At 35.6% G+C, this 136,942-nt stretch overlaps 2 protein-coding genes and 1 non-coding gene across 3 annotated transcripts in view; 1 reads left to right on the top strand and 2 right to left on the bottom strand.

The window, feature by feature from the left end:
* Positions 1 to 24,596: 24,596 nt before the first annotated feature.
* On the bottom strand, positions 24,597 to 112,209 carry LOC142337220 (adenosine deaminase domain-containing protein 1-like). Its single transcript, XM_075386357.1, has 11 exons — positions 112,093 to 112,209; positions 111,505 to 111,700; positions 104,106 to 104,285; positions 102,860 to 103,254; positions 102,256 to 102,446; positions 83,624 to 83,754; positions 57,852 to 58,066; positions 32,090 to 32,199; positions 31,532 to 31,637; positions 25,995 to 26,155; positions 24,597 to 25,420 (listed from the first exon to the last, which is right to left on the bottom strand). Exons 1-11 carry the CDS (start codon positions 112,097 to 112,099, stop codon positions 25,079 to 25,081), a joined length of 2,034 nt encoding a protein of 677 aa, XP_075242472.1. The 5' UTR covers positions 112,100 to 112,209; the 3' UTR covers positions 24,597 to 25,078.
* Trnad-guc (transfer RNA aspartic acid (anticodon GUC)) lies at positions 62,524 to 62,595 on the top strand. The gene has a single exon. It is a non-coding gene; the product is annotated as a tRNA-Asp (tRNA).
* Positions 112,210 to 129,921: 17,712 nt separating the features above from the next.
* Positions 129,922 to 136,942, bottom strand: part of LOC142337219 (uncharacterized) — a 16,370-nt gene continuing 9,349 nt past the window's right edge. The window contains exons 3-4 of the mRNA XM_075386356.1: positions 133,332 to 133,610; positions 129,922 to 130,922 (exon numbers count right to left, since the gene is read on the bottom strand). Coding sequence (XP_075242471.1) covers positions 130,021 to 130,922; positions 133,332 to 133,610 — 1,181 coding nt within the window. The 3' untranslated portion in view covers positions 129,922 to 130,020. The remainder of the gene's footprint in view (positions 130,923 to 133,331; positions 133,611 to 136,942) is intronic.

The raw sequence follows: 136,942 nt of genomic DNA, 5'->3' as shown, positions 1-136,942 counted from the left end.
CTTCTTTCAGTACCGCGTCTTTACTTGTTAGGGATGCTATTAAATTTTTGTTAAAAACATTCCCCACCTCTTTTTCAAATGGGAAAACCTGTTGAGTATCTCTTAGGCGAGTGCTTTGATTCAAAAAAGAAGGGGATCGGTGGGGCTTTTTTGGTGCCGTATCCGAAGTGATGAACAAAGATTCGACTGTTTTTGAGAGTTGAAAGCAAAAACCACTTTATTGTTTACCAATTTAGCACGTGAACTATAAAGGGTATTTGACTTATTAGTGTTAAATTGGAAACAAATGTGTGATCTGGATTTGAGAGACAGTTTTGCTTGATTTCCAACTTTCGAAATTGTAGTTGATTTTGTTAGTGAGAGACGCTTGTATATTGTTTTGCGACGTATTTCAGTAGTGAAAAACTATTCAGTTATACTATTTCGGTAGTGAAAAACTAATAGAACAAAGTTGTACTTGTATAATTAGCTGCCAGTGACGTGTAATTTGAGTGCAAGCGTAGCTTTAAATGAGTCTGCCATTTCTCCCATTTAAGAAGGTTCGAATTCGGCCTGCCCAGAAGAGTTCGACACCTAAAGACGTCCACTTGTGAGAAGTTTACAGCGCAATGTCACACACAGTCAGAATTGTGTATTTGATCTTGAGACTCGAGTTAGCTTTCACCTGCTTATATTGGGGTTTTGCTTGGCGCATTCGCTTTACAAAAATTAGTAACGCGATTCACTAGGTGAATCCTTGAACTAAATATTGTCTGCTAAACTGGAGGACGAAGAAGACTTCGAAAATTTTTCAATTTGCATGTGGCAACTCTACACGAGATGCTAACAGCAAGATAATGAATTTTAGAAGATACCAAAAATTATCAACAAATAAAGATTCCCAATGCAAAAATATGAACAGCAAACATAAAGGTGAACAAGGCCAGTTAACTTAGGCTGCAAAAGAACTAGACATGAATTTTTAATAACGAATTTCAAAAAAAAAGGGACATTGTATATGAATTTTGCTGCATTAGATAAAATAAGAACTATCATTTGCAAAATAAGAACTATCATATGAACAATATTTTGCCCCTTTTGACAAATTTGAAATTACACTACGGTAAAATTTAGTAAACGATACTGATAAAACACTAATAATCATTCACCAGTTATATTGCATCTAAAATATATGTACTTGTTATGGTGACTGGTGATAATTAGTAAAAATCAATGAAAATTTTGTCTAAGTACAACTTTAAGCAAGATTGGTGTTTTTCTCATCTAATTCCTAGTTGTTCTCACCGTTGTGGTCCTCAGGGCAACTTCATGGGTCTGTGGGATAGACAATTTTGATTACTGCCAAAGGATATGAAAAGGGGATCGGTTCTACTTGAGCCGCGTTATCTAAAATCACTTATCTGACAGATAATTAGAAGGACTCGATATCACCTGCTCGTCTTTCACGATTAGGGGTACTTAAACAGGAAGAGATAAATAAATGGAATCCCCGGACAACTCATCTTGATCGAATGCTTAATATTTGGTGCTCTTTCTTGATAGTTTACCAGATCTATGAGGGATTTGATGTAGAGCTTTCCGGGTTGTCGATGTAGGTAGGAAAATGAAGTTCTTATGAAGTTTTAATTGCTGGAGCTGTAATTACTGTGTGTTCGATTGAATAAGCCGGGATTTCAACAATACACCGTCCACGACGGTGTATCATTTGTCAATGATACACCGTCCACGTTGTCCAGATTTCTATGTTTTTTCTTGCGTTCCCTATTGTGGATTCTGGTGAACCCTTATGTGGCTGACTTTTTGGATTTAGTCGTCTTCTCTAGGAGTCTGGGGCCTCGTCTGTTGCTGTTATCTGGTAATTTTGTCTTTCTTTTGTCTCGCGTCCGAAAAGCTGCAATGTCGCTATTCCTAATCGTGTCATAAAATTTTCCCGGGTCGCGTTTGTCTGATGTTTTTTGGTCTACTTTTTGCATCACTGAACCTGGAACAAACACCTCGTGAAGAGCTTTCAAGTTTGTGTTGATACAAATTTTTGTGTGTTTTTTCTTGCCAGTGTGCTCTGTGTGGCAGACTCTTTAAAGGATTTTGCACGATTTATATTTGATGATCTGAGGAATCTTGATTCATCGTGCTCTGCTTTTCGTTCCCTTTTTTGAGCGTTTTGAGTGAACTTTTGAATGTTCCTTTCAAGTTCTTCGTTTCTTCTTTAGTGGTCTCAGTGTTCTTCATGCAGAAGTTCATTGGGAGTTACCGTTTCTCCATCTATCACGTATTTAATTTCTATAACTCTTTCAATATCTCAAACTCGAATACACAGGTCAAGTACTGATATTGCTAGTACTGATAAAACGGAGTGTTAGCACGACGACCAAACTGTGGTTTGATAGCCGAAATTTAGCACTTTTTTGTTTTCATATGCGGAGCTGGTAATTTATTAATTTCAGTGGTGCTTAATACTAAATGAATTAGTTTCCTTATTTGTTCATTTAATAGTTGCAAGACGTTGTTTTAATGTACTGATAAGTTGTTCTACTACGCCAATTGCCCATTTATTAATCACTGGGGCTAGAGTTAAAGTCTATATATTTTCAATAAGACACCGAGACTGTTATTACCAATAAGACATCCATTCTAAATGATCCTAATACTCCATGAATTTGTTTATACTTATCTGGAAACTTTAATAGATTTGAAGCATTTGCATTATCAACGGAAAAGGAGACTATGAACTGACATGGAGATCGCGGTTCAAATAGGGCCACCAGCAATGTTGTGCAATACAAACCATCAACCAGCTGCTCCGGTGACTTGCATACAAGTCTTCGATTAGTGCGTTCTTGAGTGCATGGTGAATTGCAATCTTCTCGTTCACGCAAACGCAACCACTACTGACATGAAAGTAACGCCAGTATAAATGGAAGTGGACCTCTCCCAGAAGAGTTCGACACATAAAGACGTCCACTTGTGAGAAGTTTACAGCGCAATGTCATACAAAATCACAATTGTGTATTTGATCATGAGACTCGAGTTAGCTTTCACCTACTTATATTGGGGTTTTGCTTGGCGCATTCGCTTTACAAAAATTAGTAACGCGATTCACTAGGGGAATCCTTGAACTAAATATTGTTTGCTAAAGTGGAGGACGAAGAAGACTTCCAATTTTTTGAATTCGAATGTGGCAACTCTACACGAGATGCTAACAGCAAGATAATGAATTTTAGAAGATACCAAAAGTTGTCAACAAATATAGATTCCCAATGCAAAAATATGAACAGCAGACATTAAGGTGAAAAAGGCCAGTTAACTTAGGCTGCAAAAGAACTAGACATGAATTCTTAATAACTTACTTTCAAAAAAATAGATACATTGTATATGAATTTTACTGCATTAGATAAAATAAGAACTATCATTTGCAAAATAAGAACTATATTATGAACAACACTTCGCCACTTTTGACAAATTTGAAATTACACTACGGTAAAATTTAGTAAACGATACTGATAAAACACTAATATTCATTCACCAGTTATATTGCATCTAAAATATATGTACTTGTTATGATGACTGGTGATAATTAGTAAAAATCAATGAAAATTTTGTCTAAGTACAACTTTAAGCAAGATTGGTGTTTTTCTCATTTAATTCAAAGTTGTCCTCACCGTTGTGGTCCTCAGGACAACTTCACGGGTCTGTGGAATAGACATTTTTGATGACAGGCAAAGGATATGAAAAGGGGATCGGTTCTACTTGAGCCGCGTTATCTAAAATCACTTATCTGACAGATAATTAGAAGGACTCGATATTAACTGCTCGTCTTTCACGATTAGGGGTACTTAAACAGCAAGACATAAATAAATGGAATCCCCGGACGACTCATCTTGATCGAACGCTTAATATTTGGTGCTCTTTCTTGATAGTTTATATGAGGAAGGAATATATTTGTGTTTGAGGTACAGTTTTGCTGGGCAAAAGTTAATTTATTTTGAGTCAAGCGTACTTGCGATGCGCAAATGGTATTTAAATTTGTGAGATAAAGGGCTGGCAATTTGGAAGTTGTATTTCACTCAGAGGGTTTCATCTCAATATGAGGCAAGTATACTTTCGGCGAATGCTCTATATCCGGATAAAAAGAATTTTTCTGGTGTTTTAGGAGCAATGATTTGCCCTACGATTGAAATCAAGTTTTTAGCTAACCACACTTGCGATGCGTGATCAATACTTTAACTATCATTTTTGTTTTTGAGTTATTTTACAGTAGTGATTTCCTCATCAGGTATGGTGTCTAAAAAGAATATTTATTATGAATAGCAGAAGTAGTTTTTTGTTTTGTAATATTTTTGCATTAGATTGAATCTTTGGTAGTGTAGCGGTTAAAAATTCTTCATCAAAGTTTGGTATACTTTTTGCTGGTTGGTATGGTTTGCGGGAGATATTGTCCACTAGACCCACTTTAAGCTTCGGGTAAATGCTCTAGTTTAAACTGGAATGATAGAAGGCGGTAAAGCCAGCGTGACAAACGGCTAATACAAAAAATTTTAAAACCAAGTTCTTCAAAAATAGAATAAAAAGCTCTCTGATCGTTTAAGACTAAATTTTTTGCCATATAGGTAATTTTGGCAGATAGGTAATTTTGCCATATAGGTAAAAATGCCAGATGTTTTTGATTCGACAGGGGCGATAACTAACTGAGTTATATTGCAACCTAACCATGCAATCGCTGGTTTACCGAAGTGGCACGCTGGTATATTCATACAAAGTTTATCTGCATCAAGTTTTTTAGGAGAGTCTGTAACTATTTCAAAATGATCCTCCTCGGAATCTTTGCTGACAATTAATATATCATCATGAAAGCAGAACGTGTTTTTGAGGCCTATAAGAGTATAATCCATGGCATTTTAGAACTCGGCAGGCATATCAGTGAATCCATAAAAGCCGGTTTTTTATCGCACGAGCCTGTCATATCACCACCTACAATACAAAAGTTACAGTGCTTTGCCATGTCAAGGTAGAGATTAAGTTTGCTATAGGCAAAATTGAGGTCTATGGTTGAAAAGAAATTTTTTTTGCGGCTCAGTTTTGTTGTTCGTAATTATTTGTGATATTGAATCAACTAATGTGTCAAAATTAGGCATCTGGTATTTATTTCTGAGGATGGATTTGTGGAGAACTTTTAAGTCCAGAGTTAATACTTAGCTTGGCATCTTTTAACTGCAGTAACAAGGATTGATATAAAATCTTGGTCCCAACAATTATTTAATTTTTCTATGTGTCCCTTGTTAAGTAGTTTTCTTAAATTTATTGTTGACTCTTTTGTATGAATTAATAGTTACCCGTCTCCCCTTCTGTTGTTTAGGTTGAAATTTTTTCAAAAAATTTGATTTGATAAAGTGTTCTTTAGAACGTCTAATTCATGAAACTTCTTTTGGAAATCGTTTTGCTTTTCTAAGTTTTAATGCACACTGTGTAGTGATATTGTTTATCAAATTATTTTCAATATAAAAATTAGAGTTTGAGTAACTGCCAAGAGCAAAAAACAAATCGCGGTCTCGGAGTGACTATAAGCAATTGCGAAGCAATACAAAATCAGCAACCCCAATATGCCAACCGTTACTTGCTACTGGAGTTTGCATCATACTAATTTCATTAGTTTGCTCATTCGCAAATGTTTTGAAGTCCTTAGCGGCTGCAGTTGTCAACCAACGTGCGAGAGATAAACAGTTGATGATTTCTATAGCTAGTGACTCGATCAAGATGCTACAGACAACTTGAAAATTGATTAGGAGACCAAAATTTGTGTTTCCATTTAGAAAAATTTTATATTTTTTGATCAATTTGAAGAGTGGTATTTTCAAGGCTGGCTACCATATTGTCATCTGAACTATCGTAAACAGATTTGCAATCCGGGTGTTAATTCATATTACAGATTGCGTTAACTGAATTTTCCGCTGCAGCTGAGTCAATTGAATTGACATGTGGGCAAAAAGTTTTCGGAGGTGTAGAATTTGCCTTACGGCACGCTCAAGCAAAATAGTTTTGTAAACCACAATGGTTACAGATCTTACTTTTCGCAATGCATTTGTTTTGTGATTTGGTGACCATGAGAGGCCGCAATTTCTGAAGAGTTGATTTGTGGGTCGAGTGTACGACTTGAACAATTATTCAATATTTTAAGTTGAATTCGGTGACGAAGATCCAAGTTGAGTGCCAACCATAGTGCCTGGCCACGATCAAATGTCTTTTTCATTTTTTTTCGTTGAATTTCAGAATCTTGCATATTAGCTATGAAAAGATCTTTGTATCAGATTATTTTCTTGGTTGCCCAATTCAAAATTTGCCGTAAATTCTGTCAATTTACTGGAGAAACGTTGAGAGATTCCCTCTTTGTCTGTTTTGTCGTGAGTAACATATATCGGTCAAATGTGATTTGTCCATTTTGAGAAGAGAGTCTCGAATAATAACAATTTCGGTTCCTATGCTAATGTATATTACTGAGAGCCTCTCGATCCCCTTGGTTTCAGAGCTTGTCGCCATACTCTATTCCTAGTTCAGATTGACTTGACAGGGGTTTTCCCAATTTATCGTTAGTTGCGGTTTTCGGGCTTGTCTCTCGTTATGATTGCGCCAATGAACCTTGAATGGTGTCGATGGATTTTTGAATTAAAACAAAATTAAAACATGGCAACTGTACACGAGATGCAACAGCAAAATAGTTTTCTACGATATTAAATGTTATGAACAAATAATGATTTCCAATGCGAAAATATGGACAGTAGACATAAGGGTGAAAGAAACAAATTAACTCAGGGCGCAAACAAATTAGACATGACTTTTTAAAAACTGACCCTCAAATAAAACAATTACGTCGTTTATGAATTTTACTGCACTAGATTAAATTAGAATTATCATGTACGATATGCACTATAAACTCTAAAAACTTTTCAAGCTTGAAAGAAAGAAAAATGTGACTACTCAACACTACTTTTAAAGAGACCTTGCAATAGTGTTAGCTAGTTATAATAAAGGTCTTATAATTGCATAAGTTCATATACAATATTCTATAAAAAACCGTTTAATTGATTTAGGCAGATCTTGTAACTGAATTGCAAGGTCAGCCAAAATTGTTTTCGGCAAACTTTTCGATACAGTTAGCTAGTCACAACGGCAAAAGAGGAAGAACTACTGAAATTCAAAATATAAACATAGCTGGTAGATTGTCAGAAAATAGCGGCAATAGCTTTGTAGATCTGCTGTATCAAAAAAACAGTGAAAAAGACAGACAAAACAGATAGTCTTTTCATTGAAGGCTCAGATGTTATATTACGATTAAAAATCTGTATTCGTTACTGTTGCCACTATTAGCTGCTCTCAAATAACCGTCATTTTAACGGACACACTTTCACTTGAGTAAATAAAAGTCAATTTCGAAAAGAGCAAGTGACTTTTGGGAGTGAGGTAAGTCACGTGTGACCAAAACTTTAATCACGCGAATGAACAAAAAAACTCGCTCCACTAAGAGCAAAAAATGACGTCATGCACGCAATTCAGTTAAAATTGCATAAACAAATGAACAAAAAGCAGATTTGAAGTGGTTCTGACGTCATATGGTCGTAATGAAAATCTTGACGACTAAATTAAAAAACACAGCAGGACAGGACCTGACAAACAATTCAAAAAATTTTCGTGGACTAAGCAAAAACTAGATCCAAAACGGACTATGAGTGAATTGGGAAACCCATTTCCAAAAAAAATCAATTAAAAATTTTTTTTAAAAAACTGAAAATCAATTTTCGTTTAAACGCCTTTTTCTCACTCTACTTTAAAATTATAGCTAAGAACTTTCACACTGCAAAACCACTCGCTTCCCGCTTCGTCGTGACCAAACTCACTACTCCAATTTGACTTAAAAAATGATGAAAATGTGGGAACAGATCTTAAAAAAAGACAGCCCCCAATACAGTTCAAAATCTTCGAATTGTAAAAAACCAGAAGAGAAGGCCAATACTAGCCCCAGCTATCGCTGTGCAGCTATTATTAAGATTTCCAAGTCCTAAAAATGTGTTTGACAGATCTCGTAAAACTATTTAATCAGTATTAAATAAATCTTGCGAAAAAATCTAAAAATCAATTGCAAAAATTAAGCCATTTAATTCAGCACGAACCGATGTATTCAATTTTCAAATGCCAGTTTTCTGTAACAATGCCCTCTGATATCTGATCAAACACTTCAACCAGAAAAAATATTCTGAAAGGCCAGAAGAAATAGGCACGAAACTTCAGATAACAAAAATAATTTAGTTTTGTCTCAAAACTCACCAGAAAAATTGTGAAACGAAGTTGTCACTAAATCACTGCCTAGAAAAAGCCACGGGTATTTAAAAATTTTTGCTCGTTTCGGGCGATTTATTTTACACTTTTTCCTGCTAATTTTTTGAAAACCGCTTGAACAATGAAAAAGTCGCAAGACCCTATAAATTGATCCATATGAAATCTTAAGCGTTCAAATAATTGCTCTAATGCCGTCTAAAACAACAAAATTACCGCCCGAAATTGCCTCTTTAGCTCAAATAGATTCCTTGAGAAAAATTTCCTTGGATTAGTGAGAAAAACCACAGGTCAAAAAGTCGAATTAAAAAACTTAGCAAGTGCTTTAAACGAGCCGCTCAAGATCAAAAAAAATTCCGTTGGAGGAATCTGCGGTCCAAATTAGTATAGCGAAAATACGTCAACCCAGCAAAAGATCTTAAAAAAAACTTAGATTGGTTATATGACGTATTGGCTCCAGGATCTGTAGTAGAGAAGACAGACCAATAAAATTCTGTGATTCGAGAACCCAGAAAGTTTGATGTAACGGTCTGCAACTGTGATATTGCTAAGCTACAGGACTACATCAACAGTCAAGGCACTCGTCTCCTCAATAAAATGACAGAAGCGAAAATCATGAGACATTCCAAAGAGTTCACACGCATTCATCAAGGAGACAGAAAGATGAAACGCCGCAAGCGAGATACTGCAAGCGGAGTATCATCAACGAAATCTAACATTGCTCGCGCTATGCCAGTTTGCATGCCAAAAACTCAGGCCTATTGCGCTCCGCAAATTATAGTCTTTTCTTCAAATAATTATCAACCGATTATCACAGCCCCAGAAACTAAAACTACTCATAAATTGCCGACAATTTTTCACGAATTACAAATTCCTTCGACATCAGCTCCCTCCTCGACAGGCTCTACATTGAGAATTAACAGAAATTGGTAAACGATCATGAAAGTGCCACAAATACTATGGATTCGAACAAGATGATTCGTCTGGTGAATCCACAAATTCGTGCATTCCAAATTGGCTACAAGCCAGACGAAAACGACGAGCAGGCAATATCGAATCAATTCAACCTTCAGTTGTGCGGTCAATCATCGACACCGCCGGGTAAGCTGAACCCATACCAAATCCTTATCATCTGCCAGTCATTGGTATGGTATCTCCCACAGACCCACGAATTCGACCAGCAGATCAAAGTCCCGATGACCAATTAGTTATCGATCAGAAAATTTTTGACATGGAATAAAATTTGAGAACTTAAATTTCATCGAATTTAGTAATTATCACTAGCAATCGCAACCAGCATAAATATATTGTTAATTGTTATAAAACTGGTGAATAAAGTTTAATATATTGTCAATATCGTTTTTTAAAACTTTTCAACAGTTCAATTTTAATTTTGTCAAAAAGGGAAATGTTGTACATAGTGAACTCATTTTAATTTAGTGCACTAAAAATCAGATTCGATGTACTTAATTTAGTGATTTACTTATTTTGAAGGGCAATTACCATGAGCCAAGTTCAGTTCATTTTGTTGCCCAAGTCATTTTAATTTTCACATGTTAATCTTATTCCCGCATCGTGAATATATTTGTTCACGTATCAAGTATCTCTTGTTCTTGGAGATTCATTCTCTTCGTTTTAGTTCTCGTGTTTAGTTACTACATTCAAGTGGTTAATCTACAATTGTTTTTAGAATCAAGTCTAGTAGACAAGCCAGGCGAATTCTATTGCAAATTTGGGTAAATTGTACGCGCTGAGCGTAACAACTAAACTGATACATGGGATGATTCGAATCTCAATTACAGTACACAATGTAAAAAATGTACGAAATAACGCAGTCAGCTGCTCAAATACGGACCCCTTTAGGAATTGAGCCATTTTTCGAGAAATCAAGCTCGGACCTCCCTTTCAAATAGGAAGAATGGCAGAAACAACTGAAGTTGGCCCTCCTAGCAAAAGAAAACATCACCTTAAGCATTCTACTTGGCCTTCAACCAGAACAAGTACACTTCCCACTCGAACCGATCTATGAAGACACCATTCAAGGATCAGCTGCTCAATCAGACCCCAAAAGACTAGCCAGGAGTGCGCGGTTCAAGATGAATCGGGAAAATCGCTGTCAACACCAATTAGAAATTGGGTTCATGTGTGGTGATAAGCCTTGGAAACAAGCAGATCAAAAAGCCGTAATTGATTTACCTTAGCCTAGGAACAGAAGGAAGGAGGATTATTTGTAGCCGCAACCCGCACCTCCAAATGGATACGTGAACTTGAATTGAACTTTGGCGTATCATGGAGGAGCATTCATTCGAGCAAGGAACATTACATTGATCGGTATATGCTTCTTACAACAAAACAAGTAAAAGGAGAAATCACTGGCCATTTTTATGGTAAACTGAATGAATTGTCAGAAAATTGTGAACTCAGAAAACAAAAACACCCTAAAAAAAGACAACTAACTGTCAATATGCAAGACTCTGAAATTCAGAAAAAGTTAGTGAAAGAAACAGTCGAACCAACTCAGGCATTTAGTTTGGCAATTAATATGAAACTTGGTCAGCAAAACCAAGTACAAATCTCTGACAGTCAATCTAGTCTACAAAAGGTTGCTGCAATACCACAAAGCTATTTTCGTAATTTGGATCACAGTCAAAATTTTAGAGTACAAACTCGACGGTCAAATCAAATGTGTCGAAAATGTGGCCTCACTTGGTCAGCCAATTATAAAGGCAAACGTATTGCAAAAAACAAAACCTGCAACAATTGTGACCTCCAAAATCACTTTGTTTGTGTGTGTCGTAATTCAAAATCCACTTCTATAAAACCTGCCTGTCCTAAAGTGAACTCAATTCATAATAATACAACCGACATTTCTGCTAATGTTGTTTCAACCAAGAATTATAATCCCGAAATCCAATCCGATTATGATAGCTCAGATCACAATATGGTGGCAAGTATTGCAAGCATTACTCTTAATTTTGAACCGAAAAACACAATTCTACAAATTGACTCTGGAAGTGTCTCTAGTATCCTAAACGAATCACTACTGATTTCTTGCACGATGGTTGACATCCGCACCCTCCCTCAAAAGATCTCAAAAGTTTTGCCAATGAGCCAATTCCTGCAATTGGCATGATGCAGACTGCAGTGCAAAGAAATGGTTGGCGAATTGAGGATTGAGGATCCAAAATTTTTTGTTTACTCAGAGACGGCCTAAACCCATTGATTGGCAGAAATTTGTTTGATGCGCTCGGCATATCAGTTACGCAAACTCAATTAAAGATAAAATGATTATGTATCAAAACTGGAATAAAAAATCAGTTTCCAAATCTTTTTTCACATATCACATATTGAACGATCAAAAGTACATAATATCAAATCAACATTTTTCAACCAAAACGTCACATATTTAGACGACTGTCTATAAATTTACAAGCCAGAGTCAACACTGAAATTAAAAAAATACTCAACGAAGAACAGATAGGAAAAATAATAACTGTTCAGATCAATATTTTATTTCACCTATTGCTATTATTATAGTCTGGTCAAAAGAAACCAAACTACAAAATTAGCTCTTGATTCAAAGATTCTCAAAAAATCTATCCACAAAAACCATATGAACAAAATTGAAACATTGATTGATTCTACATCACAAATAATGAGATACTACAAAACGCATCCACATGATAAAATTTTCTTTTCTACCATAGATCTCAAATATGCCTATATTCAGTTAAATCTTCATCCTGATAACGCAAATCACTGTGACTTTACTATTGTAAGTGGTGACATGACCGGCACGTTTTGATTCAAAACTGGTTTTTATGGGCTCATCGACATGCCTGCCGAGTTCCAAAAAACCATGGACTTTAGCCTCATAGGCCTCAAAAACAAGTTTTGTTTTCTTGGCGACATATAAATCGTAAGCAAAGGTTCCGAAGAAGATCATTTCAAAATAGTAAGCTGTCTAAAAACTAGATGCTGATAACCTTCCTAGATATCTACCAAAATGCCATTTCGCTAAACAAGAAATTTGGTGGTTAGGTTACAACATAACTCAATCAGGTATATCCCCTTTCGAATCTAAAACTTCCACAATCTTTGCACTCAATTAACCTAACACACTTAAAAAACTTTGTTCTTTCCTCGGCTCCGTACATTATATTAGTAAATTATTTCACAACTTAGCTCACCTTTGCCACCCTCTCAGACCAATGTCTCAAAAATTAACAATATATTCTTGGACCAAAGAAGATACTTTTCGCTTTTAATGCTATTAAAAATCGAATCGCAGATCATAGTGAAAACACTCACTACAACCCGCAACTCAGTGCTTGAACAACTGACAGTTGATGCCTGGAAACCCATATCATTTGGTTCCAGATTCTTAAATAGTAACAAAGAACGAAACAGTATTAATGAGTTGGAATTACTCGGAGTTAACTGGTCAATCAAATATTTTAAAAATTATCTTTATGGCAAAAATGTCCAGTTATAACCGACCATCGATCTCTGCTCTCAATTTTAAAAGAACATAACAAATGTTAGCAAACTTTAAACGTTCTGACAAGTCTTATAATAGTCGTGATGGGTAGATAGTCTCTTAACATTCCAATTTAAAATCGAAGATTTACCTGGAGTCAAAATGGGATTAGTAGATTATATCTCCCGCAAACCATATCAAACAGGAAAAAAGATCTCAAAATTTTATGCGCAAAATTTTGTCGCTACTTTATGAAACATACAATCAGATGCTAAATTACTACAAAAAGAAAAAACTATTTCCGCCATTTATCTCAATAAGTCCCATTTAGACATTTTATCTGTTGCGCAAATTCACATTACACAACAAACTAATCGCGATAAAATATCAAACATCAATCCTGCATTGCTCGTAAATTTAACTCAAAATTGGTATTTACCCGCAAAGTAACTCACCACTCTTAAAATGTCCATGACTCCTTCTCCTATTTCAAACGTTAATATTGCTCCGGAAGTATGCTTGTCCCAACAATTTTTGAAACCCGCGCAGAGGAAAACTACTTCCAAAATAACTACAAATAAACACTCTAATTTAATTACCAATTACGCATCTGGAGTACGACTAACTCAGAATAAATTAGCACTTGCCCAGCAAAAAACTAGTCAAAATAGGAAAGCACATAAAACTCAAACCACAAATACCACTTTTGCCTCTCAGTTATTTACAGTCAGATAACCCGTTACTCGCAGCGCATACTACAAATACTAATCTTTCTACACTATCAAATAGCCCTCAAATGGTCTTTCGCTTACCAAAACTCACCAAAATTTAAAGAATTAAACCACTCTAACATGTCAATCAAGTTCAAGTCACACATTGCTTCTTCAATTAACACTAAAAGTTTAAATTCGTTAAATACTTCACGTGCTCAATTGGTAAACGATAAAAAAATTGCTTTTTGCACATTTTCACTCTACAAATCAGTCAGACAACTGTTCAGTAAAATCCATTTCAAAAACCACAACAATAAGTCAAATCTCAGCAATGAAAAGCAAATCTGTGCCTCAAACCTCATCCCAAACTTCGCCTCGCGTATCCTTTTTAACGGACATCATACCCAATACGCCCCGCCAATCACCATCAAACTCAATTTAAGCACCCCTCTGACAGATAGCCTTCAAATTCTGTCCTTCAAAGTGCTCAAGGAAGTGAGAGATTGAATCATACGAGCAGACGAAGACACGTTAAAACAACTAAATCCCAATATTCATAGGAATTGGTGTAATCACCATAATAGTAGTAGTTGTGTGTGCATGGAAAAGAAGGTGGCCATGCCGGAAACATTCAAGGAAGCTCTCATCGAGGATTTACTTGCCAGTCACCAGGGCAGCTGGGGAATGGTTTGTATGGCCCAAAATTGCTGATGGCCATAAGTGAACCGCGATCTCCTTGTCCGTTCAACAGAGTGTAAATCCTGCACTGCGATTGGTAAAGACCTTAAATCAGTTATGACTGTTAAACAATATCCATCTCATAAACCACGTATAGTCCCTAATCAAGAAGTACAAATAGATTTCTCAGGTCCTATTAATAATGAAAAAAACATGACATTTATTTTTTAAAATGTATCAAAAGATTTTCCAATTACCCGTCCGCAGAAATTTTTGACAATGCAAACGATTCAAATTCAGTTGAGTTTTTAGAAAATTATAAACAATTACATGGAATATCTCGTTCTTTAACATTAGACCAAGCTCTTTGTCTTATAGGTAACCAAGTAAAAAACTTTGGTATAACAAATAAAACAAAGTTACTTCCAGCCCCAGCAAATGACCAATGGGCAATTGGTTTAGCAGAGACTTATTAGCACTATTAAACAACACTTTGCATGTATTAAATAAGCAAAAAACGAACACTTTCACCATTAAAGCAGCAATTAAAACAATACTCCACCAAGCAAATAAAAAACTACGGGGATTTCGCCTTCCGGATCCCACTCTGGTTGCCGTGCTAACTCTCCGCGTAGCAATATCAGCACCTAAACATTCTAATTTCAACTATGATAAAATCATAAATCACTATTTAGACGAGGAAACGGTAACCCCCAATGAACTCCTTCCTGAACACTGGGGAGCTTACCGCAGCGATGAGGAACTCGAGCGAAACATGTGTAAAACCACACCCAAGAAAACCACAAAAGACGCTCAACCGAGAGAAAGGAACGTTGCATACAATGAATCCCGTTTTCGCTCTTCCAAGATCCATCGTGCAAATCCGTTGGAGGAACCTGCGGTCCAAATTAATATAGCGAAAAAACGTCAACCCAACAAAAGATCTAAGAAAAACTTAGATTGGTTATATGACGTTTTAGCTCCTGGATCTGTAGTACAGAAGACAGACCAATAAAATTCTGTGATTCGAGAACCCGGAAAACTTGATGTAACGGTCTGCAACTGTGATATTGCTAAGTTTGGTGCTACAGGACTACCTCAACAGTCAAGGCCCTCGTCTCCTCGAGAAAATGACAGAAGCGAAAATCATGTCACATTCCAAAAAGTTCACGAGCATTCATCAAGGAGACAGAAAGACGAAAAACCGCAAGCGAGATACTGCAAGCGGGGTATCATCAACAAAATCTAACCTTGCTCGCGCTATGCCAGTTTGCATGCCAAAAACTCAGGCCTATCGCGCTCCGCAGATTATAGTCTCTTCTTCAAATGTTAATTAGCCGATTATCACAGCCCCAGAAACTAAAACTACTCATAAATTGCCGACTATTTTTCACGAATTACAAATTCCTTCGACATCAGCTCCCTCCTCGACAGGCTCTACATTGAGAATTAACAGAAATTGGTAAACGATCATGAAAGTGCCACAAATACTATGGATTCGAACAAGATGATTCGTCTGGTGAATCCACAAATTCGTGCATTCCAAATTGGCTACAAGCCAGACGAAAACAACGAGCAGGCAATATCGAATCAATTCAACCTTCAGTTATGCGGTCAATCATCGACACCGCCGGGTAAGCTGAACCCATACCAAATCCTTATCATCTGCCAGTCATTGGTATGGTATCCCCCACAGACCCACGAATTCGACCAGCAGATCAAAGTCCCGATGACAAATTAGTTATCGATCAGAAAATTTTTGACATGGAATAAAGTTTGAGAACTTAAATTTCGTCGAATTTAGTAATTATCACTAGCAATCGCAACCAGCATAAATATATTGTTAATTGTTATAAAACTGGTTAATAAATTTTCATATATTGTCAATATCGTTTTTTAAAACTTTTCAACAGTGCAATTTTAAATTTGTCAAAAAGGGAAATGTTGTACATAGTGAACTCATTTTAATTTAGTGCACTAAGATTCAGATTCGATGTACTTAATTTAGTGATGTACTTATTTTGAAGGGCAATTACCATGAGCCAAGTTCAGTTCATTTTGTTGCCCAAGTCATTGTAATTTTCACACGTTATTCTTATTCCCGCATCGTGAATATATTTGTTCACGTACCAAGTATCTCTTGTTCTTGGAGATTCTTTCTCTCTTTTTTGCTTCTCGTTTTTTGTTGCCAAATTCAAGTAATTAATCTAGATTTGTATTCATTATCAAGTTTAGTAGAAAAGTTTGAGAAAAGCCAGGCGAATCCTATTGCACTATTGCTTAAAGTGTACGCGCTGATCCTAACAACTAAACTGATAGACGGACGGTGATTCAAATCGCAATTACAGTACACAAAATACGAAACGTATGACATATGAAAAAAAATAGCTGGCAAATTGTCAGAAAACAGCCGCAATCGCTTCGAAGATCTGCAGTCTCAAAAAGATAGCATCATTAACAAACCAAAGAAATTTCTTTTTTGTAAATTCTAAAACGTTATAGTGTTGACAACAAATCCGATTAGTATATCGCTGCTTCTAATAACTGCTCTCCAATAACCTTCATTAGAGCGACACGCACTCAATTGACCTTATCTCTTTGAATTACAGTAAAGAAAAGTCAGTTTCTGAGTCAGGAACTCATTTTTGAGAGCGAGGCAAGTCACGCGTGACCAAGAAGTTAATCACGCAAATGAGCAACAACTCGCTCCAATGAAAGTGAAAAAAGACTTCACGCACGCAATTCAGTTGAAATTGAATGAGCAATTGATCAAAAAGCAGATTTGAAGTGATTATGAGGACATATGGTCGTAACAAAATCTTGACGAAATAAAAAAAAACAAGAGAAGGCCAATAATAGCCCTGACTATTGCTGTGCGGCTATTAATAGAAAAATCAAAACACCAACCGAAATTGCAAATAATTAAAGAGAGATGTGATAAGAACCACTTCACCCAACAACTTAAAGAATCAGCTCGGAGGAAGATCCCCAGTCGACTAAAAACCTGGTATGCAGTCAGTAACATTCAACTGCAGACTTGCCAAAATTAACCATTAGCCAACTCTGAAAACATATTCTTTTCTGCTAAAAAAAATGTATGCACTACATGGAATCAATTAAAAGAGAAATTACAGGTTTCTTGAAAGAACACAAAAACCTTACTCAATTTTATACAACTATACAACCACGTTATTCTACGCTAAATTGAAACAATCATCAACAAAACAATCTCTTAAGAATTGATAAAAATTCCAACAAGTTCTTACTATTCCAATAAACCAGGAAAAGCTTAATGAAATTCTTCAAATCTTTTTTCGAGGGATGTAACTTTATTTTTTAAAGATATTGTATTTCCGACATAGCCGCCGCTGCCGTCGCAGCTCCATATTGAACATAGCCGCCGCTGCCGTCGCGATTGCAACAAAAAAAGAGATAGAAATTGATCAAAGTCTCAAATTTGGTATGCATTTTCAGTTTGATTTTAAGCCTGCACTTAACTCAGCTTCTAAACTGCGTAAAAGAATTTAAAATCAATTCTGTTGAAACAGTGAATAAGATAAATCAGAAGTCAAATGTGAAAAACGTGATCAAATGGTGAAGCGATTTAAAAAAAAACATAGCAGGAAAAGTCCTGAAATACAATCCAAGTAATTGAAGGAAAGACAGACCTAATGAACCTGACCAGCAGATCAATTGAACAATCCCAGTCAACAAGACAAAATCTCAAAAGTTGAGAAACTAAACGGATCAAACAAACTAACCAAAAAAACGATCAATGCTAAAACCCTTGAAGCTTTTGACTTGAAGGCCATATATGACTCATTTCAAAATACTCATTAACTCATGCAAAAACCTTGAAAGAGATGAATTTGCCACTAAAAGTAGATAAACTGGACAAATATGACAAATGCATCAAGAAACTGAGAAAAGAAAATTTAGAGAAAATTTCAAAAAATAGGGCTGTAAAAAAGTCAAAACATTTTTTTGTCTCTGGAGTTCTATCTTGTAAACCGTCTACAACATGGCCAGTAAACATAGTTAAACTCAGAGAATGACAAAAAAATCGAAAAATTTGAAAACAATCGAAAATTTTAAATTGCAAGCTTTATTTAAAAAATTCCCTACAATTGCAAAATTAAAAAATTGGAAACTATTTTATTGCCCCTAGAAACTATGTAGTAACATACTATCAAATCCTATAGGAGGTTCACTGTCCACTGAATAAAAATTTCAAAATTTAAAAAAAAACTGCAACTTTATCAAAAAATTGGTAAAAGATATTAAAATGTTGAATACCATTCCATGGCCAACAAATTATTTCAGTAAACTGTTAGCAAACCCTAGATGAGGCTTCTTGACCCCTTGGGCTAGAAAATTTGTATAATGACAATAATTGTCAGAAAATTTGAAAAACCAAGTTTGAATAAAAAATTTATCAAGTTAAAATGTTTAAAACCACTTCATTACCGCTAGAAACTACGCAATAACCTATTATTAAACTCCAGAGGAGTTTTTTTGACATTTAAGTCAAACAACTAAAAAAATTACAAAAATTTTCAAACAATTTGAAAAAATTAGTATAAATTACCGTGATTATGTTTGGAGTACCAAAAAGATATAGCGCTTAAAGTGGCCGTAAAAAGCAATTACGTCTCGCAAAGGACCTTTATCAACTTTAATAAACCTCAGTTTCAGACTGCTCTAACAAAAAATCCAAAAAATGACGAAAAAGTGCGAAAAATTTCATTACTTTAGGCTCAAAAACTCCCAAAAATGACCTTTTAACCTTGAATTACGGCCTTCCCAGTAGCTTCACCACTCTGAGTACTTGAGGGACTACTAAACGCGGGCCTCTAATGAAACTTGATGCCCGCTCAGCTTTACCTGTTTATCCCGTTTTGAAAGCTCAAAGTCATGAAAACAGGTGTGAAAACATCTTACAAAATAATAAAAAAGACAGAGCACCAATACAATCCAATTCTTGGATTGTAAAAAACATAGCAGGACAAGTCCTGAGGTACAATTCAAAAAAATTCCATTGACTATACGACAAACTAGACCTAAAACGGACTTAGATTAAATTGGGAAAACCATTTCTGAAAAAATCCGATCAAAAAACTTAAAAAAAAAAACAAAACACAATGTCAAAATGGGGTATTTGAACTAAAAACCACGAGCGAGAAAATAAAAATTGTTTCAACCAAAAACTAGGCCTAGAATGAACTACGAATAGATTGGGACAGCATTTCGAAAAAATCCTATCCAGCAAATCGAAGAGACAGTGAAAATCAAAGTGAAATTCCCGCTTGTGAACAAAAAAACCACTAGCGAGAAAGCAAATTTTTGTTCAAACACCGTTTTCTCACGAGACTTTCAAATTCGAGCGAAAAAATTTCACGCTGCAAGACCACTCGATTTTTCGCCCCACTTCCTGTTTCGGCGTGACCAAAATCACTAATGCAATTTGAATTCAAAAATCATGAAAATGTGTGAACAGATCTTAAAAAAAACGACAGCACCCCAATACAATTCAAATCCTTTGAATTAAAAAAAAAACAGAACAAGCTCTGAAATACAATCCAAAGAGTTGACTAAACCTTATAACTACTGTACCTGACCAGCAGTACCGGCCAAAAAACTTCAAAAATTGCAAAACTAAAACAATCAAACAAACTAGACAAAAAAGTAATCATTGCGAAGACTGTAGGAAGTTTTAAACTGAGAACAAATTTTATACGCTTTAATGTACCCTTTAGCCCACCCACAAGCCATGGTAAAGTTTTATTAAAGTTTTATTAAAACTTATTATTTAAGTTTAAAACCATGCAGTTGCCCCTAGCAGCTATGCAGAGACATACTATCAAACCCTGAGTTCGCCTGGTCGCTGAGACAAGAGAAATTGAACACTTTTAGAAAAGAAACAAATTGCAAATTTCAATTTAAGAAATACTAAAATTCAAAATGTCAAAAAGTTTAAACTAATACCAACTTATTATCAAACGGCAGATGAAGTTTTCTGGCCTCTGAGACTGTAAAAACTGAAAAAGTGAAAAAACTTTTCAAACGTGGAAAAATTTCAAAAATTAGTATTTTTTGCGGGTTTAATTTTTCAGTACGAAAAAATCAGCTTACAGAATTATTATAAGAAGTAATTATGTCATGCGCAAGACCTCATTGAACTTTGGCAAACGTCTTATTGAGACCGGTCAATAAAAAAACTTACAAAATGATGGGAAAACGCGAAAAAATTGCACAATTTTGGGCTCAAAACTACTAAAAGTGACCTTTAAAAATAGAATTAGGGCCTTCCCAGCAGCTGCAACACTTTAAGAACTTGCAAGAATATTAAAGCCAGCTTTGGGCTTCTACTGCAACCTAATGCCCACTGGGCCGTACGTAGCTGTTTATCCCGTTTTGAAAGATCAAAGTCATTGAAAAAACTGAAATACCTTACAAAAAACCAAAAGACAGAGCCCCAAAACAATTCAATTCTTGAATTGTAAAAAAAGGAGAGCTCCTAAACAAAAACCGTTAAGAGGCTGATGGCTGGTATTAATCAGCCCTAACAATAAACTAATTTTCATCATTTTGATCGAATGAGTGGATTTTGAGTTAATTGTAAGCAAGGAAACTGGCACAATCCACAAGGCAATCCCCCCCCCATTTTAACTTTGACCGTGCAACCTTTCAAGAACAGCAAATTTCGCACGCAAGAAAATCCAAACCAACAAAATGGCATAAAGCAGCTGTTAGCTGAACCTAAAGGTCTGATATTTTATCTAAAGGACTGGTTCAAATTTATCAAATTTTGCAAAAGACACCATTGAGTATGGACAAACATCAAAAAATCAAACTGGTGGAAAACCTAGTTGGAAATTTTACAAGTTTGGAAAAGACTCAGGTGAAAATAATCTTCTTTCGCTTACCGAACAATATTTTGCATCATAATTTCTTACTTAGCCTCCGAGAGCAGTAGTATGAACAAAATCACCCCTTCTTAGCAAGTATTTCAGTTTTTATACGCGAAGTTTGCTTCATTTTGCTTGAATAAATGCCCAACTTCATTTACCAAAAAATTACTACAACGAGAAGAACTGGGAATCTACTGAAAAATAGAACACATCAAACTACTCAATAAAATAAGAGAGCAGTTTCGTCATTATGCTTTTCAATATGAAAAACCATAAATTCATTCAAAGCCAATATTTTTTTCATAACAATGGATTTTTTTCAAGCTTGAAAGAAAGAAAAATGTGACTACTCAACACTACTTTTAAAGAGACCTTGCAATAGTGTTAGCTAGTTATAACAAAGTTCTTATAGTTGTATAAGTTCATATACAATATTCTATAGAAAGCCCTAAAATAGATTTCGGCACATCTCGTAATTGAATCGCAAGGTCTGCCAAAATTGTTTTCGGCAAACCTTTCGATACAGTTAGCTAGTCACAACGGCAAAAGAGGAAGAATTACTGAAATTCAAAATATAAACATAGCTGGTAGATTGTCAGAAAATAGCGGCAATAGCTTTGTAGATCTGCTGTATCAAAAAAACAGTGAAAAAGACAGACAAAACAGATAGTCTTTTCATTGAAGGCTCAGATGTTATATTACGATTAAAAATCTGTATTCGTTATTGTTGCCACTATTAGCTGCTCTCAAATAACCGTCATTTAAATTGACACACTTTCACTTGAGTAAATAAAAGTCAATTTCGAAAAGAGCAAGTGACTTTTGAGTGTGAGGTAAGTCACGTGTGACCAAAAATTTAATCACGCGAGTGAACAAAAAACTCGCTCCACTAAGAGCGAAAAATGACGTCATACACGCAATTCAGTTGAAATTGCATGAACGAATGAACAAAAAGCAGATTTGACGTCATATGGTCGTAACAGAAATCTTGATGACGAAATTAAAAAACATAACAGGACAAGACCTGACAAACAATTCGAAAAATTGTCGTTGACTAAGCAAAAACTAGACCCAAAACGGACTATGAGTGAATTGGGAAAACCATTTCCAAAAAAAATCAATTAAAAAAAATTTTAAAAAACTGAAAATCAATGTCAAAATGCCGCATGAAAACAAACAACTACAAGCGAGAAAGCGAATTTTCTTTTAAACGCCGTTTTCTCACTCTACTTTAAATTTATAGCGAACAACTTTCACACTGCAAAACCACTCGCTTCCTGTTTCGTCGTGACCAAAATCACTACTCCAATTTGACTTAAAAAAATGATGAAAATGTGGGAACAGATCTTAAAAAAAGACAGCACCCCAATACAGTTCAAAATCTTCGAATTGTAAAAAACCAGAAGATAAGGCCAATACTAGCCCCAGCTATCGCTGTGCAGCTATTATTAAGATTTCCAAGTCCTAAAAATGTGTTTGACAGATCTCGTGAAACTATTTATTCAGTAATAAATAAATATTGCGAAAAAATCTAAAAATCAAATGCAAAAATTAAGCCATTTACTTAACCAAAAACCGATGTATTCAAATTTCAAATGCCAGTTTTCTGTAACAATGCCCTCAGATATCTGATCAAACACTTCAACCAGAAAAAATATTCTGAAAGGCCAGAAGAAATAGGCACGAAACTTCAGATAACAAAAATAATTTAGTTTTGTCTCAAAACTCACCAGAAAAAATTGTGAAACGAAGTTGTCACTAAATCACTGCCTAGAAAAAGCCACGGGTATTTAAAAATTTTTGCTCGTTTCGGGCGATTTATTTTACACTTTTTCCTGCTAATTTTTTGAAAACCGCTTGAACAATGAAAAAGTCGCAAGACCCTATAAATTGATCCATATGAAATCTTAAGCGTTCAAATAATTGCTCTAATGCCGTCTAAAACAACAAAATTACCGCCCGAAATTGCCTCTTTAACTCAAATAGATTCCTTGAGAAAAATTTCCTTGGATTAGTGAGAAAAACCACAGGTCAAAAAGTCGAATTAAAAAACTTAGCAAGTGCTTTAAACGAGCCGCTCGAGATCAAAAAAAATTCCTTGCTGAGCAAGATCGTTTTACACCTGCTTTTTCCTATCAATTTTAAAATGCTTAATGAACGATAAACACTTTATTTTTTTCGTCTTTTGTTTGTTATATTCACCTAAATATTTGTTTCAGGTGCGGCATTTTCTTTTTCAAACACACTCCAATAGTACTCCTCTTCGCGTCGTAACAAGAATAGATAACGATAGCTCCTTTTCGAGTCGTAAAAACAAAATAAACAGACTTCAGTCCTAAAAAAAGATAGACATTACTACCTTCATTTTGCAACCTCACCTCAATTCTCAATAAAGGAGGGCACCTAAATATTAGCCGTTTGAATAACTGACGTCTGCTATTAATTAGATTTTGTGAGATCAGAATATTTCGAAAGTTTCATTTTGTAGTGCTACGCATTTTCAGTATCCAGATCATGATTAAAACATAACCGTCTAAACGGCGGAAGAATCGTTCTCGAACGACTATTGGGAGCTCTAATCAATTGCAGCTTGCTTCAAACGGAGGGGGGAGCCTAAATGGAACAAACAAGTTCAACAGTGGGCTTCAAATAACCACATTAGAGGTTAACATACCACTATTAAGATTTTAAGAGAAAAATGCCACCAGTTTTGACGCATTTTTCATTTAACTTTGAGTATTAAATTGCCACCAATTGAGTTAAGCTGCTTGAAATTGTGATTGAGAGAGAAGTTTAGATCATGCCAAACGCAAAAAGTCAAGGGCGTAAAAGTCACTCGAAAAGTCAAAACCGTCAAGCGAAAATTTTGCATAAAAAAGACACACACGTATACAATAATTGCTTCTCTACGAGAGCAATTAAACAACAGCAGCAGAAGTGAAATAAATTATCAAGCAATGGCTTCATCAAATAATTGAGCTAAGTCAACTATAACAATAAATTAAGCACAGAAAACACAAAATTGTCTTTCAGTATGATCATTAAATTGCTTTAACTTTCATGTGATAGTCGAACAACGAGAATTTTAAAACTATCTTGAAGCAGAAGAGAATCCCATATACACCACTATGTTTGTTTCCCAAAAAATGGTTTATTCTACCCCGATAGAAAAACAATTCATTCGACACTGAAATGCTATTTTTATTCCAGTTATCGGCAAGTCTTTAGTACTTTTGATATCACTCTATGTCTTCATTACTTTCGGTATCACTCTGACGCATTTTTCATTTAACTTTGAGTATTAAATTGCCGCCAATTGAGTTAAGCTGCTTGAAATTGTGATTGAGAGAGAAGTTTAGATCATGCCAAACGCAAAAAGTCAAGGGCGTAAAAGTCACTCGAAAAGTCAAAACCGTCAAGCGAAAATTTTGCATAAAAAAGACACACACGTATACAATAATTGCTTCTCTACGAGAGCAATTAAACAACAGCAGCAGAAGTGAAATAAATTATCAAGCAATGGCTTCATCAAATAATTGAGCTAAGTCAACTATAACAATAAATTAAGCACAGAAAACACAAAATTGTCTTTCAGTATGATCATTAAATTGCTTTAACTTTCATGTGATAGTCGAACAACGAGAATTTTAAAACTATCTTGAAGCAGAAGAGAATCCCATATACACCACTATGTTTGTTTCCCAAAAAATGGTTTATTCTACCCCGATAGAAAAACAATTCATTCGACACTGAAATGCTATTTTTATTCCAGTTATCGGCAAGTCTTTAGTACTTTTGATATCACTCTATGTCTTCATTACTTTCGGTATCACTCTATCATGTAGGCCGGTTTCATTGCAGTAGATCTCAAATATTGAAGTAGCTTGGTTGCCATCACAGTTGCTTTTTGGAATAAGATACTGTTGAAATTGTTGTCCATTCTCCGCGCTTGCTCTTTGTGACCCACACTTTGGTCAGACACTTTTGAACAAATACAGACTTTGTTTGAAGTCCGAATCTACCCAGCGACCTTTGTCAGCAGTTTCGATTGCCTTTTTGAAGACTTTTTTAGCTTGGAACATCTCCTCAGTGCCCAATTTCGCGTCCTGGTAGGTTGCGAATTTCTTCTCAGGACGGTTGAGTTCCTTCGCCATTTTGCGGTATCGGAAGAAAAACATACTCTTACAAACTCTAGACACCTCCGGCTTGGCCTTGTTTTTGGAGGGCGAATTGGGTGATACCTGTCCGGTTGCTGGGTTGATTATCTCGACCACATTATCCTGATGTGCCCAATTCAGCGCCAGCAATGGAGACTGCACAACAGACGTCACACAGTTGTCTCACAATTAGATGCCTTCTTGTTATCTTTGTTTAAAAAATTCAATTCTCAGAAGCCATTCATAGCAGCATAATGCAACTACGTGTTCTGACGTTTCTTGCTCTATAAAAAATTTTAACTAGCCCAACATGCTACCACCTACAACGTTAAATGTCTAATGCTAATTTACACCAGTAATAAGGAAAAGAACCTCAGACCTTATGAGGTTCTCAAATGTCAGCATTTTTGCAACATGATAGTCTCCCCTACTAGAAATTCTGAAATTCCGCAGTTTTAATTTTCTCATCTCCTAAGCAAATATCTTAATAACTCACCGCCACTAGCCTTGCCGTTGACAACCTAACAAATTTGCACAAAGCTGTTAGAGTATTGCCGCAATAACTAAAGTCGAAAAATCGCGACAAAAAAGATTGAAAAGTTTTTAAAAGACAATTTTTATCATTGCATGAAAATTGTTCACTGAAAGTCACTAGTTTGGCAAGCTTCATCGTCAGCAAGTACTCGCTACTAACTGAACAAAGAAACTTTTGCAAAAAATCAAGACAACCCTGTTCTCTGGCCAAATCAATGCTCTTTATCTGACTGTGGGTCGTTCTTCCCACTGGAGGGTGGACGAGTAAATAAGGGTGGGCCAGCTGACTGTTAAGGGCAACTGAGTCTTGCCCACGACAACAGATGGCACGTACCAGTGCACTGTGGTTGTACTTGGCACCTAAAAACCACGCAATACTTTGCTAAAACTGCTTATCAGGGTGAATATGGACGAAACAACCGATCTCAATACATTTGGGACTGTGAACCTTCAAGACTTTCAAGCGACAACTCAAAGAGTTCACTTTCTTCATATCTTTTTGAGTCAACGCCCGCTTCTGAGAGGAAAAAAATGAAACATAACCGAAAAACGTCGGGCGAATTGCTCTCAAAGGACTGGCGAGCACGCTGGGTTACCGGTCCAACGATGAGCAGGGAGGGGGATTGGAGGGTTGAAGTGGAGGGGGCGTTGGGGTTGATGTGGGGGGGGGGGGGGGAGATTAAGTGGGAGGAGGGAGGTCAAACTCATCTCTAGAACCGCCCTTCACACAATAAATTTATGTCTCCAAAGAGTTTCTTTGAATCGCATACTTTGAGTCTAGTATCCAATAAGCTTTAAGAGAACTTAATGCCCTCTGGGCGCTAACTGTTTATCCAGTTTATGACGAAAACTCAAAAGGGTCCAATATAATTGCTTCAAACTTTGTTCGAGAGCAACTAATACAATCTATTCATCATCATCATCATTATCATCATGATAATGATCATACTGACAGCTTTTAAAGCTCTTCTCGTCCTCCTCAAGAAAATCTCAATTCACGGCTTGTAATTCCTAATTAATCCCTTGATTTCTTATCTTAAGTGACAATTTTTCTCGTGATTTTTCTCGTAAAACGAAGGCTTGCTTGTGCTGTGCAAGACACAGAATGTTCCCATATTCTCCTTAGAAAGCATATGCTGTATCATATCACCATATCTGAAATCATACTGCAGAAATGTTTGTCCTAAGTTACCTTCAGTTACCCTTAACTTATTGATAAATATTATCAAAAGGGTGTGTTATTAGTACACCAACATCAAGCCTTTCTTTTTCAATTTTCTCGTGTAAATGCATGTTTTGATTTTGCTTCGTCAGTTCCTCCTGTTTTTGTCTTAAACTTCTTTAGGATTTCATAATTTTTAATAATTCAACGATCCATTTGATGGCTTTCAATTCAAATTGAACTGTTTTTGATACTGATTGTTGTTCAATGGAAGTACATTAAAGTAAAAAAACAACAAATATCCGGGTTGAAAAATCAAGAATTCAAATATAAATTATAATGTTAATGTTCTATCTTGATAATCGCAAATAAACCCAAGAATCATGAAAAAGAAACATTGAATACAAATTTATCACCTGGCACTATTCAGTGAAACTCCCAGAACAGACAAATCATAGCCATGTGAACTGGATTTACAAAAAAAACATTACTGTACACTGAAGAAATTGCTTTCGTACTAATTGTCTCAACCATTTATTTTACTTGGCTAGAAACACCAGCCAGAAAAACTTGTCTCACTTTTTTCAGAACAGCATCTCTTTATATACGTGTTAGCTAAAACGATGACCAATATTGCCCTATCGAAGTCAAAATTATTTCACGCAAAATTGTAAAAGCAGCAAAAGAAGATCACACGAAGCAATGATCTGCTTGACGAATCAAAAAACATAGCAGAACAAACCTGAATCACAAATAAGAAAAAGAAAGCAAGAAAAAATTATATCGCAAACTACCAGGGAAACTTGATTACAACTAATCTTTTTTGCTATCAATAAAGCAAAGGAGCCTGTACAATGTAGAAAACTAAATGTAAACATAGCCGGTAAATTGCCGGCAAATAGCCACCGTTGACCCGCTTGACGCACATTGGGATTGAAACAGAAAAGCAAAAAAATAAGAGATAGAAATTCACAGAACTTTTCTAAGTGTCATTTTATTTGGTGTGCAAATTCTGCATAATTGGTTAGATTTTAAAATTTCACTTAATTAAGCTTAACACTAATGTCAGCTAGCAATCGCTTTAATGAACCTCGATAACCTAATGCACTATAACTTAATGACGGGGCTCAATATGCCTATCCTATTTCTTTTGATCTTTTGATTTTACTCTTTGACTCTTTTGACTTTGACTTTATTCACTACATTGCGTAATTCAATATTAGGAAGAATTTAAGATACATTCAGCATAAACAGTAAGTGAAGTAAGACAGAAGTCAAGCGTGAAAATCGTGACTTATGTAAAACAAAAAACGTGATCAAAAGGTTCAGCGAATTAAAAAACGAGAGCGCTTAAATAATAGCCACTGAGAGGCTGACGGCGGCTATTAGAAACAAAAATTTATAACTTCGAAAAAATATTTTTCAATTGAAATTGTCTCCTCCGATGAATCACAAACTTAGACTAGCAAGGCTTAAGGCCTCAAGAGAGCTGCGAAGCCACTTATTGCCCTCCGGGCTTTATCTGTGTATCCCGTTTGTGAGGACGAAAAGTTAAAAGGGCCAGACAAAAATTGGTCAAGCAAAAAATCACATGAAATAGAAAGACCACAGGACTAATATAATTGCTACAAACAATAGCAAATAAGCAGAGAGACTCTTCAGTCCTAAAAACAGATAGCTATCACTAGACTTCAGTTTGCAACCTCACCTTAGTTCTGAAAAAAGGAGGGCACCTAAATAATTTCCGTTTGGGTAGCTGGCGGCAGCTATTAGTTATATTTTGTGCAATCAGAGTATTTCCAAACATCATTTTGTAACAATCATTTTTAACTATCGAGCTAGAGATTAAAAACAGTAGCAGAGGTGAAATAAATTACAAGTAAGGACATCATCAAATAATTGACTTCAAAAATCATGAAAATGTGTGAACAGATCTTCAAAAAAAGATAGCGCCCCAATACCATTCAATTGAATTGAATTGTAAAAATAAGGAGACCGCCTAAATACTAGCCCTTGAGAGGCTGACGCCGGCTATTAAAAAGTCGAACAAAACAATCCTATGTTTGAGCTCTTGTGGTATCAAAGCAGTTAGTAGATGAAGATAAAAACAAACAAAAAATATTAGAAAAATTAAAGAAATGCAGATAAAAAATTATATAAATTGTTAGAACAGTTAACTACAAGATGAAAATTCAAACAAAGAAGATTAACAAACCAAACTGAGACCTGCCAATTAATTGTGTTTTGGACAGACTGACAAAAATTCCATCAGCCGGAAAACCAAAAGATTGCCGTTCTTTTTAATTAAATTTAATAAATTCTTTCTGAATAGGCTAAAAAATTAAAAAGAACTGCAAAGAACTGGAGCACAAGACCTATTGTTTATATCAAACTGTTTTCGTTAAAACTTTAGAGGAGTTACCAACAATGCGACGAAGAACGGTGAAATGGAGAAGAACAGGTCCGGACTTCAGAGGAGTTACCAACAATGCGACGAAGATCAGCAGCTCCGGACAGACAAAAGAGAGAACAACAGGTCAGGACAAAAAGCAAATAGTCTGATTTGAAAAACAAATTACCTGGATCAATGCTTTGACTGTGGATCAATGCTTTGACTACAAATGAAAACACCAAAGACTGCCTTACAATGACATACAAGTCTGCCTTACAATGAAAATGAGGATAGCTATCAATGATAACTAAAAATTGTCAAATATTTCTTCAGTGCAAATGTTTTTGAAGACAAAAATAGTGTATCTCACGAAACGATTCACGCAATTGCAACAAACAAGTTTTTAATAGCAGTTGTAAAAATCATATAGCGGAGAGACAAAACATTAACATAACCGACTAACATCGGATGAATTGCTCGCAAACAACCTGCGAGCGGTTGGCTTCGTCAGTAGCTAGCTAAAAATTAAGGAGGCTAGCTTTAACTTAATTGATGGGACGTGAGGTGAGCGCAGAGGTGGGGGTTGCACTGGGTGTTGATGGGGGCAACGGTGGGGGGGGGGGGGGTTTGGCTGAACTGGGCCATGATTTGTGATGAACTGGACAACAGGGGGTGGTGATTGGGAGGGGGGTGAAGTGAGGTGGCGGAGCTGAGTGGCGTGGGAGAGGGGTGAAGATGGGGGGGGTTGTAAGGGGCCAAACTCTCAAACTCTCGGTACCTCCTTTCATACCATTAGTATAGGTCTCCAAAACAGTTTCTGTGAGTCGCATACTTGGAGACCAGTGAGCTGAAAAGCTCTCTGGGCGCAACCTGTCTATCCCGTTTGTTTTTGAGGACGAGAAGTTAAATGGATCAGAAGAAAATATGGCCAAGCAAAAAATCGCATTCAAAAAGACTACAGGACAATATATAATTGCTTGAAAATTCATTTGAGAGCTATTAAAAAGCAGCAGACAACACAGCCCACATGACTGAAAACTCAGTTACCTTTCCAACGTTCAGATTAGCTGGTCGAGCACTTACGCAACTCGTTGTCCATTACCTCTTCAGCTTCGGTAAGACTTAATGTAAGCCCCAAATTAGACTACAAATCCTTTTTGGCTAGACGCCTTTCAATTGACATAATCGCAATTTATTGAAAGATCTATTAAAAAAGAATGCGCCCAAATAAAACCAAATTATATGGATTACAAAAAGTAGGACCAACAAAAATGACAGCTGAGGATTTGAATCTGTCCTTGTCAGCCATTTATATTATTTGTTTCATTCGCATTTTGAATAAATTTCTACAAAAACAAATTTAACAATTGCACAAAATGTGATCAATGTTTCAAAACTTAGGGTTGCAAAAAGAAGTATGCTATGCACAGTCAGCACTTCTTGACTGTTGCTGAGTTAATTTCGCATGCAGACAAGCTATCTCTAGAACACAGAACTTCTCTCAATTTTATCTTCATAACTTTCGGAATCTTCTAAATTTCATGAGCAATTAAACATTATAGACATATTTTCTCCTATATACATTCAACAATTAGTAAAACGAACCGAACAAGGGTAAGAAAAACGAGTGAAAACGTCTGAAAACAGGATTGAAACTCTTGCATTGATACAAATGACTGAAAATTTACCAAAAACTTGTCTCAAAATTTTTTTCATCAAAACGCAACTTTTAATGAATTCAATTCTAGACTGAGATAGTGTTAACAAAAAACAATAATTATTGGTCCGAGTTGCCCTCTAAAAAATGCAAGCATGAAATAACTGAAAAAAAACTAATTTTAGAAAATTTTGATCCAAGTTTAGGCTAAATTGTGGCCAAAAATGGTGGCAAAACTTTTCTAGGAAAACAATATTCTTGAAATCTAATTTTGAAGTGAAACCGTAGACACAAAGTTTAATGTTGATACCACACACGCTAGTATGGGATGTCCTCAAAAACTCTCTGAACAAAAAAGGGGGTAGCATAATGTTTTCCCACTTTTTAAATCAAATATATGAGAACAAAATAAGAGGTGGAACTCCCTATTAAAATTTACATATCGTTATGAAAGCGGAGAACAAATACCAGCTATATAGCAGCATATTCTACGGAGAGTGGGCATGTTAGTAAGTTCTATCTAACCAATATTAACAGATGTGAGGTACACTGGGTCCATGAAAGAAGAGAGGAGGGTGCCCTGCAGACCCAACACATTCCACTTGAACAACTTGTCACTCGATGAGGCCACCTAGAGACAACCGAGACATAACAATAGAACGTTTGCGTTGAGACTTTTAATGCGGTGTATCACGATTGGCCAAATCAGATGGTAAAAAATTATTTAGCAATGGATATATGTTGCAAATACAATTACTCACAAAAATGACTTAAAATGCAATTAAAAACTTTGACTTCTTCTTCATCAAGTATCTTGTCTGTTATAGATATTGATTGCAACTTTGGAGAGTTCTTTCCACGTTTTCCGATTTCTCCTAATCGTAGGATATCGATGGGTGAGGCAAGAACTCGCTGCATGTACGAGCACAATTCATGTTCGTGAAAAATTCCGGGCAAAAGAATAAAAAGATTCGACTTTGGCTGACAGCGAAATAGTGAACCATAGTTTCTAGAATTCTAGTCAAATTCGGAGTGGAAAATAATGTAATTTGGTCACTTCGGATCTGAAGTGGCTGGACTGACCTGAAACCCGCATCCGGCTTTGTAGACATCCCCAGATACTTTAGACCTGAGTCCTTTGTCCTTCACAAACACTCGACCACTCTTCTGCATAGTTCCAGGGTAGTGCTCTCCTAAAACAGACAGAACCTCAAACTCCGGGCGCCACACATCTAACAGTGAACTATTTTGCCAAGCCTGTCAAACAATTTTTGGATAATTTGTATCTAAAACACTCCTCAAAAAATCAAAACATTCACTAAACCAAGACCCAGGCCTCCAAATTAACTAATAAAAACTGAATCATATAGACGATTTACTTTAATTCCATCAAATTTCGGTAGAGACTAAATCGACTAACCGGAATCAAAGATGGTTAATTGTAGCTGATAGAATCACTAAGCTGCCTAATAGTCAGTTAACTCCTGGCGAATTAAAAAAAAACTGAGTGACTTAAACAAAGAACTAAGGGTCTTAAAATCTTGAACAAAATCCCAAGGCTTAGCGTCTTTTTGGGTCGGTGACTGGGCTATTCTGGTAAATAAAACTCAATTTCGCTCCGCGAAATAAAGTAGCAAACAGTCTAAACGAGTGAACATAAATCGCTCCGCGAAATTATAAACTTTAGGTTATAAGTAATTTCTAGTGCATTTTAAAACTCCTTTTCGCGGAGCAAGCACATTGCATAGAAAACCATTTAGACGAGCTGACAATCGTGGAGTAGATAAACAATGTAGAAATTATGGACACAATTGGTCAGCCAAACTCAAACAAAGTTATGCAGTAACCGGTAAAAATGCAGCCACAGCAGTCTAAACCACTTCGCGAAGATATCTCGAAAAACGTTATTTCAACTCATTACAAGTACACAAACAAGGCGTGAAAATAACATCAATTAGAGGCCGACACTAGAAGACTCTAACGAGAAAAACAAATAATTGCGTCCAACAGTACGATTTGAACTATAGTTCATAGGAAGAAAATTATATTGCACAGATTTCGAATCAGGCAGATACAGAAATTTCACGGCAAAATAAGTCAATAGTTAGACAAACCAATTGATAATTGCTGTAGGATTTTGGAAACGCTTGCTCTATCGTAAAAAAGTCCCTAGATAAAAACAATCCGAAGCGAAATATTCTGAAAGAAAAATTTCCAACCAAAAAGATAAACACTTGGAACTCTCAAAACACCTTTAAAAACAATGTTGGCAAAACGTACAAAATCCGTAGTAGTAGCCGATGAACTACTACGGTCAGAATTGTGGTCAGAAATTTATTCGATAACGTCGGCATTCGCATTACCCAACAACCACTTCCGACGACTAAAACCAACTGCGTTGCAAGCCAAAGCCCAGTCAAAGTCGAAATAGCAAATTAAATTGACAATCACTTATTAGCATTGGAAAATCCATAAATGAGACTCTGAATTCAAAGTTTTACAAAATCGACAGAGCATATTACCCAAAAAGTTCCCATTCACCTTCAACCAGAAGTCAAATTCAAACTGGAAAAAAATTACTGAACAAGTGCCATAAAGAAGGGGCCAGACTCTCAACGTGCTCTGATCCAAATTTCGTCTAGCCAATCGAATCGTAATCACAGTCCAAGAAGATGAGTCAGTCAATTTAGCAAAAGTCAAAGATTCTCAAAACATCTTTCCAAAAAATTATTATCAAATGTGAACTATCGATTCTCTTATCTAAACAATAGCACAAAATCTAAGCAAACGCACCGCCAGAGACCGAACAATTTGCGTCATTCAATTTGGAATGCGCCTACAGCCAACATAAATGCAACCTGATAATTCGCCATAGTCCTGTCAATATTGTAAGCGGCGATATTACAGGCACATTTACGAATAATTGTTTGAAAAAGTTGAGCCAGCTAACTGCAAAAGAATGCAGCGAACATTTCTACGTACAACGGAAACTGACTTTTTAAACTAATAGACTCTACTGAACAGTGCGCGACACGCTTTTTGTTATAGGCAAATAATTGACGTGAATTTGTGCTGCGAAATAACTCTTTAAATATCCAGAAACTCAAATTAGAAATAGTTCCGATTTAAATTTGCCTATCACAGAGCGAATTGCGGACGCACTTATCAATGTAAATGATTCAAATAGCCATGAAATCAATACCAGTCATTCCAACAAAAAATGGCCTCAAAACAGCACAAACTGAAAAATGCTTTCTGCCGAAATGAAGAATAGTGTTATATATTTGCTTTGTGTGGCTTTAAATAACCAAGGTTAATTCTTCTTGTCAGAATGTTTTACTTGTGCTGTTTTTGACTGTAGTAATAATGCTTTAAATGAGTGAAATAAATCTCCAGCCAAACTGTTTTCCTGTTTTTCTATATTATCATAGTCATAGAATGCGGAGTGGTCTGGCTACTAAAATTCTAACCTTAGCAATCAACGGGGGTTCGCTGCCTAACTTGTCAGATATTTAAGCAAGGTTTCAAAACTGGTTTTTTGGAGATAGTGTGAATTTGAATTAACAATATTAAACCAACTGTTTTCCAATGGATTCGATTTTTGTGTCCCTTTTCCTCTTTCAATTCACCTTTATTTTCTTGTTGTTCCTTTTTTATCCCCTTTCTTTCCGTGCTGTTCTCTCTTCTCCGTTTTTATCTGCACTGCTTTCCTTTCCTTTTTAGTCCAATCGTTTTGCTCAGTGGAAATCCATTACACTGGCCAACTGGTTGAAACTGCCACGTCCTTCTTGTAAGCAAGTGCAGTTTCTTTTATTATAAAATTTACAATATTGCTGCTTCATATCAAATTACTGCAATAATCATGCCTTGAAGAGAATCATGCAATGAAAGAGAGAGAAAGAATAATATGAACCGTTCTATGATGAACGTTTTTCTCTTTTAAAAACCACGGAACTTTTTCTTGTCTTGCTGCAATGCCAACCACAACTTTACAGCTTGACTTTTTTATTAAAACAATATTTGAAGAACATGCAAAAGATAAATGAGATTATCTATGAAATTTATATATATATATATATATATATATATATATATATATATATATTATATAAAACTGAATCAGAAATTTAAGCCATTCCAATACGTGAGTATACGTTTGGAACCTCTGGATAGAGTTCGTTATGACGAGTTTGTAGAATTCTTGACTCTGCTTCTGGAGCTGGTAGCTGAAATTGTCGCTCGGGTATAACGACACTTTTTTTGTGAATGCGGTGATCTGGATGTGACATTAAATAGTCGTAATCTTCTTCAGAGACTGCAGCAACTGGTCTGGTCTTGATTACTTGTCCTTCCAGCATTATGCGGAACAGAAATTTGTTATGGATGGAGAGCTTCTTGTGGACCAGGTATGCGCAAAGGATATGGAGGGCTTGTGATATTAAAAAAGAAAGTAGTCCATCTGTGAGTGAAAGCCTGATCGTGGTTAAGCCTGACATATGTTCCGTCAGCTTTGCTCTCAATTGTTTCATCTCAAACGTAATCGGTTTCTTCAACGCTCTGATCCTCACTGGGTTGCTTTTCTGTTCTTCGGGAAGTCGAATTAGCTGTTTTTGTACCTCCTGAAATAAGGTTATGCGGGCTGTTGCTATATCGGGTAAGTGAGGAAACTCATCGAGTTCTGGGAAGTCTTTAAACAAGTCGTGTAAGGGGCTTGGAAGCTCCAGGCATAGGTAGGCTTGAATTCATACTTCTTTCCTGTAGCTTGTATTTGGAGTGTGCACACGTTACCAGCCACCGACCAAAACCTAGATTCCTGGCTTTCTCTTTAAGTGGCAGTTTAACTGGTTTGAGATTGCAGTTTTCCATTGAACGGTACTGGTCTTGAAGTAAGAGTGCCGCCAGACATGTTGAGCTAGTCTTTTCCATTGCGAAAGTCTGTTCACAAATAGTGTGAACTTTTGAGTCCACACATTTTTCTACGTCGTTCTTTGATACCGCCGCGTTCGCACTTTGATCGTCTGTTGTCGCAATGTATTGCTCCTCGAGATCCCATAGATTTGCTGTACCATCTTGCAATGGCATTGAGATTGGTATCGCTTCGTAAACTTTGAGTATGGTTGACTTAGATGCAAACGGTACAGAGAACGTAAAAATAACACCGGCTTCATCTGATTCTACCTTCAGCAGCAGTTTGCTCTCATAGTACTTGAGTATCTCATTCAGAGTTATAGCCAAGGTTAGTCTGCTTCAATTTTCAATTTCATTTGTCATGACTGCAATAAGAATTTCGTGCAATATTCCCTTTGAAATAATGGACAGCGGCAGGAAACCTTTGACCAAGAAAAATTGATCGCAGTTTCTTAATGCGTGCACATTTTCTCAATTGCCAACATCTGCCCATGGATAGTTTCAAACTTTGCGTTTTGAGCAGTTGTAATATCTTGTTGTTGTTTTTTCATATCGTTGATTTCTTCTCAGAGTACAAAGAATTTGTTATCTATTGTTCCAGCTGCTTCTTTCCATCTCACATTCATTTCGTTGACGTAGTGGACTGTTGAGGGGATTGCATTTCTGTTTTGACTCCCGAGCTCATTGCAACCACCAAGGATTCCAAGGAAACAAGAATCACCCGATGCGAGTCCTAGACGAAGGCCCATTATACCCGCACCAACACCTAAAGCCATTCCCATTTTTCGTTTTTCTCTTTTTGAGCTCTGCTTGGGTGACAGAAGAATTCTGATTTCGCTGATCAAGTTTCTGAGGTCGCTTCTGGCTCTATTATGTTCAGTCTGCGTGATATTGTAATTCCATTCGGCTGATGTTGTTGTGATATTTATTTCAGTGTACTTCAGTTGACAAAGTTCGGTAGGAGCGTATCAATTTTTTGATAGGGATTGGGCTAATACATTGAGGTACTTGGAAAGCGTTGCGTTATAGGGTGGAAAAGGAAGAACAAATTTAACATTTGTAAATTTCTCTGCTACCAACACTCTGCTGAAAATTAAATAAGATGCCGGACTGCAATATCTGGTTATCGGCTTTGCTAGGAAAAATATATGGGTTCAAAACAATTAAGAGAGGGATAAGTGTAAATTTGCGATTAAACATTGCCAATAGAGTTGTGCAAGTGTGGTGGAATTAGAGGGCGAATCAAATGTGTTCAGGAATGTTTATTGGTTGCAAGAAATAATGGCGCTGTGAGTTGACGAATTTCGTTTAGCTCGTTGAAGTTAGGAAGGTCGGAAATTTTGTCTGGAGTGTATAGCTGAAGCCAAAGGTCTAACATTTTTCAAGATTGGGTTATCCCAGTTACATTCCACTAATTGTAATCTCGAGGGAAGGACTTGGATAAGTATATGAACTTTTTCTTCGTGCGATTTGAAGTTTGTGGTTATGAATTGTTTCACTGCGACGTTCTCTTTAAACAAACTGCAATTGAAGGAATTCATTAGGACAGTATTAAAATTGATTGACGTTGTGGAACATGTGAGTGCTGGATGGTATAGGATGCTCAAAATGAAATTTAAGTGCTAGGAAAATCTTTGATGTGGTTTTGACGATAAGGTAACTGGAGTTGAGTCGGCAAGCTGAAAAGTTGCATGATGGATTGAGGTTTTATCATTCGCGGGATAATGATGAGATTTGAGTTTTGTCAGTTTAAGGTTTATTCGAATGAGCATTTTCTTTAGTGTGATTTGTTTTGCTAATTTTTTTGCTGGGATTGAATTGTCTAGTTACTTTTGCGCGCGGTTGAATATCGGAGAAGAATTAGCGACAAGTGACTGATTAAAGCGCTTGTGCTAGAATGTAGCTGCTTTTGTCTTGACAACATTAGTGGTTAGCAACCTTGTTTGGTTTGGTTTTGGTGATCATTATGAGGGGATTGTATTGGGACGCAGATGTTCAATTACTTGGCTTATGGGGTCTTGTAATCAAACGGTTGTCTTTATTTTGGCGATTAAAAAAATGTGTGGAGCCAAAACATTGGTAAAATTCAATTTTATGGTCGGTACTTGGAGTTCAAGCTATTGTTCAAGTAATAATTCGTACCAGGTGTTGACTCTATTGGGGGTTTCCACAAAGCAATAAAATTGGCATGGCGTCAAAACAAACATCGATATTCTTTAAAAGCAAGTAGTTCCGGTTTTTGGTTTCAATAAGATTTGAGTTTTGTAGACTTCATTCTGATGTCGCGTCGGATTGGTCGGATTGGTAGGTGATCAGCGTCGGATTGGTAGGTCTTATGATATTGTTGAAATTGCTTCCTTTGTTTTTAGTCAGGCGTTCAGGGCTTCTAGTGGCTCCGGTTGGGAAGAATAAAGAGTACTTAGAATCGAAAATTTTCAATCGAAGGAGGGACCAGACTGTTCCTCTGTAGCTGCTTGCTTAACTATTTAAGGTGGCGTCAAGTTAAACAAAACAACCCAATAGAGGGAGGTTCTATGGGTAATACGGGCGCCAAGAGGTCGACTATATTTGACGGAGTGCGCTTATACTGTCGTCAAAGTGTCTTGGCAAAATGACCTGATAAGTTGATATTCTAGATTCGAGAATCAAAGTTTTGAAAATTTAAAATTGGGTACTTTTTTCAGAAAACAATGTGCAAAAACGTGTCTGTGAAGGATATGGCAAATGTTGTGGCCAAATGTTGCTCGTGGGGACAACATTTTATCAGCAAGGGGAGCCACTGTCGTTTTCTCCGTTTTGGGAGGCTGCTTGTGGAGAGCTTGACACAGGTTCAAGCTCATCTACAATTTTGTTGAGCACCCTGATTCCAGGAGGCTGCTGCCTAGCCATTGGCGTATTTTTCGGAATCTGGTGCTACAATAGGAAGTGGGCTCTATGTCGACGTGACAGAGCATAATTGGAAAGTAGATTGATTATAAATCGGCATTACGATCTAATTGTACCTGTTTAAGGACTAGTTGATTAACGGTTGCTAAATGTTTAATTCACCGATTTGAGAAGTGTTATTGACTTCATTTTTCTTATTTTTGTTGAGACTTGTTTAAATTTAATCGAAATCGTTAGATGTTTTGACTTTAACCTGATTGAATTCAAGTTACCCGCTGTGTATTTAAAGATGAAAATGTCTAGATATAGTTGGTTTTGTGAGCAAGTGATCTACAAAATTGTTCTTAAGGTTATAGGTGTGCAATCTGTAAAGTTTGGGTTTAGTTGGGTTGGTTGGTTTTGAGGGGGGTACGAAAGCCTAACACCTTTTTGCTTATTTTAAAATGTGTTTTCATGAGTCTTGTCATGTAATCTCTGGCTAAGGCGGTTGTAGTTAGCTTAATTATAATGGCTTTTTAGTGTGCGTTAACTGCAGTGTTCAATGCATGTTTTTGTGCGTGGTGGTTTTAAAACATGTAACGTTTGATCATTTTTCCATTGATTTAACTGAACATGATATTTTCAGTTCGAAATGTCTCTGCTAAGTGATATGGTTGTGGCTGGGTTCTTTGAAGAAGAAAGCCTATGTCAATTTGCTGAACCGATTGCTGAAATCAGCAGACAAGACCCTGGACTGCCAGCTTTCACCCCATCGAGTGATGGAACTTTGGTCTATCTGGAGCCCGGATTTTATAGCGATATCTGCCTCTCTAGTGGCATCTCGGAGATGTATTTGCGGTTCAAAGTTGTGGGCGATATCGAGAATGATACAGAGTTGCCAGGGAGCGAATTTTTTGAACGAGTAGAGGTTCGTGAGGGAAGAGGGTACTGCTTTATGATGATAGGAGCATACTCCATGGATGATGCATTGACGGCGACAATTGGGAACTGGTTTTTGTTGCCGCAATTTCAAAAAGAATGGCCAGTTTACCATTTCTGTATTGCCTGCCATGGATGGCTTCCGTTGTTGGTTCTTCTGGAGGACCGAGCAAAGTGGACTGCAATCCACCAGAACAGTGAGAAGTTTGAAAGACTTCAAAAGGGCGATCGATCGTGGTACAATTCACGGAAATTTATTGTTCCATGTTCAGAGGTCCGGACAAGCGGTATCTGTCCCGAGTGATCGTGCGTTCTGCCATTTTACTGTACTGGCAGAGGAAGCAGCTGGAAGTGTGACTCTTTCTCTTGGAATGAGCAGTTTTAACCATTTGTACACTTTTTTTTGTTCCAAAAAAAAATCTTTCTTCACTTGTCTTGGGTTATTGTGTCTTTTGTCATGAGGCTGTTTTAAAGGTGTGCTTAATCTGTTCTCTATTTAGAACTGAAATTCCTGGGAAACCAGCAAGTGGGTTCGAAGTCCCTTAAGCTTAGTTTGCAGAACAGAAAAAACTGTTGTCGTCATGGAGATTCGAATAGATATAAAGTATGCAATGACATAAAGATTTTGGTTAAAGAACTTAAAGATAGTGGTACTGGCGTAATATTGCCAAATTCTGGCTCAATATCAAAGAGAAAGTCCGAATCAACAAAGAGAGCCAAGCAGGAGGTTAAAAACCAAAAAATTGAGGCTATGAAGAGATCAAAGAGTGGAGGAAGTAGGAAATTATCAAAGAAATAGTGCTTGGATGTTGTTCTCATTTAAGCGGTTGCATGTGTAAGCCGTTCTTTTCGCTAGAGCTAGTGCTCTAGTGCTTAGTTGTTACTTTGATTCATGTGCTGTAAATGACTTGCAAGTTTCTAAATATTTTGAATGTGACTAATTGTCTTTATTTATATCGAGGGTGGTAATTTTAGTGCCTTATATCTTTGTGAATACTAAAGTTTTTCAAAATTCCATCTACAGTTCTTTAGATAATAGTTATGACCAGCTCTACGGCAAATTTCACGTCGCTGGGAGTTTTAGATTTTTCGGGGGTACCAAAGTCTGTGAAAATGACGGTATTTTTCTTCATTGGGGTCTTATAGTTCTGATTGAAATTTCGGTTATTTTTACTGCTTAGATTGTCTTTCTAGTGCTCTAAAGGGTCAACTAGTGCATTCAAAAGTAGTAAAAGTCTTTTCTGATATTGGTGGTGGTTCAAAAGAACAATAAATTGCAAAACTTTGTTGTTTTTTTGGCCTAAAGTGGTATTTTTTTCAATTTTCTGTTGATTTTGACCGTTTATATCTCTTAAGCAGCTCTATCTTTATGTTGTGGGGATTGTTAGTGGCATGGAATACTGGAAATCTATTGTGGCTTCAAGTGCACGCTGCTTTTACTATTTTTGCGGCACTTAAGATAGGGAATTACGATCCAAAAAAAGGAAGGATTACCGTTTTCCTTGAAAATTTAGGTACAAAAATTGAGTTTTCTCGACTTCAAAAACGAAATTCAAAATTTTGGCCCGAGGGATTTTAGAGGAGGTTTTTACCTATCGAATCATGTTGGTTTGGTCCCTAAATGTTGAAAAACAAAAATTCACGTACAGTAGCAAAAATGAAAATTGAAGCGCATATTTGCAATTTTTCGAAATTTCTTCCGAAGTTTTTTATTCTTTTCGCGACTTTTTCCATATTTTTGTGGTTTTTTTTAAAAAAAAAAATTGAACGACAACGTTAATGTTTCTTTCAAAGACGCCTGTAGGTTCAAAGTGGCTGAAGAGAATCATCAGAACTTCGAAAAATGTTAACAGACTCACAACAGTTGCGTTATCAAGGCTGTCAAATTTTTCACAACCTTGTTGGTAATTTCTCCACTTTGAGATAGAAATTGCAAAAAATGGCCCGAGAGATTCAAGAGGAAGTTTTTCTCAATCCAATGAAAGCCTTTTTGTTTCCAGAAAGCGAATAACAAAAATTCACGTACAGTACAAAAAACTAACTTTGTTCTTTTTTGTTTTTGAGTTTTTGGTTTTCTGCTTAGGTTTTTTCTTGTCGGGCTCCTTTTTGCGTTTTCCGGCTCTTGCGTTGTCCCCTACGTTTGTCTATGCTTGTGCCTCTACTCCTGCAGTGCCCTGTACCATATGGTGTCAAATGTTTGTTTATTTTCAGATAGAAATGACAAATACAACAAACTACGAAAAAAACGATCAAGACTTTTATTCAAGAATTAAAGATTCAAAACCAAACTGTTTCAATTCAAAAATTCAAGAATTGTTTCATCGGATAGAGAATGAAGATTTAATGCAAGATTTAAATATAAAACCGTTAAAGATAGTAGAAGACGCAAACTTTTCTTTATGCAATAGACCCTTTCCAAAAGAAGCGTTTGTTGTGCGTGGTAAAGCTGCCAACAGAATTTGTAAATTAAAAGATGACGTCAGCAAAATGTGGAATGGAGGAGATGTCAATATCGAAAGTTTTATGAAGAAATACTCGAAAGCTGAGAATGCCAGAAACGAGGGAAATGGATCAGAAGGTTTTGAATCAACAAAAACCGTTTCTTTTCAAATAGAACGGAATAATTTACAATTAGAGCTCAGTCCAGAGTAAACTTTAATAGCAACTGATTTGCTTGTAGCTAAAAGTTCATGGTTTACAAATGCCCATATTGAATTTGGCGGGGCCGACTCTGTAGCCAAATTAGTTAGTGGATGTAAACTTTGGATAATGTCGCAATCTGTCAATACCAGCAGATTTCTTTTAAAGAAAATGACTTTCAATCAATTGTTAAATTTCCCCATAGTCAAACCTGGAGAAAACGTACCAACAAAGTACAGAGGTCTTTTTACCATGTCGGAAAACGTGGAGATTTAATAATTCAGCCTTCCCTCTTTGCCCATTGCGTGGTAACTAAAGAAGACAGAATATGGGCGCTCGTTCATGGTTGGGAAGCAATCAACAGAAATGACATGAAATTGGGGAGAACAATTTTTGTTTCGGTGTTACCTCTTCAGTCATTAAAACTTTACTTAAAAAGCATAAATCTGTAGATGTTGTTCGTCGTTTAAGTAAAGCGCGAGACTGGAGAACGGCTGTAATGAAGATGTCAAAAACAGAAGATTATAATTACTCTTTGCGCTCTTTTCTTGGATTTACTTATACACTTATTGAATATACTTATTGGATTAACACTCCTCTCATCTGAGCGCTTTTTCTATTGCTGACTATAACCTTTTTGTAAGTTTCGAAGCGAAGGAAGTCCGGAAGAAAAGTGCTCAAAAGTTCAAAAATTTAATGCAGTTCAAAGAAAGTTCCAGAAGAGAAGACAAAGTTATGAAGCAACAATTAAATGTCCTGAACGAATTTCAAAGTTTAACTGAAGATGAAGAAATGACGTTTCATTTCTTCGAAACGTCATTTCTATAGCCGATGTTTTTGAAGATTGCGAAAAAGTTAGAAACTCTTTTCTCCTTAAAGTAATTTAGACGACGACGACGAACAAAAAGCAATGATCAATGATAACGAATCGAAAGATGAACTCAACATCAGCAGCGACGAATACATTAATCAAATCAAGAGTGAAGCTAAGTCTTCACATTCCGGATGGCGACAAAAAAGTCATTAAGTCCCTTCAAAAAGGTGAGTTTTCCTTTCTTGGCTTCGGGTGTGGGTGGAGGGGGGAACGGGGCGCGGGGATGGGGTAGTTCTTTCTACCAGCTTTTTTTTGCGCGCGTTTTTTTTTGTGGGGGGCTCTGTCTGGGCATGCCCTAGATTTTGTTTTCTAAGAATTTTCAGTTAGCTTTTGCTAGTCAAATGACGCTAGTTTTTGTGCGTTTTTTTAAGATTAGAGGCTCCTTCTTATCGAAAGAGTAACCGGAGCAAATTAATGTGGAGTCTGTTTTGCAGGGGTGATCAGTACCTGCATTAACGGACTAATGTTTTAAATCGTTTATTTTCACGGTCGTTTCTTGTTCTTTTCGGTTTTTCTACACTGAGTGGTATTTGAAAACCTACTTTTTAGAGCATTTTGAAAATAAGTGTTGGTGCGATCTTCATCCAATATATGGCCCTACACTAAGTGGTAATTGGGATGCGTTTTATTTTTTTTTGTTTATTGATCTCCGGTGAATAAAAACTTCGCCTTTCTTCGGCCTTTGGAATCAAATGTTGTCTGAATGCCTGATATTTGTTTTTCTTTTTGATTTTGATTACTCTTTGATGCACCACAATGTGCCTGAGCCTGTGAGTTTTGTGATTCCCATCTGGGTGCCTTATCGAGTGTAGGTAATGTTTTTGAGTCAAGAAACTCTCTTGATGGTGGGAAATGGTCATGATGTGTTAGGGGTGGGGGGCTGTCAATAGATGAGTGGTCAGATTCGTAAAGTGGGTTTGGACATAGTCCTAAGTTTCCCTCTGCATGACTGCTGTCAGTAGTAAATGAAGAATTCATCAAGTCTGGTACTGGGACTTTAATGCTGCGTGATTGATAAAAAAAGTTCTAAGCAACTTAATTCGTTTTCTTTCATATTTGTATCATCATTTTCGTGAGGTATTGTTACATCATCAAAGTCGATCAAGTCGTTCAAGCAAGATTCGTCATATGTTGCAGTGTTCTTGACAGCCTGCCTCGGTGTACTGCATTGCGGCTGCTCGTTCAGTTCATTTTGCCACTCCTCTGGAGGATTGCTTCTGCTGGTGTCAGATAAAAATTCGTGTACTGACATACTGTCAAATGAAGATGATTGAGCTACTGAGGTTCCTGTGTCATATGCAGGCACCTTGAGGCAAAAGAACGCTCCGCATTCAACATCCTCAATCGGTTCTTTTTCTGGTTGTATTGAGTTGATTGTCTTTTCATCGTAAATTATTATCGCAAGATCAGTATGGTAAAAGGTTGTTTCAATCATTGTCTCCACATCTTTCCACATGAGGCTACGCGTTTCGTCTGCAATCTTTCTATTGCTCTTTCATGTAGTCCAAGTTGCTGCACTTGAAACTGGAGATGTTCCAAGCATGACCTGATATTTTGTGGGAGGTATGGTTCAGTTGATTTTTTGAGCAAATCAAACTGATAATCCACCGGTTTTCAGATTCATCGAAGTACAGAGACGTTTGTCCGACACAAGAATTTTGTCGACTAGATTGCCATTTTAGTATTGGATGTTTTTGGAAAACGTATTTTGCAGTTTTACTATTGGGTTCCATATCCAAAGAAATCCAATAAGCAATGTGTGTTCCTGAATCTTTGATGCATCCAGTGTGCCTGTCGAACGCCGATTTTCTAAGGGACCTGAGATGTGCTGCACATTGCTCACGAACTGCTATCATCCGGTCTCCTGTTCGCAGGATGTATTTTGGCTGTGTCGTTTCAGGCTCGGCTGATTTTTGTCTGAAATTATAGTTTTCGGTGTCAATGCTTTCGGATGTTAACATTTGATCATTTGTTGAATTTTGTCCTACAGTAAATTCTCCGCTCGAACTCGAGTTCTCATTCAATTTTGACAACCAAGTATCACCAATTTCTCCTTCGGTTTGATTTTTTTTCACGCTGTCCTCGAATTGTACTTGTCGGTGCTCGCTTTCTGTATTGAGCTCCAGAGAAGTTTCACTGTAACTGTCAAGCAATTGTGGTTCCTTTTCGTACTCTTCAGTGTTTGGATCGGCTTCGAATTTTGATTCATCAATCTCCTCTAAATCATTTACACCATATTGACGTTTGATGGGTCGCAATCTCCCATGTACTAGACTGGTATGATTCGTAGCAACTTTCCTAACAATGTAATTACTGTGTGTTAAGACCTTTTCAACTCTGTAAAGTGGCAACCATTTGCTTCTCTGCTTTTCGAAAGATGTGTTTGGGTTTGTCACCTTTGTATCTAGTATAAGACAATACGAGTGCAGCTCTAATGGTGTGGCTGCGCATTTGCGGTCGTAGTATTTTCTGTTTTGATGATATGAATTGACCATATTTTGACGTGCTGCCACATAACTCGGACATTCAATTATGCAGTTTTGAAATGTAGTCATAATGGTTGTTTGGATGCGTTTTACAAGAAGTATTGAAACGGAGGTCCACAGATGTGTGAGGATCTCTGCCATGAAAGAGAAAAGATGGTGGGCAACCGATTGCTTTATGATATGTGGTGTTATGAGCAAAGATGGCAACATCAACGTAATTGTACCAATGAGAAGAGAGTTGGTTTTGATTGACTTTCAATGCTCTTTTGAACGAGGCGTGGCTCTTTTCTAAGAGGCCAATTGTTGCTAGGGAAGTAAAATTTGAGTCGGACATCATTTAGCATCTTTCCGATAGCTGGATGACTTTTCTGTTTATCGTTATGGAGGCCAAAACAACAGTTCGTCTTTAAGGTGAGCTGGTACGCAGAACTGTAATGTAATGACTTTACCTATATCATTGAAAAATTTTCTGAATAAAACGCGCTTTTCAATCACTAGCCGTGGAAGCTGTTTAGCGTATTTTCTTTGGCACGAAGTGAGTCTTTCTCTGTCGATTCTTTGTTCACCTTTTATCCATTTAATGGCAAGCTAAATATCATTGTCCTTTAGCTGTTCTTCGATTTGGTTGATGTGTTCTAGGTTCGTTGTGAGGTCAAAATTGTCTAATGGGTTGCTCTCGTTGAGGGCTCCAATTTGTGGACGTATTTGTTCTCTTGAAATTGCTATTGGAGTTACTTCATTTTCAGTTTCTATTTGTATCAGCGGTGAATTGTCTGAAGGATAGAGCGATGTAATGCTTGGTAATTCAGCTTGCTCTATGTCTACAGAACAAGCAGAATTATCAGGAAGCTGCGGATCCATGCCAAGTTCTACGCTTTTGAGCGGTTTGGCTTCTGGCTCCCCAGATGATATGCGCAAAGACATCAAATGCAAAATGGACAGCTAGGAACTCTTTTGCAAAAATTGAAAGCTTAAGTTGGGCTGGTTGGAAAATTTTTGATCCAAATGTAACTGGACTGTAGATTTTAACATCTTTGCCGGCTTTATTTTTCACGTAGTCCTCTATCATCAGCACAAATCCAGCCGCATAGTAAGAAGAATCTGCTAATATTACGTACTGGCATCCGGTTTTCGGTAGTCTCAGTGTCATTTGGCATATTCTTTTCAGCTCGTTCTTCAGTTCGTCAAAAATTTCACGGTGAATTGACTCAAAAATAAGATCTTGGTCTTTGTGTAGTAATTTGTAAAAGGGTAAAAGTTTTTCGGAAAGCTTTGGTATAAACGCTTTATAGAACTGAAGGAATCCAATGAAGCGTCGAATCTGTTTCTCTGTTTTTGGAATTTGTAAGTTTTCCAAGAATTTCGTTATTTTCTCTTCCGTAGGTTGAACTCCTTCTGAAGTAATAGTCTGTCCCAAAAACTCAATTGAACCTGTTCCAAACTCACATTTGCTTGGCGACAGTTTAAGGCCAGCTTTTTCTATGCATTCGAATATACATTCCAGGTTAACAATCATTTCTGGGACACTATTCGATGCAGTTCCAACATCATCCAAATACTGAAAACATTTATCAGTTATGATGCATGGGTCTAGTTTTTGTCACATAAAGGAACTAAATGTGCTCACTGCTCGACTCAAACCTTGCGCTAGTCGGAGAAATGCGTATGTGCGTGAAGCAAAGTTGAATGCGAGGAGCTCAATTGAGCGCTGGTCTGCCATTTGAAGAGCAAAGTATGCCTGGCTACAGTCTAGTTTGCAAAAGAAACTTTTTCCCGCTAAATGCGCTCCTGCATCTGCAAGCGTTGAAATTGGGAAATTTTTGGAATCGTAATCATGGCGTAACAGATGATTGATTTTTCTCAAGTCGATGAGAAGGCGAAGTTTTCCACTAGGTTTGCGTTGTGCAAAGATAGGTGAAGCATATTTAGAGAATGGTAGTGTAGTTATGATTCCATAGTACTGTAGTAAGGCAAGCTCGATTAACAGCTCGTCGCGTATGTGAATGGGTGTGCTTGGGCTCTGGGAATATACAGGTTTGTCATGTTCAGGTGTGAGAAGAACTTTGAAATCGTCGTTTCTGCCTACATCCAAACGGTGTCTCGCAAATATTCTGTGATAATTTTTCAACAGCTTTTCTATTTGTGTCCTTTCAGAGTTTGAAACTATCGATTTGAACCAGCTAAATTGAGACAAAAACTTTTCCTTTTGTTCTGTTGAGTTATTAGTGTTCAGTCGCTCCATTTGTTGAAACTTTATTTATGAGTCGTAAATTTGCTTCTCAATTCCTGCAAGTGCATCCGGATTTTGGCATGATTCTGGTGTTGGGAACCAGAATAGCGACTTATTGCTTGTTGGTGCTTCTTCATTTTGGGCGGAGGCTAATATAGTTTGACTTAATAACGAATCGCATGTACTGTCGTCTGTCAGGCTAAGAATCTTTGGATCTATTGGTATGATGAATTTAGCTTGATCTGGTGTGATAACTTCAAATTCAGTCACTGTTTCATTGGGAGACAGTTCAACTGGAACTTCTGACCTGTTCAGTAGGCCTAAATACAAGTTTCCTTTGTCGTCGGGTCGGACGTTTCGATTGCGCTAGTTATGCTTACATCGTATTTACTTTCGAAGCTTTTGAAAGGTTCGATTAGTCTGGTTACGTCTCTCAGCTCAGGGCCATTGACACAGCTGACAATAACTAGATGAAAAGCGGAAGGAGCCAAAATAAAAGTGCCTTGGAGAACTAAGGGGAACTTACTTTTGGCTCTGTTCTCAATTTTTAAGTCAGAAGTATCATTTTGAAGAGAATGGATAAAAAATGTGAAGTCCGAGAATTTTAGCAGTCTGCGTTTGCAACCTACTCCAACATTGTTTTTGTCTAAAAAAAGGAAGGCCTAATAAAATGTCGTTCATATCGGGTAAAATTAAAAAGCGTTCAGTAAATTTTTTGTTTCCAATATTGAATTTGATATCGGCTTGAAAGAGGACTTCGACTTTAGATCGCGAAGCAACCGAGACTTTGTATGATGGAGGGTCAAGTTTTTGACAAATTGTGGAATAACTGGATTCTGAGATAGACTCAAACATTGAGTTTGACATGGCGCTGCAAAATGCTCCGGTGTCAATAAGTGCTCTTCGCTTACATTGAGGAGAAAAAATAAGTTTAACAAAGAAAGGGCGTGTGACATGCATATTTAAGTCATTAGAGGATAAAGAGTCCTCATCTGAAGAAATTGTAGAAAAGGATGCAAACTTGTTTGTGGTTGATTGATTGAGGTTTGTTTTTTTCCGTGGTTTGGTTAGTTTTTTGGTTGACGCGGAAATGGAATGCTTTCTCCAACTCTCGGGGCTGGTCTTTGCCAACATTGTCCCTGAGTATGACCTCTGCGTCCGACGTTACGGCATATATCCCTTGCTGGTGTTGGACTGCGTGGATATCTTCTGTCCGACTGGGAATTTTCTTGTGCATACGAACGCGGGTTCCTGTACGAATTTTGATATTGGTTTCCTTATTGACGAGGTGGTGAACTTTGCATTGCACGGGTACGCCATATTGCTGCATATGTAGGCTGTTGCTGTCGTTGTGGCTGTGAAATCAGTGTCGCGGCAATCGATGCGGAAGCTTCGTTGATTCTTGATTTAAATTTGGTCATATTGTCTACAAATCTGTCGAGTTTTTTGAAGAAAGCGTCTTCCCTTTGGTTGGTGTCCGATTGCAAAGCTTTGAAGGAAGCAGGGTAGCTAGTTTCGGGATATGTGTCAGAGACCCCCATTTCTGTTTTGATTCTGTCGCATAACTGGTCTACCGTTTCAGCGGCTGGTGCGTTCAAAAGCTTGCGTTTATATTTTAGCGGCATTCTTTGTATGAACTTCTGTTTTATCCGATCGGTCCTCTCCTGAGCTCTATTAACTCCTGCGGGACCATTGTCCGGAAATGCTAAGTCCACTAGTCTTTGAATTGCAACTAAGAAATTCTCAGCTGTTTCTTTGCTTGGATCAAAAGTTTTCTCGTTGAATGTCAAGACATGGAAAGCTCCATTATCGGTGTTGTTGTATCGGCGGCCCAATCTTTCCATGAGTTGATCATAGTCGTTTCTCGCTGCTTCCGGAAGGCCGTTAACAAATCGAAGAGCACTCTCAGCTAAATTCATTCTCACAAATTGTGGTCTTAGAGCATCGTCAGTTCCTACTAGTGCTACTGCAGAATCTATGGAGGAGCGGAAATCGTCAAACGCTTCTCCTAGTTTTCCGCTGAATTTGTCAACTTTAATGTATGGCTGTATATTCGCTGCCATTCTAATGTTTTTTTTAAAAATCTTGCAACTAAAACCATGCAATGAATGATTAAAGAGTCTACGACTAATAAAAAAGGCATATGAATTTCACTGCTTTTCACAAAATAAAATAGAGCATTGTTATAACTTATCTGCTGAAAAATTTTGTATGGGCTCTTGGATGTGTCCGCACTTGCTGTTCAACGAGTTGTCACTATCAACTCCTTGATAAGAGGTGAGTAGTTCGTGAGAGATGTCATCCTGCATGAACTGCTTGCTTTAGTCGTCCTTGGGGTCAATCAGAGATGTCCCAGTGTGAGATTTTCAAGTCAATTGTTTGTTCTTCTTTTTCTAGTTGAGAAACAATTCGTGGATATTGACCAAATGTGATATGAATCGTAACGAATTCATTTTCGCGAGCCTCTTCGATCAAGTAAGTAAGCTTCAAAGTTCTTTGAAAATAATCAAAGTGTAAGATAGCAGTTGGGCTTGCTTGTCATTTGTGATTATTTTTATATCTCGTAGTTCTGTATTAACCGTGAAACTGTATCTGTTGTAATCGATTTGTGGAAAGTAAGCAAGAAGAGAAAAAAATAGGCCGTAGAAATTATTCAGAAATTGGCACAGTAAATGAATATTGTGCGGTAAAACTCAACACTGTGTTCAACATCTGAAGTTTCGCTTTAGTTTGGTTGAAATGAGGTGACATGTTTTCGGTAATAAAAACACATAGAATATTGGAATTTTGTTTTTTGAGGAATACACGCAATTGATTGAAACAAGGTGACAAACTATAAAACAGAATTTGACCTTCTGTGTTGTCTACTTTTATTCGAAGATTTTTATTTTGAACGTCGATAAAAAGTCATAATTGAACCAAACTTTCAATTATAAAGACGTGGTGACTGACAAGAGTTATTGGTAACATTAGGCATAACCCTTGTCACCATGTTATATATTTGCTTTGTGTGGCTTTAATTAACCAAATAACCAAGGTTAATTCTTCTTGTCAGAATGTTTTACTTGTGCTGATTTTGACTGTAGTAATAATGCTTTAAATGAGTGAAATAAATCTCCTGATACTGCTACTGCAGATTCTATGGAGGAGCGGAAATCGTCAAACGCTTCTAGTTTTCCACTGAATTTGTCAACTTTAATGTATGGCTGTATATTCGCTGCCATTCTATTTTTTTTTTAAAAATCTTGCAATTAAAACCATGCAACGAATGATTAAAGAGTCTACGACTAATAATAAAGGAATATAAATTTCACTGCTTTTCACAAAATAAAATAGAGCATTGCTATAACTTATCTGCTGAAAAATTTTGTATGGGCTCTTGGATGTGTCCGCACTTGCTGTTCAACGAGTTGTCACTATCAACTCCTTGATAAGAGGTGAGTAGTTCGTGAGAGATGTCATCCTGCATGAACTGCTTGCTTTAGTCGTCCTTGGGGTCAATCAGAGATGTCCCAGTGTGAGATTTTCAAGTCAATTGTTTGTTCTTCTTTTTCTAGTTGAGAAACAATTCGTGGATATTGACCAAATGTGATATCAATCGTAACGAATTCATTTTTGCGAGCCTCTTCGATCAAGTAAGTAAGCTTCAAAGTTCTTTGAAAATAATCAAAGTGTGAGATAGCAGTTGGGCTTGCTTGTCATTTGTGAATATTTTTATATCTCGTAGTTCTGTATTAACCGTGAAACTGTATCTGTTGTAATCGATTTGTAGAAAGTAAGAAGAGAAAAAAATAGGCCGTAGAAATTATTCAGAAATTGGCAAAGTAAATGAATATTGTGCGGTAAAACTCAACACTGTGTTCGACATCTGAAGTTTCGCTTTAGTTTGGTTGAAATGAGGTGACATGTTTTTGGTAATAAAAACACATAGAATATTGGAATTTTGTTTTTTGAGGAATACACGCAATTGATTGAAACAAGGTGACAAACTATAAAACAGAATTTGACCTTCTGTGTTGTCTACTTTTATTCGAAGATTTTTATTTTGAACGTCGATAAAAAGTCATAATTGAACCAAACTTTCAATTATAAAGACGTGGTGACTGACAAGAGTTATTAGTAACATTAGGCATAACCCTTGTCACCATGTTATATATTTGCTTTGTGTGGCTTTAATTAACCAAATAACCAAGGTTAATTCTTCTTGTCAGAATGTTTTACTTGTGCTGATTTTGACTGTAGTAATAATGCTTTAAATGAGTGAAATAAATCTCCTGCTACTGCTACTGCAGATTCTATGGAGGAGCGGAAATCGTCAAACGCTTCTAGTTTTCCACTGAATTTGTCAACTTTAATGTATGGCTGTATATTCGCTGCCATTCTAATTTTTTTTTAAATCTTGCAATTAAAACCATGCAACGAATGATTAAAGAGTCTACGACTAATAATAAAGGAATATAAATTTCACTGCTTTTCACAAAACAAAATAGAGCATTGCTATAACTTATCTGCTGAAAAATTTTGTATGGGCTCTTGGATGTGTCCGCACTTGCTGTTCAACGAGTTGTCACTATCAACTCCTTGATAAGAGGTGAGTAGTTCGTGAGAGATGTCATCCTGCATGAACTGCTTGCTTTAGTCGTCCTTGGGGTCAATCAGAGATGTCCCAGTGTGAGATTTTCAAGTCAATTGTTTGTTCTTCTTTTTCTAGTTGAGAAACAATTCGTGGATATTGACCAAATGTGATATCAATCGTAACGAATTCATTTTCGGGAGCCTCTTCGATCAAGTAAGTAAGCTTCAAAGTTCTTTGAAAATAATCAAAGTGTAAGATAGCAGTTGGGCTTGCTTGTCATTTGTGAATATTTTTATATCTCGTAGTTCTGTATTAACCGTGAAACTGTATCTGTTGTAATCGATTTGTAGAAAGTAAGAAGAGAAAAAAATAGGCCGTAGAAATTATTCAGAAATTGGCAAAGTAAATGAATATTGTGCGGTAAAACTCAACACTGTGTTCGACATCTGAAGTTTCGCTTTAGTTTGGTTGAAATGAGGTGACATGTTTTTGGTAATAAAAACACATAGAATATTGGAATTTTGTTTTTTGAGGAATACACGCAATTGATTGAAACAAGGTGACAAACTATAAAACAGAATTTGACCTTCTGTGTTGTCTACTTTTATTCGAAGATTTTTATTTTGAACGTCGATAAAAAGTCATAATTGAACCAAACTTTCAATTATAAAGACGTGGTGACTGACAAGAGTTATTGGTAACATTAGGCATAACCCTTGTCACCATGTTATATATTTGCTTTGTGTGGCTTTAATTAACCAAATAACCAAGGTTAATTCTTCTTGTCAGAATGTTTTACTTGTGCTGATTTTGACTGTAGTAATAATGCTTTAAATGAGTGAAATAAATCTCCAGCCAAACTGTTTTCCTGTTTTTCTATATTATCATAGTCATAGAATGCGGAGTGGTCTGGCTACTAGAATTTTAACCTTAGCAATCAACGGGGGTTCGCTGCCTAACTTGTCAGATATTTAAGCATGGTTTCAAAACTGGTTTTTTGGAGATAGTGTGAATTTGAATTAACAATATTAAACCAACTGTTTTCCAATGGATTCGATTTTTGTGTCCCTTTTCCTCTTTCAATTCTCCTTTATTTTTTTTCTTGTTCTTTTTTTATCCCCTTTCTTTCCGTGCTGTTCTCTCTTCTCCGTTTTTATCTGCACTGCTTTCCTTTCCTTTTTAGTCCAATCAAATTGCTCAATGGAAATCCATTACAAATAGATTTCAAGAACGAGTTCCGATGAAGAGATTTTGAACAACATTAGGCAACCTAACCCATCTAGAAACAGATTCTTAGAAGAAGCAGGACCGTGAGATGCGCCTTAAATCACAACACCATCTAACTTTTAAACAGAAGAAACTGGGGCTCCAAAAAAACACCAAGCAATAGCGCCAAACTTTACAGTGATGCCTTTAATTTCATTCTCACAAAAATATTCACAACAACATTGTGAGCATACCTTGCATCGGAAGATGCCGTGTTGAAAGAAGGTCGAGTTTGCATAATCAACAAGAAAGAGAGGTGAAAGCAGATTTTGACTTACGAGCATAGCTATTGGCGCAATCTGCACGTTTTAAATCAGAATATGTGTGCGTGAACGACTGCATCGCAATTTCGAACCCGGTAAAGGATGCGCATACAGCGACCACAAACAGTACACCAGAAAACCTTCTTTCACAAAAAAAGAAAATCTCAAACCCTTAACTCCATCTTGAAAATGGCAACCAGTTTAATTATGCGATTTACCTAATGAAGAAGTACAGTTAGACTATGATGGACTAAATTAGAACAATAGTTCAGGCAGTCTATTTTTTAGTCTGCAGAGAAATTCTTTCAAAATAACCAATGGTCGAGGTTTTTAATACCGCGAATGACATTCACAAATTCTTGAAAATTAAACAAAGTTATATACTTTTGCACGATTTTCCTCGCGCAATTAGATTAGGTCAGACTCAGTTTTAAATTAGACAGAAAAACAGAAATTCTGTAAGCACAACAAAATGAGCAGACAGAAAACGTCAAACATCGCCTTTTGAGCAAGCTGAACACGCCACTCACTGACATTAGGAAGGAGTCTGAACCTGAAAAGCTGAAATATAAACCAATTGTAACAAAATATTCAGATCTCAACACTGTGCAATGGGACGGATCAACTTACCCCTGACGATAGGTGGGATGAAAAAGAAGTGACAAGAAAACAATCGGAACGAAGTGACTCAAGACGCCACTACGGGACGCAACAATGGACCACAAGAAGAATCACGTGTGGTGAGCCATCCTGAAATCGTCCTCCTATTTCATTGAACAGAAGCCTCCCACCAAACACAAATTGGCAAGGAAAAACCAAAGAACACACGCTAAAAGTAGAGAACTGATGGTCTCTGAAGTCCCAGCCCAAGGTTCATCAGTCATTAAAACAGATGAATACACTTCCAGAGTCAAAGAACATGGAAAGCCTCATTTGTTATCTGAACGTCTGACTTCGCTAAACTTTAGACCACGGACGAAAAGGACACAACATTTGCTGACTATGCCAAACGTAGATCTTCAGTCCGAACTGGCACAACAAGTCAGGACAAATTGTGAATCACGCCCGAAAATTGGAGGAACAAAACTAAAGCTTAAAAAGCAATCAATGATGCTAGTCGTATTTCGTCAATTCACTCAAATTTCGTCTTGCAATTTCAAATGTCATCCAAATTTCAAAAGATAGCCTCGTTTGCTCCGAAAATGATGTTAAGGTACAAGAAACTAGAAATGCCATAAAAACATAACAACACCACTAACATGGCCAGAAAAAAGTAATCTGCTATAACAACACCCCACGCTCAATAAAATCAACGTACACGCACTTCGCCCAATACTGAATTATACGAACCGAACAATTCTACATCAAAGTAACCTCCAATTCTCGCGAGTTCTTCATCATCAAAAGCACCCTCACCTCAAAAACATTGTCAAATAATCAAGCAGAAACGATGCGCTACCAAACAAGGCATCGTATCAAACATCCAGAAAATCGCAAGCCAAAATCCAACAGAATCTGATTTCCATTTGGAAGTCCGCCAATGCTCTCCAGAGTTACGATAGGGCTTGTCCGATCCTGCGACAGAGATTAGTCTGACTTTAAGAGAGCAGTAAAGGAATTTGAAACATATAGCCACTGAACTCATTAAAACGTCACTATTAACATTGCATTATCATAATAGTTAACATAACGAGTGCATTTTTTTTGAAAAAATTAAATGACAAAACAAACGTTTTGGACGGAGCGGAATGTGGTACACTAGTCACAGTACAATGACTTTAGTCATCCGTTGTTATATACTTTGCTTTTCATTTCAATTCATTTCCTTCAATTCATATCGCTAGTCATTTCACATTCAGTTTGTAGTTTCCTCTTGCTCATTACTAATCTGGGATTTTAAACGCCCAGTTTCTGTCATTATCGTATTTGAAACTTTTTTTTACCAATTGTGAAGTAAAGTGTTTTACATTAGCCACTGTCTGTTCATCTGTTCTCCTGTCTGGTCATCCTTTTTAATTCTGTCTACAGGAACGCTCATATAGTGATAGTCGTGATCCCATTTGTGTTCACATTTAACTATAACTTTTAATCTCTCAATTCATTCGATTTAAACTTCAGTTGCACCTTTTGCGCGGCGAAACACAGTAGTAAAAAGTCTGAAAAAAGAACATAAATCGCTCCGAAAACAAAATGTTAGGTCATAAAGAATTTCGAATCGCAAAATCCATTTGGAACAAACTCATTCCAACTGAAGAAGACATATCTTTCAGCTGAATATCAAAAGCAGGGTTCTCATCGGGTTTTTTATCCAGATATCAACAGTATTTCTAAGACCTTTCAAAATCTTCTTCATCTGTGATAGAAGACTTCATGATTGCTTCGTTAAAGAAGAAATTCCTGTATCAACTTGAGTAGTATACGTAAATGACTAGCAGTAACACTAGGGGGGGGGGGGGGGGGGGGGTCACGCACTGTAAAAAAACGACCCCCTCTAAATCTTTACATTTGACCACTAAAATTCTTCAGAAAAGCCCTTGGGCGCGATGGAACAATATATGAAGACATATATACAATATATGACAATATATGACAATATACAACAATATATGACCCCCCCCCCCCTAGTACTACTACTAGTCATTTACTTATACTACTAACTTGTTTTGTCATGTACTTTCACAAACATCGCATGCATCAACGTCAAATTGAATCGCCTCTTCTGTTGAGTCAAGGCTTTTGGAAAAATTCTTTACACGTAGGTTGAATGCTAAAGGAGCTACAAAGGTTCCTTTAGGTACGCTATGATTTATTGTTGCAGTTTCGGAAAACGCACCATTAAATTTTACTATCTGTTCTTGGTTTGCAAGAAAAGATTTAAACTGAGGTATGGGTTCATCGGAAATACCATAGGATTCATTTTTCTAGAAAACTTTATGAGAAATGGAGTGCATGTTTTTGCCATATCTGAAAAATTCCTAGTGTTCTCATTTTGTTCCAAATTGCCTGAAATGATTTCAAATAGTTGTAAAACGGCATCTGTTACTGATTTTTTAAAAAATAAAACTGATTTTGGTTAATGAACTGATGCCTTTCCCTGGGTTCTGTTACTTGATTTATTAAGAAAAGTCCTTGGTTCTGTTAATTGGTTCACTTTCTCATAATTTCAAAAATCAATTACAGAAATGAAAATTTTGCAATTATGGGGAACTCAATTAGGGTTGACTTGGCATTTCATGAAAAACCTAAAAACGAAACATCTTCAACGCCGAAAAAATGTTAACACATGGTTTGAAAAACAGATCATGGCTAGACATATGAGACGTAAAACTTTAGCTGAGCGGGATTTCGAAATTAAAATTGGTCAAAACGACAGGATCAACAGCTTTTTACTTGAGATCAAACGGATGCGGCAATATAACATGTTATAAAACCAAGTGTTATCGACATCGATAATCTTCATACCTTGGCGTTAAACATTTACCGCAAAAATGTCATAATCAATGTAAACTTCAAGATATTGATTCACAACACAAGAACTTGGAACCAAAAAAGGCGCAAGGAAACAATGTAATTAAGGTAATGTTGAGGACTAAGGTTTTTTGGAGAAACATCAAAGAACAGACTAGAAGGACTAGAAAGAAGGCAAGTCGACGCCCAAAACCGACTCCCCAGAGCCCCCAAGAGGCATCGGCATTGTCACCAAGGACATCAATTGGTTTGCTAATAGGTTACTAATTCTGTCAACATTTTTCACAGGGTCAGAAAACCGACATTCAACAGGCCATGCAGCATTTGTACCTGCAGCAATAGTTTGCAGGTCCTTGAATGCGAGCCTGGTGTCATTGTCAAGGTGCAGACTGTTCTCCAGGGCCTCTCCGTCTGGACTGATTGTCATACAGAGGTGGATCTGGATGTTGTCCTTCAGGCACAGTTTGTGTCTCGCAGGATCCAGTGTGAAGATGGTGGATCCCTGTTCATTGTCATCTGTCGGGTACAAGGCCATCCTCACTTGCCTAAAATTATTAAAACATAACCGACTAAACGTCGGAAGAATTGCTCTTGAACGACTAGTGGGAGCTCTAATCAATTGCAGCCTGCTTCATTCGGGGGGGGGGGCTAAATGGGACTAAGAAGTTCTATAGTGGGCTTCAAATAACCAAATTAGAGGTTAACATATACCACTATTAAGATTTAAAGAGAAAAATTACACCAGTTTCAGCCCACTTTTCATTTGACTTTTAAATTGCCGCCAATTGAGTTCAGCTGCTTGAAATTGTGATTGAGAGCGAATTTTAGACCACGCGAAATGCAAAAAGTCAAGGGCGTCAAAGTCACTCAAAAAGTCAAAATTGTGAAGCAAAAATTTTGCTTAAAAAAGACACACACGTTTACAATAATTGCTATGAACTACGTTCAAGAGCAATTAAACACCACATGAAAGAAATTCATATTGCCCCGTCTCAGAAATTGTCACAAAAAGGCCGAGAGGAAACAAATAATCACGTTAAATTGGTCACACAATATTATCCAGGTCGACAGTGCTAAAATAATTGCAGCGCACATTTTGAGCATAACTGAATGCCGTAACCTCTCATTCTTTAAAACTGGAAACTACACTCACAAAAAATAATACAGAAAGGCGACACAAAACAAATAGTTTCACGCCACAGACAACATTTATTAGATCTATTCTGTTTAGCCTGCTATTGTAACCGTAATCGCTATCTGTTAAGAGTTATTCAGCATTGAGAAAAATGCCAGAAGAAATGCCAGAAGTTGACATCTGTAATACCTTATTGCTTTAAGACTGATCAAACACAAACCCGAAAAATGACCAAAAAAAAAGTGAAAAAAGCACCATTTTGGGCTCAACAACTCCTAAAAATGACCTTTCAATCTCGAATTAAGACCTTCTCAGCAGCTGTACCACTCTGTTATTAGTCGGTTGTGTACAAAATCTATCATTTTGTACGTGAGGGCAGCACCAACCTCAAAAAAAGTTTGACCATTCTAGTTCAGGAAAATTGAAAACGTCATCAAGATAATATCATCCTAGCTACAGCAAGCAGAATAATTAATTTACAGAGAAACCTGTTTGTAAATCTAAGATACAGAGACAAAAACAAAATTTTAGCAATTTATATAATTTAAACAATTTTATGCAAACCAAGTCTAGCCACTGATACAAAACCAACCTTGGAAAAGTCTCCATTGGCCCCTGAAGATTGAAAAACATAACCGACTAATGTCGAGCGAACTGCTCTCAGACGACCACATGGCTTCGTCAGTAGTAACTAGCTACAGTTTAGTGAGGCTAGCTTTAGCTTAATTAAGGGGCGTGAGGTGAGCGGGGGGGGGTGAACCTGGGGGATTGATGGGGTGCAACGGTGGGGGAGGGGGTCTTCGACTGCAAGGGGCCACCTCTTTAGGGCCTGAATGATGTGCAGTGGGGGATTGGGAGGAATGAGGGGGCTGATTTGGGAGAGGAGTGAGGTGGGGTGATGTGTGTGTGTGTGTGTGGGGGGGGTCAAACTCTAAGAACCGCCCTTCACACCATGGGTATACGTCTCAAACAGTTTCAATGAACCGCATACTTGGAAACTAGCGAGATGAAAGGCTCCAAGAGAAATTAATGCCCGCTGGGAGCTACCTGTTTATCCCATTTTTGAGGACGACATGTCAAATGGGCCAGACAAAAAATCTGTTAAGCAAAAAATCGCATAAAAAAAGACGGACAGGACTAATATAATTGCCACAAACTTTGTTTGAGAGCAATTAAAAAATGAAAAAGAATAAAAAATATCAAAATACTTAGCAAATCTTTATTAAAAAAATGGACAAATTCCCCAAATAAAAGCTTCAAAAAATCAGTGATTGTCACTAAAAACTATCCAGTAACCCAACCTTTATCCATTAAAACAACTAATTGGCTCCCAGAGATGGAAAAACTCAAAAAATGACGGAAAATTACCAAAAACATGAATAATAAAATTACAATCCCAAGAACTGAATGGAAAATTTGAAAACTCCGCTATTGACTAACAGAAGAAGTGGATAGCGCAAGCCAAGATTCAATTTAATTAATTAGGTAGCTATCAAAAACAGACTTTGAACCGTAGCGTGAACTGTTGTTGACGTAAATAGAGTCAAAAGTGAAGGTAAAAAATTTGGGGCTGCAGAAAAATTTCATTGCCCTTAAACAACAAGAACCTGAAAAGGGATCAGAATTTTGATCTCGCTCATTTAAAGCTTCTCGTCAACACATTTAGCCTGAAATCTGTTTCTTTGGTCATTAAAATTAAAAAGCCTAAAAAAATATTTAAAAGGTTTGAAAAAACTGGAAAAATTAGCAAACTTAAATAAAAGTTGCAAAAATTAGTGAGATCCAGATCCTCAAAATCAACTCTGTAATGTTAGAATCAATACCCATTTTCAAGCGTAAAAAATATTTCACAGGACTCAAGCATTGAAATCTAAAACAAGAAAAAAATTTTCAAAAAATTAGCGAAAAATGCTTAGACTCTAGTATGGAAGTTGGCATAAACAATGACCGATACATTAACAAAAAAAGACATTTGACAGACGATTAGAGCCATCCATATAAAGTACGCCCGATCTTTAAATCTTCAAAAAAAACAAATTAGGAAAAATTTTGGATCTATTCTGTTTCGCCCAAAACCTTAGAAGGCTTATATCTTTTACGCCCCACCTCGCACGTGCTATTTTTATATAGTAAAGTGCCATATAAGAATATATAAATTGAGACGGGGGCGTAAAAAGCACAGGGCAAAACAGGTTAGATACAAAAATTCAAGAAAATTGACAATATCGAGGAAAAAAATGCTTCATTCAGGGTTAAAACGTAACCGACTAACGTCGGGCGAATAGCTCTCAAACAACCGGCGATGGTTGGCTTTTTAAGCAGCTAGCCATCGTTTAGTGAGGCTAGCTTTAGCTTAATTGAAGGGGTGTTGAGTTGAGCGCAGCGAGGGAGGTGGTGGGATGGGAGCGACGTTGGGGAGGGGGGGTTTGGCTGTACAGGTTCCTTATGGCCTGAACTCTGTGCAGGGGTGGGGGTTAAGTGAAGGGACTGATGTGTGTGTGTGTGTGTGTGGGGGGGGGGTGTGTTGAGGGGGGGGGGGTTGGGTGGGTGTCAAACTCTAAGAACGTCCCTCATACCAAAAGTATAAGTCTCCAAAACAGTTTCTGTGAATCGCATACTTAGAGACTAGCGAGCTGAAAGGCTTTAATAGCACTTGAACCCCGCTGGGGGCTACCCGTTTAACCGGTTTTGGAGGACGGAAAGTCAAGTTGGCCAGACGAAAAATCAGTCAAGTGAAAAATCACATTAAAAAGACCAACATGACTAATACAATTGCTACAAACTTCGTTTGAGAGCAATTAAACTGCAACAGCAGTTTCTGCACTCTAGGTACAGCAGTTTCTGAGACTTCCCAGCAGTTTCTGCACTCTAGGTACATTAAAGCCTTCTACAACCAGCTAAGGGCGTCTAATGGAGCTCCATGCCCGCTGAGCTGTACCTGTTTATCCCGTTTTCAAAGATCAAAGACATCGAAAAAAAATGTAAAAACATCTTACAAAAAAGACAGAGCACCAAATAGGAGAGCAATAATAGCCGGCTGAGATGAGGGTGATAACTAATTAATGCATATACGGCCATTACTTTTGGAATGCAATGTAAGCACAATAATAATGCTTGGGTTTACTATTTCGTAAGCGGACAAATATACCGCAGTTTTTTCATCGACTAGTGTAACGAATGTCTATCAACTAGCGTAACAAAGGTATTTTACCGCATCTGGCCATGCCTCGCGGACCATGGCCATGCCTCGCGGACCATGGCCATGCCTCAGCGGCCCGTGGGACTTGATATGAATCTATCACAACCGAACTACTGATTTTTGGACCAATGAGACCAATTATGATAAAACTGTCGGCTAAATTTCCAATTTTTTCCTTGTCGTCTAAACGCCCTGTCGGCCAATTTTCCTAGCACCAGCTTAAACTTACCGCATCGGGTAAGGCCTCGTGAGCCATGTATATGCCTCAGCGGCCTAAGGGAATCAATATAAATCTATCACAACCGAACAAAATACCATGACCAAACATGTTATTGCAATTTTAATTTTTATTTTTTCGATCTATTGTTCCAATTGTTGCTTTGATATGTTGTCCTTTCGATCTTTTGTCATAGCAGCTGGGTGGAGACAGCTGTTATATCGGACTGGGGCGATAACAGAAAATAGACTTTTTGCTTAAATAGCTTTTTTTGCTACATTCTGGTATGTGCGACCTTTGACTCTTACAAACAGTGCCGTCTTTCTTCTTCTCTTAGTCTGAGAACAGGTTAATGTGAGAAAAAGCTGACTCTGTCAAGCCAATGAATGCATGATGTTGTTCTTTGACGAAGCAGCTAGGATTGTTTGAAATTTGGTAACACGAGTTTATATCTCTGTTAGTATAGTGGTGAGTATCCCAGACTGTCACTCTGGAGACCGGGGTTCGATTCCCCGACAGAGAGCCTTTTTTACATTAGTAGGGACGATTCAGTACAATTTATCAGTTTCTTCAATACCAAAAGAACGACTGCATTTATTTATAATCACAATTTCTCTGCCGAAACTGCCTTCAATACATGATTCGATGATCCATATAAATACAACTCTGCTAATTTCATCACCCTTCGTGCTTTGATGGCTATAATGGGAAAGACCCATAAATCGTATATACGGTATACCATCACAAGCTGGGAGAGGAGGGCTGTTATGAGAAAGACCAAACATGAATCAAACCAAGGATCTTTTCCGCTAGCCCCCCCAGTCCTATATAGCCGAAATTTAGACACCTCCCAAATATTAATGTTTTGCTACCTTCTGGAAAGGTTACTTGTGTTTATGATTACGTACCTAGTATAATACATCAACAACCACATTTGCAACATTTTTCAGGAAAATCAAAGTAGTACACCCTTTTATTAGAAAAGCACGCAATTTCTAATAATGCAATAAGAACAAGTTTTTGGTTGATGTTTACATTATATGCAGCTCATTATTATTATGCACGGATTAATTTCAAACTACCGCTCTGTTAATATTTTGTAAATACCCATTCACGCGTATTCACATGTAATAATTCATATGCATACATAATGGTAAAACATACACAAATGGGGGTGCCTAATTTACTGGGGGGGGGGGGGGGGGGGGGGGGGCTAGCGGAAAAGATCTGCCTTGCGGAAACAAATCCACTATTCTGTACATTTTATGACCAAAACTGACGGCGTCCCAAAATTATCACAAAAACTTGTTGACGGAAATGAGGGAACAGCATATCAACTAGAGAGAGACTGAAACTCACATTTTAGGAAGGTAAATGTTTTTCGAAAAAAATAGGACTTTAGGACACTCGAAAAGTCTCGAAAAGTCACTCGAAATGTCAAAACGGTCGAGCAAAAATTTTGTATAAAGAATGACCAACAAGTTTGCAAAAAAAGTAATACCAAGAAATATGTAATACACAGGCAAAAAACGGTCAAAGGCGTAACAATTTTGCGCTAAAAACCCACACGCTTACGACAATTGATTCAAATTGCGTTCAAGAGCAACTAAAAACTAAAAAAAAACTTTTCAACATCTTTTTAAAAGAGAACTAGTTTCGCCAAAGTCATTAAAATAACTTGAAAAGATTCTAAGTTGAATTTCATAGCGGGAGAAATCAAACCGTAGAGCCATCTTTGTAGAAAACAAATGAGAGATAAAGTAAAATTTGAAAATCACTAAGGTCTTTGCCAACAAAAACAACTTCATTGTGACACGTAACAAAAAAATCTCAAAACATGAATCTATCAACCATTAGAAATCATACAACTACTTTTATAAATACAACCAAGGGCCAAAGTACCAAAAGCAACAACAAATGGAGGCAGCAATTAAAAATTCACTGAAGATATTATTTGAAAACAAAAAGTTTCGCATTGAACAAAAAAACCTAGAACTAGAATGATTTAACAGATTTAATATTGTCCTTTCACAAAGTCAATGAGAACTGCCAATACTGGAAACAAGAGAACAAAGACAAAGAAGATTGACAAGCAAGATCAAAAATCAAAATTCAACTGTTACTTTTGAAAAACGACCTCAAAAGTAAAAATGACCATTGCCCACTAACTGAAACCATCAAATAGCTTCAAATTGTCTTAACACCTACAACAATTATCAGTACTGAGACTGTGCAACAAGACCAAAACGAGAACAGACAAGGAAAACTTAAAAAAAACCATTGATAGTTTTTATATAAAAAACAAGTGTTTAAAAAATCTCTAAAATTAGTCTACAAGTATTGAAACATAGCCGCCAGATTGCCAGAAAATAGCCATAACATTTTTGTAGAACTGCAGTCGCAAAAATATTTAAAAACATACCGAAAAAGAAATGTCTTCTTTTCGTAAAATGCTTAGATGTTCTATTCAAATTAAAAATCTGTATAACTTAATACCTGTTCTGTTAGCTGCTCTTATATAACCTTCAATTAGAGTGACACAAAACCACTTAACCTTATCTCTGCGAATTAAAGCACAGAAACGTCAATTTTGGAGTGACGTCATTTTTGAGCGTGAGTTAAGTGACGTGTGACCAAAACAAATCACGCTAATGAAAAGAGCTAGCTCATCCAAGAGTGAAAAATGACGTCACGCACGCAATTCAGTTAAAACTGAATGAACAAAAAACAGATCTGAAAGGATTGTGACGTAAAAAGGTCGTTAAAAAAATCTTGACGACGAAATAAAAAACAAAGCAGGACAAGTCCTGAATTACAATCCAAAGAATTGAATTAAATAAGGAGAAAATTAGAACTATTGCATCTGACCAGCGTATCAATTAACATTGGCAGCCAAAAGGGCAAACAGCCTCAAAACAGGAGAAACTAAAACAACCAAAAAACTTAACACAAATATTAACATTGCTATAACCCTTGAAATGCTTACCTTAAAGGTCAAAATTGGTCCACTTAAAAAAGCTCATCAAAAAGCCTTGAAAGTGGTTCATTGGCGCAACTAATGAAGGGAAAACCGAAGATAGATAAACAATAAAAAACAGAAATGCATTTTTTCCAAGTTTCTAATTTTTAGAAAAACATTATTTTCAAAAGCATCCCAAAATATGTCAGTGAGACTTTTAAAAAATAATTGGCCCTTGAAGATCGGTAAACTAAGAAAAAAGCAAATATTTCCAAAAAATTTGAAAAATTCAACTGCATTAAAATTTTGCTAAAAAAATTGGTGATATTCATATCTTTAGAACCTTTCACTGCCTTCAGTAATTATCCAGTAAACCAAGTGCAAGCCATGGAAAATTTTCACAGGCCCATAACGATCAATAAAGTCGGAAAATGATAACTTCCAGGGCATTTGAAAAAAAAATCAAAATTTTGTCACAAATAAAAATGCGATATAAAATATTAAATACAACTCCATTCATCTTACCAACCATACAATAATAAACTATCAATCCCCAGAGAAGGTTTTCTTGACCTCGGGGTTAAATAATATCAAAAAATCACAAATTTCGAAAAAAAAAATCAAAGTTATATAATAAATTGCTAAAATTCGTGACAGTAAAATGTTGAAAAACAAATTCATTACCAATAGAAACAATAAACTTATATATTATTAAAACCTATTGGAGATTCCTTGTCTACTGGGGACGGAAAATAGACAAAAACGATAAAAATTGCAAGTTTCATTAAAAAAATTGCTAAAATTTGTTATATGAAAATGTTGAAAAACAATCTATTGCAATTAGGAAGAATTTGAGCAACCTATTATCAAACCCTATAAGTGGTTTTCTGGACCCTGCCACTTGAAAAATTTAAAAAATGACATAATACGAAAAATAAAAAAAACAGCAAGTTTTATCAGAAAAATGCAAAAATTCGTGGTGTTAGAATGTTGAAAACCATTCCATTACCAAGACAAACCAGCCAGTAACCTAATATCAAACCCTAGAGTAGATTAATTGACACCTAGAGCTGGAAAAACTCAAAAAATGGCAAAAACTTTCAAAAACTATGAAACAATTGTAAAAACTAAAATAAAGTTGATCATAAAAACCAACTGAAACAAATAGTAAAATCAGTATAAAGTTGAGCATAAAAATTTAAGATGTTTTGCAAAAGATCTTTATCATATCTCAACTTCAGACTGGTCCAACAAAAAAAATAAAAAAAGAGGTAAAAACGCTAAAAAATGCAACAATTTTGCATGAACTAACCTGTTTATCTGATTTTGAAAGCTCAAAGTCATGAAAAAAAGGTGTAAAAACATCTTACAAACATAACCGACTAAACTTCGAAAGAATTGCTCACGAACGACTAGTGGGAGCTCTAATCAATTGCAGCCTGCTTCAGTCGGGGGAAGGGGGAGGGAGAGGGAGCCTAAATGGGACTAAGAAGTTCGATAGTGGGCTTCAAATAACCACATTAGAGGTTAACATATACCACTATTTAGATTTAAAGTAAAAAATGGCACCAATTTCGCCGCACTTTTCTTTTGACTTTTAGTATTAAATTGCCGCCAATTGAAATAAGTGGCTTGAAATTGTGATTGAGAGAGAATTTAAGATCACGCGAAACGCAAATAGTCAAGGGCGTAAAAGTCACTCGAAAAGTCAAAACCGCCAAGCGAAAATTTTGCATAAAAAAGACACACACGTTTACAATAATTGCTATGAACTTCGTTCAAGAGCAATTAAAAAAGACAAAGCACCAATACAATCCAGTTCTTGGATTGTAAAACCCACGAGAAGGACAATAATAGCCCCAGCTACCGCTGTGCTTTTAATAAACATAAACCGACAAATGTCGGAAGAATTCCTCTTTAACGACAGCAGGCCTCTGATTAAAACACTGACCTCCCGATCTACAACCACACGCACTAACCACTGCGCTACGAATCACTTACCTCTGCTATTCTGCAACCAATTTTATATTAGCAACACGCTTTACTTCGAAGTGAGAGCAATAGAGATCTCTCCCTTGAAATGCTTACCTTAAAGGTCAAAATTGGTCCACTTAAAAAAGCTCATCAAAAAACCTTGAAAGTGGTTCATTGGCGCAACTAATGAAGGGAAAACCGAAGATAGATAAACAATAAAAAACAGAAATGCATTTTTTCCAAGTTTCTAATTTTTAGAAAAACATTATTTTGAAAAGCATCCCAAAATATGTCAGTGAGACTTTTAAAAAATAATTGGCCCTTGAAGATCGGTAAACTAAGAAAAAAGCAAATATTTCCAAAAAATTCGAAAAATTCAACTGCATTAAAATTTTGCTAAAAAAATTGGTGATATTCATATCTTTAGAACCTTTCACTGCCTTCAGTAATTATCCAGTAAACCAAGTGCAAGCCATGGAAAATTTTCACAGGCCCATAAAGATCAATAAAGTCGGAAAATGATAACTTCCAGTGCATTTGAAAAAAAATCAAAATTTTGTCACAAATAAAAATGCAAAATAAAATGTTAAATACAACTCCATTCATCTTACCAACCATACAATAATAAACTATCAATCCCCAGAGAAGGTTTTCTTGACCTTGGGGTTAAATAATATCAAAAAATCACAAATTTCGAAAAAAAATCAAAGTTATATAATAAATTGCTAAAATTCGTGACAGTAAAATGTTGAAAAATAAATTCATTACCAATAGAAACAATAAACTTATATATTATCAAAACCTATTGGAGATTCCTTGTCTACTGGGGACGGAAAATAGACAAAAATGATAAAAATTGCAAGTTTCATGTAAAAAATTGCTAAAATTTGTTATATGAAAATGTTGAAAAACAATCTATTGCAATTAGGAAGAATTTGAGCAACCTATTATCAAACCCTATAAGTGGTTTCCTGGACCCTGCCACTTGAAAAATTTAAAAAATGACATAATACGAAAAATAAAAAAAACAGCAAGTTTTATCAGAAAAATGCAAAAATTCGTGGTGTTAGAATGTTGAAAACCATTCCATTACCAAGACAAACCAGCCAGTAACGTAATATCAAACCCTAGAGTAGATTAATTGGCACCTAGAGCTGGAAAAACTCAAAAAATGGCAAAAACTTTCAAAAACTATGAAACAATTGTAAAAACTAAAATAAAGTTGATCATAAAAATCAACTGAAACAAATAGTAGAAATCAGTATAAAGTTGAGCATAAAAATTTAAGATGTTTTGCAAAAGATCTTTATCATATCTCAACTTCAGACTGGTCCAACAAAAAAATAAAAAAAGAGGTAAAAACGCTAAAAAATGCAACAATTTTGCATGAACTAACCTGTTTATCTCATTTTGAAAGCTCAAAGTCATGAAAAAAAGGTGTAAAAACGTCTTACAAACATAACCGACTAAACGTCGAAAGAATTGCTCACGAACGACTAGTGGGAGCTCTAATCAATTGCAGCCTGCTTCAGTCGGGGGAAGGGGGAGGGAGGGGGAGCCTAAATGGGACTAAGAAGTTCAATAGTGGGCTTCAAATAACCACATTAGAGGTTAACATATGCCACTATTTAGATTTAAAGTAAAAAATGGCACCAATTTCGCCGCACTTTTCATTTGACTTTTAGTATTAAATTGCCGCCAATTGAAATAAGTGGCTTGAAATTGTGATTGAGAGAGAATTTAAGATCACGCGAAACGCAAATAGTCAAGGGCGTAAAAGTCACTCGAAAAGTCAAAACCGCCAAGCGAAAATTTTGCATAAAAAAGACACACAAGTTTACAATAATTGCTATGAACTTCGTTCAAGAGCAATTAAAAAAGACAAAGCACCAATACAATCCAGTTCTTGGATTGTAAAACCCACGAGAAGGACAATAATAGCCCCAGCTACCGCTGTGCTTTTAATAAACATAAACCGACAAATGTCGGAAGAATTCCTCTTTAACGACAGCAGGCCTCTGATTAAAACACTGACTTCCCGATCTACAACCACACGCACTAACCACTGCACTACGAATCACTTACCTCTGCTATTCTGCAACCAATTTTATATTAGCAACACGCTTTACTTCGAAGTGAGAGCAATAGAGATCACTCAAAAATGAAGCTCGAAAGCGTGACAAAATCACTTGAGAAGTCAAAGAATGTTCTAGAAGAAAAGCGCAAAATTGTCAAGCGCAAAATTTGCATAAAACACACGTTTACAATAATTGATGTGACTTCGTTCAAAAGCAATTAATTAAATAATGTTCACTCTAAATTATCAGAGAGGCAAGGACACTTGTCATTGATGAGAAAAATCGATGAAACGAACTGCAAAAACAAGAACATCAAAAGATCTGTAATGTCAAAGTTGCTTAAAACTCGAGGAAATTAAATTTAAGCGACGCTTCAACTACGCTCCGGTAGGCAGCAAATGAAACCAGTCATTGAAGACACTAATTGGCATGACAACAATAAGCTTGAAGAAACACAAGAGATTTTTTAGGGTCGTAAAATAAGTTTGATATGAAATCAAACTGTTAAACAGTTTCAATTATACCCCGAGAGGGAGCCAATGACACTAGTTTTGAAAGAAACCCAAGGATTGAACAAGATCTACACAACCAACAAAAATCGAAAAATTATCCAGAAAAAGTATAACTTATGTGTTGTTTCTATTAGCTGCCCTCAAACAACAATCGTTTCGCGTGATAAATAATTGAGAGAGAAAAGTCATGATTGTGAGATGTAAATCACATGTCCCCAAAAAACTATCCAAGGGTTTGAATAAAAATTCGCTCCAATGAGAGTAAAAAATGACGTCAAGCACTGAACTCCTAACGAACAGAAAGCAGATTTGAAATGAATGTGAAGTCATATTGCCAGGACAAAAATCTTTGACGAAAAAAACCAAGACTAATAACAGCTACGCTCTGGTATCGCATCTATTAAACGTAATCAAATAACGTCAGACCATCTGCTCCAGAACAACAGAAGGGTGATAAATTCTACCAGGGCTCAATGCAGATCATGAGATGAAGTCGATTGTAGCTTGAGCTCAACTCAAAAACATGCTATTAGAGCTGAATTTAGACGACTATCGAGATTGAAGATCAAAAAAGATTTGAGTTCGGTGCACTTTTGATTCGACTTTTAGTACGCAAAAATGAGGACGTTTAGTAACCAGCAAGAATGAGGAAGTTTAGTAACCAGCAAGAAATTAGTGCTGTTGTCTAATTTTTTAGGCAGTTCAGATCAACAGAGAAAATTCAAATTTATTAGTTGAAAATTTGTCAGTTGAAAATTGCATAAAAAACAACCGACTAACGTCAGGTGAATTGCTCTCAAACGATTCGCGAGCGATTGGCTTAATCAGCGGCTATCTGCGAGGCTTAGGGAGTCTAGCTTCAGCTTATTTGACAGGGGTGGGTGAGTATCATTGCAGGGAGGGAGGAGGAGAAGGTGAGCCCGAGTGGGCGCGAGTGTTCGGGTTTAAGGGTAGAATGAGGTGAATTGGGGGTGGCGTGGCGGAGTGAAGTGGTTAAGTAATGGGGGCTTAAAGGATGAGCGGCCAAACTCTAAGAACCACCCTTCAAATCACAAAATTCTGTCTCTTAAACTGCTTCAGTAAATCGCATACTTAGAGACTACTGAGCCCCAAAGGTCTAAGGGAATTTAATATCCTCTGGACTTTATCTGTTTATCCCGTTCTTGAGGAAAAAAATTCAAACTAGTCGGACAAAAAGCGACATCAACAAAAGAGTTAAGGAAAAGGATAGATAAGGTGTGAGAGATAAAACGTGAACAAGAAAGAGAAGGAAAGAAAACCCAATCGACAGAGAGAGAAAGAGAAAGCTAGTAAAATTTTTTCTGACGAGATTCAACTCTCCAACTTCTAGTTTTCTAGCGTGGTCAGTAATTAAATTTTAGCAAAATCTTGCTAAAATTTGTGACATTAACATCTTCAGAATCATTTAATTGGCTCAAGAGACTATACATTGTCCCTAACTCAAGCCTTAAATAGTTTCACTGGCTCATAAAGATCCATAAACTTGGGACCAGATCATAACATTCTGAAAATTCGAAAAAAATTTAAACAAAAATTTAAGAAAACTCGAGTCCTGAAAACATTGATGACCATTTCATTAACTATAGAAACCATGCAGCATCGTTCAAACCTTGGAGGAAGACCCTGGACCTTTAGTGCCAAAAAATCAAATAAAATCAAAATATTTCAAAATAAAAAACAAAAAATGGCTTAAATTCGTGATATTAAAACCTTGGAAAACATTCAAATACATCTAAAAACTATTAGGTATTCTATTATCGAACCCCAGAGGAGGTTCCTTGGCTCTTGGGGCTGGAGAAAACAAAGAAATGACAAGAATTTTCAAAACGCTAAAAGGTAATATTAAAAAGTTGAAAAACATTCTATGGCCAAAAAAATTTCAGTAAACTTTTATCAAATCCCTAAGGAGGTATTCTGACCACGGCGTCTGGAAAAACTTGAATAATGACAAAAAATGTAAAAAAAAAATTGAAAAAAAAATTGTTTAAAATGCTAAAATTAGTGACGTGAAAATGTTGAAAACTATTCCATTACCAATAAAAAGTATGCAGTAATCTACTATCCAAACCTAGAGGAGGTTCATTGACACCTAGGGCTGAAAAACCTCAAAAAGTGACAAAAAAATTTAAATAACTTCAAAAAAGGCGTGAAAATTAGTAAAATTTGCGTGTTTTTGTTTGGAGTACCAGAACATAAAGCTCTTAAAATGGTCATAAAAAGTACCAATATCTTGCAAAAGGCCTTTATCAATTTTAATCAGCATCAATTTTAGACTGGTCCAACAATAAATTCGAACAACGACGAAAGAAAACGAAAAATAGCAACATTTTGGGCTCAAAAACTCTTAAACATGACCTTTTAACCTTAAACTACGGCCTTCCCAGTAGCTTCACCACACTAAGCACTTGAAGGACTACTAAAAGCGGCTAATGAAACTTAATTCCTGCTGGACGCTTCCTGTTAATCCCGTTTTTAAGGACGAAAAGTCAAATGGGTCACGCGAAAAATCGGTCAAGCAAAAAATCGCATTAAAAAAAGACAAAAAGGACTAATATAATTGCTACATACCTCTTTTGAGAGTAATTAACCAATACAGTTAATACAAACTTCGTTTGAGAGCTCTTAAAAAGACCTACAGGACCGAAATAAAAGCTGATCTTTTTCTTTGATTGAGAACAACCAATGAACTTTAAAAGTGCTTACAGATATGTAACATGAACAATGGCTCAAAAAGGAAACAAAAAAAAATGACTGTGATAACTAAAAAATGAAGCAGGAATTCTAGAATAAAAATTGTAAGTCGGCCAAAATAAAAATTAGTTATTTTTGAGCCGTAGTAATTACATTTTTTACTCGTTAAATTTTAACATGTTCACATCAGCAGTTTCATTAACCTACGCTTCTAGGTCAAAAATCTTCCAGAAGAAACAAGAGCTCCAGTTTTAAAAAAATTTAGAAAACCAGTACTCGTCTACGAGTCTTAAAAACAATGAAATTAACAACAATGGTCATAATCTCCTTTAAGTTGCAAAAAAGTTCCTATATACGTACGACTGCAACGTACCACCTTATTTCATTAAACGTCCGGAAAAGGATAGAAAGTGGCAAAAAGCAGAGCTTCCACAAGTATCAAATAAGCTAAAAAATTTTACGTTCTTTCAAATTTAGTCTAAACGTCTGACGATATCACTGCTCTATGTATCGAGAATTTAAAGAGTGGCAATACAAGAATTATCAAGAATTTTCGAAAAAATTGCAAGTTTTAACTTAAAAACGCTAAAATGTAATATTAAAAAGTTGAAAAACATTTTATGGCCAAAAAAATTTTAGCAACTTATTATCAAATCCCTACGGAGGCTTTCTGACCACGGGGTCTGGAACAATGACAAAAAATGTCAAAAAATTGAAAAAAAAATTGTTTCGAAGTTTTGTTTAAAATGCTAAAATTAGTGACGTTAAAATGTTGAAAACTATTCCATTACCAATAAAAACTATGCTGTAACCTACTATCCAAACCTAGAGGAGGTTCCTTGACACCTAGGGCTGAAAAACCTCAAAAAACGACAAAAATTTAGTTAACTTCAAAAAAAGTTATGAAAATTAGTACAAATTTGCGTGTTTTTGTTTGAAGTACCAAAACATTAAGCTCTTAAAATGGTCAAAAAAAGTACTAATATCTTGCGAAAGGCCTTTATCAATTTTAATCAGCATCAATTTTAAACTGGTCGAACAATAAATTCGAAAAATGACGAAAGAAAACGAAAAAAAGCATTATTTTGGGCTCAAAAACTCTTAAACATGATCTTTTAACCTTAAACTACGGCCTTCCCTGTAGCTTCATCACACTACACAATTGAGGGACTACTAAACGCGGCTAGGGGCCTCTAATGAAACTCAATGCCCGCTGGACGCTCCCTGTTAATCCCGTTTTTAAGGACGAAAAGTCAAATGGGTCACACGAAAAATCGGTCAAGCAAAAAATCGCATTAAAAAAAGACCAAAAGGACTAATATAATTGCTAAAAACTTCTTTTGAGAGTAATTAACTAACACAATTAATACAAACTTCGTTTGAGAGCTCTTAAAAAGACCTACAGGACCGAAAGATATGCTGATTTTTTTCTTTGATTGAGAGCAACCAATGAACTTTAAGAATGCTTACAGATATGTAACACAAACAATGGTTTCAAAAACAAATTAAAAAGAAAAAAATGACTGTGATAGCTAAAAAATTCAGCAGGAATTCTAGCCTAAAAGTATAAGTCGGCCAAAATAAAAGTTAGTTATTTGTGCGCCGTAGTGACTACATTTTTACTCGTTAAATTTTAACATGTTCACATCAGCAGTTTCATTAACCTACGCTTCTAGGTCAAAAATCTTCCAGAAGAAACAAGAGCTCCAGTTTTACAAAAATTTAGAAAACCAGTACTCGTCTACGAGTCTTAAAAACAATGAAATTAACAACAATGGTCATAATCTCCTTTAAGTTGCAAAAAAGTTCCTATATACGTACGACTGCAACGTACCACCTTATTTCATTAAACGTCCGGAAAAGGATAGAAAGTGGCAAAAAGCAGAGCTTCCACAAGTATCAAATAAGCTAAAAAATTTTACGTTCTTTCAAATTTAGTCTAAACGTCTGACGATATCACTGCTCTATGTATCGAGAATTTAAAGAGTGGCAATACAAGAATTATCAAAAATTTTCGAAAAAATTGCAAGTTTTAACTTAAAAACGCTAAAATGTAATATTAAAAAGTTGAAAAACATTTTATGGCCAAAAAAATTTTAGCAACTTATTATCAAATCCCTACGGAGGTTTTCTGACCACGGGGTCTGGAACAATGACAAAAAATGTCAAAAAATTGAAAAAAAAATTGTTTCGAAGTTTTGTTTAAAATGCTAAAATTAGTGACGTTAAAATGTTGAAAACTATTCCATTACCAATAAAAACTATGCTGTAACCTACTATACAAACCTAGAGGAGGTTCCTTGACACCTAGGGCTGAAAAACCTCAAAAAACGACAAAAATTTAGTTAACTTCAAAAAAAGTTATGAAAATTAGTACAAATTTGCGTGTTTTTGTTTGAAGTACCAAAACATTAAGCTCTTAAAATGGTCAAAAAAAGTACTAATATCTTGCGAAAGGCCTTTATCAATTTTAATCAGCATCAATTTTAAACTGGTCGAACAATAAATTCGAAAAATGACGAAAGAAAACGAAAAAAAGCATTATTTTGGGCTCAAAAACTCTTAAACATGATCTTTTAACCTTAAACTACGGCCTTCCCTGTAGCTTCATCACACTACACAATTGAGGGACTACTAAACGCGGCTAGGGGCCTCTAATGAAACTCAATGCCCGCTGGACGCTCCCTGTTAATCCCGTTTTTAAGGACGAAAAGTCAAATGGGTCACACGAAAAATCGGTCAAGCAAAAAATCGCATTAAAAAAAGACCAAAAGGACTAATATAATTGCTAAAAACTTCTTTTGAGAGTAATTAACTAACACAATTAATACAAACTTCGTTTGAGAGCTCTTAAAAAGACCTACAGGACCGAAAGATATGCTGATTTTTTTCTTTGATTGAGAGCAACCAATGAACTTTAAGAATGCTTACAGATATGTAACACAAACAATGGTTTCAAAAACAAATTAAAAAGAAAAAAATGACTGTGATAGCTAAAAAATTCAGCAGGAATTCTAGCCTAAAAGTATAAGTCGGCCAAAATAAAAGTTAGTTATTTGTGCGCCGTAGTGACTACATTTTTACTCGTTAAATTTTAACATGTTCACATCAGCAGTTTCATTAACCTACGCTTCTAGGTCAAAAATCTTCCAGAAGAAACAAGAGCTCCAGTTTTAAAAAAATTTAGAAAACCAGTACTCGTCTACGAGTCTTAAAAACAATGAAATTAACAACAATGGTCATAATCTCCTTTAAGTTGCAAAAAAGTTCCTATATACGTACGACTGCAACGTACCACCTTATTTCATTAAACGTCCGGAAAAGGATAGAAAGTGGCAAAAAGCAGAGCTTCCACAAGTATCAAATAAGCTAAAAAATTTTACGTTCTTTCAAATTTAGTCTAAACGTCTGACGATATCACTGCTCTATGTATCGAGAATTTAAAGAGTGGCAATACAAGAATTATCAAAAATTTTCGAAAAAATTGCAAGTTTTAACTTAAAAACGCTAAAATGTAATATTAAAAAGTTGAAAAACATTTTATGGCCAAAAAAATTTTAGCAACTTATTATCAAATCCCTACGGAGGTTTTCTGACCACGGGGTCTGGAACAATGACAAAAAATGTCAAAAAATTGAAAAAAAAATTGTTTCGAAGTTTTGTTTAAAATGCTAAAATTAGTGACGTTAAAATGTTGAAAACTATTCCATTACCAATAAAAACTACGCTGTAACCTACTATCCAAACCTAGAGGAGGTTCATTGACACCTAGGGCTGAAAAACCTCAAAAAGTGACAAAAAAATTTAAATAACTTCAAAAAAGGCGTGAAAATTAGTAAAATTTGCGTGTTTTTGTTTGGAGTACCAGAACATAAAGCTCTTAAAATGGTCATAAAAAGTACCAATATCTTGCAAAAGGCCTTTATCAATTTTAATCAGCATCAATTTTAGACTGGTCCAACAATAAATTCGAACAACGACGAAAGAAAACGAAAAATAGCAACATTTTGGGCTCAAAAACTCTTAAACATGACCTTTTAACCTTAAACTACGGCCTTCCCAGTAGCTTCACCACACTAAGCACTTGAAGGACTACTAAAAGCGGCTAATGAAACTTAATTCCTGCTGGACGCTTCCTGTTAATCCCGTTTTTAAGGACGAAAAGTCAAATGGGTCACGCGAAAAATCGGTCAAGCAAAAAATCGCATTAAAAAAAGACAAAAAGGACTAATATAATTGCTACATACCTCTTTTGAGAGTAATTAACTAATACAGTTAATACAAACTTCGTTTGAGAGCTCTTAAAAAGACCTACAGGACCGAAATAAAAGCTGATCTTTTTCTTTGATTGAGAACAACCAATGAACTTTAAAAGTGCTTACAGATATGTAACATGAACAATGGCTCAAAAAGGAAACAAAAAAAATGACTGTGATAACTAAAAAATGAAGCAGGAATTCTAGAATAAAAATTGTAAGTCGGCCAAAATAAAAATTAGTTATTTTTGAGCCGTAGTAATTACATTTTTTACTCGTTAAATTTTAACATGTTCACATCAGCAGTTTCAATAACCTACGCTTCTAGGCCAAAAATCTACCCGAGCAAACAGGAGCTCCAGTTTCAAAAACCTTAGAAAACCAGTACTCGTCTAAGAGTCTTAAAAACAATGAAACTAACAACAATGGTCATAAGATCCTTAAAGTTGCAAAAAAATTCCCATATACCTACGACTTCAACGTACCACCTTATTTCATTAAACGTCCGGAAAAGGATAGAAAGCGGCAAAAATCAGAGCTTCCACAAGTATCAAATAAGCTAAAAAAATTTACGTTCTTTCAAATTTAGTCTAAACGTCTGACGATACCACTGCTCTATGTATCGAGAATTTAAAAAGTGAAAATACTTAAAAATATGCCCGGCCGATGGCCCCCAAATAGCCAGAAATGATTCTCATTACCGTTTGGCATTAAAAGAACAATAGAAATTTATAAACTACGCTTTCTTAAAAAAACAAGAAAACCTACTAACGTCGGGCGAATTGCTCTCAAACGACCGGCGAGCGGTTGGCTTCGTCAGTAGCTAGCCACGGTTTAGTGGGGCTAGCTTTAGATTAATTGGCGTAAGGTGAGCGCAACGGGGGTCACCGTAGCGGGGGTACAAAAGTGGATAATGGGTACTGACGTGGGGGAGGTGGGTGGGTGGGGGTGTAGAATCAATTTCTAAGAACCGCCCTTCACACCATAAGTATAAGTTTCCAAATCAACATCTGTTAACCGCATACTTGAACACTAGTGGGTTGAACGGCTCTAAGAGAAATTTATGCGAACTGGGGGCTACCTTTTCATCCCGTTTCTTAAGACGAAAGTCAAATGTGTCAGACAAATTCGGTCGAGCAAAAAATTGCATTAAAGAGACAAACAGGATTAATATTTGCTGCAAATTGCTTTTGAGAGCAATTTACAAGGATTATCTAAAAAGTGCCTGTTAATTCATGATAATAAACATTTCTACTATAACTCATTGTTAATGAGGAACAGTGGTGATGACATTACGCCACTACAGCAGCTGAAGTGCGGCATCAACAGAGAGAGAGAGAGAGAGAGAGAGAGAGAGAGAGAGAGATAGCGAGAGATATAAAGAGAGAGATAAAACATGAACGAAAAAGAAAAGGAAAGAAACCCTAGCCAACAGAGAGAGAAAGAGAGATGAGAATATTTTCCATGATGGGATTCGACTCAGCAACTTAGTTTTCTAGCCTTGTAAGTAAATAAATCATTAGGAAAAACTGAAAAAGGCAAAACTAAAAACAGAAGTTTTCAACGTCGCAGTAAAAAGAAAGTTCAAACCATTTTCTTTTCTCAAAAGTTTTGTCAAATAACCCAACTGCAAGCCTTGAAAAGTTTCCATTTGGCCAGTAATGGTCGTTAAACTCAAGAAAAGGACAAAAAATAATGAACAAATTTGGAAAAGATTGCAAATCTTAACAAAATCTTGCAAAGATTTAAGGTGTTAATAAGATAAAAACCATTTCATTGTCTCAGAACACTATCTATTATCTCTGTTTCAAGCCTAAAATAGTTTCACTGGCCCATAAAGATCCATACACTTAGAACATAAAAATTTTCCGAAAATTTGAAAATTTTTTTAAGTTTATCCAAAAACTACTGAAACTGGAGTCGTAAAAACATTTGAAACCACTCCAATAACTCCAAAAAGATGCAGTAGCTCATTATCAAACCTTGGAGGAGGTCCCAGGGCCCCTGGTGCCGTGAAAAAATTCAAAAACATGAAAAATTGCAAAATTTTTAAAATAATTGCTTTAATTCGTGATATTGAAATCTTGAAAAACGTTTCATTACATCCATAAACTAAACAGAAACATATTATCAAACCCTACAGCTAGGTTCCGTGGCTCTTGAAGTTAGAGAAACATAAAAAATTACAAAAAATTTCAAAAAGAAATTGCTAAAACTTGTGATATAAAAATTTGAAAATAAATCCATGGCCAGCAAAAAACTTGCAGTAACTTGATATCAAATCATATCCGAGCTTGTCTGACCTTTGAGGCTCAAAAACCTAAATAATGGCTATAAATGTCAAACATTTGTTGAAAAAAATGGCAAAATTTGTAAAAAAAAAAACGCTAATTTTCGTGATGTTACAATCTAGCAAGACAATCCATTACTTCTAAAAATTATACAGTAACCTATTTATAAACCCCAGACAAGGTTCCCTGGCTCTTGAGGCTAAAAAAACCTGAAAAAAACCACAAAATTTATTCAAAAAAACTTGAAAAAAAGCAAGTTTTATCAAAACATTGCTAAAATTTGTAACATTAAAAAGTTGAAAAACTATTCCATGGCCATCAAAAACATTTCAGTAATTTATTATCAAACCACTTAGGATGTTTTCTGGCCCCTGGGTCTGAAAAGACGTGAATAAGGAAAAGATATCAAAAAATTAAAAAAAATTGAACGTTTTGTCAAAAAAATGTTAAATTTCGTGATGTTAAATTGTTCCAACCATTCCACTTTTACTATAAACTATGCAGTAACCTATTATTTAACACTAAAAAAGTTCCTTGAAACCTAGGGCTGACAAAAATAAACAAATAATAAAATTTTTCAAAAAGCTTGAAAAACTGCAAAATAGTATAAAGTTGCGTGTTTTTAGCGACCGGTTGTTGTTCAGTAGCTAGAAACGCGGGGTGCACCGAGGGCTGATGGGGCAGGGGGCGTGGGCAACAATGGGTTGGGGGCAACAGTGTGGTGGGGTGGAGGCAATAGTGGGGGGTCAACAGTGAGGGTGTCTTCAACCTCTAAGAACCGCCGTAAACACCATAAGTATAAGTCTATAAAACAAATTGAGCTGAAACAGAGCTGAAAGGCTCTAAGACAACTTAATGCCCGCTGGGCGCTACCTGTTTATCCCGTTTTTGAGGACGAAAAGTAAAAAGCGGCAGACGAAAAATCGGTCAAGCAAAAAATTGCATAAAAAAGACCGACAGAACTAACATAATTGCTACAAACTTTGTTTGAGAGCAATTAATCAAAAAGATTTGAGTTCTTTTGACTCGCGTTGATTGCAATTGTCCTTCTCTATGTGAAAGTAATTATATTACCAACAACCTATTAAGATGCTAATTATTACAAAAATCTATTTATAAAAACTAATTAGAACAAAGTTTAAGTAATGGGCATCTAAAACTGGGCTTCATGGGTTTATCCCGTTTCAAATTTCAACATAGACACCGTTCAATTTATTTCTTTAATGATTAACTGAAAAAGGTTTTCAACAGTGGGAAAAAGCCTGAAAAGGTAAAACATACCCAGCAGATTGCCGGAAAATAGCCGCCGTTGATTCCAATAAGCATGATTGGGATTGAAAGAATAGAAGATTTTGAAAAAAAAAAGATTTTTGTACAAAAACATTTTTTAAGTCCGATTTATTTTGATGGCATTTCGTAGCTGAACATAACGTACTTCTGTTTCGTATAGAGAGGCTACAGGGGCTACTATCAGTACCAAAAAGCATTAGAGGTGGTAACTAAGACTTATAGGAACGACGTTCGAATAGCGGGAATCTAAATTTGGGCTTTATGGGTTTATCCCGTTTCTACTTCTGACTTCAATTTTTTATCCTGACTCTGTTCATTTTGAATTGCTTTGCTAAGCAACTGATGTTCAAAATAACTGTTAGCAGAATGAGAGAAGAGAGAAACTAGCCTAGAAGTCAAAAAGATATCACGCAAAATGTTGAAAAAGCGGCAAAATGAGGTAAAGCGAAACATTTTTTTATTCGACGAAATAAAAAAAACAAAGCAGGACAAGTCCTGACGTACAATTCAAAGAATTGTCATTGAATTAACAAACAACTAGACCTAGAATGGACATTGAGTGAATTGGGAAAACCATTTCTAAAAAAATCAGATGAAAAAAAAAAACAAAAAAAAACAGAAAATCGATGTCAAAATAAAGCTATGGAGAACAAAAAAACCACTAGTGAGATATGTAATTTCGATTCGAACAAAAAACTAGGTCCAGAATGAGCTGTGAATGGATTGAGAAAACTATTTAGAAAAAAAATCCGATCCAAAAAATCGAAAAAACAGTAAAAATCAGAGTGAAATTGCCGCATGTGAACAAAAAAACCACTAGCAAGAAAGCGAATTTTTGTTCAAAAACCGTTTTCTCACTCCACTTTAAATTTTTAGCGAAAAAAATTCACGCCGCAAAACCACTCGCTTTTTCGCTCCATTTCCTGTTTCGGCGTGACCAAAAACACCACTCCAATTTGACTTCAAAAATCATGAAAATGTGAGAAAAGATCTTAAAAAAAAACATAGCAGGTTAAGTCCTGACGTACAGTTCAAAGGATTTTCAATGACCAAAGAGAAAAACTAGACCTAGAATTGGCTATGAGTGAATTGAGAAAACCATTTTAAAAAAATCAGATCAAAAATAAGAAAAAAAAACAAAAAAACGAAAAAAAACATGTCAAAATGCCGCATGTGAACAAAAGAACCACTACCGAGAAATGATAATTTAATTCAAACAAAAAATTAGGCCTAGAATGAGCTGTGAACGGATTAGAAAAATCATTTAGAAAAAAGTCTGATCCAAAAAATCGAAAAATCAGTAAAAATCAGAGTGAAATTGACGCATGTGAAAAAACCACTACCGAGAAACCGAATTTTTGTTCAAACACCATTTTCGCACTCTACTTTAAAATTAGAGCAAAAAAAAATCACGCCGCAATATCACTCGTTTTTTTGCTCCATTTCCTGTTTCGACGTGACCAAAATCACTACTTCAATTTGACTTCAAAAATCATGAAAATGTGTGAACAGATCTTAAAAAAAACATAGCCGGAAGAATTCCGGAAACGACTCGAAGTGGAAATCCACTTAAATGCCATTCAACTACTCATCAGACAAAATGAGCCTCCACTAATTTAGGATTGTCTTGAAACAAAACCATAAAACAAAAAATTTAAAAAAAATCTATTAAAATATGATAAATCTGATCAAAATTTGTCATCAATCGAGACCCCGAAATAACTATCTTTGTCAAAATTACTTCATCATTACAACTAGTACCTGCTAAAACCACTTATGAGAAGTTTTAAAAATACTTGATGCCAAATCATGAAAAAACAAGCTCTTACAAACAGCTGTGGCTAAAAAACTGGAAAAAGTTCATATTTTTTTTAATATTTCAAAAGCACATAAGTCCAAGGGAAAAATTTTTTCAGCCAATAGAGTATCCAGATGATTACAAGGCAATAGGCAAGTCATAATAGGCTAAGAATTTTATCTAAAGAACAGAAAAAAACGAAAAACTGCAAAAAATTAAGAAAAATAGTTCCAATTTTTGCTATTTTTTGTCATATTTCTCAGCAAAAGATTGCTTCATATCCTCAAAACTGCAACTATTGGTTAACTAAAAACTTCTCAAGTAATAGGGGACTTTTCAATACCCATTCGAGGCAGTAAAACAAAACAAAAGTCAAAAAATCGCAAAAATTAGCCCAAAAATCAGCAAAATACATGAAAAACCTCCGAATTAGCATAAAATTCATAACTTTCCAGAAACGTTCCAATCACTACCAACACCAGCCTAAAGTTTGAAGAAAAGCATAACCAAACCTCTTAACCAAAAAATTGGAAAAAATCGCTTTAAAATGCCGCACGTGAACAAAAATTTCACTCGCTTACAGAAATTTTTTTCACACCTCAATTTCTCGCTCTGTAGAAAACAGCGATATGAATAAAAAACCTATCTCTTTTCGCTCCACTCTTCATTTTGTTCAGCAACAAAATCACTCCAAATTTTTTCATGTGTTTCATTTCCCGCTTCAAAATTCACTCCAAAAAATTGATTTAAAAAAAAGGACTTCTCCAATACTCCTCTTCGAGTCGTAAAAAAGACAGCGCCCCAATACAATTCAAATTCTTTGAATTGTAAAAATAGGGGCGCTATAATAGCCGGCTGAGAAGATGAGGGTGGCTATTTAAAAAAAAGAATTCACGCAAAAGGTCTAAAAAGCAGTAAAATTAGGTAAAAGCAAAACGGTTTCTGTTTAACGAAGTTAAAAAATAGAAAAAGGAGCATACTAATAGCAATCTGAGAGCAGGAGCAGGCCATTGAAAAAAAATATTTGTATAAAGTTTCAGAAATACTCCGTCACGGATGATATTAATTGCGTTTCACCAATTCATCTTATTTTCCGTTTGCACAGACAAATATAATCGACTGACGTCGAGCGAACTATTCTTAAACGACTGGTGAGGGTTTGGCGTTGGTATCAGGTAGCTCAAACGGAAGAAAGTAGCCTCACTGGGGTGGTCAGGAAATATGGGTGGGGGGGGGGGGGTGACCAACTTTCCAAAATTAATCACCAACTCATTAAATTATACCTCCTCAGCAGTTTTGAAGAAACGTATACATAGAGCTCTAATAGTAGACAGAAAGACAGAATAGAGACTTTAAACCATCCTTCGTGAACAGTTATCTCGTTTTCAAGGACAAAAGTTATATGATCAGACGAAAAATTGAGCACGCGAAAAACTGAATTAAAAAGACCACCAGGACCGAAACACTGGATACAAACTTTCTTTGAGAGCAATTAATGAAAAAAAAATGAATTATTATTCGAATAATTGAAAATTTGGCCAAACGATAAAAGCATAAAACTTCAAGCATTACTATAAATCACAGCGAAGTTAATTATATAACAAAAATCATCTCTGTATTCTTCCTCAAAAATAAATGAAATGATATAATTAAAATAATTATCGAAAAAGACGTCACTCACGTGAATAGAAATCTCTGAAACGAACGTTTTGCGAGGACTAGAGCGTGGCTGTCGTGTATATAGACGCCCAATTCAGTCTTCAGATCCGGTTCCTCCGTCAAGTGATCTGAGCCACAACCCAATGCTACTACCTATAGTAATGATAGAAAAATTACCGACAAAAAATTTGTTATAAATACTGAGACTCCCAAAACCTTATCCATTCCATTCAATTTAGCATGAATGATTCGCAACAAGCCTGAGTAAACATCTCATAATCCAGCCTTCTACTGTACAAAAAACTTCAGAGCCGGTTTGAATTCACGAACAGCTGAAGGTATGTGCCTTAATAAGACTAAAGGAAACAAAACACCTCTCATATTTTGTTACAAAACAGGTTTATTTTCTAAAAATTGCTCATGAATGTTAAAGAGGATCCGTTCAGACCTTCCGAAACTCCAAGAACCGCCCCTTACAACATGAATTTACATCTACAAAACAGTTTCAATGAATTGCATACTTAGAGTCTAGTAAGCCGAAAATTTTCACTGGCATCTGATTCTTCACCAAAGCACTCGAACAAAACAATTCAAAATTAGACAGAAAGTCAAAACCAACTTTGGAATGAATTCGATTGTTCGTCAATGCACACAACAATGGAATAAGTTACCACAATGGCTTCGGATGGCAAAAAAATAAAAATATTTGTAAGAAAACGTGGAATGCTTTCTTGTTCTCACAGCGTGCAAACTCCTTTTAATAGTAACGTAGGAGCTTTCAAAAGTTATTTTTTTAAGGAAGAAAACAATCAGAAGACAGTTAAATAATGTGATTTTTTAGAAAATTTTTAGAAAATTAAATTAGTGCTCGAATGATTTGAAGTATTGCTTGTTTCAAGTATGATTAACCACATGGTTGTCAATTTATTTTACTTGTTGCAAAAAAACAAATAAAGGCTCTAAGACCCCTTAATGTCCTCCAGGCATTACCTGATTATTCCGTTTTTAAGGACGAAAAGTAAAAAGAGTCAGACGAAAAATCGGTCAAACGAAAAACAGCATGACATAAGACCACAGGACTAATGTAAATGCTACAAATTTTGTTTGAGGGCAATTAAAAAGTTGAACCTCACCTTCTTGCATCTCTAATAAGATAAAGTTTTTGTTTTCGATGTTTTTTGGTATTTAAATGTATAGGTAGTGAGATCTGCGAGAAACAAAACTAATATGAAACATAATGCAGATAGACAAAGTGTATCATAAATAACAAACATCTTAGCAAAAAAAACCTCCAAAGAGACTTTCTGGGCAATGACATGATCAGAAAACTGAAGAAGCCATCAATAGAGCATTAGAAGAAGAGTTTTAGTCCCTTGATTCAGTCCACTTGAGCAGCTGGCTCTCAGTAGATATCAAAACAAAAAAGATTTTTATTGGAGTGTCCAAAAATTACCTTCCACAGTTTGATAAGCCAACGACAGAAATACCAACGACAAAAATAAGGAAAGACAAACCTTGATTTCTAAACTTGCAGTATCCTCAATTCACGTTGAATCCTCTAAATAAAGTCCCCTTGAGATTGAGAGAAGTAATTTTGTTGAGTGAGACAAGTCATCATGACTGACCCAAATTTATTCACACGCATCAACAAAACAGCTTCAAAAAAGTAAAACAAAATGACGACACGCAAGCAACTGAGTCAAAAATGGCATGAATGAATGAATGAAGCAAGCTGATTTAAGTAACAAAAAGTCGTTTTAATAGAGAGGAATGACACGAAAGTGGGGCAAGTCACCTGAGACCAAAAACTTAATCACACAATGGTACAAAATAAATAACTAAACTAAGAGTGGAAAATGACGCCACGCACGTAATTCAGTCGAAACGGCATGAAAGAAAGAAAGAATAAAAAGCACATTTGAAGTAACCGTACCGTCGTATGGTGGTAAAACAATTCTTAGCGACGAACTAAAAAACATAGCAGAAGATATCCTGAATTGCAATCGTAAGAATTGAATGAAAAGCTTAGACCGACAGTATCTGACCAGCAGATCAATTGGACAACGCAACCAAAAAAAACCAGCAGTCTGAGAAGTTAAGTAAAATCAACAAACTAAAAAGAGAAATAATCATTGCTAAAATTCTTTTCTAACGCTAAATTTTTTCTTTTCTAAATTCTTTTCTTTGCTAAATTTTTCCTGAACGGTAAAATTTATCCATTAAAATGCACCCATTAACCCACGCACAAGCCTGGAGAGGGGTTTATTGAAGTTGCAAAATTTATTCAAAGTTTCTAAATTTCCCAATAATATTGTTCCAAACCATTTTGCCTCTCAGATCTGTTCAAATACCCCACTGCTACACCTAGAAATGTTTCATTTGCCCCTAAAGATCGATAAATTCAAAAAATGACAAAATATTTCAAATTGGAAACAAATTGCGAATTTTATTCAAAATGTTGCTAATTTCTTTATACAAAAATCTTCAGAACCATTTCGTTGTCTTCAGAAACTAACCAGTAACCTAATTCCTAGCAAACAAAATTTCACTCGCCCATGACCGATAGACTCGAAAAAAGATACTTTTCAGAAAATTAGAAAATTTCTTGGAAAAAAATTCTATCACAAAAAAGGAAAAACTCGTAATATTAAAAAATTGAGAACCCTTCCATTGCCCCCAAAACCTCTGCAGTAACCTATTATTAAACTCTAAAGGAAGTTCCCTGGCATATGGTCTTGGAAACTCAAAAATGATAAAAAAAAACTGCCAAAATAATTGATAAAATTGCAAGCTTTATCAAAAAATCTGCAATTCGTCATATTAAAATGTCGAAAAGCGTTTCAACCTCTCTGGAAACTATGCAGTGACCTCTTATCAAACCTTAGAGGAGGTTCCCTGGCCCTTGGGGCTGGAAAAACTGAGCTATACCTGTTTATCCCATTTTGAAAAGCTCGGAGTGCTTGAAAAAGGTGAGAAAACATCTTAAAAAAAGTCAGAGCACCAATACAATCCAATTCTTGGACTGTAAAAAACATAGCAAGACAAGTCTTGAACTAATGACCTTAAAATTGATATTTTACAATAAAATCAATGGAAAAAAGTCAACAAAGCACCAGACCCTATATGCGAAAGATGAACAAAACAAATCCAAAAACAATTAAAACTTTTTTTTCCAAGATGAGTATATTCAAAGACTTTTTCCCCAATGAGTATATAATAAAGCAATCTTGTGGAAATCAATGACAGACAAAGCAAATAAAACGCAAACACTGAAAAAAAGCAAAAATCAGAAACTTTGAAAACCAGTGGCGCCAAACTAAGAGAACCTGATATCTACATTCCAAAAACCCTTAACCACGACAGATCACAAAAATTTAAAAGTACAAAAAGAATAAAATACTTTTCAGCCGTTCTAATGGCTGAGAAAGTGCAAATAGAACTACAAAGGAAGACAAGATTGGCAAATTCAATTAGACTTTTCAAAAACAAATGGTTTCTCATTGATTAAAAAGATTAGCTAAAAGTTGGAGCCAAAAAATTTTAAAAAAATTCCGCCGTACTAGAAGGTCAATTAAAAATTAACTATGTCGAGAATATGTGACTAGACCACAGCAAAAACACTTAACACCAAAAAATCAAATTCATTTTCCGAAAAACAGGTGTCCAACACTTGAAAACGATTGTTGTCAACTCAAGTGACTAATCAGATTCACCTAATACTCATAAGCAACCGCTGAGATCTGCCATTGATCAAATTGAGGGCAAAAATAAGAAATAAGAAAACAAAAAGCGTAGAAGTCAAAGAAAAAAGAGTTAAAAACTAAAACGATTAACTCGATTAAATTAGCCATACTTCTCAACCAATGAGAGTCAAAAAATTGGTTAATAATTCTTCAATATTCGGTAATATTTCTTGAAAAGAATGAAAGTCAAAGCATAGAAAGAATTAGCTTCCGACTACAACAATTAAATCGGTTAAAATAAAATATATTAACGACCTATGAGACCTGTCCCTAATGAGATTAAACGATACGACAAAATGAACAACAAATAATTTCAAAACAATCATTAAAACATTTTGAGATCAAATAGCGTCAAAGTCTTCAAAACAACTAGCCATATACAGCAACAATTAATTAGGTCCATTTACACCTTATATATTTCAGAAAATATAGGTATCACAATAATAGCACTCAAGACAGGAAACATTGACGTCCTTAAAATACGCAAGTTACATTCAGTTCTTTAGACCATTAAATATTGTCCATCAGAAAAAGCCTATAAGACATTTGGATACTAAGACTAAGAGACTAGAAACCAAACGGACTAACAAGCATGGTCAAAACTCAAATAATTACGCTATTTCTTGAAAACGATTTCCAATAAAAAACGACTAGCTAGTAACTGAAACCAAAAGCTGTGTTCACCTAAGTCGCAATAAAAAAGTCCGTGACAATCGTTATTAATAAGACCTCGTAGCCAGCCAACAACAAGAATTGAAAGCAATAGACAAAAAATCATTACTTATTTTCATAGTGTCGAAGTCGTTAAAACTGTTATATGAAAAAAACTTAATTAAGTCACAATAAAGAATTGAGGCCAATTTTCGTGAAAAATTTTACTGACACGACTAAATGACGAGTGTAACTACTCCCCAGATATCTGGAAAACAGCCGCCATTTATTCCCATGACGCTGATTGGGATTGAAAAAAGATTTTAGTAAAAAAAAATTGAAAAATGCACATCATTCTGATCTCAATCCGTAGTTCAATATATTCGTTTCTTAATGAAGTAGTACAGGGACTATTAAAACAACAAGCATCAAAGATGGTAACTAAGATATAAGAGCAGATAAAAAGTCGTTCGAACTGTTATATGAAGAAAAATTGATTAAGTCACAAAAATGAATTGGAAAAAATTTTCATTAAATTTTTAACTGAAATGACTATTTGACGAGCGTAACCGAAAACAGCCGCCATTTATTCCCATGATGCCGATTGGAATTGAAAGATTTCTGAACCAAATTTAAAAAATGCACACCTTTTTGATCTCATTCCGTAGTAAGACATATTCGCTTCATAATGAAGTAATACAGGGATAACAAAAATACTAGCAAGCATCAAAGATGGTAACTAAGATATAAGAGCAAATAAAAACGTTGACTTAAAGTTGAAGCTAAAAAGTTGATCAAAACCTTATTTCGAATAAACAAACCACTAGCTAGTAACAGAACCCAAAACCTGTCTTCACTTATGTCGCAAAAAGACAACCTGTGACAATTGTAATTAATAAGACCTAGTAGCAAGCCAACAACAAGAATTGCAAGCAAAAGACAAAAAATGATTACTAATTTTTATAAAGTCAAAATATTGTCAAAGTCGTTCGAACTGTTATATGAAGAAAAATTGATTAAGTCACAAAAAAGAATTGGAAAGAATTTTCATTAAAATTTTAACTGAAATGACTATTTGACGAGCGTAACCGAAAACAGCCGCCATTTATTCCCATGATGCCGCTTGGAATTGAAAGATTTCTGAACCAAATTGAAAAAATGCATACCATTTTGATCTCATTCCGTAGTAAGACATATTCGCTTCATAATGAAGTAATACAGTGATAATAAAAATACTAGCAAGCATCAAAGATGGTAACTAAGATATAAGAGCAAATAAAAACGTTGGCTTAAAGTTGAAGCTAAAAAGTTGACCAAAACTTTATTTCGAATAAACAAACCACTAGCTAGTAACAGAAACCAAAACCTGTCTTCACTTATGTCGCAAAAAGACAACCTGTGACAATTGTAATTAATAAGACCTAGTAGCAAGCCAACAACAAGAATTGCAAGCAAAAGACAAAAAATGATTACTAATTTTTATAAAGTCAAAATATTGTCAAAGTCGTTCGAACTGTTATATGAAGAAAAATTGATTACGCCACAAAAAAGAATTGGAAAGAATTTTCATTAAAATTTTAACTGAAATGACTATTTGACGAGCGTAACCGAAAACAGCCGCCATTTATTCCCATGATGCCGCTTGGAAATGAAAGATTTCTGAACCAAATTTAAAAAATGCACACTATTTTGATCTCATTCCGTAGTAAGACATATTCGCTTCATAATGAAGTAATACAGGGATAATAAAAATACTAGCAAGCATCAAAGATGGTAACTAAGACATAAGGGCAAACAAAAATGTTAGCTTAAAGTTGAAGCTAAAAAGTTGACCAACACTATGCCATTCTAGAAGTACAAAAAAAATTGTTTTTTTTTTTAGACTAAGCAAAAAAACCAAAAGAAATACAAGATCGCAAATGCAAGACCAAAAAGATCAATTTTATTTTATTAAGTAAGTCACGACAACGGATATGATAATTGGAGAAATTAGAGTTTCATCAGTCTTTGAAAACCGGAGTCAAAGTCTTTAAAATACGCAACTTACATTCAGTTCTTTGGGCCATAAAAATATTGTCTATGAGAGAAAGCCTGCGAGACCTCTGGATGCTAAGACTAAGAGACTAGAAACCAAAGAGACTAACAAGCATGGTCAAAATTAAAATAATTACGCTACCTCTTGAAAACAATTTCGAATAAAAAACAACTAGTTAGTAACTGAAACCAAAAACTGTCTTCACCTCAGTCGCAATAAGACAATCTGTGACAATTGACTTTAATTAGACCTATTGGCAAGCCAACAACAAGCACTGCAAGCAGAACACAGAAAACCATTACTCATTTTTATAAAGTCAAAATAGTGTCAAAGTTGTTCGAACTGTTCTATGATAAAAACTTAATTAAGTCACATAAAGAATTCAGAAGACTTTTCATCAAAATTTTTACTGACATGACTATAAGACGAAGGTAACTAAAAACATACTCCCCAGATATCTGGAAAACAGCCGCCATTTATTCCCATGACGCCGATTCGGATTGAAAAAAAATTTTTGTGCAAAAATTGAAAAATGCAAACCATTTTGATCTCATTCCGCAGCTGGACATATTCGTTTCTTATTGAAGTAGTACAGGGACTTAAAAAAACTAATAAGCATCAAAGATGGTAACTAAGACAAGAGCAAATAAAACTTTAGCTTAAAGTTGAAGCTAAAAAGTTGATAAAAATATGCCATTCAAAAAGTACATGGAAAATTGTTTTTTTTTAGACTAAGCGATAAAACCATAAAACAAAAAAAAAACAAAAAAAAAAGATTACAAATGCGTGAACAAAAAGATCAATTTTACTTTTTTAAGTAAGTCAAACGACAACGGATAAGATAGTTGGAGGAATTAAGATTTCATCAGTCTTTGAAAACCTGCATCAGAGTCCTTAAAATACGCAACTTACATCCAATTCTTTAGACCATAAAATATCGTCTATCAGTAAAAACCTATAAGACTTGTGGCTCATAAGACTAAGAGACTAAAAACCAAACAGAATAACAAGCATGATCAAAACTCAAATAATTACGCTATTTCTTGAAAACGATTTCGAATAAAAAACGACTAGATAGTAACTGAAACCAAAAACTGTCTTCACTTAAGTCGCAATAAGACAATCTGTCACAGTTGTCATAGCTAAGACCTAGTAGCAAGCCAACAACAAGAATTGCAAGCAGAACACAAAAAATCATTCTAATTTTTATAAAGTCAAAATAGTGTCAAAGTCGTTCGAATTGTTATATGAAAAAAAATGATTAGGTCTCAAAAAAGAATTGAGAACACTTTTCATTTAAAATTTTAGTGACATAACATTATGACGAGCGTAACTAAAAACATACTCCACAGATATCTGGAAAACAGCCGCCATTTATTCCCATGACGCCACTTGAAATTGAAAAAAATTTGTACAAAAATTTGAAAAATGCACATCATTCTGATCTCAATCCGTAGTTAAATATATTCGTTTCTTAATGAAGTAGTACAGGGACTATAAAAAAACAAGCATCAAAGATGGTAACTAAGATATAAGAGCAAATAAAAACGTTGGCTTAAAGTTGAAGCTAAAAAGTTGACCGAAACTTTATTTCGAATAAACAAACCACTAGCTCGTAACTGAAAGCAAAAACTGTCTTCACCTAAATCGCAATAAGACAATCTGTGAGAATTGTCATTACTAAGACCCATTAGCAAGCCAACAGCAAGAATTGCGAGCAAAACACAAAAAATCATAAATATTTTTTATAAAGTCAAAATAGTATCAAAATCGTTCCAACTGTTATATGAAAAAAAAGTCACGAGAAAAAATTGAGAAGACCTTTCATTAAAATTTTTATTGTTATGACTAAATGACAAGTGTAACCGAAAACATACTCACCAGATATCAGGAAAACAGCCGCCATTTATTCCCATGACGCCGATTGGAACTAAAAAAAAGTATTTGTAAAAAAATTTAAAAAATGCACACCATTTTGATGTCATTCTGTAGTTAGACATATTCGTTTCTTAATGAAGTAATACAGGGATAATAAAAATACTAGCAAGCATCAAAGATGGTAACTAAGACATAAGGGCAAATAAAAATGTGAGCTTAAAGTTGAAGCTAAAAAATTGACAAAAACTATGCCATTCTAAAAGTACAAATTATTTTTTTAGACTAAACGATAAAACCATAAGAAAACAAGATTGCAAATGTCAGACAAAAAATGTCAATTTTATTTTCGTAAGTCAAATTGCACGTGCAAGACAAAAAAAATCATTTTCTTAAAAAAAACGTAAAAAACGACCTCAAGAAATTAAGCAACTGATCAGCTTCAAAAAAAAACAGCGAAGAATTTTAGCAAAAACTCGATAACACTTTTCACAAAAGTGAACGCCAAAATCATAGATATCATAGCCTTGCGTAGAAAGAATTCATTCCCTTAAAAACCCCATTAACAGCCTATTAGACCTGTCCCTAAGGAGATTAAATAAGGCAACAAAAGTTATCAAACAGTAGCATAACTCAAAAATTCACAAACAATTTTTGGTAACAAGCAGTGTCAAAGTCATGTAAACAAATGGCTATTCACTCGAATCACTCAATAAGTTCATTTAAGTCTGATTAGCAGTCAATCAGAATGTAATCAACAATACTAAGCGACAGGAAAACAGGAAATAAAAAAAGCAAAATAAAACACCCCCTAATATTTTATGACCACAAAAAAGGTCAAAATGGTAATAAGCAATAGTTTCTCGTTGATGAATTCAAGCAATTGCAAATAGGTGCAATTCGGACACATCAACGCAGTATAAACCAATAAAACACAAAAGAAACCAAAAAAATATTAAATCCCATAAAATAGAAAACAATTTTTCAAAAGAAAGCGTTGATTTAGTCATTCGAAGCATTAACAAGAAAATTAAAAGGTTACTTAACGGTCCCTAGACAGTAGGCAACAAATTTGCAGAAACAAAATCCGAGACGAAGCAAAACGACAACGGATAAGATAATTGAAGAAATTTGAGTTTCATCAGTCTTTGAAAACCTGCATCAAAGTCCTAAAAATACGTAACTTACATTCAGTTCTTTAGACTATAAAAATATCGGCTCTAAAAAAACCTAAAAGACCTGTGGATACTAAGACTAAGAGACTAGATACCGAACAGAACAAACATGGTCAAAACTCAAATAATTAACGCTATTTTTTGAAAACCATTTCGGATAAAAAACAATTAGCTAGTAACTGAAACCAAAAACTGTCTTCACTTAAGCCATAAGAAGACAATATGTGACAATTGTCATTACTAAGACCTAACATCGAGCCAAGAACAAGAATAGCAAGCAAAAGACAAAAAAATTATTACAACTTATTATACTGTAATTAGTGTCAAAGTTGTTAGAACTGTCATAAAAAAAAAACTTAAATATGTCTCAATAAAAAATTGAGGAGACTCTTAATTGAAAATTTTACTGACATGACTATATGACGAGCGTAACTAAACAAATACTCCCCAGATATCTCGAAAACAGACGACATTTATTCACATGACGCCAATTGGCGTTGAAAGAAAAGATTTTTGTACAAAAATTTGAAAAATGCACACCATTTTGATCTCATTCCGTAGTAAGACATATTCGTTTCCTAATCAAGAAAAACAGGGACTATGAAAAAACTAGCAAGCATCAAAGATGGTAACCAGGACATAAGAGCGAAGTGCAAACAGCGGGCATCTGAAAATGGTTTTTGTGCTCATTTCGTTCCTTTTCATTTCGCTTTTAGGACTCCGATGATTTTAGATTATTTTCCTGATCAGCCGGTGTTTAAATTAGCTGTGAGGAGAATGAGCGAACAATAATTCTGGACAAGTAAATTTGAAATCCTTAAACACAGCATACAAGAAAATTAAAGTAAAAAACAACACCGTTTCACGGTTCTTTTGGCACCAGAAAAGGAGGCAATTGAACTACAAATAAAGGCAAGAACCACAAATTCACCATATCAGTTCAAAAACAAACAATATCTCAGTCAATAAAAATGTTAGCTTAAGTTGAAGCTAAAAAGTTGACCTCAACTATTCCATTCTCAAAATACAAGGAAAGTTGTTTTTCTTTTGAGACTAAGCAATAAAACAGTAAGAAAAACAAGATTGCAAATGTCAGACGAAAAATATCAACTTCATTTTTCTTGTAAGTCAAATTGCACGTGTAAGACAAAGAATGATTTTTTACAAAAACAAAGTAAAAAACGATTTCTAAGAAATCAAGCAACTAATCAACTTCAAAAAGAAAAACAGCGAAGAATTTTAGCAAAAACGCGATAACACTTTTTACAAAAACTAGCGTCAAAATCATAGATACCAACAGCCTTGAACAGGAAGAATTCATTCCACTATAAACCCCATTAGCAGCCTATTAGACCTGTTCCTAAGGAGATTAAATGATAAGGCAACAAAAATTAACAAACAGTAACATAACTCGAAAATTCACGGAAAATTTTTGGTAAAAAAGCAGTGTCAAAGTCATGAAAACCACTAGCTATTCACTCGAATCACTCAATAGGTTCATTAAATGTCAAATGTCCGATTAGCAGCCAATCAGACTTTTAACCAACGATACTAAGCGACAGGAAAACAGAAAATAAAACATAACCGATTAACGTCGGGTGAATTGCTCTCAAACGACCGGCGAGCGGTCGGCTTCTTCAGTACCTAGCCACTGTTTAGTGAGGTTAATTCTAGCTTGATTGAAAGGGCCTGAGATTAGGGTAATAGACGATGACATCAAGCCACATAACAGCCGCTGAAGTGCGGCATCAAAAGAATTAAGGAGAGAGAGAGAGAGAGAGAGCTTAAACGTGAGCGAGAAGGAGAACGAAAGAAACGCCAGCCAACACAGAGAGAGCAAGAGAGAGAGGTAAGAATTTTTCCATGATGAGATTTGACTATACATTTTCAAGTTTTCTAAACTTATTGGTAACTAAATCATATAGAAAAAAACTGAAAGTGAAAAATTCCAAAGAAAGGTTTCCACATTTCGCAGTAAAGAATATGTTCAAGAACATTTTTGGTCTCTGGATTTTTGTCATGCAACCCATCTACAAGACTTAAAAAGCTTCGTTGGCCAGTGATGATCGTTAAACTCAGAAAAGGACAAAAAATTCAAAAAATTTTAAAACAATCGCAAATTTTAACAAAATCTTGCTAAAATTTGTCATATTAATACCTTCAGAACACTATTCCATTGTCTCAAAAGACCACTAGTATGCTTATTTCATGCCTTAAACAGTTTCACTGGCTCATAAAGATCCAATCACTTGGAACATGATAATAATTTTTCAAAAAGTTTTCAAAGTAAAATTTATCAAAAAATTTCCAAAACTCGAGCCATTAAAATAATGATAACCATTCCACTAACTCCAGAAACTAAGCAGCAGCTTAGTATCAAACCTCGAAGGAGGCTTCTTGGATCTTGAGGCTGGAAAAACCTTAAAAAATAACAAACAATTTCAAAAAAAATGAAGATCGCCAAAAATTTTTCAAAAAAATGCTAACACTCGTTAAATGTTAAAATCTTTGAAAACAATCCATTGCTCCTAGAAAGCATACAAATCTTGTTATCAAACTCTACAGGAGGTTCCTTGGCTCTTGAGGCTAGATAAACCTATAAAATGACAAAAATTGTCAAAAAAAACTTGAAAAAATTGCAAGTTTTATAAAAACAAATTGATAAAATTTGTGATATTAAAAAATGTAAAACCATTCCATTGTCACTAAAAACTATGCAGCCAAATATTATCAAATCCTTAAGCAGGTTTTCTGAACCCTGAGGCCGGAAAATCTTGAAAAATGACAATAAATGGTTAAAAAGAAATTTTAAAAAAATGCTATTTTTGTTCAAATAAATGCTAAAATTCGTGATGATAAAAACCTTGAAAAAATTCTATTACGTCTAGAAACTATACAGTAATCTATCATCAACCAAAACCTAGAGCAGGCTCCTTGGCTCTTGAGGCCGGATAAACCTAAAAACCGACAAAAATTTTCAAAAACCTTGAAAAAATTTGCAAGTTTTTTTTTAAAAATTGCAAAAATTCGCGAAGTTGAAAAGTTGAAATCATTCTATTACCACTAGAAACTGTGCAGTAACCTATTATCAAACCATAGATTGGGTTTCTTGACATCTAGGGTTGATAAAACTCAAAAATTTGACAAAAATTTTAAAATTTTCAGAAAGCTTGAAAAAAGTGTGAAATTTGTATAAATTTGCGTGTTTTTAGCGAGCGATTGTTCGTCAGAAGCCAGCCATGTCTGATGGGGGTGCTGATGGGGGTGGCAGCAGTCGGGTGGGGGGGGGTAACAGCGTGGTGGGGGGTGGGGGCAAAAGTGGGGGGTCAACAGTTGGTAGGGGTGTGGGGGGTCTTCAACCTCTAAGAACCGCTCTTTACACCATAATTATAAGTCTCCAAAACAGTTTGAGCTGAAACAGGGCTGAAACGCTCTAAGAGCAATTAATGCCCGCTGGGCGCTACCTGTTTATCCCGTTTTTGAGGACGAAAAGTCAAAAGCGTCAGACGAAAAATCGGTGAAGCGAAAAATCGCATTAAAAAAAGACCGACAGGACTAATATAATTGCTACAAACTTCGTTTGAGGGCAATTAAAAAGGCAAAAATCAAACACCCACTAATATTTTATGACAACAATTAGGGTCAAAATGGTAAGAAGAATTAGTTTCTCGTTGATGAATTCAAGCAATTGCAAATAGGCGCAATTCGGACACATCAACGCAGTATAAACCAATAAAACACAAAAGAAACCAAAAAAAATATTGATTCCCATAAAATAGAAAACAATTTTTCAAAAGAAAGCGTTGATTCAGTCATTCGAAGCATTAACAAGAAAATTAAAAGGTTACTTAACGGTCCCTAGACAAGAGGCAACAAATTTGCAGAAACAAAATCCGAGACAAAGCAAAATGACAACGGATAAGATAATTGAAGAAATTAGAGTTTCATCAGTCTTTAAAACCTGCATCAAAGTCCTAAAAATACGTAACTTACAATCAGTTCTTTAGACCATAAAAATTTTGTCTATCAGACAAGCCTATAAGACCTGTGGATACTAAGAATATAAGACTAGAAACCAAACAGGCCAACAAGCATGGTCAAAACTCAAATAATTACCGCTATTTTTTGAAAACGATTTTGAATAAAAACATAGCCGGCAGATTGTCGGAATAGCTGCGAAAGAATAGACTTGAGTGCCATATAATAGAGATAGAAACAGATACAGATCTAAATTGAAAAAAAAATCGACGCCATTCAAAAAACTAGGCTAAAAAACATTCAGCGATAAATCAATAAAGGTTGTTAAAATTCATTCCACAGAAGCCTCCTATTAGAGACCTTTACTACACAAATGAGTTCCTTTGACCTTAAACAAATTCAAATTAAACCTAAGTTTTAAAGTGCAAAAGTCATTTTATTGAGTGAGGTAAGTCACGTATGATCAAAATCTAATCACGCAAATAACCTAAAACTTTCGCTAAAGCGAGTGAGAAATGACGTCACGCGCGCAAATGCCGTTAGTGAGAGGAAGAAGTCATAAAGAAAATTTGACTTTTTCAGCTTTGCTGTGTGAACAAATGTAAAACGAAAGAGCGTCAGACGACAAAACAAAAAAAACAAAGCCGGAAGAATTCCGGAAGCGACTCGAAGCGTAAAAACTTGACAAAACCCTAATTGCAGCACCTTTTTTAATAAACCATAAACTCATTACCCCCCCCCCGGGTCTGATCTAAAAATTGGTGAAATTTAAACCACTGTCACCAAGAGAAACAAAATGCCGCAAAAATATTTATTATTAAAAACGTTTGGTAAGGTTAAGTGCAAAATAATTAAGATAGTCAAAACACTGATAATCTCAAAAAATTGACAAGGCTATCAACATCCCTCAAATAATTCATGATTCTAATCTTAAAAAGATCGCTAAAGCAAACGGCAGATAATAATAACTTAGAAACTAAATTAAATTTTTCAAAAAATAATGCTCAAAGTTAAGAATCAGAAAACTACTACAGTTAAATTTCTCATCACTGCAATTAAGACAAAAACAACATATACTTTTTTCTTCTTGTATATATGCTAGACAACATGATTTCAAACTAATTCGAAAATTAAAATAATCATAGAAAAGCAACAGAGTAATATTTAAAGGCAAAATGTTTAAGAAATACCAAGGTCGCAGAATACCAAGGTCAGAAAAAAATACAATAAAAAGTAATCATTGGAAATTCAGGAAAACGCTTTCTAGTAAACTCCTAGTACTACCTTATGTTGAATGAAATCAATTGCAACCCAAAGAAATGACGAAAACCTAAGAGAGCCGAGATCATTCAATTTGTTAATAACTGAAAAAAATCAATATAACCAGTATAAATGTAGGTGCCAGGACAGATCTAGAATTATACAAGCTAGAATGTGAATAATATGGACACAATGTAAGGAACACCGTAACAAAGACTGAGTTCAAATCAAAGTTTAAAAGTTTTGAAAGCTTAAAAATCAAATTTAAAAAACAAGAAAAACTAACACCATTTCATTTTTCAGCATTCGAGACATAGAAAAGACAACGATTCATCCGAGACAAAAATCTATCCTGAACAGATCAAAAAAGAAAAAGCAGAAATCAAACATTCGAAACATTTTGCAAAAAAAAAGTCAAAAAATTTTTAGGACTGCATTTAGAAAAAAAATTTAACTGTTTTTCAAAATATTAACGCTAAAAAATTATTGACGTTTTTTTTAAACAAAATTAAAGCCCCTCATGTTGCACAAAAAGAATATTTCTAGTAATTAAAACCAAAATACAGACAAAAAACTGAGAAAAATAGGAAAAAAAACTACCAAAATCGGATTAGCAAATGTACAATTTTATAAAACAAAATGACATCGAGGTAAAAAGACATCGAGGTAAAACAGAAGTCAATGTTTAAAAACAAAAGTCAAATTTCAAGTCATGATTTCAGTTTAAAAAACCGTAGAATCTCAATACTCCTCTTCGAGTCGTAAAAACTGCAGAATACCAATACTCCTCTTTGAGAGCAATTATCTTTGAAAGCAGAAATCAAACATACGAAACATTGAAACATTTTGCAAAAAAAAGAAAAAGCAGAAATCAAGATCAAAAAAGAAAAAGCAGAAATCAAACATACGAAACATTGAAACATTTTGCAAAAAAAAGTCAAAAAATTTTTAGGACTGCATTTATAAAAAAACTTAAATGTTTTTCAAAATATTAACGCTAAAAAATTATTGACGTTTTTATTTAAACGAAATTAAAGCCCCTCATGTTGCACAAAAAGAATATTTCTAGTAATTAAAACCCAAATACAGACAAAAAACAGAGAAATAGGAAAAAAACTACCAAAATCGGATTAGCATATGTACAATTTTATAAAACAAAATTACATCGAGGTAAAAAGACATCGAGGTAAAACAGAGTTCAATGTTCAAAAACAAAAATCAAATTTCAAGTCATGATTTCAGCTTAAAAAACCGTAGAATCTCAATACTCCTCTTCGAGTCGTAAAAACTGTAGAATACCAATACTCCTCTTTGAGAGCAATTATCTTTGAAAGCAGAAATCAAACATACGAAACATTGAAACATTTTGCAAAAAAAAGTCAAAAAATTTTTAGGACTGCATTTATAAAAAAATTTAAATGTTTTTCAAAATATTAACGCTAAAAAATTATTGACGTTTTTATTTAAACGAAATTAAAGCCCCTCATGTTGCACAAAAAGAATATTTCTAGTAATTAAAACCAAAATACAGACAAAAAACTGAGAAAAATAGGAAAAAAAACTACCAAAATCGGATTAGCATATGTACAATTTTATAAAACAAAATTACATCGAGGTAAAAAGACATCGAGGTAAAACAGAGTTCAATGTTCAAAAACAAAAATCAAATTTCAAGTCATGATTTCAGCTTAAAAAACCGTAGAATCTCAATAATCCTCTTCGAGTCGTAAAAACTGTAGAATACCAATACTCCTCTTTGAGAGCAATTATCTTTGAAAGCAGAAATCAAACATACGAAACATTGAAACATTTTGCAAAAAAAGAAAAAGCAGAAATCAAGATCAAAAAAGAAAAAGCAGAAATCAAACATACGAAACATTGAAACATTTTGCAAAAAAAAGTCAAAAAATTTTTAGGACTGCATTTATAAAAAAATTTAACTGTTTTTCAAAATATTAAAGCTAAAAAATTATTGACGTTTTTATTTAAACGAAATTAAAGCCCCTCATGTTGCACAAAAAGAATATTTCTAGTAATTAAAACCAAAATACAGACAAAAAACAGAGAAATAGGAAAAAAACTACCAAAATCGGATTAGCATATGTACAATTTTATAAAACAAAATTACATCGAGGTAAAAAGAGGCATTGAGTATATGAACTGTCAACGGGAAGTTGTCATATTGACTGATTTTTGACAAAAAGAAGGCTAAAAGATCCAAAAATGAAGAAAATAATAGGAAAAAAGCCAAAAATTAATTAAAAAATCAAAGAATTTATGCCACAAGAAACATAATTGGTTATGCAGAAAAGATGTTTCATAGGATAAACACTTGTGTCATGGGTCACATGCTGAACTTGTACTATAAAAATTGGTTCAAAGAATTAGGTCAAAATACATTCTTAGAAATCTTAAACCATTGGCCTCTAAAAATTTTATTTCCATATACAATAGCTTTGTATTTCAGCTGTGTCACGCTTTATACGCAGCTCCATTGACTTCAATAATCAACACAAAATTGATTCGAACATTGTTGGCGGGGGGGGGGGGTAATTGGGGGAGTGGGTTTAGGTGTGAGGGTAGGTGTGTGTGTGTGTGTGGTGTGGGGGTAGATGTAGGGGCGTAGTTGGGGGGAGGGGTAGTTTGGAAAGGTTGGATCAAAAATTCTCGAAATGACCTTCTAACCTTGAATAATACCATCAGTTCTTAATTACTATGCATTACAAATTAAGCCACTTTTAAAGTCCAATGTTCTAAAACAGAAGTCAACGTTATAAAACAGAAGTCAGTGTTTAAAAACAAAAGTCAAATTTCAAGTCATGATTTCAGCTTAAAAAACCGTAGAATCTCAATACTCCTCTTCGAGTCGTAAAAACTGTAGAATACCAATACTCCTCTTTGAGAGCAATTATCTTTGAAAGCAGAAATCAAACATACGAAACATTGAAACATTTTGCAAAAAAAGAAAAAGCAGAAATCAAGATCAAAAAAGAAAAAGCAGAAATCAAACATACGAAACATTGAAACATTTTGCAAAAAAAAGTCAAAAAATTTTTAGGACTGCATTTATAAAAAAAATTAACTGTTTTTCAAAAAATATTAACGCTTAAAAATTATTGACGTTTTTATTTAAACGAAATTAAAGCCCCTCATGTTGCACAAAAAGAATATTTCTAGTAATCAAAACCAAAATACAGACAAAAAAGTGAGAAAAATAGGAAAAAAACTACCAAAATCGGATTAGCATATGTACAATTTTATAAAACAAAATTACATCGAGGTAAAAAGAGGCATTGAGTATATGAATTGTCAACGAGAAGTTGTCATATTGACTGATTTTTGACAAAAAGACGGCTAAAAGATCCAAAAATGAAGAAAATAATAGGAAAAAAACCAAAAATTAATTAAAAAAGGAATTTATGCCAATTTTGAACTTGAAACGCGTTTTCAGGCTCTGCAAAACACTATTTCCAAGGTTTACATTTCAGTATAGCATCGAATAAAACTCATTTCTACAAACAAACAAAATTACAAGCAAAAAAATGGGCCACTTAGACGAAAAAACGGCTAAAAACGGTTATCTATATGTGCCATTCAGTCAAAAACTACTTTTCAAAGTCAATAAGTCATTCACTAAACGCAGCGCATGATCAAAAAACTTCTCTCGCTCAGAAAAAATTAGTTCACACGGCAACTTTTCTCACTTTCGCTTTTAGGTCAAAACAGGGTCTGAACGAATAGTACTTCCGGTAAAAAAAAAACCTTAAGAAAACCAATACTCCTCTTCGAGTCGTAAAAAAACCAAGAGCACCGCAATATAGCTACGCTCAGCTTACAGCTTCGCAGCTATAAAAACGATATTATCCAATCCGGATTTTGCAAAGGCGAATCAACTGATAATCTGTACACAAAGCTTGTACCGTGGAGGATTATATACCTTACTATCCGCTGTGCTATCCCCAGTTTGGATTAGGAAAGCAGCAAAGTTGGAGGAGATGTAGTCGAAATCAGGGTTGTCTTTGATTGTGGATTTCAACAGTCCCACTTTCTGCATGAAGATGTCGTATACCACATCGCACTCATTTTCACTCTCGAAGCCAGGTGGAGGCCCATTTGGATCAACTAAACCTATGAGAAAGAGTCAAATTACTCCCTTAATTTATCACCAAGAAATATTTTCTTAAAGAACATTGAGCGGAGTTTTCAAAAATTCCCCCGATTTCTTACATCCCTAGATTTTTAAACTCTGGATAGCCGACCACTTAAAGCATGCAAAACCGATTAAAATATACGTACTGTGAATTGATCTAACAGGAATTGGTAGCAAGAATTTCGCTCCATGACCTTCGGGCTATTCCCATTATAGCCCCATAAAATTATAGCCATAATTATGTAATATGAGGTGGGGTAGACAACCCAACTTATGTGCATTGTTGGGCTATAATGGGAAGAACTAATAGCAGCAACCACTTAATATCGAAATGAAGGCATATTTAAGTCCTTTCATCAACTTGTATCTGTAAGAGAATAAGGACACAAACCTTGAGGTACAGAGTTCTGAGGAAACGAAGAAGTCCCAGTCGCCGTAGACACAAAAGAAGCTGTTTCTGCTCCAATATGGTTTTGAAATGATACCTTTTGGCGTTGAAACATGTCATCACCATCCGATATTGTGGTACCGTGTCTGTAGCTCTCTGGCTTCACAGCAACCGGACGATCTCCTTGTTTTGGAATAAGTTCATTAAGTGCACAGAACGCAATTGAAGCAGCTTTGTGTTTTGCATCTTTCTTCGTCAAGGCTACACCTTGGGGATGTTCAAAGCCGTCTGTGATTGCTACATAGGCAAAGTTTCCTTGCATCGCGTTCTCTTTTTTCACACCAACTTCTTTGAAATTGACCGATTTCTTAAATTGAGAACCCCACTCGGTCAGTGCACTAAAACATCAGCTTTAAAGTTTATGCTTATAAATGCCATTAGATGAATTTTACGTTGCCACCATTTTGTAAGGGCAGTACTTCATCAGACATAGCAAAAAGCACCTGAAGTTAAAACAATACTCTAAACCTCACAGTCAGATAAAGTAGTTTTTCAAAAATGAAGAGCATTTCCGTGACAACATAAACGATCTGCACAACAGATATCTGCACAACAGACTGCCCAATTTATTCATTCTTACAGAAATGAGATTTAAACGACTGATTTCGGACTAAATGCTCAGGAACAACAGGTCGGTGTTGAATTCTGTTGCAGTCTGCAACAGCGGGGGAGCGGGTCAATGATGCCAGTTTGATCTGGGGAGGGGCTTCAAATTTATCTATCTACAGCTTATTATTAGGCCACCATGATGATTTAAATAAAAGCGACTTTGGCTCACTTCTCATCAATTTGAGTAGTAACCTGCCATCACATGATTTTAGTTGCCTAAAATTGTGTATTGTGTATAGAGGTACTTAGATCACGCAAAATCCAAAAATTTGAGGGATTAATAGTTATTTGAGAAGTCAAAACGGTCAAGCAAAGATTTTGCATAAAATAAGACACGACTACAATAATTGCTGCTAACTTCGTCCAGGAGCAATTAAACGAACAACCTCAATCAGGTTTATTAAGTCGCTTAGCAAAAGCAACTTGACGAAGTTGTTGTTAGAAGCTTTCAACTAAAGCTCACAGACGAAACAACCACACGGCGGACTTGAAGATGGAAATAATAATCGCTCCCTCGCTTAATGGCGATCTACGATTTGAACAAGAGCACTAAAAAGTCCCGAACTTTGAGCCAATTTACCTTACAGGCAACTTTTCTCCCTTCTCAAATTGGGAGACGAGACGTGAGTTGATCAATTTGGAGCTTTTGTTGGTTGTTGCCTGAGCTTTCTGCAAAGAAGGCTCAAAGTTGTTCACCAATTGTCCCTTGATGCACCTCACGTTTCCAGCAGTCACCGATCCATGAATTGAGCTCTCGGTTCTAAAGCAAAAAAGCTTTCAGCAATCTGTTCGGTTAGCAAGCACAATTTAGCACAGGTTACTTCGCTAACTTAATTTTGAGTCCATTTATTACTAAATAGGTCTCCTAAAATTTGCCATTTGCTTTAATGCTGGTAGCACTAGACTTTGAATAGGAATTTTTTGTGTTTTCTTTCATAACAACCCAGCTGGCTAAATGCACAAGATATCTAAAAGAAGCGATAAATGCACAGCATTATGGATCCTGCACATTTTATAGTCAAAACGCAGGAGGACATGCCGTAACTCCGACTGGCAATTGGCGGTTGGGAGTGAGAGTTGTGAGTGTAATCATTAAAAAGCATGTAAAGCGTAGAAAATGAAATTAAAAAGCTTTATAAAATTTCGCCTTTTTCGAGTTAGAGTCATCGGGGTTCAAAACTGTAATTTTCATTATTTTTCTTCCTTTTTAAAATTTCGCCTTTTTCGAGGACTCATCGGGGTTCAAAACTGTAATTTTCATTTTTTCTTCCCTTTTAAAATTTCGCCTTTTTCGAGGACTCATCGGGGTTCAAAACTGTAATTTTCACTATTTTTCTTCCCTTTTAAAATTTCGCCTTTTTCGAGGACTCATCGGGGTTCAAAACTGTAATTTTCACTTTTTCTTCCCTTTTAAAATTTCGCCTTTTTCGAGGACTCATCGGGGTTCAAAACTGTAATTTTCACTATTTTTCTTCCCTTTTAAAATTTCGCCTTTTTCGAGGACTCATCGGGGTTCAAAACTGTAATTTTCACTATTTTTCTTCCCTTTTAAAATTTCGCCTTTTTCGAGGACTCATCGGGGTTCAAAACTGTAATTTTCACTATTTTTCTTCCCTTTTAAAATTTCGCCTTTTTCGAGGACTCATCGGGGTTCAAAACTGTAATTTTCACTATTTTTCTTCCCTTTTAAAATTTCGCCTTTTTCGAGGACTCATCGGGGTTCAAAACTGTAATTTTCACTATTTTTCTTCCCTTTTAAAATTTCGCCTTTTTCGAGGACTCATCGGGGTTCAAACTGTAATTTTCACTATTTTTCTTCCCTTTTAAAATTTCGCCTTTTTCGAGGACTCATCGGGGTTCAAAACTGTAATTTTCACTATTTTTCTTCCCTTTTAAAATTTCGCCTTTTTCGAGGACTCATCGGGGTTCAAAACTGTAATTTTCACTATTTTTCTTCCCTTTTAAAATTTCGCCTTTTTCGAGGACTCATCGGGGTTCAAAACTGTAATTTTCACTTTTTCTTCCCTTTTAAAATTTCGCCTTTTTCGAGGACTCATCGGGGTTCAAACTGTAATTTTCACTATTTTTCTTCCCTTTTAAAATTTCGCCTTTTTCGAGGACTCATCGGGGTTCAAAACTGTAATTTTCACTTTTTCTTCCCTTTTAAAATTTCGCCTTTTTCGAGGACTCATCGGGGTTCAAAACTGTAATTTTCACTATTTTTCTTCCCTTTTAAAATTTCGCCTTTTTCGAGGACTCATCGGGGTTAAAAACTGTAATTTTCACTATTTTTCTTCCCTTTTATAATTTCGCCTTTTTCGAGGACTCATCGGGGCTCAAAACTGTAATTTTCACTAATTTTCTTCCCTTTTTGATGGTTATTGCTCAAAATTTGTTTTATTTCGCTGCAAAAAATTATGTGCTTCGTGACAATAATTCTTGCATTCCTTTTCGATCTGTTTTAGCTGGTACGTAAAAATAATAGCTGCACAGTGACAGAGAGCATATTATTAATAAATATTGTGTGTCAACGAAAAAAAATGGATTCTGTTGTGTGCTGCTTTTTTTTAAGATTTGTTCACATGTTACCGACTTTCGGATGTTAGTCAGAGATTAAATTTGAGTAGGATCTTAACCACGCTGGAACATCAAATGAATCCACAATGTTCGATACCGTAAATTCTTATAACTAAAATTGAGGTGGAGCAAAAAATCGAACAACATTTAAACATTTTAATTCTTAGTGCAATTTTCTTAACAAGCGCCGATATAGCATCTGTTTTTGCTGTTTCTTCTGTTAATCAGTGACTGTTAATCTGTGATGGCTCTTCAAATTCAGCAATCGGTGACAGCTGGAAATCGAAGAGCCATCGACCACTCAGCAGCCAAATGGCTGTGCATTAGGTCAATTGTTACTATATCCTAAATGAGTATCTTTGGTCAATCGTGCAGTTTTTGAGCATGCACGAATTACCTCACTCAGTATCAATAGCTTCTGCGGCCAATTTTAAATCTACATGGAGACCGGAAAATTTGTGAACTTTAATTTAGACTCATTAATGGTCTCATCTGCTTTCTAGAGAAATATAACTGAAACTATAAGGTGATTTTTGTTTTCAACTTAAGGGTTTTTTTTATTTTTGATAAATCTTGTTCTTGAAGTAAACTTTTAGTTCTTCAGAAAATTTTGGTCTTTTGTTCTCCCCTTAAAACAAGTTTCAGTTTGGAAAGAAACAACCCATCGGCCCGCTAGTTTGGCATTTCTCTTTTCGCTTAAGGTTTTGAGTTTGAAGCCAACGTCATTTACTACGCGACCATCTATTTTCGAGCAATTTTAATGTGATGACACTTGCCTTCTTTTATTTTTCATTTGCATTGATCTTTTGTGGCATTTGGTCGCTCATTGGAAATAGAAAACAATACTAGCTGCTTTTCAACAGTGAATGGCATGAAGTGATTATGGAATTTGATATACAATAGCGTGTAACTTTGGCGCCAGTAAATTTGAAGAACCTTTTTTTGAGTTGTGCATTCTAGCAGTTTTCATTTTTTTAATCATTTTTTGCAAATCTACAGTATAGGCTCTAAGAATTGTATTTCATCAACATGTTGCGGCGTTTTTTCGATACCTTTAACAACACTAATTCTCGAAGAAAAAGAGTTCATAAATTTCTTTCTGCTTTCTTTGTCAACACTAGTTTTCGAACAAACGAAATTCCAGTCTTCAATATGCTGTTCGTTTTTTGCGTATTTAGGTTTGTTCACAATCAAAGGCTGTTCTCGCCGTAAAATGTTGGTAGTTGCGTCAATTTTTTCCAAATATTTTGAATTTTAACTAAGACCTGATATTCTAATTTTTTAGTAGGAGGGGTACGTTGGTGCGGGGGGGTTGGGTAAGGTATTTTGCAGGGGGTTGTCAGGTAGGTGGGTGGTGTACGCATGGGTAGGAAAGGTACGAAAAAAAATAAAGCAAATACAATACCGGAAACGACTCAAGGAGTCGTGCAATACAACTCTTAACTAACCTTACCTATATCAAGAATACCAAAAAAATAAAAAAGCAATATATAGTGGGGGAAAAGCCAACTTTCAGTTAGGTATATGGGTAGGTGTGATAGCGAGTCAAGTTGTGTGTGGGGGGTGGGTATGGGCGGTGTGAAAAGAAGGTACGTAGTTGGTTAAGGGAGTGAGGAGGTAGATGTGTGTGTATGTGTGTGTGTGTGTGTGTGTGTGTGTGTGTGTGTGTGTGTGTGTGTGTGGGGGGGGGGGGAGGGAGGGGGAGGAAGTTGTTAGATAGTAGTTGGGAGGGGGTACGCGATGGGGGAGGCAATTGATGAAAATGGATAGGAGGGACTTACAAGTGATCAAAAATTCTCAAAATGATCTTTTCATCTTGAATATCACAAGCAGTTCCTAATTTACCCTATAGCAGTAACTAAGCTACTGTTAAAGTCCAAGGATTCAGAACAGACGTCAACTTTAGAACACAGAATTAAGTGTTCGAAAAGAAAGAAATTAAATTTAAAGTCGTGAACACTTGCCTCAACAAAATATTAGATCACGCAAAACGAAAAATTAAAAAGGAGAAAAGTCACTCGAAAGATCAAATCGGTCACGCAAAAATTTTGCATAAAAAATATAAACCGTAGAATACCAGAAACAACTCGAAGAGCCGTGCAAAAATAATCACTGAATCAAAAATATCGAAGAGTCGATGTACTACCTATATCGGAAAGATCAAAGAAAAAAAAATTAAATGCCCAATAATCTATAGTGTTTTGAAAAAAAAGCAGACGCACTTTTTAGTTTAAGATTGTGGATTAGTGGCAGTGGGGCGGGTAGCTAGGAGGGGGAGGTATAAAGAAGGACGGTAGATAGGTGGAGGGAGGGTAGGGTAGATAAGTAAGGTGTAGATTGGCGGCCGGTTCTGTAATTGGGATAGGGAGAAAGGACTGTTATGGGAGGAAAACAAAATTTCGTCTCAATCTTTCAATCTTGAACATTACCAGCACTATGTAATCAATATTTATTAGTAACTAAGCTACTGTTAAAGTCCATTGTTCGAAACCAGAAGTCAACGTTCAAAAACAGAAGTCAATGTTCCAAAAGTCAAAAGTACAAATTTGCTTGAGCTAAAGAAGCATAGTCGGTTGAATACCGGAAACGACTCAAAGAATCGTGCAATGAAAACTCTAATCAAACCTATATCAAAAAACTCTATATCACAAAATTGAAAAAAAAACAATATAGAGTGAGAATAAAAATGTCTTTAGTGAGAAATGTGGGTAGGTAGGGGCGGGGCTAGTTGAAGGGGGAGTGTGTAGGCTAAAAACTTAGCCGGTACAATACCGGAAACTACACAAAGAGTCGTGCAAAAAATCTCTTATCAAACCCCACATATTTCAGAAATATGAAATATTCTCGGCAGATTGCTGGAAAATAGCCGCCGTTGATTCCCATAATCAAGATAGGAATTGACAGAAGAAAAAACTAATGAATAAAGTGATTTTTATACACAAAAAATTTTAAAGAGCGAAATATTTGGATGCGTTTTGAACATACACCTGTTTCTTTGCGAAACAACACAGGGGCTAGTATCAATACCAATAAGCATCAGAGAGGGTAACAAAGAACAAAGTTCGATTAACGGTCATCTAAAATTGGGCTTTATGGGTTTATCCCAATTCTATTTCTGATTTCGCTTTTTGATAATGCCTCTGTTCATTTTGAACTGCGTTGCTGAACAACTGCTGTCTAAAAACACTTTTAACACAGTGAGAGATGAGTGAAATCAGCCTAGAGAAGTACAGAATATTTCACGCAAAATGTTGAACAAGCTTTGAACTGAGGCAAAGCAAAAATTTTAGTACGACGAAATAAAAAACATAGCAGAACAAGTCCTGAAGTACAATTCAAAGAATTTTCATTGACTAAACAGAAAACTAGATCAAGAACTGACTATGAATGAATTGGGAAAACCATTTTTAAAAAAATCAGATCAAAAAATAAAAAAAAACAGAAAATCAATGTCAAAATGCAACATGTGGACAAAAGACCACTAGCGAGGAACGCAAATTTGGCTAAAACAAAAAAAAACTAGGCCTAGAATGGACTATGAATGGAATGAGAAAAAACCATTTAGAAAAAAAATCGGATTCAAAAACTCGAAAAAACAGTAAAAATCAAAGCGAAATTGCCGCATGTGAATAAAAAACCCCTAGCGAGAAACCGAATGTCTGTTCAAACACTGTTTTCTCACTCTACTTTAAAACTAGAGCAAACAAACTTCAAGCCCAAAACCACTCGCTTTTTTTGCTCCGCGTCTTGTTTCGGCCTGACCAAAATTACTACTCCAATTCGACTTCAAAAATCATGAAAATGTGTGACCAGATCTTTAAAAAAAACATAGCCGGAAGATTTCCGGAACCGACTCCAAGAAGAAAAGTGCCCATACTTATGACTAAACAACTAGAACAACTAATGTGAACCATGAACCTCCACAAATAACATAAAAAAATTAAGGAAGAATAGAAACGGCATTCAAAAACAAATTAAACAAAAAAAAACTAGAAAAACTTATGGACTTTTTTTAACAGTACAAGAAAACATAAAGCCGAAAAAAGTTCCTTTGCAATTACATCAATGAAAAGCTCGCAAAATAATGAGCAAGTCATAATAGGCTAAGAAACTTGTCGAAGATTAAAAAGAAAACTGCCAAAAAAAAATAAGAAAAAAGGTTTAAAATTTCTCAATTTTGCTTGCAAGTTTCCTAAGAAAAAAGTGATTTATACCAAGAAAACTTGAGTCAATTGGTAACTGAATATTCCTTCTAACTGAATAAAAAGCTTCTATTCAAATCCCAACTAAAGCATTAAAACAAAAAAAAAACAGGAAAAATGTCTGTCTAAATTTTGTCTAAAAATCAGCAAAACCGTTCAAAAACCTCCAAATTAGCACTTAACTCAAATTAACTACTTGAAACCTTCAATTCCTATCAAAACAACCCTAAAACTACTACAGTATCATAAAAAACCTCATAACCATCAAAAGTTGCAAACAAACTGCTTTTAAAAGCCGCACGTGAACAAGAAAATTTTGCTAGCTTGGAGAAAATTCTTTCACACATCAATTTCTCGCTCTCTCAAAAACAGCGGTATGAACAAAAACCTCTCTCTTTTCGCTTCGTTCTTGACGTTTGTTCAGCACCAAAATCAATCAAAATTTTTCCACGCGTTTCATTTCCCGCTTCAAAAATCACTCCAATAAAATTGATTAAAAAAAGACTTCTCCAATACTCCTCTTCGAGTCGTAAAAAAAGACAGCGCCCCAAAACAATTAAAAATCTTTGAATTGTAAAATTTTAATAAAAAATAGGAGCGATATAATAGCCAGCTGAGAAGCTGAGGCGGCTATTAAAAAAAGGAAAAAGCGGTATCAATGGAAAAAAATCAATTTATAGTGAGAAATATGGGTAGGTACGGGGGGTGGGGTAACTGTCTGTGTATGTGGGGGTGGGTAGGTGGGGGGAAGAGGATGGTGGGGGGCTAGTTGGGGGGAGGGGGTAGGTTAGATAGGTTGGAAGGACCTTAAATATTACCATCATTTCTTAGTTACTATGCATTACAAACTAAGCTCTTTTTAAAGTCCATTGTTGGAAAACTGAAGTCAACGTTCAAGTCATGACTTCAGCTAAAAGAAACCTGTACTGTCCCAATACTCCTCTTCGAGTCGTAAAAAAACCTGTAGAATCTCAATACTCCTCTTCGAGTCCCAAAAACCTGCAGAATGCCAATACTCTTCTTCGAGTCGTAAAAACCACAAACACGGTAAAATAACAACGCTCAGCTGAAATTTCCCAATATCTACTTCATTGCTGACAATAAAACTAAGTTGGATGAGCGGAGTCGGAACATTATCGAGCCTCCTTGTTCTACTATATAATAAAAAACACTATGAAAACTTAAAAATCTGGAAACTACCTTTGATATCCCATGTTTTTCGTCTTCAGTTTCTGTGCTTTTGGCATGTGATCGAATGGGACCTCAGGAGGGTCCAAGATCAACTTCTCGCCAGGCTCTGGCGGCAGATGGCGCACCTGCGGAGGGCGCCGTGCCTTCCCAAAGCTCCAGTCAATGGTGGAGTTCTCATCCTGGGAGCTTTCAGACGATGGTTTCCCTGTTAAGTGGCAAAAAATGTAGTCAGAGACATTTCCCTTTGATCTAATTGAAGGGTACACAAAAATTGCTGAATCAATACTTCAGCATTTAGATGCCAAACAATTCTTAACAACTAGAGATATTGCAATCCGTATTTTTTGTAATATGAAGCAATGTCGAGATTTTACCACAGATATCATCTGATTTGATGTAAATTTGAATTAATTTGAATTAATTTCGTTCATGAAAATAAACAGTAAGTTTTATTCAGGCAGTAATAATTAAACAACAAAAATTGAAAATCGCCAAAAGATTAAATTATTGAATTAGTTAAACATCGAGAGCCAACAAAAAAAGTTGAATTAGATATTTAGCAATCAAAGACTCATCAGCGTTCTGAAGAAACTTTACCTGACATTTAGGAATATTTAGCACAAATCTGTCTTTGAGAAACCTAAAGACTTTGAACCAGCCGGTCGCAAGTACAATTCACACGTCGGCGCTTCAGTCAATAAGCAAATCAGATCTGAAAAATAAATGACTTTACGAGTGGCAGAAAAATTTAAGACAAAAGACTGCAACGTAAATTCAAAATTTGTGTTAACGAGCTTTCTTTCAAGTCAATAGGACTTGAAAGAAAGTCCTATTCACTGCCCTAACTTTGAAAGGAGTTTTATTTGTTTGTTTTCTCCATTTTTTGTTCATACTTCAATTCTCTGTTCATAGGTCAAAGCAACATTGCTGGTCTTTGCAGGCATTGAACTATCCCTGAAAGATAGTCCAATGTCGACCCCTCAGAAATCGCATTTAGAAACGGCTAAATTAATTTTTGTAGTTATAAATGGCAGATCCAAATTTTAAAGAAATCAATCCAATGTAACAAATCTAGAGAAGCAAATGGATTCAAGAAATTCTGCTTATTTCAATGGATAAAGACACTAATTTAAAATCGATAAATTACACGAAATTGGGGTCGAAATTAGGGACTCGTAAACAGCAGCAGTGTTAGGTTATTTCTCCAACTAAAATTTATCATTCATGAAACGCAAAACTAGTGCTCGTTTTGTTGCTCTTAGTGAAATTATTCTGATGAGCAAATTCATAACAGATAACTAAAAATCATTATTTCAGATAATTCATTAAATAAACCAATAGAGCACAGACGAATCAATCTTAACGAAAAGACAAGCGTCCACTGAAATCAAGTTCGAAAACTCCGTGATTCTTCCAACCCATTTTAGTGGGGGAGGAACTAAATGCTCAAATGAGTTCTTTTTAATCAATTTTAGCTGATCTATATGAGTTGTCAGTGGTATATCATCAGCAAGCTTAGTATATCAAATTAGTAAGATTTTTTGAATTTCCCTTTTACGAGTTAAGGAGGTTATAATTTACGCTCACTTATAAACGTTACGCTCACTTCCGTTGCTTTGTTCACATTTTGGTAACTTTTCGATCACATCCTTAACGATAACCTCACTCGTTTTAAATTTAAACAGAATTGAATGAGCTGAATTGTTTGAATCAACTCATTAAGCTAAATTTTTGAAAAATGAGCATATTTTTCACGAAAAAAGGCACCAAATACACCTCTTTAGCTCCTTTTGTCGAAATTGAGAGGTAGTGCAGACATCCAAATTGCTGACACCCCAGTGATAGCAAGGCCAATTTTGGTCTCACCGTTAAATTTTGCAACGAAAAAAAAATTCGATTGTCTGTTGACTCTGTCCGTTTTATAATATTTTTGTTTGCATTTTTCCTCGACCCAATTGCATACAAGTCTCGTTTCATTTAATGAGGTCCTATTTAAGTTAAAATGAGATCAAAAGAATATATATTGTTTTTTTCTGAGTAAAACCAATGATTATTATGGCTCACAGAAGTGTTTTCGTAAATTTATAAAGAATTTTAAAGTTTTGAAATCGCTTGTTGTTATTATTTAGTCTTATGATCGAGTCTGAAAGGTCTGATTGGCTATCTAAGGAGCTATTAAAGAAAATATCTAATGCTCTCAGTTGATATCTATTGGTTTTTCGCTGCTATAAATAAATAATTATCCATCAGCTATTTTTTATATGTTGACTAATTTGTCTTTTATATATTGAATATTTTTGGTCCATATAGCTATTTCGGGAGAATTTGGAACAAATATGTTTCGTCGGACTAGCAGAAATAGCAAGATTAGTTTGATCTGATTGTGGAATTTTACATTAGAAGTTGACACTAGCGTGTAGTAAATATTACGGGGGTAGGGGTTAGACATTTTGGATTTTTGACGAAAAATTCACTCTTTGATAAATGATCGAAATTATTTCACGGGCTAAGAGAAGGGAAAAACAATTCGAGGACACATTTTTTTGACTTTTTGCCCATTCCACCTAATGACAAATTTGCTAATAGTTTATAGAGACGTGATAGTACGTATCCTCCCTGATTATACCGTCATACTACTATGGTTATTCTTTCTCTTTATTAGTAAATATTACACGCTTTGCTTCTATAATTCTAAGCAGCGTGCACTTAATATCTGTATTAGATAAACAAGTAAAATAAAGAAACTACTCCCTAAACGCTGCTATTTCGATATGTACCCTACTGTTTTTGTTTAAAGGTTCTTTTTTCATTTGAGCAGTCCAAGATCTCAGATATTTTGCGAGCCAGGTAGGTAATTTTCAATTTAAATTGACCCCAATGGTCTGAGGAGATAGAAGTTGTCTGGAAAGTTTGACTTAGTGTCTGGATTTAGAACAAATTTTGTCTGACATTTGAATGTTTGTTGAAAGCCAAAACGGAATGTTTACAACCAAAAAGAACGTTTAATATAACTGTAACTGTATCCGTAAAATGGCTTGAATTGCAAATGTCCAACTTTTGTTTAAATTACCGAACTGAAACAAAAACACTGTCTGCAAAATTGTGTCGCTTTGTTTGTAGCCACCAATTTGTTTCTGTTTGACTTTAAAGTTCTACTTTATTATTGTTCTATTAAAGTTTCCAAAAATCGAGCGCTAATTAAAACAGGAATTCCTATTACGCGTTTCAAGACCCCTAATACCCTATCCCGCGAAAAGTTAGTAAAATTGCCCTCATTTATTCCAAAACAAAAAACTTTTTCTCGGTGTGAGTTGGATAGGTTGGGGATGGGGAATGGGCTTCGATGCCCTCAATTACAATCGCCAAACATCTTACTGATATTGGGATTGAACTCAGTCGAAAATCATCTCACAGAGCTCAATAAGCGTAGGAGATTATCCACTTTTCGAAACAACAGATTCAGTTGTAACGAATTGACAAGTTTGAAATGTGGAAGATAGAGGTTACGGGAAATTTGGTTCAATATCTCGAGGGAGTTAATTATTCTTTTTACCGAGACTTTACTTTCTGAATAACTATAAACGAGGCATTGGAAGGTTCAAATAACACTTATCAGGAAGTTTAATAAACATTGTAAGCTCAATACATGCTTTTTTTGGTATAGGTTTTTTGGTATAGGAACGTTTTTTGGTATAGATACAGTCAATGCTGGCTCAAATTAAACAGGCTACGGTCCAACGAGATCAAGACCGGCGACAACGCGATCAACCAATTTGAACGCAATGGCAATTAAGAAAGACGTAAGGGTTCAGCTCAACGCGCCTACAAAAGAAAAAGACATGAAAGACATGAAGCTCAGTATATCAAGGTTAGTGTTGAAAGACTGCTCCAGCAGACACTCGACGTGTGATGGGCCCTGATCTCTCGGGGAAAGCGATTACTGTAACATTGCAAATGCAAGCAATGCTCGACGAGATGCGACGCCTGGGACAGCAAGTTGTTCGTAGAGATCAGCTGTCATATCCAATCGTAAATCAACGTAGAGCGGCTCATATAGCTCAGGAAAGAATAAACGCCTCTACAATTTGAAACTTTTCTAAAAAACTTTCAGTTAAAAGTGCAAAACTCATCTGGAAAATATTTCCTTCCATAATATATGGACCTGTGTAAGATTATGTCGCCGTGTAAAAAGTTTTTGAAAGCCTCTCTTGAAATTTTCTAAGCAATGTTTTTACAAGTTATTTTTGAACTCATAGTTAACGCGAACAGTGCCTAATCTACTTTAAAATTTAAATTTAAGGGTGGTATCGGTACAAATTTTCTTGTGTATTCACGTTCAAGCTATCTGCAGTGCAGCTAATTGACATCTGACTTGTCTATAAGATTATTGGTAGTTAGATGAGTTTTAACTTGTAAATACAAAGATTATTAGAGAAAATAACTTGTGTATGGGTTCATAAGCTACCTGCTGGTAAACTATTCGACTTTTAACCTGTACATACAAAGAGTATCGGTGAAAAATAACTTGTGTATTGGTTCATAAACTACCGCCGGTTTAACTAGCCGAGTTTCAACTTGTATATACAAGGCCTATTGGCGAAAAAACTTGTTGATTGTTTCATAAGCGACACGATGGTTAATTAACAGAGTTTTAACTTGTACATACAAAGAGTACCGGTGAAAATAATTTGTGTATTGTTTCATAAGCTACCTGCTGGCTAACCAACCGAGCACCAACTTTTATATAGAAGAAATATTGGTAAAAAAGTGTATTGTATCATAAGCAACCTGCTGGTTAATTACCGAGTTTTAGCTTGTACAAACAAAGATTTTTGGTGAAAAATAACTTGTGAATTGGTTCATAAGCTGCTGCCAATTAACTGACCGAGTTTTAACTTCTGCACCCAAAGAGAATTGTTTCAAAACAATTTGTGTATTGGTTCATAAGTCACCTAATGGTTAAATAACCGAATTCTATTTTGTATATACAAAGAGCATCGGTCAAAAATAACTTCTGTATGGGTTCACAAGCTACAGGCTGGTTAAATAACCAAGTTTTAATTTGTGCATACAAAGTAATGAAACAGTTTGTGTATTGAGTCTTAAGCTTCCACCTAGAGCAAGGGCAAGCCAAGAGGAGAGCAAACCGGGGAGAGCAGTACGGAGAGCAAGGATGGAGCAGGACGGGGAACCAAAGCTGGGAGCGAGGGGAAGGAAAACGATGCTGTGGTTAGTTAAACTTTCTACATTTTTAAAGCAACCTCTTTTCAACTCAATCTTTTTCGTCTCTCAAGGAATCACTCTTTCCACTTCACTTGTTGCTAATCTTATTTGTACGATAAATTAATTACAAATTCCATAGACTGAGGAAATTATTTAGAAGTCTTGTCTAGAGAACCAAGTATCGAGATAAACATAATCAGGAACTCTACTCGCCTGACGCCATTAAACTCCTTGCCTTCTTGACTTTAGCAACTCCAATGGTCGAGGAGCAGACCTTGAAGGTTTAGAGAAACCCTAAATTTCAGACCCGAAATTTCAGACGGCACCAGTTCGCCAAATTCTGCAAGCACCATTCACAAAACACTCACTAAGCTCACATAGACACTCAAATTAGCTGTAGGTCAGGTAATGACAGATTGATACTACTGCTCAAACGATCTACACAGTCAACTATAAACTTAGGCCTTTTGCGTCTCGGAGTCGCCCCCGCAGCCGACTTAATCGATACTTAGCGTTTCACACATGTGTTATAGAGGTTTAAAAGACTTATTTATTTAAACCTGGTGCACCTGCAGCCTTCCTAATCGATACTTAGTTTTTTCAAATGGGGTATATGTGTTAAGAAAACTTCTTCATTCATATCTTGTCCCCTTGCAGTCTATGTAATCGATACTTAGCGTTTCTCAAATTGGGTACAGGTGTTAAAAAACTTTTTCATTTATACCTGGTCCCACTTTAGCCTACCTAAACGATAATTAGCGTTCGTCAAAATCGGTACAGGTGCTAAAAACTTATTCGTTTATACCTGGCCCCCCGCAGCCTACCCAATCGATACTTAGCGTTTCTCAAAGGGGGTACAGGGGATTTTAAAATATTATTGATATCTGCTCCCCTGTACTTTAACTCAATGAAATTTAACGTGATCTGTAGTGCTCTTAAGGGCTAAAAAAACTTCTGCACTGGTCTAGCCTACCTAAAACCTAGCTTTTCAAGACTTAGTGTGTTCTGTAGCGCTCCTAAGGGCAAACTTAAGCATTCTGATCTACCCTACCTAAAGCCCAGCTATTCAAGAATTAGCGTGTTCAGTAGTGCCCTTAAGGGCAAAATAGACATGCATTCGGGACTAGCCTACTACCTAGCTATTCAAAACACAGCGTGTCCTGTAGTGTTCTCGAGGGCAAAAGGACTTATGCAATCGGTTCTAGTCTACCTAAAGCCTAGCTATTCAAGATTTAGCTATTCTTCAACGCTATTAAGGGCACAAAAGACATATGCAAGCAGGTCTAGCCTAACTAAAGCCTAGCTATTCACGATTTAGCGTGTTCTATAGTGCTCTTAAAGGCATAAAAGACATGCGAAAATGTCCAGCCTACCAAAATTCTAGCTATTCAAGACTTAGCGTGTTCTGTAGTGTCCTAAAGGACGAAAAGAAGAATAAACTCAATCTAGCCTACTTAAAGCCTATATATTCAAGACTCAGTGTGTTCTGTAGTGCTCTTGAGGGCATGCAATTGGGTTCAGCCTACCTAAAGCCGATCTATTCAAGATTTTTAGTGTTCTATAGTGCCATTAAGAGCAGCAAAGACTTATACAATCAGTCCTTGCCTAACTAGATCCTAACTATTCAACAGATAGATAGAGTATGCTTTCAAAAAAATTTCGTAGGGGTGAAAAAGAAATTGAGTCATATCCTACTGTGTAATGACTTGAATAGTGTGTCTTGTTATAAAATAGTTTTATTGGGAACTGAAGTGAAAAGTTTCGTACCTACGGTATGCAGGCTCAACACGATGGGAGGCAACCACATTACCACATTTTTGAGTGTCTGATATTGCAGAGTATATTTAGCCTTTGGGAATAGAGTTTGAATGAGTTCTATATTCGGAGGAGCATTCACCTGCATGTGCTGAAGAAGTTCCTGTTGGTAGTCAATCAGCCATTACGCATCAATTTTGTCCTTTGTTGGTGCTAAAGGAAAGTCAGAGTATAGATAAAAGATCATCAGGACAGAACAGGTCCGCTTCTATAAAGCGGACATCACTGTCATCTTCAGTCTCTAGAACTTTGTTGATTAGTTCAGGTTCAATTTCTGAATCCCAAACCTGATCTAAATACTCAAAATCTTCAAGTGGCAAGATAAATTTTTGCATCACTCCACCATATAAATTTTTAGTGTCTATTATTATAATGAAGTTTGACGGCTTCTGTGCATGAAAGATTTCGAGATATTTCTTGTTGGCCAATGCCAATCTTTTACTATAAACAGAACTGATCCCTCCGCGGATCAAAATTTCTACCAAGCCCAGGTGCTCGCGCTGGGTAACCAAGTTTCGGAGCTTTGCGAATTTTCAACACAGCGTTATCTGATAGATTTGATGCAGCGTAGTATTGGCAGCAACCCAAACCATGTGTTTAGTACCAAATTTCAGAATACAGTACCATGGCTGCCAAAAGTAAAACATCTGTTTGGAGATAAATGTCGTAGTATTAACCGATAGAACTAAATGGGAAGATTTTGAAAACATCTATGGCGTGCTCGTATTCCTCCTCTGTTACAGTAACTTCAAAATGATGTAAATTGTTGGTTGACTGAGAATTCGAAGTTTGTCCATGTTGTCAATGTAGCAAAAGGGGGGGGGGAAACATTTTGTCAACGGCACATTTGCTTCAACTTGTCAACGGCACTTACTGGCAATCTGTTAAAGTGCTACTTCAGCAACTTGAACTCCTCTGGTAGCAGATTTTCAGTCAATGAATCAAGCAACGATGGCATAAAGCGGAAAAAGTCCAGCAGTATTAAGTTCTCGTATACATGTTCCAGATTGTTTTTGTCCAACGCATTTTGAAAAAAAAAACTCCAATTGCGTGCGCTATGTATTTCTTACCTGTGATGGTAACTATTGTAACTCCGTTTAAATTGTTGCCTCCTTGAAGTGCGAGTATTATATGATGGAGATCAGTTGGAAACATTATGCGCAAAATCGGGGTAGAGTTCAAAAACTGCCGGTTGATGTTAAATTCATTGTGAGCTCAGCCAAGGAAGTCAGCAGTGAAGTGGCAATGGTCAAACACTGTTGGGCTTTTGATTAAATGGTCTAATGAAGACTGACAAGTCCAACAGTTTTTAACGCCAGATCTTGTGATCGTCGGTGCATCGTCGAAGTATCTGTTTTGTTGCATCCCGAAATATATTGTCTTAGAATTCTTCTAGAGCGATTAAATAAACTTCTACATTAATTAGAGACCCCGTTCACGTTCAAAGCGAAATTCATCTTGAATTTGAGCTATAAACAGTAAGGCATAGCTTCATTGTATATGCATTTCTATTGTTCTCGTTTTGGAACACTGTGGGTCGTTTCTACAGCTTATGACTGGTGCAATGATTGACCCGGGATCAAAAAAAGCCAACCACTGGCGCAAACCAGCGAGCTTGTAGTTTTCTAAAGGTCAAGGAGTTTTTGTTTTCATCAGGCATTCTCACAATGGCTGGCTTCTTCAGCTGAAATCAGATAAGTTTTTGGTATCTTGCTTTTAAACTGCAGACATGGAAACAATTCCCGCAGAGATGATTGATTGATCGTGGAACTCTTTTCCGCACTATGTAAACTAAGGTCTCCAGACTTCTGAAAATAACGTAGTGAAGCATTGTCTCATCGCTTAGCAGAAGTAAACCGACATCGAGTTCACAATTGAGATTTTTGAAGACACGGAAGCGGAGCAGTTTTTCGCCAGTGTACATAAACTGAAATGCACTTTCAGTTTCCGAGTCGATCTAGAGAGAGATAAATAATTAAAGCAATCAAAAATGGACCAAATTTTATTTTCGGAGGATTCTGTTGCACTAAGTTGAACGATTTTCTTAATCTCCCCACTTAACTTGCATAGCGTGTAGAAAGTCAATCTCGCGGGCACCTATTTTTAAATCTTACTCCTTCAAGTTGTTTCTGAAACACATTTCAACTGGTAGTAGTCTATTTTCAGAAAGCCTATCTACAAAATTCCTTGTTGGAAAACCATGGTCACTATTCATAAGTTCCGTGTAGTCAACGTTTCGACTGAAAATTTTTTTTACACAGTATCAACGACTGCACTGTGAGTGTTGAACTGTCATGTGACCTTTCATAGCGAGCTTTGATCACAAAAAAGGGTCAGCAAAGTTTTATATCACCTAGGGTAGTTATTGACATTGTGTAAGTTGTCGCTCTACAATTGTCCCAAGAAAAAAATTAACTAAGTGCAGCTGCTAAGACTAGAGTTTGTCACAGGGCATCAAAGTCGCTATATCCCAGGGCTTTTTGTCTTGAAACTGTTGAGTTTCTAGGCATAGATTGTTTATAAGAAGATTGATCCGTTCTTTCACTTTTGGGCTCCGCAGTTTCTTGGGTTAGCTTTATCAGGCTTCTTATGAAAACTTAAAAATTCATCACTTTAAATAACAGATCATCGTCCATTAGCTCATAGGAAGAGCGCTTCTGGAAACGTTTCTCGCATAATCGCTGTAAACTGTTGAACAATTTTCTCTCAAGAATCATATTTCAATGTTTCGCAATGCTGCACCAAACATGAGTTGAACTGATAATGATGAGTTTGTTAACTCCGGATGAGGATGAAAGAATTCGGTTGCGGCTTCTTGGGTGCTAGTAAGATCAAATGCCATTTTTTTATTGGGATAAATCAGTCAATGAAATACTGTAGCCATTTGCTGTGAAAACCAGGGCTCATTGAATTGAAGTTTAGCCGTTGCGCATACAGACATCGCAATAATAAGTCTAACAATTGGTTCATCTGTGGGAATATATTCTTGTTTCCGGCTTTTAATGTGTGGTGGCATGGGAAAGGCCACCTGTCCAATACCAGCAGCTAATGCTCCAAAACCACTACCTATCTGTCTGTAATGTCCTGAGAATTGAAGCATCGAATTGGATGCTTGGTTATTGTAATATGCTTCAATCATCTATTTGACTTTCTGGAACTTTAGACTGATGACAACTTAACTACTTCCAGTAAATGGAATGAGTTTCCCTGTCTCACTTTTCAGTTTGATTTTGATGTTTTGAACATCGTTTGATAGCAGTTTTTGTGAATTCTAAATTCGTGTATGATTTATGAACAGGGGTAACAGTATTCAAGCCGCCGTTTTTCAAACCTCTTTCCGAATCAATGATTTTGAGTACTAGTGCGCGTGACTCACCTACATGCTGGTATTCGATGACAGCAATGTAGACAAAAATTAATTGTGATCCACAAGTTTTGTCAACATGAAAATCGCATGTATGTCTGTTGTGATTGTTGTCTAATTTTTACCATTATAAAATCCTATGTGTTTAGGATTACGTTTTGCTTGAAAACCACGAATGCTGGGAATTTCGCTGCCTTGAGGGGATAGTTCCTTGTTTTTACGAAACGTCAAAATGAGCTTCCCTGTAGCGAAATCAAACTTTTAGTCTATTTCAACAGCTTTTATAAATACTTCTTCGGATTTTCCTGAGTTGTCCGGATCGATGGTGTAAAGCATCCAGTTGACATCCTGAGTCGCAATAAACAATGATTGACATTGTTGAGATTTGATGGGAAGAATATAGACGTTAAAGCGACTTTCCACCCTCCTTGTAGCTGTATCGGCTCAGAAAGTTGATTTCCAAACAATGACATTGTGGTTTTGCGAGAAATTTTCATCAACCCGTTTAATATTAAATCTAATGTAAATTCGTCGCTGGATGTAGGCCATGGCTGTTTCTATTGAACGTCTACTTTCACGATTTCAGGCTCGTAGAATCTCCCAGGATTTTTTCGTTGTTTGCATCCACAAGGTTGTAAGTGGGCGGACTGACCGTAGCAATTTTTGATACTGTTAAAACTTCGTTCGTGCAATTTTGTGTGTAATTTTTCCGAATTCTTTCATTTGTTTCGGCAAATTGAACAAAATCACCTGCTTTGAAATATGGTGTACCTTTATTGTTGTCAGGCGCCAGAGAAATCAAAAAAGGCTAGTGTTTTTTGAAAGCTTTATTTGGTGATTATTTAGTAAAAGGGTTTCGGCGACGGCTAACAATCTTTACCAATTTCGGGAAATCTGTATTGTATGACCAGGAACACATTTTCCTCCAAATTCGATAAATAATGTTTTTGAGCGATCAAATATTCCTCAGCAAACGCCGACTTCGTTTCGTTTCCTGTTGTATATAAAAGAATTCCCTTTCACAAAACTTTTGGATTTCTCATTTGAATTCGGAGCCTTTGTCTGTCAATACCTTCTCTGGCTAATCCTTCTTGACCATTTTTTCGAACGCTTCAATTTCATCTTTGTCTAACAATTGGTTCATCTGTGGGAATATCTTCTTGTTTCCGGCTTTTAATGTGTCGTGGCATGGGTAAGGCCACCAGTCCAATACCAGCAGCTAATGCTCCAAAACCACTACCTATCTGTCTGTAATGTCCTGAGAATTGAAGCATCGAATTGGATGCTTGGTTATTGTAATATGCTTCAATCATCTATTTGAGTTTCTGGAACTTTAGACTGATGACAACTTAACAACTTCCAGTAAATGGAATGAGTTTCCCCGTCTCACTTTTCAGTTTGATTTTGATGCTTTGAATATCGTTTGATAGTAGTTTTTGTGAAATCTAAATTCGTGTATGATTTATGAACATGGGTAACAGTATTCAAGCTGCAGTTTTTCAAACCTCTTTCCGAATCAATGATTTTGAGTACTAGTGAGCGTGACTCACCTACATGCTGATATTCGATGACAGCAATGTAGACAAAAATTAATTGTGATCCACAAGTTTTGTCAACATGAAAATCGCATGTATGTCTGTTGTGATTGTTGTCTAATTTTTACCATTATAAAATCCTATGTGTTTAGGATTACGTTTTGCTTGAAAACCACGAATGCTGGGAATTTCGCTGCCTTGAGGGGAGAGTTCCTTGTTTTTACGAAACGTCAAAATGAGCTTCCCTGTAGCGAAATCAAACTTTTAGTCTATTTCATCAGCTTTTATAAATACTTCTTCGGATTTTCCTGAGTTGTCCGGATTGATGGTGTAAAGCATCCAGTTGACATCCTGAGTCGCAATAAACAATGATTGACATTGTTGAGATTTGATGGGAAGAATATAGACGTTAAAGCGACTTCCCACCCTCCTTGTAGCTGTATCACCTCAGAAAGTTGATTTCCAAACAATGCCATTGTGGTGTGGCGAGAAATTTTCATCAACCCGTTTAATATTAAATCTAATGTAAATTCGTCGCTGGATGTAGGTCATGGCTGTTTCTATTGAACGTCTACTTTCACGATTTCAGGCTCGAAGAATCTCCCAGGATTTTTTCGTTGTTTGCATCCACAAAGTTGTAAGTGGGCGGACTGACCGTAGCAATTTTTGATACTGTAAAAACTTCGTTCGCGGAATTTTGTGTGTAATTTTTCCGAATTGTTTCATGTGGTTCGGCAATTTGAACAAAATCACCTGCTTTGAAAATTGGTGTACCTTTATTGTTGTCAGGCGCCAGAGAAATCAAAAAAGGCTAGTGTTTTTTGAACGCTTTATTTGGTGATTATTTAGTAACAGGGTTTAGGCGACGGCTAAAAATATTTACAAATTTCGGGAAATCTGTATTGTATGACCAGAAACACTTTTTCCTCCAAATTCGATAAATAATGTTTTTGAGCGATCGAATATTCCTCAGCAAACGCCAACTTCGTTTCGTTTCCTGTTGTATATAAAAGAATTCCCTTTCACAAAACTTTTGGATTTCTCATTTGAATTCGGAGCCTTTGTCTGTCAATACCTTCTCTGGCTAATCCTTCTTGACGATTTTTTCGAACGCTTCAATTTCATCTTTAGCATATAAAGCTTTTATGGGTTAGATACCTAACTATCATGATAAAACTACGAAAATCTTGATAAAACTGATCGACGGTAACTAACACATATTTATTTCCGTTGTTGCGTTTGGCTAACTTGTTCATATAAGCAACGTCAACAGACCATTATTAGTTTATTCTTTGAGCTATTAGTCGAGGAAAACATTTTCTGAATTGTCGATAATTGGTGTAGAGTTCTTCGTTTGGGAGAACTTTTCAAAAATAATCCATTCTCTTTTTGAAAATTGGCGACGCTTCCATAGGACGCTTTGCTTGTGGTGTAGATTTTATTTAATTTTTCAACTTAATTCGAAAAAAACTAATCAAGTTTGACGGTGCTTCGAATTTGTCTTCCGCGTTTGCAAAGCCTTCCTCATCAACATTAGCAGTCTCTGTTTCTTCTGCTCTGAAATGAAATGCGCTGTAGCTGGTGCTATTTTTCGTTTTGGATTTCCTTGCAGGAGTGACAGTTGTTTGGCTGGATTCTGAATTTCTGGATTCTTCAAAATTTGTGAGACATGTGGCTTCACTCGTGTAAACATTTTGCACGAGATGAAAAAAATTTCTTCGGATATACTATTTCAAATATTGTAGAGAGGGTCTAGCTCTAAAGTGAATCAGAAAATGACCTTTAACTGTTTGCAAGCGCTGACTTTTCGACTCTGCGCTGAATGTTTTGTTAGACAACTGCCGTAGCTGGGTCTCAAATTTTTCCAATTTCGCCTTGTTTATAGGAACAACGCCGGCAAGCACGTTCATAACACAATCACTGAAAAACCAAATGAAAGGCAACCCGGTCCTCATAATATTTTTCTTAGTTTATGATTTTGGGTTTTCGCTTACGCAACAAAGCTTCAGCAAACACAAGCTTTTCATCGGCTATTTATGTGAGGATGACTGCTTCTTTCGAAGGAATATAAAAGATCGATGGTTCGGGACCAATACGGTTCGGTGGCAAGCGTAAACCTTGAGTAGTTTCCGGATCAAGGCCAGTAACCAAATGTCTGTACGATTCCGCTGTCGCAAATTTTTATGCCACTGTAAGCATTTGGAGACAATTCATTTGTCATCCAAGATGTTGTAGCTGTTGAATGTCACTTAGCGGTTTCAAGAAAAAAAAATCTGAGTTGTCTTTACGTCAATTGTGCGAGGCCATCTGCCCTGGTGAAACAAATTGTGTTTAACATAAATGTCACGCAGTTTTCTATGTCAGCCAGACGTTTTAACTTTCACAGCCTTTTTAGCGTTAAATATTTCCTCGAAAGAATCGTCGTATATCAAAAAACAGTTCGCTAATTTTTCTTGTTATCTCAAATCCAGAAGATTTATTGAACTCGATATGCGGAAGTTGACGTTGCACCCGTAAAACTTTTACTGAATTGTCGACATTTGTGTAGTAGTTTTCGTTTGCAAATTTAAAGTGAGCTTTTTAAAATTTTTCCTTTTGAAATCCATTCTCTTTTTGCAGATCGGCGACGCTTCCATAGGACGCTTTGATTGATGTGTAGAGTTTAATTAGTGTTTTATATCATTTGAGAAAAAAAAAATTCTCCAGTTTGACGGTGCTTTGAATTCTTTTACCGCGTTTGGAAAGCCTTCTCATCAACGCTAGCAGTCTGATTCTTCTGCTCTTTTGATAGGTGTCTGTTTCTTGTCTGTAGATCCATTTTCCTGCTTCTGTTTCTTTTGTTCTTCAGGTAGACTCAAGAATTTTATTTGAGTAAGTGGTAAAGTGTGTGGGAATGTTTAGACGATAAAGTATATGATAATAAACATCATTTAGTTTTAAAGAGGTCTGATGTAATGAGTACAGAAATTTGGATGGCAAAACTGCAGTGTCCTTGTTTGAGAAAATTAGGCTGCCTTTGTTGTTAATGGAAACTATTTGAGACTCATTAATTGATTCTAAAAATTTCTTCGCTTTTTGGAACTCTTCCTCTGGCAGAAAATCAATATCAAATAGAACCTTGCTGCTGATGTCGTTAGTCATCGATTGGTTATCTTCATCTGATTCTGGGTTTTCGCTGATGTACCTAAGCTTCAGTATACGCAAGCCTTTCATTTGCTATTGGTGTGAGGACTGATTTCTTTCAAGAAATGAAGAAGATCGATGGTTCAGGACCGATCCATTTCGATGACAATTCAATTGTTTTCCAATTATTTTATCTGCTGAAAGTCACATCGAGATTGCAAGAGAATAGTTTCAGTTGTGTTCAGGTCAATTGTGCAAGGCCATCTGCTCTGGTGAAACAAATTGTGTTTAACATAAATCTCAAGTAGTTTTCGATGTCGGCCAGATGTTTCATTGTTCTTTATTGTTAAAAATTTCCTCGAAGGAATCGTCGTACATCAAAAAACAGTTCGCTAATTTTTTTGCTATTTCAAATCAAGAAAATTTAAAGACCTCGATACGCGCAAGTTCACGTTGCACCTCCAAAAAAGTTCGTTGTATTTGCAGAGAAAGTAACACCAATCACGTTTCAGAGTGAGGTTTTTATTTATAGCAAAAAATGATCTGAGCCAGTTATTTTTCATTAGAAATTCTAAACTCCAGTATCCCTTGTAAAGATTTGTCGGGTTGCGAAGGATATGAAATTGATGGTGTTGTGACCAATTTAGTTTTCGAAGAGGGTAATAGAGCGACCACCATAGCTTTGCTGTTCTAATACTGTAGATACGTGATCAGAGGTAATTTTTGTCCAAGTTGGCATGAATGAACTTATGATGAGCCTGTGCTTTGCCATGCTCTTTTTAATATCAGAGAGCTGTAGAGAAATGTCTATTTGGACTGCATTGCTTTCAAGTCTAGTTGATTATTAGCAAAATTTTATAAAACGGGAATAGAATGTTACCCCTGGTAACATGTTGAACATGAGGTTAGTTCTTCTACATCCACTGGGTCTAATATTGACCATATAGACCCTGTGGTGCGCGAGAACAATTTTATTCGTAATTTTTGATTTGGCGGGATTTAAACAGCTAGACTGGAAAGCAGTGCAATCCATGTCGACCTTTCTTCACAACTCTGACATCAAAAAGAGCATGGCAAAGCTTAGGCTTCTCATAAGCACAAAACACACCCTTCCTTTTATGGTAATGCCTACCTTAAAACAAATAAGATATGCAAAACCACTATACGCGTATCACTTTACCAAAAAATTTTGGAAATACCCAAAATGCCAAATGCCATTGTAGGAAATGTCCCTGACATTTTTGGAACTGTCCCCAAATGTCATTGTAGATGTCCCCAAATGTTACTGTAGGAAATTTTACCAAATGTCCCCCCTACACCCTTCCTTGTATGGTATTGCCTACCTCAAAACGAGTAAGATATACAATACCACTATAAGCGTATCAATTTACCGATAAATTTTGGAAATGCCACGAAAATATCATTGTAGGGGGGATGTCCACAAATTTTACCAAATGTCCCTCTCTAAACCCTCCATATAAGGTATTGCCTATCTTTAAAAATGTAAAGTCCCCCTGTTTTATCAGTAAGAAGCGTATTTGAAGAATTTGAAGTAAATATTGAGATACTCGAAAGTGCAAACTGCGTAAAATTTTTTAGCCCTAGAAACCGATTTTTTCTCCTCCCATAACACCTAATACAATTCCCATATTTTTTTTCGTTAAAGTGAATTTTCGACAAAAAAGTCCCTCCGTAACAGTTTCTACACGCTAATGTCTACTATTTACATTTCAAAAATTATTCGGCGAAAGCTCACAAAATTTTCGGCTTCAAAACTATGTTTGAGTAAATTTAATTTTGAAATTTTGATGCGTGGCTTCTATCCGTTGTTATTCCATAGCATTTTGACTTAGTGATATGTGCAATGGGCGTCCAGGTGACCACTTTACTATGTTTTAAATGAAAGCATATGGTTGTTAATACTTATAACTTTTTTAAATGTTTTCAAAAAAGTCGTATTTCAGATTAGCAATTTTTGTCTCATTTCTGTCACCTTGTAGCGTGGCCTCATCAAGCCGAGAAGTGAAATTGACACAAAAGTGGGTTCCAATATAACATTAATTGCGGTTTTTAAGATTTTTTGATCTTTTCAAAACGTTTTAAATGAATTTCGGACACCTTCAGTTTTTTTTGTGGTTTTTTTGATGTCATGTCCGATTATCATCATGACCATTACTGAACAAATACATATCAAATTATTGGCATTCAAAGAAGGCGCTATTGATTATACTCAAAGTTTTTAGTGAAAAGATTGATTTTAAAGCATTGGACACCATTTTTTCGCAAAAACTGACTTTTCAATTTTTGAATGTATTTGTTCATTTTGTATTCAGACATTATGGATAATCAATGGTCTCTATAGTTTACTAAGGAGATATTAATGAGCTCATTTAGTGATTTCAGCTGATAGCCAAGGGTTTTCATGTCTTTGAAATTAATTGTTGGCAAAAAGTATAAATGTATTTTTTAACCTCGCCTTTTTTGTTTCGGTCTATTGTTAATTATTCTCAATAAAGGCAGGTCCTATATATTTTCTGTTGAAACGTTAGCCAAACTGTTTAATTGTGGTTTTCGGATGCTATTCTTATGTTTTAAGGACGCTATTCGGATGCCGAATTTAAGGCTAGTTGTTTTATTTGATTTTGTCTGTCTTGTCTCCTTGACAGCAGGTATCATCGGCCCTCTAATGCGTCATCATTTAATTTTTAGTGGTTTAAGTATACAGCGGTTTTCTGAATGAATACACCAATTGTTTTTGAATCCATGAGTTTTTGAAATTTTTCTTTCTCTTCCTCATTTGGTACACAATTGAATAAAAAATGTGGTTGGGCGAGGTCGGGACAATATGTGCAAACGGACATAACAGAGCCTCCAGGACATTGCGTTAGCGGAATGAGGAACGAACATTACGTTAAAAATTGAAAATTAACTACAGTATTCAGTCAAAATCAATAAGTCGGATGCCGAGTTCGACCGATTTATTTTAATAACACACAACCCACCATTCTTAATCTATTTAAAAGTAGACAATGCCGGTAGGAAATACCGATAGAAAATGCAGTTATGCACTCAATTGAAGCCTGATGAAGAGGGTAACTAGGACATTTTATGAAGAGGGCATTAGAGAAAAAAAAGACAACTTTATCCAGATTGTAAAAAATCACTGCTAAGGAGAACTACTAATTTGACCTTCAGAACGAGATCGCCACCAACTAGCATTAGTCACGGTTATGCTATTTTTCAATTTTGGTTGAATAATTATGTCAATGTTGCCTCCACTGAGACCCAAGAGTCAATGCGATTTTTTCTTAGAACTTCTGATGTACGCTTTACACAAAAGCTATCGCCACATTATCAAGACACAGGTCAAACAGAAAAATCATTTCAATTTAGAAATCTATCTGACTAATTTAAATAATGTTTTATTGGGTAATCTTTCCTGAATTGGTTAGAAAATCAACAGCATCACATTTTCAACAAAAAGCAAGATTGTTTTTCGATCAAATAACTAGAAAGCAAACTATCCAATGCCTCTTTCTGCGTTTTATGTGGCGAACTGGTCCCACAATAAACACCATCAATGGTGGATTCAGCTTTCCATGATTCGTTCTCAACATCAAAGCGAAACTGGATTGAAATGTTCTCAATTGACAGACCAGTTTTCAACTCCAGAAGAGCAATCAATAGTTTTGTATCGAATCTTTGTCCATGCGGAATCACATCTTCACAGCCACGTTTTTCAATAGCTTCCATCAAAATTTTGGCCTTTTTAACAGCATAAATTATACCTTTCTGAAGATTCTCTGAAGCGGTTTCTCGGAAAACATAAATATCATTCAAAGTGATCTCGACTTCCCTCTTTTGAGTTTCGTCATTTGTAACGTATGCTAAAGTTATCGAATTCACGAAAGGATGTTTGTTTAAATGGTTAAAAACCTCCGAAACTACCAACAAATCTTTGATCCGATTAGAAGATGTCACTGAGGAATCAAACGCAGTTTCAAAATCCATAGAGTATGGTACCACATTTTCGCTTTGTACTTTCTTCAGTTCATTCTGAAGATATGCAACTCTGCGTCGCATCAGTTTGTTCTTCATTTCTAAGTTTGGTTTTCTGCAAATATCGCGCTCTTTTTGATTATGGGCGCGCACACTGTCAGGGGTGCAAGGCTGAAGGCGTTTCGGTAAAGGGTGCAGGGAGACTGCAAGATCTTCGAGCAATCGTGGACGAAACAGAATCACTGGCGCACTTCGAAAATGACTAATTATGTAATTCCAGAGAAGTCTGCGTGGTGTTTCTGTATGTCGGTAGCAGAGTTGCAAATATTTGGCCGTAGCTGCTTCAAGTGCTAACATTTTACAGGACGCTAAAATATAAGACCAATACTAAGATTTAGAGTCCTAATCGTACTGAGATTTAGAAACAAAAACTGATACCTATTTCCGCCGCCTTTTTGCTAGTAGTTGGCTGCCACCAATTAAGTTGCTAAAATCTTTTGGTATTACAATACCACTTCAGAATTGTTTAGAGAAAAAGAAGCCCATACTGTAAATAAAAGTTGTTCGACAAAATGAGATGATGTCGCAAACGCGCTAAAAGAATCTACAACATCGATTTTAAGAGTAGGGTATTGCAGCTGCAAATAAAATTGCAAAAAAATGTGAAACTTGGCTGGCATATATAACACATAAACACACTAACGTCGCATGAAGTGCTCTCGAACGACAGGTGGGGGCAATTCAATTTAAAGCGTGCGTAGCTTCAAAATGTTTTATGGTGCAGAAAAAAACGTCACCACAGTGTTTCGAACCGTGACCTCAAGATTAGCAATCTGACATCTCAATCACTCAGCTACAATGTTTTTGCTTTTCCTTCGCTCACAATCGCTTTCGCTCACAATCGATAAACTTTTGCACTAGAGCTACTTAGATCACGCAAAAATGAAGAACTAAAGCGTGCAAACGTCGTTCAAGAATGTTCTAGAACAAAAGCGCAAAAACTGTCAAGCAAAAATTTTGCAACAAAGAAACTGCTTCAAACATCTTTCGAGAGCAATTAAACATAACCGGCTAACGTCGAGCGATTTGCTCTCAAAACGTCTGACGAAGGGTTGGCTTCGTCTGTATCTAGTTACCGTTTAGGGAGGGTGTTGCGCTATTTTTCATTATACTGTTTTTGAACTGATTATCGTACTAGAGAAGTTTTTTTCTTCCTAGAACCCCTAGTACTTCTTATTTTATCCTGAATCCAGACGACTGGTAAATTAACAAACAGTTCAATATTAAATTACTTGTTTTTAATCGAGTTTAAATTTTGATTTCATTTCATCTTGATGAAGAACATAGCCGGCAAATTGCCGGAAGAGCTGCGAAAGAATAGACTTGCGTGCCGTATTATAGAGATAGAAACAGATACAGATCTAAATTGAAAAAAAATACTCGGTCAAAAACATTCAGCAAAAAATTAAGAAAGCTTGTTAACATTCTTTCCGCAGAAACCTTTTATTAGGGTTTCTTTGACCATAAACTAATTCAAATTAAACTTATGTTTTAAAGTGCAAAAGTCATTAGTGAGGTAAGTCACGTATGATCAAAATCTTATCACGCAAATGATCCTAAAACCTTTGCTAGAGAGAATGAGAAATGAGGTCACGCGCTCAAACGTGTTAGTGAAAGAAAGAAGTCATTCAAAAAATTTGAACGAAAAAGACCGTTAGACGACGAAACAAAAGAAACCAAGAGCACCGCAATATAGCTCCGCCCAGCTTACAGCTTTGCAGCTATAAAAACAGAGTTTTCCGATATGTGTTTCTACTTCAGAGTTTTTATTAGAGATAGGAACGGTTGTAAACATTGCACAATGATCTTCTATAATTGCTTTAATGATACTATAATAATTCCCAGGAAAAAAACGAACAAGAACGTCATCCACTAAAAGAGTCCGAAAAATGAGCTTCAATTCTTAAATTTTTCACTGTCTTTATATATAAATTATGTATGCGCATGGTTTTGTGTTGGCGCACTAATGAGGGGTCTCACTGTGCTTCATGTTTTGTTTAAGTATGGTTTCGGGAAAAAACACGAAAAAGACCACTTAATTTTAGATAAGAAATAAACCCCCTCGGAAATAAACCCCACATGACTTTTAACGAGCTGCTCATGACTTTTAACAAGCGGCTCGTGGGACTTGATATGCAACTATCACAACCGAACATATCATCACGGCCAAAACTAAAATTTGAAATGGGGGTTTATTACCGTGGGTATTTATTTCCTATCTAAAATTATGTGGGATTTTTTCCGTTGAGGTTTATTTCCTAGACGCGTTTTAGTACTAACCTGACGCGATATGAGTGCAGCTACCTGGCATTATGAATTAGAGGAAAATTTAGATCACGCAAAACTCAAAACGTCAAGGATGTAATAGACATTCAAGTCAAAACGGTCTAGCCAAAAAAATTGCATAAAAGACGCACACGATTACATAATTCGAATTTCGTTCAAGAGCAATTAAATATGATATGTATGCACTAAATTGTTGAATATGAAAGATTCCACACCTACTACACCTAACGTTAACTAAGAAAAAGCAATTAGCTGGCATTGGCCAGCGCCTCATAGCCAAATACAAAAACACCTTGCGTTAAATGATAGTCGCGTACAAGCTAAGGAAAGGGATTTGGTTATATCTGAACAAAAGATTCGATCAAACTACGGATCTCGAATTTGTCAAGAAAGACAAAACATTTCTATTGAAAATAGAGAGCAACACTTACCATAGAACACAAAGGGCGGTGAAATTTTATCCACGATCAGATGAATCACTTTGGCAGGGAAAAATGAGCATCTAGGGGTGTGCTTTTTAGGGATACTTGTGGTTCGAATATTTGGACCTTTCAGTTTCATTTGCTTAACTGCCACAGACGGTATACAACTTGCAATGTCAGGAAGAATGGATGAGATATCTTGACTGCCAACAATATTGGGAATAGGTTCCATAGCTAGCAATTCTTCAGGAGTCATTGAATCCTTCAAGTAAAACTCTTTGAAACGAGCTGAAACATAAGATACTTTCTTTCAACAATTGTCTATTTGCTTTTTAAAAATGTATTTGAGTTACGCTGCATTTTTCAATTTACATTACGTGGTAAAAAGGCAAGTTGCTAATTCACGAAGGAAAATGGTTACTCTAATAGTGGAAATCAATAAACGGCGGAAAAGCAGGACCTTCGTTACTCGTATTCGCGGATAAAAGTAACCCATTTCCACTATTTTGGTATTTCAGTTAGCCTAAAACCCCATTGCTCGAATTTAATTAGTGATTAATTAAGACCAATTTAAGCGACTTAATTCTTAAAAAGAAAAAAGCAGGACATTGTTAATTACCTCTGATACACATAAGAATAAAATGCAAATGGTAAAAGAGGCAATGTAATGTTAAGAATATAACATTATGTAAAATTATCAAATCATTAAATTACTTAACTAAAAAGTTGACCTTACATAAGTAATAAATGGCCGAAAATTCGAGCATCAAATGTTCTCACAATTTTATATGTACCTCATGAAGATTAAAAATAAAAATCAAAATCTAATGCTCTCAATGTAATCCTTCATATCAGTTACTTTTGGGGGTCCTTCAAAAATTCTTTCCAAAAATATTCTTTCAGTTCTTTTTAAAGGAAGCTTTCGATGTTGTTTTCAGGCTAATATTAGAAGACAAACTATTATAAATTGGAATGGCTTGTGCAATAAAAGAATCAGTTAGAAACTTATTGTTCTTTATTATATCGAACGTTATTCTTTTGACCTGTCATGTTGTTTTACTCTCATGGTAGAGAGAGGTTCAATTTTATATGCTGGAAGATCGTCGCTGAAAAAGCGAAAAAAATATTTTGAGCAATGATATTTCAAGAGAAAAGAGACTGGTAATATTTTGTTGCGAAGTTTGAGACCTGTGGACCGATCGTATTTTCTATTAAGTTGGGGTTTTTATTCCCCAACTCAATTGTTTCCCTAAAGTTGTAAGTAATGACTTTTGCAACCCTATCAAAATTAAAGCCGATTAATGTAGATGACCTATTACTAAAGCATTAAGTGATAAGATTTTCGTTTTCTCTGGTAAACTTTTATTAAGTGCATTCAAAACTTTTTTTCCACAAGCCATTCTCTGAAGAATCTTTTTCACTTCTCCATCAAATTTTAGTTTGTTATCAATAATTACGCCAAGATACTGCACACTGTTTGATTCTGCTATTCGTTCATTGTCGACATTCAGAACAGTATTTGTTAACCTCTTCCTGGTGCTGAACACAATAAATCTTGTTTTTTGTTTGTTCACCACTATCTGGGACTTTTTCAAAAAAATCGATAAATTTTGAGATGTTAGGTTCAAGTTTCAAGATACTTTCTTTCAACAATTGTCTATTTGCTTTTTAAAAATGTATTTGAGTTACGCTGCATTTTTCAATTTACATTACGTGGTAAAAAGGCAAGTTGCTAATTCACGAAGGAAAATGGTTACTCTAATAGTGGAAATCAATAAACGGCGGAAAAGCAGGACCTTCGTTACTCGTATTCGCGGATAAAAGTAACCCATTTCCACTATTTTGGTATTTCAGTTAGCCTAAAACCCCATTGCTCGAATTTAATTAGTAATTAATTAAGACCAATTTAAGCGACTTAATTCTTAAAGAGAAAAAAGCAGGACATTGTTAATTACCTCTGATACACATAAGAATAAAATGCAAATGGTAAAAGAGGCAATGTAATGTTAAGGATATAACATTATGTAAAATTATCAAATCATTAAATTACTTAACTAAAAAGTTGACCTTACATAAGTAATAAATGGCCGAAAATTCGAGCATCAAATGTTCTCACAATTTTATATGTACCTCATGAAGATTAAAAATAAAAATCAAAATCTAATGCTCTCAATGTAATCCTTCATATCAGTTACTTTTGGGGGTCCTTCAAAAATTCTTTCCAAAAATATTCTTTCAGTTCTTTTTAAAGGAAGCTTTCGATGTTGTTTTCAGGCTAATATTAGAAGACAAACTATTATAAATTGGAATGGCTTGTGCAATAAAAGAATCAGTTAGAAACTTATTGTTCTTTATTATATCGAACGTTATTCTTTTGACCTGTCATGTTGTTTTACTCTCATGGTAGAGAGAGGTTCAATTTTATATGCTGGAAGATCGTCGCTGAAAAAGCGAAAAAAATATTTTGAGCAATGATATTTCAAGAGAAAAGAGACTGGTAATATTTTGTTGCGAAGTTTGAGACCTGTGGACCGATCGTATTTTCTATTAAGTTGGGGTTTTTATTCCCCAACTCAATTGTTTCCCTAAAGTTGTAAGTAATGACTTTTGCAACCCTATCAAAATTAAAGCCGATTAATGTAGATGACCTATTACTAAAGCATTAAGTGATAAGATTTTCGTTTTCTCTGGTAAACTTTTATTAAGTGCATTCAAAACTTTTTTTCCACAAGCCATTCTCTGAAGAATCTTTTTCACTTCTCCATCAAATTTTAGTTTGTTATCAATAATTACGCCAAGATACTGCACACTGTTTGATTCTGCTATTCGTTCATTGTCGACATTCAGAACAGTATTTGTTAACCTCTTCCTGGTGCTGAACACAATAAATCTTGTTTTTTGTTTGTTCACCACTATCTGGGACTTTTTCAAAAAAATCGATAAATTTTGAGATGTTAGGTTCAAGTTTCAAGATACTTTCTTTCAACAATTGTCTATTTGCTTTTTAAAAATGTATTTGAGTTACGCTGCATTTTTCAATTTACATTACGTGGTAAAAAGGCAAGTTGCTAATTCACGAAGGAAAACGGTTACTCTAATAGTGGAAATCAATAAACGGCGGAAAAGCAGGACCTTCGTTACTCGTATTCGCGGATAAAAGTAACTTATTTCCACTATTTTGGTATTTCAGTTAGCCTAAAACCCCATTGCTCGAATTTAATTAGTAATTAATTAAGACCAATTTAAGCGACTTAATTCTTAAAAAGAAAAAAGCAGGACATTGTTAATTACCTCTGATACACATAAGAATAAAATGCAAATGGTAAAAGAGGCAATGTAATGTTAAGAATATAACATTATGTAAAATTATCAAATCATTAAATTACTTAACTAAAAAGTTGACCTTACATAAGTAATAAATGGCCGAAAATTCGAGCATCAAATGTTCTCACAATTTTATATGTACCTCATGAAGATTAAAAATAAAAATCAAAATCTAATGCTCTCAATGTAATCCTTCATATCAGTTACTTTTGGGGGTCCTTCAAAAATTCTTTCCAAAAATATTCTTTCAGTTCTTTTTAAAGGAAGCTTTCGATGTTGTTTTCAGGCTAATATTA

Source organism: Convolutriloba macropyga, chromosome 3 (genome assembly GCF_964194025.1).
Source record: "Convolutriloba macropyga chromosome 3, txConMacr16.3, whole genome shotgun sequence".
Taxonomy (NCBI): Eukaryota; Metazoa; Xenacoelomorpha; order Acoela; family Convolutidae; genus Convolutriloba; species Convolutriloba macropyga.
Note: the sequence above shows the minus strand (reverse complement) of the source record. Positions and strands in the feature narration are given on the sequence as shown.

What these genes read in the sequence shown, in the direction of transcription:
- LOC142337220 (XM_075386357.1), bottom strand. An exon ending in ATAGCACAGCGGATAGTAAG is followed by an intron (nt 83,755 to 102,255) that starts GTATATAATCCT and finishes TCATTACTATAG; the next exon opens with GTAGTAGCATTGGGTTGTGG. An exon ending in TTTCAGAGATTTCTATTCAC is followed by an intron (nt 58,067 to 83,623) that starts GTGAGTGACGTC and finishes TAATAATTTTAG; the next exon opens with GCAAGTGAGGATGGCCTTGT.